We start from the raw sequence: 137,674 nt of genomic DNA on the forward strand, positions 1-137,674 counted from the left end.
TCTGCGAGTACGTGCAGTATCTGTTGGCAAAGAGCACAAAGCCTCTGCTTCATCCTGTGCAGTTATGTTTTTTGATGCGTCCTCGGCTCTTTTCTTCCCGGTCAGTTCATCAAGTTTCTGCCACTGCTTGTTAAATTTTTGCTGATTCGTTTCCTTGCATAGCCTCTTAAACATATCCATAAGGTGCTTGTTCTTGAATTGCCTGAAAAAGTTTGCACCGATATGCCTCATGCACCACCTACTGCGAATATCACGCCACTTGGGCGGCTCTCCGGTCTCCACACACCCCTGCTGCAAATCTAGAATTGCCCTCAGTATGCCGGCGTGACGATCATGAATCAGGCAGACATCTTCCCTATCCCGAACGACTGCAAGCTTAACCCGTTCCAGAAACCAGTACCAACTGTCTGTGTTCTCACTCTCAACAAAAGCAAAAGCAACAGGCAGCAATTGATTGTTTTCATCCACTCCAATAGCTGTCAGCATTTGCAATCTATACTTTCCTGTGAGAAAGGTCCCGTCGATGCACAGGATAGGCCGGCAGTGATGGAATGCGTTAATGCATGGACCCAAGCTGAAAAAGACCCGCTGCAATATGTGGGGCGGACCTTCTCCTCTGTCTAGAGTTTTCAGGTCATAGTAGCTTTCAGGATTTCTCTGACATAGGACGGCCAGCATTCGAGGAACATTATCATATGCAGCCTCGAACGTACCAAACCTCATCTCCAACACCTTTTGTTTTCCACTCCACGCCTTACTGTATGAGATGGTATACTTGTACTTTTCCTGAATGTACCTGATAATAGACTTTGGTTCATATGACAAGTTCTGTACTATCGTCCCGTACATCTCATTTGCGATGTATTGCGACGTGAGGTTGCGATGGCTCTTCTGCACCCCAGGCAAATGACAAGTGTGCTGAGTGACAATGGAGCATTCCCAATAATCTTTCCATTTACCCTTGTAGGCATGCACCCGCCATGGACAGCCATCCTTCACACATACTACATCGTACTTACGAGATTTGCACTCGACTGTCTTAAACTCTCGCATAAGAGAGAGAGACCAGCACTTAACAGCTTCCTTCACCTCTTCAATTGAGTGGTACCTTGCACCCTGGATAATTTCATTCTCCCTGCAATCCGAAGGCCAGCTACATCCGTCATCTACGACAAGATGACTGAAGTCGCTGCTTACCCAATCTTGAGGCACATCATCGTCATCATCAGACGAATCGGCATTCATTGCTTCATCCAATTCACGTTCTTCGTCTTGCAGCTGTTCAACAATAAAGGGTATGTTCTCCCCCTCATCAGCCACGCATTGAGGTGCTGCGGTGCCACCTGCCTCAATGTTTACCTCCTCGACTTCTTCATCAATATTTTCATCCCCCGGACCAGCTTCAATGTTTATCAAAGGAGGGTTTTAGTGCACACTGACAAGGAGTACCAGTGGCCACTGCCAATGACTTGCATTTTGCAGATAAGTTAGCCAGTCCTCGTTGCTTGCAAGTGGCATAAGCTCCCAGATCAAAGCGTGAGTGGTACGATTTATGACGCATTGAACACTCACAGTGTGTGTCTCCTGATTAATCCTTAGTCCCCTCATTAACCAGTTGCATAGGGATTCAAATGTCCTCTCGTGCGGTCTGGTAATTCCTCTGACCGCACAGTTGAATTCACTTAAATCTACCCCATTCGGCCCATAAATCACATTTCCTTCTCCGTAATATATACTGAAAATACCCTTCTCGGAAGACATATCTGTCAATCATTAATAAACTAGTTATACTACATATTAATACACAACGAACGACGATCCTAAATTTCAGCGACTCTCAGATTATATTTTACAGATTCTAAACTATTCAGATTATAAATTATACTAAAAACAAATGAAAATACTAAAACTATTCAAAATATAACTACTCTATCAAATATTTCCTAAATTATAGTTATTTTCAAGTACTTATATGGCTAGAACGAGAATATACCTCAAAATCGACGTGTGGACAGGGCTTCGCCGCTTCCTCTTCTCTCTTCCTCTCCTCTCTTTCTCTTTTTTTTGATTTTTGCTGGATAAAATGGCATTTTTAGGGCAGGTTGGGGCTTAAATAGCCGGTGGGGGGACATCCCGCCCGACCAAAGGGCGGGATGCATCCCGTTGGGCGGGATGCATCCCGCCCTTTGGTTGGGCGGGATGCCCTCCCAGGGACCTCTTCGCGAAGAAATTATTTGCGAAGCGGCCCTCGGGTGACATCCCGCCCGCTGGGTGGGCGGGATGTCCCGGGCCCCACGCGTCCCGCCCGTTCAGCGGGCGGGAGGCACCCATTTCCCTAAATTTTCCCAACGGCCACCCCTTTTTCGAATTTTTTTTAATCCCTTTTTTTAAAAAAAATTCCAGAACAGCCGGGGCAGACGACCGCGCGCCATCAGTGATGGCGCCACCAGGCCTCCCAGGGTGTCAGAGACCGAGATAACAGGCAGCGCAGTGAGCAGCTCAAGCATACAGCATGCTCGAGATACAGGTCGAATTGAATGGCGCCACATGGGCATGCTGCTGGGGATCGGGATGGGTCGGTCGGGGGAGCAGATCCTCCACAGGTTCCAGATGCTCCGGCGTTATTTTATCCGGCGAGACCCCGTGCAGGGCACCAAGGTACGAGACAGCAGTCAGCAGCAAGCTGGCAGAGGGGAGTTGCGTGATTAGCTGCCCTGTAGCAAGTGTGAGGACTTCGGTCTCCTGTTCAAAAGGGTTGGGTAAGTTGAAACCCTGAAAAACTTATCAAAGATCTTTCAATTTGCAAAATCTTTAGCACAATGAAACACCCTTTTTTTCATACATTGCCCCTGCACGTCACCAATCTGTCGCCAATATGTGTATCCTGTCTCTGTGAATGTCTCCAAGAGATTGGATATTACATATCCAAGTTTGATAAACTAACTTAACTGCAGACGTCACACTACCGATAAAAGAAAAAATAAATTAACTGTATTCAAGTACATGTGTGGAGTCGGAGACTTTGAACTTGGGTGGATAAATTCTATCATAAAGAACACATCCAACTAAACTATATTCAGCTTCTATATCGAGTTCTTTATTTGTGTTCAGCTATGATAACTTATCTGTAGGCAAACTTCTAAAGCGAGCATGAATGCAAGAAATAATAAAGAGCGTGCTTGGTTCCTGTTGCATCCTGCCATGCCACAAGTGTGGCGGCACCAAACCTGAGGCGATCAGACAATGGCCGAATATGAGGCATGGTGACCGACAGCTGGGAACCAAACACGCACAATTGTATCAGAGTGAGTGCTAATTTAAGAGGTTCATGCTACTCCCTCCATTCCAAACTACATGTTGTTTTATTATATATTTTTTACTATGTATATAGACATAACGTGTATCCAAATGCATAGCAAACTCTATGTATATAGAAAAATTAAAACAATCTACAATTTAAAATAGAAGGAGTAGATGGTTTATGAAAGATAAGGATATTCTCGTCCTAAAAGATAAGATTGACCAACAATTTATGCAGAACCTTATTCAAAAAATATGATCGAACCCTTTGAAATCAACACGGGATAGTTTCAATCGTGGCAGCGGCAGTGCGGCCCCACGCGCTCGCAGGATGCACATGTGAGTAATGCAACTTCTTTTTTTTGGGAGCCTTTTTATGCCAAAGTTGGCATTTGGACTCTAGCACCTTGCCCGAGTCCACGGCCCCTATAAACACATACCACCACCTTCAGGAAGCACGCATAACCTGGCACTCTCTCATAGCTAGTCTGCATCACTGGGGAAGCAGAGAGAGAGAGAGAGAGAGAGAGAGAGAGAGAGAGAGAGAGAGAGAGAGAGAGAGAGAGAGAGAGAGAGAGAGAGAGAGATGGAGCAGGTGGCCATGGCGGTGAAGGTGTTGCTGAGCCTGTGCTGCGTGGGGGCGTGCGGCCTCGTCGTGTACCTCTACAGCATCCTCTGGCTCGAGCCACAGAGGGTCCTCGCCGAGTTCAGGATGCAGGGCATCGGCGGGCCCCCGCCGTCGTTCCCTTACGGCAACATCGCCGACATGCGGGAGGCCGTCGCCGCCGCGAAGGCCGCGCGCGCGTCGGCACGCCGCGCCGCCGCAGGCGGTGGTGGCGTCGGCATCGTGCACGACTACCGACCGGCCGTGCTGCCCTACTACGAGAAATGGAGAAAAGAACACGGTAAGTGCGTGTTTTTCAGCTATGCTTTCTCGTAGCATTTGGTGCTTGATCGTGTATGCGTGGTTTTATTTCTTTATTTACGCTCAAATTGAGTGTGCTGTGATTCTTGCTTTGCTTTGTTATATATCTGGTTCGTGCTGGACTACTGCTGTTAATCTTAGTAATGTTTCACTGCTCCATGGAGGGAGATCATGATTCATAAGCCCACGAATCACACTAGGAGAAACCGAAACAAATCACACCTGAGGTAATACAGGAACTGGCAGTGGCAGTGATGTTCATGCATTCTAGCTTTTACCAGCGTTCAATGAACGTGCTCTGTCATCAGTACGTAGCTGTAGCCACCACCAATGCAAGTAGACAGTGTCCCTTCAAAAAAAATGCAAGTAGACAGTGAAAACGATAAGGTGATTAAAAGAACTAAACAATGTTGAGGTTCATCGAACCACTGGGGGTAGCAGCAACTAGTAGGAAGTGATAGCAAACAGCAGCCATGGAATCCAAGCCCCTGTGTTATGGTTAAAAAAACCCAATGAGTTAGCAGATGGTTAAAAAAGAATCCAAGCACACTGGCACTACTAGTACATGTTTAGCCCAATAATTGAGCCATCACTAAGCTGGCCACTCCACAGCAAAACGACCATGCATTCTAGCAAAGAAATCTCACTTCTTTGCTCTTCTGTCACCGATGAGTGCCGTCCTTTTCAGGGACCCGGCGACGACGGGTGATGGGTGCACATCCAGTTGGGCGATACTAAGCTGCCAAAGATAACCCCATCATCCCATGCCGATGCTGATCCGACGCTAATTGTAGCCGTTTCGACGGTAACAGCTCCCTGAAAACGGGTCCATCTCACGCAGCGCAGTCTGCTTCTGCTGCTGCTGTTACTGCTGGGCACCAGGATGAATGAGGTGAGCTGGCCATCACGATGGACAACTCCCTCTGGAGTCTGGACGCTAGCGGCGCGGAGAGACGTAGCGGGAGAACAAGCGTACAAAGATCTGAAACCAACAAATGGTAAAGAAAAAGCTGGAGCGGGGTTGTGGGTTGAGGGCTTGAGGCGACGATTTGGTTTTCAGATCATGTCATGTAGTTTTGGCACGGCGCAAAACGACAGGGCTGGGGCCTTGCGAACTGGGAGCTAGCCAAGGAGGTGCACCAGCACCATGCTTTTGCTTTGCTTCCGGCTGAAAGTAGATGCGTCATGCCATGCCGTTCCAGACTAAACTTTGTTGGTTTCCTTTCCCTTTTGAAATGGGATTTTTTTTTCTTTTGCGTTACATTCCTCATCATAATTGAATGAATAAAACCGCAACGAACGACGGCCAATGAGTAGCCATCCGAAAAAGAAAATCACAACCAGGTCATGTCACGGAGGAAAAGGACACTCCATAATTGTACGCAAGCCACTAAGCCACAGGGTTCCACCCGCAGCGTGGCCCCTGTCCTGACGCAGGGCACACGCGCTAGCACATCGCGTCAGTAAAATGAGGATCGAGGAGGCTCGCGTCGCGTAGCTCCATCTGCTCCCCGGGATCGGTCGTGCAGTAGCCCTTGCTCCTCAGATCACTCCGGTGAGGCTCATGGCTTCAAAAGGACCCGCCGTTGGCGTGATCCGCGGCACGTCGGCGTCGCGGGTGCCGCCGGAGCACGGGGCGCGCGCGTGGGCCGCGCGAGGGGCCGCACGCGCGCGCAGGTGGTGGGGGCGCCCGGGGGCGTGTCGCTTTGTTCTCTTCTCTCCGTGTGGCTCTGCGTGCGCCCTCCTCCCCGCCGCACCGCCGCGCGGGCGCGTCACCGGCAGGCAGTCAGGCTGGCGTGGACGATGGCCGGATGACGCTTCGTCCAACCGTGGCGATGTGACCTCGAATCCCCGCGCGAGAGGGACCCTGCCGGCCGCGTGAACGGCAGCGCGCGGGGACGAGAGTGAGGGAGGCCGGCCGCTCTTGGCTGGCTGACGAGCGCGGGTTGGCTCCTCCGGGCGCCAAACGATGGGAAGAAAAGTCGCGCGGGTATGGATGACGGAACGGGCCGGGTGGAGATAGGACGACGGGACAAGCGGGGGCCGGAAGCGGACGACTGGTAGGGTGCCCACAGCCGCCGCCGTGTCGCCTTCCCGGCAAGCGATCCCGCTGATATTTTTCCATGGAACATCTCGGGACCTGCAGGCGACCGGCAAGGCGATAGCCATTAGCCACCATGTGCCATGGAATTTGTTCTCCTGAAGCCAGATCCCACGATCCTCTCGGAAAGAAAGAAGCCAGGTCACGATCCATTTTGCCGGGGATACGAGAACTGGCTTTACCTGAACACACAAAAAACTCTGGATGACCACTGAACGGGATGAGTACAATAAGTCGATAACATGTGCCATGAACAGACTGTCATCAAATGTATTTATTTTTCCATTCCATAATTGAGTAAGTATGTAATAACACCCCGTGGTTGGACCCCTGTCCACATCAGTCTACCACTAGTAGGAGTACTTGGTGAGGATTCATACCGGATTCCCATTAACCTAATTCGCTACTCCGTCCGCAGCCAGACAGTGACCGGTTGAGGAACAAGCCTGAGCTTATGCTGTCCGGTTCTATTGAAATGCAGGTCCCATCTTCACTTACTCCATGGGAAACGTCGTATTCCTTCACGTGAGCCGGCCGGACGTGGTCCGGGACATCAACCTCTGCGTGTCGCTGGACCTCGGCAAGAGCTCCTACCTCAAGGCCACGCACGAGCCGCTCTTCGGCGGGGGCATCCTCAAGTCCAACGGCGAGGCCTGGCTGCACCAGAGGAAGATCATCGCCCCCGAGTTCTTCCTGGACAAGGTCAAGGTATGAGGCATCACACTGTCCCAACAAATAAGTACTAGCAATTAACTGCTGTACAATAAGATAATGTACGTAAACAAGGCTATGCAAACACACCAATATGAAAATTAAATACTCTTCAGGCCCAACATGTTTCAGATGCAGCTCACGTACCCGCTCCCGTAGCTGGCAATCCTGAGATGTTTGCTCAAAGAGACCTGCACTGCAGAAACAGATTTAAAGGCCATCTGCGGATAAAATTCAGAGGTTTCAGATTGACGCAGGAGCATTAAAATCTGTTAGCGCTCAGTGGGCCGCAGCAATTAAGTTGTGGGTCTATATGTGGCCGCTTATTTGCAAACATAATTCAGAATGGCAGTTCAGTATGAGAGCTGGCATGAAAAAACTGCAACATTCTGATCAAGCTTGATAATGTGTGACAAAGATTCTAACTAGGAGAACTCCCGACAGCACAACTACCACATTCTCATCCAGCTAGATAATGTGGGATTTGACTCTAGTCAGGAGTCAGGACCACTTTCAGTAACTCTGCATTTTTTACTCAGCTAAATATTGCAGTCACTTATTAGTTCGTTGGCTGAAGAAAGACGCCCCCCCCCCCCCCCCCCCCCCCAACAAAACCATGGCCGCTGATCAGTAAATTAGAATTTTGAGGTTTGAGACAGCAGTCAGCCATGAATTTTGACATGTTAGCGTAACTCTTATACCTTCACATATTCAGGGCATGGTGGATCTCATGGCCGATTCTGCGCAACCACTGCTGAAGTTGTGGGAGGAGAGAGTTGACAGAAATGGTGGGATCACAGACATTAAGATTGATGATGACATTAGGGCCTACTCTGCAGATGTGATCTCTAGAACGTGCTTCGGTAGCAGCTACATAAAAGGAAAGGAAATCTTTATGAAGATCAGAGAACTTCAGCAGGCTGTGTCCAAGCCAAATGTGCTAGCTGAAATGACTGGCCTAAGGTTAGGGGAAATATAACTACTGATTTAGAAACACATCACAAATACATATTTAACTTTACGAAGGAACAAAACTTAGATTGTTGTTGATCCAAAGCAACACATTGGTTAAACAGAGCTGTAAGGTACATATTTTAAATGTTTGCAGGTTCTTTCCTTCAACGAGGAACAAGCAGGCGTGGGAGCTTCATAAAGAAGTCCGCAAACTTATTCTAGAAATCGTAAAAGAAAGTGGAGAAGACAGGAACTTACTAAGTGCAATTCTTCACAGCGCAAGCTGCAGCAGGGTGGGCATCGCTGAGGCAGAGAACTTTATAGTGGATAACTGCAAGAGCATATATTTTGCAGGATATGAGAGCACAGCTGTCACAGCTGCCTGGTGTCTAATGCTCCTTGGACTGCACCCAGAATGGCAGGACCGGGTGCGAGCAGAAGTGCATGAAGTCTGCAGAGGCCGGCCAGTAGACTCCCAATCACTTCAGAAAATGAAAAATGTATGCTCTTATCCTATCCCCAAGTGTTCAAAAAGGCACTCCCTTGATTTTCTATAACATGCCACTAACTTCTCTTTGCCAATTTGGCAATTTAGTTGACAATGGTGATCCAGGAAACCTTGCGCTTGTACCCAGCAGGGGCCTTTGTATCAAGGCAGGCCCTCCAGGACCTGAGGCTTGGTGGTGTACATATACCAAAAGGTGTCAACATCTACATCCCTGTCTCCACAATGCATCTTGACCCCAAGCTATGGGGCGCTGATGTGAAAGAGTTCAACCCAGAGCGTTTCTCTGATGTTAAACCCCAGCTACATTCATACTTGCCGTTTGGTGCTGGGGCACGGACCTGCCTAGGGCAGGGATTTGCTATGGCTGAGCTTAAGATCCTCATCTCTCTTATCATCTCCAAGTTTGTTCTGAAGCTCTCACCACACTACGAGCATTCTCCGATACTTAAGCTCACCATGGAGCCAGAGCTTGGTGTGGACCTCACCTTAACAAAAGTGCAGTGTCTATGCTGACTAAAGAGGGATTCTGCAATTCGGGCACAATAATATTAGTCGTACTATGTGATAGAAAGAAAACTATGATCTGACGAGTGCAGCTTCCCAGGAGGGTAGGGGGTAATTTGTACAGAGATATCCATGATATGTACAGTAGGCTTGATCTTTTTGTGTGCATGTTCATAATAAATTGATAGAGAAATCGTGCCAAATGAGCCTATCATTTATGCCAACATTGTATGGGAAAACACTACAGCTTTAGTACCGAAAAGAAATATATGTTGGAATATTATTAAGGTGTTCAATGGACAAGCATGCCAATACAGATACTGAATAGATTGTTGAACAAGAGGGGTGCTGCATCTGCATACCTGACATACTCAAACCTCTCTGCAAGTTGCAACAGAAATCAGTGAATAAATCATCATTCTTTTTTCTCCACTTGATCACCATCTGTCATATTGAAACGTACTGCCAGCATATCTGAATATTAAGGGAGCTGAACCTGAATTAAAACCAGATTGAACCCAGGGTAGTTTCCATAGAGAAGATCTGCAACTGGTAAACTGAGGGTAAACCGCAGAAATGGCTGAATATGTAACACATAAGGTTGATTTGTATCACACTCAGCCTGAGGTGGAGACAAATGCTTCTGGCTGTAAGCCCTATCCAACTGCCAAACAACACTGAGCACTAAAATGGGGAGAGACAACCATAAAACATGCTCATAAGTAACAAATGTGTCAGCAATTCATAAGAACAAATTAAAAATAACCTCATTAGTGCATAAGACGCATTTCAAACAAATTGATCACACTGGCGCACACACATACTTAGTATAAATGTTGGTAAAACCATTTTAAGACCATAATTAATTTACAAGAACAATAAGAGAAATCCACATTAGAGTCAACGTGAACATATTTCCAGCAACTTTGAGTATAATTTACTTTTACATGATGCTGGAACTGATTTTGATCCAACCCAAAGGTCAAAACCAAACGGTGAGGCTCAGCCTGACACCAACTTCACAACAATGATAAGAACATTAAGAGCTATCAAGGGCATCCTCAGAAATTGTATAGCATAGATAAGCCCCACGATCTGGCCCTTTAATGACTTTGTTTGCCCATTTCCTGACACTTCAGACATGCTCCATCCCCTGGGAGCAAGAAAACGGTCTTCATTCAGTATCGCCAACGCATTTGCGAGAAGCAAAAAACCCTCCAGCAATGTCCATAGGCCCATTCCTGCATGCCATACTTCCATCAATTTCAACTTTCAAAAGATGTCCCTCTTTACATATGCAGGTCACTGAACATCATAGTAAATTACTCTATATGGATGAATTCGACATAGCGAAAGGCAGCACCACCCTGGTAACTAGAACAGATAATAAACTTAAACATACAGTGTTGCTTCCAACCCCACCGATAAGCCATTGTAATCAACGTGATATACCACAAATTTTGTGTGTGAACCTACTAGGTTCTAAGAACTCTGATTCAGGACTCGGTTCAAGAGATCATCAATCCCAACCCGAATCGAGCCGAGAAAACCTCCGATCTGCGAGATCGTGAGCCCCGCGGCACCAACACAGTAGCCATCCCTATCCCCAAAGATCGGGTAACCGGGGTGAAACCCTAGCCCGCGAAATTTGACGCAATATGCCACGGCCGGCGGTGAAACGCATCTCAAATCGGAAGTTAAGCGGGGAGAAGGCTTGCCTCAAGAGCTGGAGAGGCCGCGGCGGCTGGATGGACGGCGAGCGATGGTGAGGCGAGGCGACGCAAGCAGGCGGGGAAGGGCGGCACGCCGGTGAGGCAAGGGCGACAACGGCCAAACCCAATGCACGGAGATGCGCGTAGCAGCAACCAGCAGGACGTTTCTTCGCTGTGGGTTCAACACGTTTGGATCTTCTTCTTCTGAAGTTCACAGAGAGAGAGAGAGAGAGAGAGAGAGAGGCGTTTCGATCGGGAGTCGCGCATGTGTCACAACCCGGAGCCCAGAGGCCCAGAGCATATCTTTCAGGCCCAGTCCAATATGGGTTGCAAGTGAGCCCTATCTCCACGCCTTTCGTGAGAAGGAAACTAAATCAGCCCATCAGCACGCCTGATCCCGAGTGCACACCCATTCAACGGCCCAACTGAAGACTTTCAATGAGCTTGTTTCGGTTAGTTCCGTTATGACCAAATACCAAAGAACAAACCGAATTTCTCAGTTTTGTTTTGTTTTTTCCTTCCCATTTTTTGACGCCCTGCTTCGTAGAGGGAGAAAACCACATGGTGCCGGTGAGAAACAGCCTAACTGCCTTCAACAACCACTGCCCCGGTCCCGCGGCTGCCTGGCCTGGGGCAGCCTGGCGGCGCCGGAGGTGGATCATTCAGGCCTTCAGGGAATCCACTTTAGCGACACTTTTTGAGTTTTTGTGTAGGAAAACGTATGCGGGTTCATCCCGACAGCGACGGCGTCCGCGCCCCGCGCTTTGTAGTCGAGAAGTTGATGTGGTGCACCGCCGCAGCGAGCGAGCGATTGGTAAACGCGGGGACCCGAGCTACCACACCGCCATGGCTCCACGCGCCGCAGCACGCTACCGGTGGAGCTGAGCAGCGTGCGAACCGCGTCGATCCCGCGGTGGTTACCGGCGGCGCAGGCGCCGTCGTCACGTCCTGGCTGCGTGCGTCCTCATACTCCTCTAAGTCATAAATTTATAATGTACTCGCCCACTTGGCGTAGGTGATAGGCACGCGACTGCTGGGGACGCGACGGCGACGGCGAGACCGCGGCAACGCGCTCCTAGTCAAAACCACGCGCCCAGCCAGCGTCAGAGACATCCCCGGGTGGCCCTGGCCCCGCGGCCCGCGCCCTTTCCTCTGTGGCCAGCCGCGGCGCGCCGGTGCCCCATCGGCGGCGACTGCCCACGTACGGCTGCTAGACACCTCGGGTGAACCGTACGCGCTCGTGATGGACCCCGGAGCCGCCCATGTCGCAGCACAAACCGTACAGCAAGACCTCCGTGGCCCCGTCAATTCGCTGGGGGCCTGCGTCGTCTCCTGATCGCGCTGCGCCGATACAGGAGGGGTCTCCTTCTCCTCGCCTGGTCGCTTCAGAATTATTGGGCTCCAGATGCGGCAGCTCCTGGCAGCAGTGTGAAAGCAGAGCAGGCGCCCAGCAGCGCGAGCAATGAACGGAAGCAACCGTTACGCGTCTCGGTGCCCCCCGAGTTGAGGGATGGTGGTGCTGAGGGCTGACCGTCTGAGACGCGGACACTAAATTTGGTTGTTTCATTGTTTGGCGTCGTGAGCTCGTCGTGATCGGCGTACTAGTTGTTGGATTGTTGGAAAGCACGCATATGCCCGCGCAGGGCGACGTGGACCGAGTACAGAGTACTAGTAGCATTGTAGCAGCCAACCAACGGCGGCGGGGTCGCGAGGAGGTAGGGAGGAGGAAGCCGCCGCCGCCCGCCGGCGTGGCGAGCACGAACCGGCCGGCGCCCGCGCTGACGAAGCGCCGGGTCAGAATGTTGACGGTAACGGCAGCCGGGCAGCCGCGCCGCGCGCAGGCGGGCAGGCCAGGCCAGGCCAGGCCATGTGGCGTCACGTTCGCCGAGACGTCGACTCCGCGTCTACTACCGCCACTTGATCGCGGCGCGCGAGGACGGGCAGCGCCTTCGCGCGCGGCGCTGCGCCGATCCCCCGGGCCTCCAACTTTTTCTTGCCAAATCTTTTCGTACGTGGTCTAGAGTTTCCTAAGCTTTGATCGCATCTGATGCTAATTTCCCCCTTTTCCCCGGGTCATGATCAGCGCGCGTCGAACTCGAAACTCTCTCCCGTCGTCGTTGTGACCGGCGACCCGGTGACATTTCTGCAATCTGCCGACGGAATCGGCAGCACCTTACCTTAGTCTGGTTGACGGCGATCTAGAAATGAAGCCGCGTGCGGTTCCAGCCCAATCTGACTCGTCGCTGGCTACCGTTCTAGATGGCGAGAGGGACATGCACGGGTAGCGCGCGGTGGTTGCTTGCGCCTTTCCGGCCTTCCGCCATGCTTCACGGCGAGCGTTGACGACGCGGCGCGATAGAAAATTAGACGGAGTGGCCGGGCGCGCGCTCGTGGTTCACTTGCTCGGGTCGACAGCTGCCGCGGGGGCGATATGTCTCCTGTTATTTCCGGGTAGTACCTGACGAGACGAGACGCGGTGGCCTGGCCTGAGTCACGGGCACGTCGTCGATGGCCGTGGTCGTGCTCGGCACTCGCGGATCCCGGGAACACGCTTTCCCCCTCGCTCTCCCGGCTCCGGAGCGCCGGCGTGCGCTCGAGTCGTTCACGGCAATCATCAGGGGGGAGCAGCGATGGGATCGGAGCCGCGTCGTCGTCGACGGCGCCCAAGACGGCCTTTGATTATTCGTTCCGAGGAGGCGGGGCGAGTGAGAGAGCTACGGGGCGTGATAATTGGAGACACATGGGGAGGGTGAGGCGGTCAACAACGGACAGAGGATTGGAAGGATCGCCCCCAATCAGCGAACTGATCGGGATCTCTTTAACTCACGGGAGGACATACTAGTACTCAATGTTGACGGAGCGAGGACCTCGCAGTCCCAGCCCGGAAAAAGGCCAGAGCCGCAGATGCTTCCACGCCCCTGGTCTCGCTGGAACAGCGTCTAATCAACGCTAAAACAAGTCGACGCAGTTGGAACGGAGGAACCGGGGTTAGTCCACGCCTATCCAAACGGACAATTCGTATGTAACGCTAATACTGGAGTCCAACATCTCCCATTTTTCCTCGAGTAAAAAAATGCGCACGGCACAAAGCAATGTGACCAAGAAGCCAATAACCATATTACCGTGAGGCTGAAATATGTGCTAGGATAGCAGTTTGGTGAACCCAAACGAGAACATTAAAAAAAAGAGGGACATGGTGTAAGAAGTGGAAGATATTCTATTGGCCCTATGAAAACAGGTGGTGTAAAGAAGAGGAGAATTCATCTGGGCCCCGCGCCGTGGGCCTGATTCCGCGCCGCGTTCTCGCTATAAAACCCGCGCACCCCCTCACCCAACGACCATCGCAATTATTCATCCCTAGCATTTGCAGCGCCCACAAACCCCCCGGAGAAAAGGAAGGAAGAGAAGGAGCGCCCGCGAGTTCACGCGCCCGATGGAGAACGCCGCCGCGCCCCCCGCCGCCGTGAAGCCGTCGCTGTCCAAGAAGCCCTCGCCGTCGTTCCGGCTCCGGAACGGCAGCCTCAACGCGCTGCGCCTGCGCCGCGTGTTCGACCTCTTCGACCGCAACGGCGACGGCGAGATCACCCTCGACGAGATGGCCTCGGCGCTCGACGCGCTCGGCCTCGGCGCCGACCGCGCCGGCCTGGAGGCCGCCGTCGGGGGGTACATCCCGGCTGGCGCCGCGGGGCTCCGCTTCGACGACTTCGAGTCCCTCCACCGCGCGCTCGGGGACGCGCTGTTCGGCCCCATCCCGGAGGAGGTGCCTGAGGAGGACGACGAGGGGGACATGAAGGAGGCGTTCCGCGTGTTCGACGAGGACGGCGACGGCTACATCTCGGCCGCCGAGCTCCAGGCCGTGCTCAAGAAGCTCGGCCTGCCCGAGGCGCGGAACCTCGCCACGGTGCAGGAGATGATCTGCAACGTCGACGCCGACCGCGACGGCCGCGTCGACTTCGGCGAGTTCAAGAACATGATGCAGGGGATCACCGTGTGGGGCGCCTAGCTGCAGCGCTCCTGCGTTGCGTGCCAGCCCTCTACTGCGTGTTGACAAGTATGTATCTAGGGAGCGCCTTTTCTTCTACCCGGCGTGTATTCTTCTTGATCGCGCAGTGGATTCTTCTTGATCTTGGCTTTGCTCTGTTTGGGATCGTAGTCTTCAGAAATTTGGGGCAACAGCGAAGGCCCACAGGCCACAGGCATTGTTTCCTGTTCTAGTGTTCTTGATTGATTTAATCACATTATTACATGTAAGAAGAACGTTGACCTTGACCAGCTTCCCTCCAAGTTGATCTTCCTTCACTTTCGTGGTGCTTTCGCTCACCTATGCCTCTCCCTATCACTCTATCAGCGCGTTTACATATTCAATTGTGTCATTTGAAAGGGTTCTTTCTCGAAAACAAAGGAGTTTCGTCATTTGAAAATGTTCCTTTTGTATATAGTTTTGCCCCTTCTCATTTTTCCGTGTATGTGAAAGAATTAGTTAAAAAATATGCCTGGTTAATGAGTGATTTGAAAATAAAAAATGCCTTATTCTCCGGTCCTTCAAACATCTACAACTATGTCCATGACATGGTTGTTTAACTTTAAGCTTTACTCATAAGCTACTGATAGCAATTACACAACGCAACTCATTACAAGGCTAGCGACTGTAAAGTTCTTTATGCATTCATCATTTGACATACCAGCATTCCCACATGCATGAGCAAAAATGGTGTCTTAGGCAGCTCCACATGGGCCATGTCTCCCCATGGCTACCTACTGAGCACGTGAAGATTGCTGCACCAACCAAGCAATTCTTTTCTTCAGTGACAGACCGACATCAAACTAACCGATTTTTCAAAGAAACAGACCTCAAGATTATATACGACTATACCAGCCAAGCAAATGTCTTTCTTAACTGGCAGCAAGCTAAATGAACACTCAAAAGAAACCCACTTCTCCCCATGCTTGCATCATTGCACGATGCGCAGCACTTTCATGCAGTGGCACATTGCTTTCTCTTAGTTTTTGGGAATTTCATTTTCAGCCAAATTTTCCGTGAATCCTCAGGCATTAATTTTGCTTGAATCTGCAGGTTCTGAAGCATCTAAAAACTGGAGGAGGAGCAACCACAAGATCAGTAACTTGTGCCAGGTTTTAAAGTACAAAGGGTTGTGTTAGTTTGGTAGCTTGGGAATTAGTCATGTTGTGTGTCGTCGTCAAAATGCAGTTGATGACTTGTGATTTCAGTGTGTTCTAAGTTCTAACTGTGGTGGTTAAGTCCTCCACTGATGTAGGTACCGTGCTTCTGTCGTGTCTAATGCGTGTCTCCCTTGCTCTAATAAGCTATCTGAACATTAGACCAACTGAATTATTATGAACATGCTCGATTTCTGCTATGATGCAATTTACTAATTTGTCATCCTTCTTGGCACAACTAACTTCATATGATGACAAGCTTTTAACAACAAAGCGTATATTCAATAATTATCAGCGTTTTGGTGTATCTATAAAACCAATTAGTGTATCAATGTGTGCCTGAGGCCAATTCCATGGTGATTTAAAACTGGCAAAATGGCAAATGACTTTTCTGTCGCTTTAGGCCTTAGATATGACTATTACTAGTGGCATCATATTATGGGGATAAAACAATTGTATCGCCATTTAGGGTTAAAGTTTGGAGTCTTTAATATTATGATTGACAACTCCCATTTGTTTACACCTTCAGGACAGGAAACGATATGAATAATATTTTACTTATTTGGTTGCAGAACCACGACTTGCTGAAACAAAACCGGTGATTATTTGGTATTACCAAAGCTCTGCAACTAATTCAACTAACAGTACTCGTACAACCTCAAGTACTACATACTCATCATCAAAATTAAAATTACATGCATCACTTACATTGAAGAAATCTTCAATTCCTCATATGGATTGGTGCTTATCTCTACGCCATGCCATTGCTGGATTTTGGGGGCAAGAAGGGATCCCACCATCCAAACTCATATTTAGGATATGGAGCTGTCCATTTCTCAGGCTTCTCAAATTTCAACTCAACAGGATTAGAAGCCAATGCCTCTTCAACTGACTCTGTGTCGAACTGTTCTTGTAAGACCCTGTCTAGCCTTAACTTCATGAAACTGGAAACAAAAGAGAGCAAATTGAAGAACATTAAGAGCTCCGTACTGCACGCATACTACATCAACTAAACAAATGGACAGAAAATACAAATGACTCGAAGATAGCATCCTGCTGATCATCTCAATGTGTCTTTAGCTTCTGAACTACTTGTTTATGGCTATGCTTACTTTCACTCGTTTCACATTTAATCACTCTAATTACTATGCTGTAGTATCATAATAAGGTTTCTACCAGTCAGTGAAAGGGGGAAAATAGAAGAAGAAAAGAGGCACTGTTAGGCACTACTATCGAATATTATCAAGAATTCAGGATATAACCCAAGGATCCAACACCAGAATTAGGTGGGGAAAATGCAGGAATACTCAAAAAAATTAAAGAAGCAACAAGCAAAACTTCAAAGAGAAAATATGGTCATAAATTTTGGATCAGGACTTAACATATACAGGTAGTGTGTCATGGACTCATTCAGAACATTAGAGTGGACCATGGGCATGATCTTCTTGTTAATTTTTACAGTGTCACCAGTGAAATCTAAGTGGGCAGACCTGACCAGTCACCAGTCAGAATAGCTACAGAGGACACCGCGTCAGCAGATTCATAGGTCACTTGATGAATGTGTACCAAATAATAACTATGTTGCAGGATTACCAAGGCTAATTAGAGGATGCTGGTATATGCACATTTCAAGCGGGCGTCATTGATTGATGACAGTTAACACGTTACAACTAGATGGCAGGGTGCAATCAGCTGCGAATGCACACCACAAGCCAATGCTGGCCATTAGAGGATGCTGGTTGTTTGACAATTACAATTGCAAGCATTTGGATTTGCAAGCTATATGCAATGCATGACAGCGGCATATTCACACCGCGCTATAATTAAAAAAAAGCGATCTCTGGCTTGGAAAGACCATAAGGCAAGGCAAGCGCATGCATAATGCATTGTAGTGGTATTTAAGCATTGCTCGTTCGATGCATAGATACTCACGTGATCCAGTTGCCGTCGGTGGAGACAAGCGCGACGGCGGGGCGCTTGAGGCGCTTGGTGATGTTGGGGAACCTTTCCAGGAACTTGGGCTCGATGACGAGCCAGAAGTCGCGCTCCTTATCGCGCTCGGCGTAGTTGCGCAGCTTCTCGGCGAGCTGCTCCTGGAAGTGCTCCTCCTCGTCCAGCATGAACTTGGCGTTCGCCACCAGGAAGTGGTACGTCTTTGGCTTCTTCTCCTGCCCGAACGCCACGGAAAATCACAACAACTGAATTCTGCGCGCGCGCGAGCGGAGTGGGACGTGGCAGGAGCGGAATCGCACCTGCTCGGGAGGCTCGGGGGAGCCTTGCTGGTCGGAGTCAACGGCGACGGCCCGGCGGATGCCACCGAAGGGCCGCGCCGGGTAGGAGACGGCGACGGTCTGGGGCGCGCGGGTAGCGGGCGCGAACCAGGCCCGCGCGCGGGGCGGCGCGGTACGGGGCGGCGCGGGCGCCGCGCAGGGGCGGAGGGAGAGCGTTGCGGGAGCCACCATTGGCTCGGCCTCGGCTGGGCTCGGGCGCGGCGCCGCCGGTGGAGTCGCGGTGTCGGACCGTGCTGAAGTGGACTGGACGACGGCTCGTGCCGGGGAGGATATAGATGGAGGAGGGTGCGGCGGAAGGGGGGAGGCGGAGCGCCTTATCTGCAGAGAGAAGTGGGGTGGGCGCCTTGCTCGGGCACTTGGCGAGTGCGGCGGCGGCGGAGCAATAATGTCAAGATGGAGTGAATTGTAGTAGGCCGAAGGAGCAATTTGGGCCGATTGTTCATGGCCAGCCCACAGGCCACCACTTCTTCCATTTAGGCCGTAGGTGTCAATCCGTCAAGAAGGATTTTGGCCCAGATGTCTCGCGAGTTGGCTAATATCTCGCGAGTGTCTACAGTGCACGCCAATACGGCATTAATGCATCCAGCGTGGCCCCGATCGCGATCTTCCCTGTTGGATACCGGTAGCACCTGTTTTCCCCATGTAATGATTCAGGTGTAGGCATCAGGAATGATGACCCTCCCGCTCGCGGCCTGGCCATGCCATGCATGCGACCATGCTGTCACGGTGTCACCCCTGCTCACTGTCAGCACAACGGCTTTGCTTGGTCTCTCGCTACCACCAAGGCCTAGTAGGTGTGGGCGTGTGGCGATGACACGCGAACCCACCCACCCACGATCAATTCAATTCGCTCGTGGACAACGCACAGCATGCACGTCAGCATCCCCTTCCTTGGCAGAAGAAGAAAAAAACACAGGAGAGGAGAGGATCAAAGACTCTTCAAAGAAAATGGCGCGCGGCCGCGTGTCCATCTGCATGCGACTTGGCGCCTTGCTTATCCATCATCGCAAGGGAATACAAGGGCGCGTCACATGCGCGCGAAATGCTCGCTTGCATCGCGCCCCTGCTGCGCTGCGCTGCGCATTCCTTGCGATCCGGTTTTGGCGGAGCGCGCTACGCCCTCGGGATCATCATCATCGCGTACCGGCCGTGAGTGCGCTCTCGGTTGGGCCTCCTCGCCGCCCGCCGCCCACGCTGCCGCCTCGTCTCGCTTGCGTCACGGCGAATTCGATCGATGGTGGTGGATTGGTGGTGTAGTGCAGCCGAACTCGATGGATCCGCTGATGCAAGCAAACAGTGCAAACCTTCCCTTGCACGCGAGTCCGAGTACATGGCCGCGCATCATCCGTGCATGGCCGGCAGCATCTGGCGGTCTGTCAACGCAGCAGCAGCGACACGCACGGGCACGGCGCAGGAGTAAGTGCATGGGGCATGTGGCCCACGGCGGCAGCACTACTGGTGACTGGTGAGTGATGAGCGAGTGGCATCGACGGTCTCACTAGCCAGGATTGCGGTGGCCCCACGTGCAGGTGCAGGCGAACGCGCACGACCGCTGCTTCCTTATCGCGTACGCGTCTCCCTGCCGCAGCTGCCACCGCTGCTGGAAACGGATCGCTGGCTTTACTGCTTTGATCCATGCTGATTATCTTTTAAAAAAAAATCCATGCTGATCTGATCCATGCTGCTACTGCGAAAGGTAGCGTTCCTCTTTGCCATCAGGCCATCAACATGTGAGCGAGGGATTGAATGCGTTGCATATACTAAATGATAAAACAGCCGGGCGTAGTTACGTGAGGCGAGGCGAGGTAGTTGGATGTTGGGAGCTCCCAGTCCTAGATAACACTACTCCGTAACAAATTCTAAATTTCTGGGATTTTGTACTACTATGGGAGACAGTACGAATTGTGCAGAAATTCAATGCCAGAATAATTCCCCCGTGTTCCGATGCACGGCCGTAGCACTCACGTGACGCGTAGAAACCGAACCGCCTCTTCAACAGCTTCGTGCCTCCACCGCCGAGCTTCTCTCCTCGTACCAGCTACTGTGCTGCACACGACACACGGACACATTTCCTTCGTAGCTAGTCGAACGTGGTTGGTGCGACCCCCCTTATCAAACACACCTCGTGGCTTGCTCTGCGTCAAGCCATCGCACATCGACCGCCGGCGCAAGCAAAGGCCAAAGTTGCTGGTAGAGTGGCCGATCGAGGTAGGAGTCACCGAGTCATCAGCAGCACGTTAATGCCGCGCGTCGCCTCGCCTGTCGGTGGGAGCAAAGCAACAAAGGATGCCATTACCAGCGACCTTTTTGGCTTTTTCTTGCACACGCACAGACCACCCACAGAGGAGAGAGGGAAATTAAAAAAGCAGGCCGCGCGCTTTGAGCAGCATCAATGGCCTGCTGGTGGCCTACCCCGTCCCTCCGAGCCGTGCCGTGACGACGACGCGCGCGCGGGATGCTACGCCGGCGGTGATCCTCCGGTCCGTGCGCGTGTGGCTACAGCAACCTTGCACGGCACGCCCAACGGCGCCGTGACCAATTGCTCCCTCCGGACCTGCGGTGCCACGGCACTAGCACTGCACACCGTGCTGCCGTTTTAATTGAACCTCAGACCCTGGGAATTATGTTCTTAAATCTTAACTGTGAGGGAGGATAGCAGAAGCATAAAGCATGGGTAGCTGCTGCTTGCACGGCATGGGCTGATAAAAACTACGAGGCTATCTCGTTGCTGAAGGCCGCTCCATATCTTGACTGAAGCAACGAGCACCTTTCTGAGTAAACAACAGAACGCTAAAGTGTAGCTAGACTCCATCCGATAAAGCCACTACTGGTGAATCTGACTACGGCATCGAAGTGTGTCGAGAGACACTAAACAAGCAGCAGTTACGTACACGCACATAACATAACCTTTTCTCTCAGTATGCACCTAATCCAGGATTAGCCAGGCTATTATATACATGTACAGAGTGATGATGGCTTTCTAGGAGAGTAGGAGTACAGCACAGCACAGTCCATGCATCCACACACCTGCAGCATCCAGCAGGTAGCGATCACAAAAGACGATGCCCATTGCCGGGTGCTATCTTGCTCCGGGCAGGTAGCTTTTCTCACCGCCTCCGTCACATGGCGGCACATGAGGTAGGCCAACGCTTTCGAGGCCTTTTCCCAATCCTACAGCTATTGGGGGGGGGGGGGGGGGGGGGGGGGGGCGGTTCTTTCTCCGGGAAGCGGAGACTGTGGATCAGTACGTGGATGAAAAGCTGAGGCGGGTCATAAGTTCTTTTCACAGGCATGTGCATTGTGCAACCAGCATTCAGGTTCGGCCTTATTACTGCCAGATGGGCAAGATGCTCACAACTCACTGCCTTGATGAAACACGTTATTCTGGCTTTAATGCGCTCACGCTTTCATGATACAAGGGAGAGAAGATTTAAGTGTCATTCTTCTACGGAATTTACTATCGTGGCAGAAATAAAAACGTCGTGTTAGTTACCAAAGGGAAAACGGCCCAGTTTTCAGAGGTGGCATCTGTTGCCGTGACGCAGGATGAGCTCGGTGTAGAGTGAAGCGTAGCAGCAGCAGCAGCATGGGGACACCCCAGCATCTCACTGACGACTAGAGTTCGGATGGCGTCAGAGTCAATACATACGGGATAAAAATTAGAAAACGAGATAAATAAAATTTAAATCGTTGGCCACCTCCCCGGAGTAAAGAGAGGCCCTCGGACACTCCAACAGTGATCCTCCTCCCAATAAAAACCCCCGTCTCCGTGGACGGCGAGTAAACAACAAGAGCCAGGGAGCGCTCGCGACTCGCGACTCGCGAGACACGGCATGTGCGGCCGTGCGCGCCGCAGCGCACGATTTCCGCAGCCCGTGCTCCAGCCCCCACCATGGCTTGTCGTGCTGGCCGCGAACTCTTCTCTCCCTCTGGCGGGGCCAGCTCCTCCACCGTTGCAGGAGAATCCCGTTCCGGCCGGCAGCCTGAACAGGACACGCTGCTGCCTGCTGCTATCCTTCAAAACGGAACCCATGCTCATGCCATATTAGCGCTTTCTGAACCCGATTGCGCCTAACCCCTAGACGAGTCGATGCGCGCCGCGCAACGCACAGCCCAGCGACAGAGGATCGGACGGTCGCTGCAAGCCTGCAACAGGGGTCCCTCCCCCCGCGATTATTGCGGCCTGAGGAGTGTTTGACCTCGTGCCCCCGCCGCCGCCGGTTCAGCCGTTCAGGGCACGTTACGCGTCCATGCAGTCGTCGTCACATCTCTCAGGTAACGAGGGAAACAAATGGGATACGTGTAGAATCGAATTTAGATAATATTTTTTTATCATATTTTAACTACGGATGCGAATTTAGATATTCTGAATACGAATGCAAAAAGGATATCTCGAATTCGAATATTTTCTCGATATACAGGACAACACTTAGCTATTTTTTATTGATAGTTTTAGAATATAAAATCATCAATATAACAAAAATAGCTAGCTTATTTATCAACAAATACTTTAATAAATAAATATATAAAAATATTAGAAATAAAAATATATTTTCAATAAATATATAAACATTTTTAATTAATATATAATGAAAAATTATAAAAGTAATTTCACCCATAAATAAATAAAACAAGAATATTTACGAGGAAACTTAATCTTCTTATAATTTTATTATAAAAATTAATAATATTGGTTATAAAAAATAAATATAATTTTTTAAATAGTTCTACACAAAATGGACACAGGTACCGTCAGATATTGAATACGGACGTGGAATCAGATAAAATTTTTTAATAAACATCGGATTCAAATGTACCTATTTTACTGCCACATTAAATTTGAATATGGATGTGGATATCCATATTAATATTTAATCGGATACTAATATCGGATATTTCGGATACCTTTTCACATGCAACGGAGACACGGGTGAGCGGGCCCCGCCCAGGACAGCTTAACCGCACCGCAGATGGCACAGCACGGTCCGCGCACCCGCACGGACCAAGGAGTTTACGACCCGAGCTGTCTTCCTGATTTCCGCCGGAGATGCGGGAGGGGGCGGCGAGAGGCGTGGTGTTCTCCAGGCCCCGGCGGCACGTGGGCACCAGGCAGAGCACGGAGGCGCCGCGCCCGCGCGCGGGGGACCGGGCCCGCCGGGGGCACTTGTCCGCTTGGCGACTGGCGATGGAGGGAGGCCGGGACTGAGAGGGGAGGGAGGGAGCGTGTCGTGGCGCCGGATCGCCGGGCGGCGCCCGGCGGCCGGGCGCGTACCGTTACGGAAGGCGACGGCGCCAGCAGTGCCCCTCCAGTCCACCGGTCCGACAAATCGAGGGCTCGTCTGCCTTTACCAACCCGAGGCAGACGGGACCGCGCGGTGCGTGCCCGTGCTAGATCCTTCTCCAGCGGGATGGGGTAAGCCGTTGATCGGTGTGACAGTGCGAGCACTGGATCGGCGCTGTGGACCGTGGACGTGTGGCGTCCTACCTCTCGCTTGACTGCATGGCTCAAGCCTAAATCTGCCTTGTCCTGGATTACGTCAAATTTCGAACACACTCACCAGCCAATAATTAATCCGGTACTCCAAACTCCATGAATGCTTCTAATCCCCCTGGAGGGCAATTCGGTCCATGCGCCGCACGGGACGGGACGCCTCCCCACCGACCGACGGCCCCCGTCCATCCCACCGCGTTCAAACCCCAGGGCGCACTCCACGGAACGGAGCGCACGAAACACCACGCCAGTGGCAGGACAGTAAATACGCGCGAACCACAGTGTCACATCCCCACCCCACCCCTCCGCCATTTAAACCCGGGCTTCCCCACTTGTCCCTTTTCCTCGCGTCCATTTCCGCCCATCACTCCCCTCCCCGGCTCCCCCGCTCTGCTACGCTGCCGCTCCGCAGCGAAAAGGGCACCACGGAATTCCCGACTAGCATTTCGAATTCTCGATCCGGACCGCGGCGCCGCCGGACCGGACGCTGGAAGCGGGCGCTCGATCCGGTGAGGCGCTCGTCTGCTGCGATTTTTTTCATGTGTTTTTTTCTTCTCGGGGGTGTTTTGATGCGGTTTCCGGTAGCTTGCTTCCGCTCCAAGCGTTGGGTGGGTCGGCGAGCGGCCGCTGTCGCCGGATCCGCTTACTGTCGGCTAGAGGCATGCGTATCGTGGCGTATTGCGGCTGGATCTCGGGGGGCTTTGGGTTTTGGATTCGTGGCTTATTCAATCCCTTGGGTGTAGAAAGTGGCTGGTACAGATCTGATACTTGGAGCATATAGGGTTTTATGTTCTGGTACAATCGCCGTCTGGGGGTTTGGCTTTGGCATTTCAATCGATTCATCTTGAACACGTTTCCTCGGATTGCTGAGGTTTATCTGTCCTTCCTGTTGTTTGCAGGGGGCTTTGAAGTGGATGAGGAATTGGCTGTGTTTGCATGAGTTGTAGTGTTGAAAGCGGCAACCACTCACGGTTGTGAGCAAAATGGACGGGAAAGTTGCTAGCAACGTGGAGCTCGATTCTACTGTCTTCCAAGTATCCTCGCCTGACAACAGGTGAACACAGGCTGGAATATATTGGTCGCACCCGCACATTTATGCAACGCTTGATCACTGTTTCTCCAACATTTGCTTTTAGGCCCCTGTTTGCAATGCAGTTCTTAAGAATTTTCAAAAGGTGTCCGGTTCCTGTAATGCTCCAGCATTACATATACTCTTAAAGTCTTTCCCACAACAGAGTTTCGCATATCTTAGAAGTAATTGTGCTTCAGTTTTTGTAGTTACATCTTGTCAAGTACAAAACTGTTTATCTTTGTTGTTATGCTGGGCTATTATGATTAACAATTGGGTATAAAGCATAATTCTGTCTCTTGTGAAATGTCTCATGTATAGGTATGAGGCAATTGCTTGCAGTAAGGGGAATACAGAACTGATAGCATCTGGTCCTTTCGATCAGTTAGTTCTGCACCTGGAAGATGCCAAAAAATTCCAATCTCGTTCATCAAGTGGCACTTTTAAACTGTTATTGGCTGGTGATGGAAAAGGGTCTTCCTGGTTTACGAAATCGACGATACAGAGGTATTTACAGCCTTTCTAGTTTCTTATATTTCTTTCAGTTGTAAGTGTGACTAAATTGAGCTGCACTACCAGATTCTTGCATATCATTAATTCATCTGATACCTCAAAATCGGTCAATGGAGTTTTAGACGAGATGTCCCAGCTGGAGGAAACTAGAAAGTTTCATCAATCGCTCTATATTAAGGTATGACCTGTTTGCCAGAACAAAGTATTTCGGCTAATTTCACTTGAACATTTGAATGCACATGGCATTAACAATAGAAGTGCATTTGTTTTGCAGGAGCAACAAAATGTTACTAGTGGTGCTTTGACAGGTAAACAAACATCTGGTTCTTCTACTGTTATTTGCTATTTGAAGACCATCACAACTTTTTTTAATGAATAACAGATATGAATACATTATGACCCCCTCATTGTTTTGAGTCACTGAAGTGACCAGCTGCAGTTGCTTTAGGTTTATCTTACCATTTACGTGTTTTGGGGTTGTGGGCTTCAATTTTCATTTGCATGCAATTATACTTGTAATTGATCTTAGCAGTGGTGAATCATGTCGTGCGCTGGTTGCTAATTTATTATAGATGATCAATCCTCCAAACATTATGCCCATGAATTACTTGCTTATCACCAAAGAAATAGTTATCAGCTGTAAGTTCTGAGAATAATTCGTCCGAACAGATGCTTTGACTTTAGTTGATTACCTTTAATTCCAAAGTGCTCATCTAGTCTTGATGGGTACATTTCATGCTTCTCTCAAGTATTGTACACTGGCAAAACTATCCGCAGGACACTCAAAAAAGACTTATCGCAGGTTCAGCTACCTTTCTTCAAATATTGTATCAAGGTTCATTTGCATTTTTCATATTTAAACAAATCGTGTATATCTGGCTATCTGCAAGTGCACCCAAAACCATTGGAAATATATAAGCAGTAAAACTGGTAGAGTAGCTGTTTTAAATGATCTAGTGATATTTATTCCTGGTACCAGACATGACAGCCTTGTATTGGCAGTGTCCTCAGTTTGGTATGGTATTCTGTTTTTGCAGGAGGCTTGTTTGGTACTGGCGCCATAGCACAACAGGTAATTTTGCACTGCTGCAAGGCTTTAATTTTATGTTGTTGTACTCTTTCTTGATCCATCTGCTTACATTTCATTTTTAAACATCCACTTTTAGGGAAATGTTGGGCCGAATTCGTCGGAGACTACAAAGTAAATTCCTTTCTGTTTGCCTGCTACTTTACTTCGCTACCTCTTTTGGTTGACACTTTTTAATGGTAAAATATGCTAGGAATGAATTGCTTCGAGCAGTGGATTTGAGGTTGACCGCACTGAAGGAAGAGATCTTGGTCTTATTGAATCAAGCAGTTGGTTCCAATTTGTCGACAAGAGAAATCTCTGATTTATCTGCTTTTGTTCAGCGATTTGGAACATCAGAGTTTAGGTATGTTAAAATAGCATTGTACGCTACATGGTCATTCGATCTTATAAAACCAGAGGGTACAAATATTGCTAGTTAGCTACATTGGTGTCTTCTATTCATTCATCATTAGCTGACAAACGTGGTCACTTGGAATTAGTTTGCCTTGGCATTTATATGCTCTGTCCTATCCTTAGAGCTGTCTTATTGTTTAGTTGAGTTGAGACAAGAAATTAACTGTTGGTCCTTCTCATTTGCTAGTTGGTTGATGCGGTGTATGTTGTTGATTGCGGAGTGTCAACCCTCTGAGCTCCCTGTACAGCAGGATTCTACAGCTGAGAAAATTGACAAGGGTGAGAATGCACATAAAACTCGTGATATCATCCCTCGGACCAATCTTCAGAGGCCTATTGCCAACAATGTTTCTCCAGCAAAGCTTGCACAAATTGAGCGTGAAAGCTCGACAGAAACTGACGATTCCTCTGAGTCCAGTGACGAAGTTGAGGCTGTTGTTGAAAGGAGCCGACCTCTTGTAAGATCTGCTTCTCCTAGAAGATCCGCTTCTCCAATGCGGAGGGTTCAAATTGGGAGATCAGGATCACGTAGGTCAACGGCAATTGCCATCAAGAGCCTCAGTTACTTCCCTCCCAGTCAGAGAATTCCTTTAGATAAAGATGATGAAAGTAGTAACTGCAATGGTGAAACTGACCAGCCACCAAGGAAATCTGATAATAACGTTAGAAGGATGAGTGTGCAGGATGCAATTAACCTTTTTGAGAGCAAGCAGAAGGATCAGAATCCAGATTCTCAAAATAAGAAAGCTGGTTTGTTTGCTACTAAGTCTGTCCTGAGAAGGTGGAGTGCAGGAATGGGTGATTCTTTGAATGACAAGTCAGAAGAAAGAATCTCAGATTCAACATCTGAAAGTAAGTCAAACAACATGTCTTACGAAGAGAAGGATGGACCCGAACCAGATAAAGCACCAAAGAATTTTGTTACATCTGAGGTCGAAGGTTTAACCTCCCATGCTGATTCTCATGACATCAGAGTGTCAGAAACGGAGAACATGGTTTCTAATAATATTTGTGCAGAACAAACAAAGTCGGGACCTGAGGAAAGTAGTGACCGGGCAATGGCCTCAGCTGAGTGGAACCGCCAGAAGGAAGCTGAGCTTAATCAGATGTTATTGAAAATGATGGAGGTCTTGCCTGGAAAGTTTGCAGGTGCTAATGCAATTGCTGCTGGCCTCGATTCCACCAATCAGAAGAAAGGTGTTACTCAGGGTCAGCATAAAGAGAAGCGAGACACAAAGATTACAGCTGAGAAAGGCAAAAGGCGGCCTACAAAGGAGGCGAGCTCCAAGCCCTTGAAGGATACTGTTGGGCAGAAGAAATCGGCACTGACCCCCAAAACTGGCACTGTAACAGAGAAACGCATTTCACCAGTTCCACAAAAGGCACGTCGAAATTCTTCACCTCCGGTCCTACCCAAAGAAGTTGCTTCAAAGACACCAGTCAGAAAAAGCTCACCAAAACCATCACCATCACCTGCACCTGCGCCTACTACACGTAGTTCATGGTCAGGTGGTTCTTTGACTAAAGCAACTACAACGCAAAAAACTAAAAGCTCTCCTGGGATGGCTTCGACGTCTACACCAACTAGCCGAAGGAGGACTCCGACAACACATCCGTTGTCTCAGCCAGCTTCAAAAGTGGAAAGAACCATTCAACCAGTGAAGAACAAGAAGGAAACTGTGTCTGCTACGAAGCCAGCTATAAAGGGACAAGAAGAGAAGAAGCCAAAAACAGCAGCAAAGACAAGTAGAATAACTAAAGTTTCACCTTCGTCAGAAGAAAAATCAAGTATAACAACGAAAGAAAGCTTGCATAAGGTTTCAAAGAAAAGCAGTGTTGTACCACTGGAGTCCAAACCCTTGAAGAAAGCCACTGGGATTAGTCAAAGTATTGGTTCTGGTACAGTTAAGAAAAAGGTGCCCCAAGTTGATGACTCCTCAAAAGATAGTGGAAGTGTTAACCAAGCTGAAGATAAGGAGCAATCTCCTCTGACAACCGAGCCAACTACTAAGGTACTGGAGGCTGATCTTGCTCAACCAGCACATGATGTTGATGAAAATTTAGAAATTTCGCTCGATAATGACTTGAATATTGAAAAAACAGAGAAACCGGCCTCGAGTTTAACTGCCACAGAAATGGGCTCCAGTGACCAGGTTGAGCCCTCTACCAATGATGCAGATGAGGCCATACAAACTCCAGACGAGGACATGGGCATCTCATCAGCTGCCTGGGTAGAAGTAGAGCATGAAGAACAAGAAGTCACTGACCCGAGTGAAAATGTAGTGGCTGAGGATGTGGCTTCCCCAGGAATTGCACCATTGCCATCATCAAGCCCAAGAGTCCGTCATTCCTTGTCACAAATGCTGCAAGCAGATAGCAATGAACCAGAAATTATTGAGTGGGGAAATGCTGAAAACCCACCCGCAATAGTTTTTCAAAAGGATTCTCCAAAAGGATTCAAGAGGCTTCTAAAGTTTGCTCGGAAAAATAAGGGAGACAACAATGCTAATGGCTGGGCAAGCCCATCGGTAGTTTCTGAAGGAGAAGATGAACTAGAAGAATCAAGAGGCACTAGTGATGGTGCAAATTCGAGCCGGAGAACTTTTGATGGTTCAAAGACTAATAGCATCTTATCAGGTATCTTTACTAACCATGTTCTAAAGGATGGTCATGTATCCAGTCTAAATACTGATATAATTAGTGTTTGGTGTAGGGCCTTTTAGTAGTTACATCCAAGTTTGAAAAATTATTATGCGGTCTTATCTTATACTGTCACGGTGTAGATATGTTATGTGAGGGCCTTCTGAGTGTTTCTGAAATAGGACAGCATGTCATCTTTCTATGCTTGATCAAGTTAGTTCACATTCTTATGCTTCAAGGCTATTCATATATCTGGACCTATTCTTTTTCAGCTCAATCAACCATTGGCAGCTTCAACTCTATAAACTCAGATAAGCAACGGGAGAGGCCTGGAGCTGCCCCATCAACAAAAGGTTAGTTTTCATCAGATAATGTACCATGCCTTCTAATTACGCCATTTCTAATCCATCTGTCACCTCGTACGTCCAGCATCAAGGTCGTTCTTCTCCCTCTCAAACTTCCGGAGCAGCAGATCGAATGAGTCGAAGCTTCGATAGCATATATGCCTTTTGCCCTGCAGATACATGGATAGTTTTATCCCAACTCCGTTCAGGAGGCCTAATAGATGTAAAAAGAGAATGGTTTGCGATTTGATTGTTGGGACGGAGCCAGCTTGCCATGTTGGGCTCTGGTCGCCTGCCATTTGATATAGCTTCCGCCTATGAGTCGTCATACTTCTCAGTTTCTCACGTCTTGGCTTGTTATGTGGCCATACGGTTGCAATTTTATTGTCGACCAAAACAGGAAGCGCGTACATGATACATCTCTCAAGGGACTGTCAACTATACAGATCAGGGACAGACTGACGCTTGAATACATCACGACATGCCTTGACGCCACACTCGCAAGCGATGGCAGATGAAATATTGAGATTGGGAGCTAGCTGCAAAAGACTGGACCCATCACTTGTCCACGACTTCGATGAGTGTTGGCTCATAATGTTCAGGAGCCTCAAACCCATGAAGGTTCATGACGGTCGCCGCAACATTAGCGAGGCCGGCGTTTGGGAGGTCCGTCCGTAACCTGACCCCAGGGGCAAGCCCAGGTCCGCCTATGGCGATTGGAACCTGCAGACGGTTTCAGAGACTCGGTTAAGAGCACACTGACAGGCTAGCACATAAGGATCAACGTGTCTCGAGACTTTGTGCGGTGCACTTACCGGATTCAGCGTGTGTGAAGTAAGGGTCTGGACCTTCCCATCCTTGTCACGGAGTGGTTTTCCAGATTTATCTCTCTTCGCCATGTCCTCGGCGTTGCCATGGTCGGCGGTGAGTACGAAGATGCCACCCACTTGCTCAATGGCATCGAGGATGATCTACAAGATAGAATTTGCATTGCAGTCTCGTAAGCACCAAATTCAAAAGTGGACACTGAAAATTTTATGCGCAAGAGTGAAAGACTAGGATGATCTACAACAGGATAGCAATCACTATAGAATCTTAGGAAAATAGGGAGGGGGGTTGCAGAGATGATGTGCATGTACCTTAACAGCCTCATCAGCTGCCTTGCATCCAACTATAGTTGCTTCAATGTCTCCTGTATGGCCAACCATATCTCCATTTGCAATGTTGACCCTTACCTACAAGATGTCCTTATCAGTGTTTGAACTCCCTACCTTAATTATCCATTACTTTTGTGTTCAGTGTTCTAAGCCAATTTTTTGAGATCTTAACCCATGACCTACCTGATCAAATTTTCGGCTCAGGATGGCATCCCTTGCCTTCTGTGCAATTTCCAAGGCCTTCATTTTCGGCTGAACATTGAAGGGGATGCCGATGTCGCTAGGAATTTCTTCATATTTCTCCAAACTTGGGTTGAAGTAACCAGATCGATTTCCATTCCAGAAAAAGGTGACATGACCAAACTTGACTGTCTCACTGCAATATTTTTACAAAAGAAAAGATATGAGCAAGCAATGCACAAGTCATGTAACATTCAGTCTTTCAGATCAAAGACTTCTCACAAGACAAAGCGCAACAATTTACCTGCAAGCGTAGGTGCGAACGCCATTACGGGCTAAGTATTCTCCAGATGTCCTCTCTATCTCTGGGGGAGCAACAAGATAATGGCTCGGAAGTTTTAGCTCGCCGTCGTACTGAAGCATACCAGCATAACGTATCTTGGGGAACCTGACTCGATCAAATTTGTCAAAGTTCTCATACTCCAATGCCTTTGCAAGCATCACCATCCGGTCCGCTCTGAAATTGAACGTCACCACAGCATCTCCATCCTGTATCGGGCCGACCGGTTTTCCGCTTTCATCAACTATAACGAAGGGGGGTAGGTACTGGTCGTTGGCCTTTGGATCCTCCCTGAGCTTTTTCACAGCCTCTAGAGCGTTCTTGAACTTGTGTGGGGCTTCGCCAAGGACATGCGCGTCCCAACCCCGCTTCACGACCTGCCAGTCATTCTGCAAAAGAAGACGGTACTTCATTGGTGTCACGAATTAACAAGTGTAGAGTAGCAGGGCTACACTGATTTTTCAGAACTGATTTCTGGCAAATATGTGGCAGCGGTTCTCATATTCTGTAGATTGTTTCTTCTAGGTGAATTCAATCCTGTTATAATAATGAAAACTAAAATTCTCAAAAAACTGGATACAAGGTTCAGCAACTGATCACACGTTCTTCTCTATGCTCAGAGTGACGATAACCCACCGTTTACTTCTAGCTTACACAACGATCCAAATCGAAACACCTGACAAACAGTAGCAGTACCTCATAACGATCCATTGTGACGTACATCCTGCCTCCTCCCGACGCGACTCTGGCATCAACGCCCTTCTCCCGCAGCCTCGCGAGGTCCTCCTCCAGCATCTCCACGAACCTGACGCTGCTGCCGTCCAGCACGTCGCGGCCATCCGTCAGGACGTGGACGCGTATCCTCTTCGCCCCGTGCTCGCTAGCCCCTTTCAGGAGCAGCTGCAAGAGCACCCCAAAAAAAAAAACACGGCGGCAGACGGTAACCGTCAGCTATCTGTCGCGACCAGTTTGGGGACGTCTGGAACCTGTCAGCAGGAGCAAGCGGTAGCGGCAACGTAACCTGCAGCTGGTCGAACCTCGAGTGCACGCCGCCGTCGCTGAGCAGGCCGATGAGGTGCAGGGTGCCGTCGTCGAAGGACTGCCGGATGTACTTGAAGCCCTCCCCCTCGTATATCTTCCCGGAGGCGAGCGCCAGATCCACCAGCTTTGCCCTGCGGCGTCGTGGACGTCAGCTGATCGCCGGTCGTTTACTGATCCGGCGTCAAATTTTTTTGCTCGGATCGATTGGCTTTCGAATGACCATGGCGGCCGCTGGGTATGGCGGCTGCCGGGTGATCGCAAGTTGAATGAAACCGGAGAGCAGAGAGCGTTTGTTTACCCCTGGGCGTATATCTGGCCCGCCCCGAGCGCGTTGTGGCCGACCTCGCTGTTCCCCATGTCGTCATCCGTTGGTAGCCCCACCGCCGTGCCGTGCGCCTTGATGAGCCTCCACCTCGCCGGAGCCGCCTGGCATGGCATCACACCACGCGAGCAGAGTTCATCAGCGAACGGCCGCGATCGCAGGTGACACGCTACTAGGTAGTGACTAGTAGAGCGTACTACCTTCTTGAGGGCGTCGAGCGTGGGCGTGTCGGCGGCGTGGATGCAGTTGAAGGGGTCGGGCGGCGCCTCGCCCCAGCCGTCCAGCACCACCACGCCCACCAATGTCCCCTTGGCCAGCCGCGGGTGCGCCGCCAGCTCCCACGGCTTCCCCTCCGCCGGCGGCCTCGTCGCCATGCGATGCGGTCGGCCTTCGAGAGGCAATCAGGTCACACGGCGGATGGGTGAGCGGAAACGATCGGAAGTTTGTCTGGGCTCTGGCGTCTATTCGGTGCTGGCTCGATCGCTCGTCGGGTTTTTGGAGGTGGTGGCCGTGACCCGGCCGGCTTTCTTTGCTCTGGAAGGGTCTCGGCGGGAACCGAAGTGGCAGCCAGGGAGGTGCACAGGTGTAAAGCCCTTTTAATTTTCTCGCGAGGAGCCAGCGCGCCCGCCTTGTGGAACTGCTGACGGTGCGACAGCGACACATGGTCGCGCCTCGTGTACGCCCTCGTCGCTCATCGGGGTCGGGTGGTCTACTATGCGTTATCCACGAGTACGCGTGACCCGAGCCGATTTGAAAGTTTGCTTCGCCGGGGACGGTGATGTGTTAGTTGCGTGCGACCGCATCCGTACAACTTGTGTGTTCTTTTTTCTTAGGGTCTGTCCAGTGTCCAGTCGTTTCGAGGACCGACCGAACGGATCCTGTCTCCATGCCAGACACTAGCTGGGCCGCGACGGTTGGACGGGGCCCATAAGAAAAGGATGGAAGGCAGGCCGTCAATTGGACCACGGGCGCGCTCAACGGGCCGCGGGCGCGCAAAATCCTACGGCCCGGCGGCAGATTTTCAGTCCAGGTCCCCTTTTCTCCGGCCGTGCCGATGATTGCAGAAGCTCGTGGCTCCACTCCACGCAGTTGCATAATGCATCATCGCTTTGCCAGTGGGCGAGTGCGATGCGCACTACCGTGTAAACGAAGCAGGTAGTATTATCGATTTCCCCGGTGGCTGGTACAGCCATCCATCTTGGGCAACAAAGACCATCTGCAACCAAGTCTACAACTCCCCTCGCATTTGCATCTCGCGCGCTGGCGCGCACACAACAAGGTCTCAGCCGACTTGAACGAATTCGATCGTGTGATCCTCCACCGTATCCGTCTATCATAATTCATATCCTAGTAGGCTGCTTTATTTCCCTTTCCCCGCGTGGTTCCCACGGCGCGATACATCGAGTGAGTGGCGGCGCACATGCCCGCCCATGAGATGTCAGGCGAGCGAGCGCGCACACGAAGCGAACATGAGGATATCCGTCGGCATTCCCCTCCCCTCGGCCCGAACTGCCTATGCTCGTTCCCGCCCTCTCCCAAGTCCCCAGCCGTGGATGAATCTATTAATTAATAATAAAGGAGTGTTAAAACAAACCACCATCTTAAAATTTCCACGTTAGTTTAAAAAAGAGAAGAATTTACACCATGGATTTTATGAAGATCTAATAGTCTAGATTTATCCTTAGAAATTCTCACGTTAATCTAAAAAGAGAAAGATTTACACCATCGGATTTTATAAAGATCTAACAATCTAGATTTATCCAAAAAATCCATATCAACTATGCCTAATAATACATATATAAATCCAAATTTTAAAATAAAGAAAATCAATATACCGAAAATAGAAAGTTAAATTGTTAATTAAAATCTTCCGTGCAAGCATACAAGAGCGGAGTGCACTCATGTGGGATGTTGGCCACGGTACTTCGGATGCAAATCAAGCCAAAACCAATCACCAACTCACTACCACCCATGGTTTGGACGAGGAGGGGACAAGATACATATAGAGACAATTAAGCGATGGTGATGGAAAACCGGGGGCTGTTGCTGGACGAGCGTTCGCTGCTACCCGTAGCAGCGACTGCAGCAGGACACTGGTTTCTTTTCTTTCTTCTTTTCATCATCTTCTTCCCTGCGTCTCTAGCAGCCGGCTCCGCCCGCGCAGCCCGCTGCCCCTTCTGCCGCCGCCCACCGTGCCATCCAACCCTTCCAAGCTAACTGCTACCATCGCTCGCCCTCGCTGCCGGCCACGCCCACCGGGGGTTATCCACCACTCGGCCGATGGCGTCATCGCAGCTGATCTCGCTACCCACAACCCGCAACCACCGCCGGTGGCAGCCATCCCTTCTAAGTCCACCGGTCATGGAACCTCCAAACCTGAAAACCTCAAATCCATACTCCTAATTCTTCCTCCACCCCCACCCCCGCCGGCCTCCACCACTGGACGGCGAGTCGTTGCTGACCGTTCCGCCCACCTCTCGCCACGGCCGCCTTCATCCCCGCCCTCCTCTCCCCCGAATCCTGAGCATTGGCCTCACGCCGCGTGTGACGGCGTTCGCTGGCAGTGATTGCAACGAATGTTCGCTATTTGTGGAAAACTAGTTGTCATGCTCCAGGCTCTCAGCACATCCAATGGTCCATTACAGTATATTCAACTCACTGAATCGTGTAGCAACAGGATGCTCATCTCACTGAATCGTGTAGCATTCGGCCAAATTAGCACTTAGCAACTCATGCTCATGTATTCAGCAATATAATTAGCAATTAGTGTTATGGGAATACAGGTGCCGAAACTCAAAAGCAATGTTCAGTAAGCAAATCATATCCACGTATTCGGCAATTAGCACTTCGATATCAATTAATTGCATGCATTTGTGAACAAGTGAGACTGTCGCAGGCATAGCAATTAGTATCATTTTGCAGCAGCATTCGATCAATCGTCTTAAGCTGCAGAGTTGAAGAACCCGACGAGCTTGGCAGTACAGAATCATGTGCGGGGAAACCTAACTAGAAGAGTCCAAGTTTCGACGCGCCAAGTTTCGACGGTAGAGCAAGCTTAATTTTTTTAAGGGAAACCTAACTAGAAGAGTCCACATCAAATTAAAAAAGAGTCAATATCCAATTTAGGCTAAAGCTACCGCATGACAAAAGAACCTGGCTTGGTTTACCACATGTATTAAAATATTCCATATTCCATAACGTGTGTGTGTATATAACTTGGAAAGGGACCGGTCAAGAAAATAAGACATAAAATATTATCTACAAAGAGAACCTCTAATCAGTAATAGATACATTCTCTACATATTTAGATTACTGCCTACATTGTCCTCCAGTAAAATGTCATCTCAAACATATAATTTTCGTAAATGGGAATGTATAATCAGACATTGTTAAAAAATATAACAGCAAGGCATCAAATTAGTGTTCTATATGCTATGCAAGAATTAAAGCTTACGTATCAGATTTAACAGAGTAGTATATTAAAGTACAACAATGGAAACCCGAGACATACGGCTAGTGCTAAGCCGTCATTTAAGAAAAATATTGTACGGCAAACAAATAAACACACTACATATAATTAGAATAATATACGCTGCTTCTCCCTAAGGTATTTTATAAATAATATTAACCCTCCTCAAAGATGCCAAGAAAGGCATCAGCACCGTGCCAATTGAAACTTTACCTGACTTATTAAGTCGATAGCCTACGATACACAACAAATAATTCCAACAGTAACTGCTGTTGCTCCTCTTCGCTCAGAAAAAAGAAATCTCTAACGCACAATCTAAACTCAGCAACTGAGTTGTATCCATAGTGAACTTCTCCATTAGAGGCATCGAACGCGAAACACATTAATTGATTTTAAATGTGTGTTCGTCTTGGCTTAGAAAAAAATTGCAAGCTCTGACGGACAATCTAAACTCGGTAGCAAAGTCGAACTCCAGAGGAAACTTCTCCTAGGTGCATCGGACACGAATTACACTAATCGATTTCAAATGTGTGGACGAAGAAAATGGCAGAAGGAGAAATTGGCAAAAATAGATGGAGAAAATGTTAGTGAAGAAAAGAGTTAGAGACAACAGTAAAAACATGCCTCGAACTATCCATTGCTGAAATAACGCAACTCTGAAATGAGAAAATTTATGTAATTAGAAGGTCGAAAGACTAAAATGTACATTAACCAAAGTGTGAAAAAATATAAATGGATTGGGCTAAATAAAAAATAATATATATATATTAATATAGCATATATATATAAGTTTTGCAACGACAGGTGAAAATAAATAAATAAAATAGTTTTTGACCAAAGTCAAAACGAAAGCCCCAACCTATTTCTTAATATAACTTTTTATTTAATCCATACCTATTTTTAGTTCACTCGTACGAGAAGTCAGATCTAAATCTGTTGGATGCTACTTAGATGCTACAACAACTAGGACAACAAGGCTAGAGATCCTTTCACTAAATAATAATCAAATTATCGTAAGGCACAAATCGAAGTCCAACATCTAAGATACAAGCTGTAGGCTTCAACAACATCACTAACACATATATAAATATATTTAATAACTACATATAAAAAAATTGAAAAAAGATAAATACGTATTCAAGGTGATCCTATATTACTATTAATCATCAAACTTAGATATTACCTGCTATAATATGCACCCATGTTCAAGGTGACCAAATATTCAATTTCAATCCTCAAATTTAGATATTGCAAGTTAAAAAAATATACCAACGATATATGGAATAAAGCAAATTAAAAATCGATGATTGATATGAATGCCTATACATAGAAAGCTGCGGGTAGTATTCAACGAGAGCGAACTAGAGGTAAATAAAATATCGAATACATCTCTTCAATTAGAGTAAAAAACAAAAGAAAATGTAAAAAAACTAGCTAGTTGAAAGGAAGGTTCGGATCTGCAGAGCGGAGACGTTCCTTGTGATGATCGTAAGGTGCCTGCCGTACTTTGCGTGTCCCGTCTCCCAACAGCAGCCCGGTTGCATTCTTTTATTGTTTATTAGAAAACGAGTAGAAGAACCCTCGACCTTCAAGTGCCCGTTCCATGCCCAAACTATCATAGCGAAAATGATGCTTGCATTGTATCCCAAGAAAGAGACAGAATGGGAGCCGCAACTGGATTAGCATTTTGCTTTGCTGTTTTTGAGTTGTCGAAATTGTATAGCAGAATGATGCCCAGCTCTTCTGCTGCGTATTGGAGAAAAATAACAGCAGCCAACGTAAGAACGAAATGACGCCTGCAACAAGCGCTTACTTTTCCTTGCTCCCTTTTGACCCCTCTCCGTCGCTCGCCTTTGGACGCTACGCACGCCAGTCCCGGCTGCAGTCGTGCGCCTCGGGAGCTGGGAAAGCGTGCCGGCTCCCGTGCTCTGCTCTGCCCTGCCCCATTTCGCATCCAGAGGCTGCCGCTGCCAACACCCTGCAGCGGCAGCGCGTCATGGGCGCCGGGCCAATCCGTGGCCTCGTTTTGTTCAAACCGAGCAGAAGTTTGCTCGGTTCCTGGGGTTAATCAGCGGGTATCATAGGATAAGCAGCGCGTAAGCACGCTCTCAGAGCACAGCAATCCTTGCCTTGCTCGCGGGACCAGCGCCGGCCCCGGGCCTCTCGGGCAGCTCGACCTCACGTGCGGAGCACACGCACGCGGCCCTAGGCATACGCCGCGTACTCCGTTGCCGCTCCCGATGTTCGCGCTGTCGCACGCAGCGAGAATTATCAGGCAGCCACCAGCCCGCCACAGCACGCGCCTACGATTGCTCCGTCCCCGACACGTGCCGCGCTGCTACTGGCTGCGCCCACGCGTCGCGGGATCCCAGCTGTCTCTCCGACCCTGAGCAGCTCCATGTGCTGCTGGTTGCATCCACCGACTCGGCCCATTGTTCAGGGGTGCCGACTCGTGGCCGAACGGATGCGATTCCGAGCTCCGAACGATCATCCCATCCACCGGAACTCCGTGCAGCCGGCGCGGAGACGGGACGTGGTTTCTCGGCGGGCGGAACCGCCGGCGGGGACGAGCAGGCTACTCACACGCGCGGTGTGCTTGTGCTTTCCGGGGGTCACGCTGCGGCGCCCGCGCTTCCCGTACGTGGACCGCCTCCGGCTCCGGGGCCCGGTGGCGCAGGCATGCAGCCAGGCACGGCGGGGGGCAGCAGCGTCCTGGTTGGTTGGTTGCCCCGCGGTGGGGGCGGAAGGAATCGGAGATGGGTGGATCCGTGGGGGGCGTGGGCGTGGGGCAGCGGCGCCGAGCAGTTTCGTGTCATTTTCGACGGGAAACCGTGTCTGTCCTCGTCGTCGTTGCGCAGGCGCGCGGAGCACGGCGGTTCGGGAGCCAACGGCTACTGGCGGGCGGAGAGGAGGGAGCCCGTGGTACGGGGGCGCACGGATTTGTGCCCGCAAAAGTCACAGGTCTGGGGATCTACGTGCCTAGGTACCCCCTCCCGGGTACAATGATGGCTCTGCTGTTCTGTTTCGACATTTCAGTGTCAGCAGTGAGCGGTCAGCACTTTGGGGGCGTTTTCGTACATGCCAAAACCATTCCCAGGAATGACGAATTTGCTTGGGATGCCGATACCCAAAACGGATCATGGGAATGCTGTGGTTGAAGGTATTTGCGTTGAAAGTGAGGAGGATGGTGGAGTTATAAATAGATATCAATCTTGACCTGTAGACTGTAGTATAGTTTAGGTAAAGCGATGGTATGGCTGATTGTTTTACTTTTACCCAGGTAAAGGGAAGTTCTCGACAGACGACAGTAACGGAACACTTCAAACATGTCAAGGGAAGCGAGAGACAGAATCGAACCCGCTCACCATCCAGAACCAAATCTTCCCTGCACAATCAGACATGGGAAGCCGCACTAGCACTAGGCAACGCGGAAAGTGACAGCAAGTGAAGCACAGGGAGCCTGCTCTAATCGTCGTCCTCGGCTTATCTGTCATCTTTCCGTGGATGATCTCTCCAGCTTAGGTGCGCCAACAGAAGAAGCTCGAATTCTCGAATCTTTGCAGTTATTATACCAGCGACGAAGAAGAAAAAGAACTCAAATCTCCATACAAAGGGATGGCACCAATAGAATGTAGCATTTTTAAGAGTCGTCCTTATATTATTACTCGACACACGGTTGCTTGTGATAATGGGGGTGGTAGCATTTCTGGTGCTTTACAGAAAGCAGCAATGACCTTGCCCTTTTGTTTTCTTGGCGCCTGCATCAAAAGCAAGAAAAAGAAGAAAATAATGCAAATGGGTTCTTTCCTGGCAGCACAAGTATTTGCGGGTATACAATAGGAAAAAAAACATTCTTCTTTTTGAAAAGGCAGAATACACACGCATATTTTACTGGATTCACCTCACATCATACCATGTTGCTTGGCAAGGAGAAAAGGTGACAAAATCGTCGGCCAAGATGTATCTGTAAAGATCTAGTCTAGCTGAGGCATTTATGGTGGTGTTGAGCGCAGTGAATCTACTATTCTAGGCTGGACATGCATCTGGAAATTCTATGAGCAGGGAAGGGAGGTGAAGATCCATCGTCACCTCCTCTGGCTTTTACTCGGCTGTGTTCCGGGCACGCCAGTTTAGCCCGGAAAAGCAGCAGCACAATCAGGCCCCGCGACGCGCCAGAGCAGCAGGAAATTATTGTCCGGTCAAGCCTAGTGAACGTTGCGGTTATGAGTAGCATGCTGGCATCCGATTGGAAGAAAATAAATTAGCCCGTCGCTGTCACGAGATTTAAACGGGTCGGTGGTGTGGCGAGGCCATCAGAAGGGCCTGCAGCGGCGGTGAGGGGCGACCTGATCCTCTGCGCCTGCGTCGTGGATGGCTTCCGTTTTTATGGACGTCCAATTCTTCGGAGTGTGGATCGACTTAGCTCCATCTTTAAAGATGCTTCCGTTTTTATGTTCGAAATTGCTGGACGAGTTGAATAGTTGATGGTCGAGCTATGGAGGTAGGACAGTAAGGGAATAGTAGGAGAAAGATTTGTCGTTATGGCAATTTTCATCTCAAAACTATGGAAAATATGGGATCGTCTAGTTATCCTCGTGTTTCTCAAGCGAAATCGTGTGAATCATGTAAATTTAATCCTGAAACAAATGATGTTCTGTGATTAATTTAGGTGGAACATTTGGAAGGCGCACAATCGTCATATCTTCGACAATAAGCTCATAACAGCTTCACAAATCACCAGTGATGAAGGACAATATCACTCAAAGAAAAAGGATTTTTGGAATGCTAGCGAAAAAGACTTCCTGTAGCGCTTTTTATTTTATTTTATTTTTGTGCTCCTGGGTTAGGCTGATGAGCTTTTCAGTATGAGCTGGCTGTGCGTGTTGAGCTTAGCGAGTCGATATCCATGACTGAACTCTTGTTTGAACCTCTTTTACTCTTTGAAAAAAAAAGAATCTGTCGTGTCTATACAACATGTTCCAAAACACACACAAAAAAGATAAATTGTGACAAACATTCACCCTTTCATCCACCTGCAACTCATGTTATGATTCTGAGTTACGACCAAGTAATTATCAGTGCTGAAACGAACCCTTCTCGCAGGTTCCATAAAGATGAGCGGCCGCAGCATATCCGCGTCGTCCCCACCACCGCTGATCCCATAATTCGCGAGTCGGCAGCTGGAGTTCATAAATTAACCAGCAAAGCAAATCCAAATGCGTGAACCGTGCAGTCTTGTACCCAAAGCACGGGAAGAAAGAGGCAACAAAATTGAAACCCAAAAGCGAAAACAAGAAGAGAGACGAATTCCGCAAAAACGTTTTATTCCTTCACACCCCCCGCACACATACACACACTCATCCCTTCCCTTCCTTCCCTTCCCCCGTCGCCTGCCTCCAATCTTCCCTCCTCCCTTCGACGCTCTCCCCTTGCTTCTCGCGCACACTAACCAATCCGAGCACCCGACGCCGCGGCCCCCGATCGAATCCACCGGAGCCGCGCGCCCGGGACCGGCCCGCGCCATTGCCCGAATCGTTAGGGCGTTCGTCCGTCCGCACGCGCTGCTGCCTCCCCACCCCCGCGCGCGTGGCGGTGGCGTTGGCGGCATGTATGATCGCTAGAGGGGGAGGAGGAGGAGGCGCCGGCGGCGGGGATTAGGGCGGCAGCGGTGCTGGTGCCGGGAGGACGACGAGGAGCCGATGAAGGCGACGGCGCCGCCGGCGAAGCGGCGGAGGGGCCCGCGGCTGGCGGTGCTGGCGCTCGTCTTCTGCTCGCTGCTCGTGCCGATCGCCTTCCTCTTCAACCGCTTCCCCGCCGGTGAGTCGCCCGCCTTGTCACCCCCACGCCGCGACCCCGCGCCCGAGGAGGCCCCGGATTCGGGGAATGCGGGCAGCGGCGCGGATCGGATCGGCGCCGTGCCCCGCGGATCTATTCCGGGGAGCGCTGTTCCGCCTGCTGTCGTCTAGCGTGGCGTATTTGCGATTTTGTTGTTGTGCTGTTCTGTTTGTTGGGATTATTTCGAGGTTCGGGTTCTGATTGGTTCGATCGTCTTGTGCAGTGTATGTGACGGATGAGCGCCCCCAGCAGGTAACTGCATTTTTGCTCATAAAACAATATATGTAAAATTCATCTGTTCTCATGGATGTGTTCCACTCCGATTGTGTGTAATGTAGGAGATTGACTTGCCTTCATTCGATCGCATGGTGTTCGAAAGTGGTGGCTCTGTAAATGAAATAAGGTCAGACAGTGCTGGTGTTACTGAAGTTAATGCAGAGGCACAGGTTAGTGCTTTTGTAATCTTCTGTCTTGTCATGATATCGATTATATTTTTCTCAACTATATGCATCTTAGTGCTAGCTTGGTAGATGTTGACATGATCATGCAACTAGCACCAGTGGAACTAAAACCAAGATATTTTCTAAGACGACAATGCCAGTTATGATAATGTATCTCAAATGCCAAATTTCAGCTTTGAACTGCATTTTGACATATATTGGTTGGACCAAATGTCCGTAATAAGTACCTTTAGGTCTACAAAGTTAACCAACGAGAGCTCGAGTTGGGCACACATTCTGTCTGTTCTCTCATATTACTTAAAGCAACTCTGCAGCTCAGCGAATCTGATGATGCAACTTAGGTAGCAGTCCACTTACAGAAAAAAAAAGAATATGTGCCGTTTAGTGGTGGCTATTACTCCATTTTCTTGCACCTCCTAACATGTGTCGTGTGCTGGTTGTCAGCAGTGTTGAACCATCGTATGTGCCATTAAAAAAGGTGGTTCAGGGTTATATTGTGTTTCCATCAAATTGATTTTCACTTATTCTTTCTAAATTCTGAAGGTAATCATAGCTAAACATACGTGCATACCTCTCAGATAAATTTTGGGGGAAAAGCAGCAGGTTTTCTGTAGCGTATATATGGCTGTTACTGGAGGCAAGCACATTCAAGTTGGAGAGTGTAAAATTTTAGTCAGTTTCAAGATATTTTTGGGCATTAAAAACCAGTTTTTGTGCTTGTTGGGTCTTCGCTGAGTTGTGGATTGAAATTGCATACAAAAACAATTTGGGTGTGTGTGCTTGGGTGTGCGTTCAGATACTACAACTTCTGTTCCAGATCTGAGGAATAAAAAAACAGTTAGAAACAGTCAGAAACAATCTTACAGAAACATATATTTAATATATCCTCTGCCCCAGTCTCATTTTCATGATCACGGAAAAAAGTATAAATCTAAATTAGTAAATACATTATTTTCCATTTTAGTAAATAGTGGTTACATTTCGTAACATCTCCCAGATTTATATTGAAATCCCACTCTTCTTGCTTTTCAGGATTCATCCGACAAGATTTCTGGGAGCAGTAAGGACTCGCACAATGTTATTGATGGTGACTCTTCCAGCATCAGCACTAAACCAAAAGGTATATGTTGGTACAGCAGAACATCACCAAATGAAGTTTATTTGAAACTATGTGAATCCAACATTCAATGCATGCAGAAAATGTAACCTTAGTATATACAAATAAAAAATGATGTAGAAACAATGATTTGGGCTGTGTGTACTTTGTAGGATTAGTTGGTCTTTGACTCTACTTTGTTTCAATATTTCAGTATGTATTTTGTACTTGTTGCAATATTCACACTCATGTATGCAACAGTACTATACACTTCACCACAAATAAGTTAAGGTAAATCATTAATTTTGAAACGAATGTCTGTCTTTACCTAGGATATAATGATCATTATGCATAAATGGTGTTTTACCTTTTGGCATGTGTGCTGACGCAACAGTTGGCTCTGTATGCAGTTCTCCCCCCTCCAAAAATTGAACAACCCGTTCTTCCCCCTCCAAAAGTTGAACACCCAAAACCAGAAGTGAAGCCGGTACCACTTCCAGTTCAACAAGCAGAAGTATGGATGCCTCTCAGCTTGTTAATTTTTTTATCGAATTATTGTGAAGCTGAAGTTCACTTCGTCGTCAATCTGTAATTCTGTACTCTTGCTTCCGCTAACCTTAGCCAGACTGCAATGTGGCTGTTTTTGAATGTGAAGTGTATTGATACATTATTTGTTTAAACATGTATTGCTTCCAGGGTGACCGAGTGAAGCCTCGCAGAGTTCAAAATGCTGACGAAGTGGAAAAGGCTAAGGCTTGTCAACTTGAATTTGGGAGTTACTGTCTCTGGTCCATAGAACACAAAGAAGTTATGAGAGATGCCGTTGTGAAAAGGCTGAAAGATCAGCTATTTGTAGCCCGATCTTACTACCCAAGCATTGCAAAACTTAAAGGAAAAGAGGCACTGACTCGTGAGTTGAAGCAAAATATTCAAGAACATGAGAGGGTTCTCAGTGAATCCATTGTTGATGCTGACCTACCATCCTTGTGAGTATTTAGCATTTGTGCCTATTTTTCACGTCTTCACTATATTTCACGGTTGATCTTGTCAACTGCATCTGTTACCATTTTCTTACCCATGCATTACATATGGTTCTCTTGTAGACAAAATTTGTCTGAATATCCTATTTTCCATATGTACTCCAGTATTCTACTTTCAAGATGTTCTTTTAGCTGTACATGTTTTGTAAGTGTAATTTTAAATTCACACCCTTAGGGCTTGTTCGATTATCCAAACGATGTAAAATTTTTCCATCATAGGGCTGTGCTGATTTTAGCATCTGAGTAATTCTTGACATGTTCTTTCAGTATAAAAAAGAAGATAGAGAGGATGGACCAGTCAATAGCAAGAGCCAAATCATGCACTGTGGATTGTAACAATGTCGACAGAAAGCTTCGTCAAATTCTTCATATGACAGAGGATGAAGCTCATTTTCATATGAAACAGAGTGCATACCTATACAATCTTGGTGTTCACACCATGCCCAAAAGTCATCATTGCCTTAATATGAGGTTGACAGTAGAATATTTTAGATCCACGCCATTGGATCCAGATGACTCTCCTGCCCATAGGTTCAACATTCCAGAGCATAGGCACTATGTTATATTATCTAAAAATGTTCTTGCAGCCTCTGTTGTCATCAACTCAACTGTTAGTAGCTGTGAGGTATGCAGAAATTTTTTCTTTATCCTTTAAAACTGTTTAGTGCATCTTCTGGGTTCGGTGTTGCTGACATCTCCTTTGCCTTTTGCAGGATACTGAAAATGTAGTCTTTCATGTACTAACCGATGCTCAAAATTTCTATGCCATGAAGCACTGGTTTGCAAGAAACTCCTACAGGGAATCAGTTGTCGATGTCATAAACTATGAACAGATTATTTTTGATAATTTCCCTGAGTTTGGAACTCAGCTGTTGTATTTGCCTGAGGAATTTCGTGTCTTCATCAGTAGTCTTGAGCGGCCTACTGAAAAGAGTAGAATGGAGTATTTATCAGTGTTCAGCCATTCACATTTCTTTATTCCGGAAATATTCAAAGATTTAAAGAAGGTAATTGTCTTGGACGATGATGTGGTTGTTCAACGTGATCTCTCTTTCTTGTGGAATCTTGATATGGGAGATAAGGTCAATGGTGCTGTCAGATTTTGTGGTTTGAAACTTGGCCAATTGAGGAACCTTCTGGGTAGGACAATGTATGATCCACAGTCATGTGCATGGATGTCTGGGGTGAATGTGATTGATTTGGACAAATGGAGGGAGCATAATGTTACAGGGAATTACCTGCAACTCCTGAGAAAGGTTGGTTTCTTTCCAATCAAACCCTTGTTTGAATTCAGTTGCTTTCTTCCATAATATGTAAATAAAATGTTTGCTGAGTACCATTAAATCGTGACCTATCTATCATAATTAAGAGTTCTCGAGTTCTTTTTAATTAATTTTGGCCTCAGCTTCTGGAAAATATGACTTGTTCCCATGAAATCGTATAAACTTATCAACTAATATCTTTTTTCACTCTATTTTTATAGTTTGGAAACAATGATGATGAGGCCTCAGTGCGAGCTGCAGCTTTGCCTATAAGTTTGTTGTCCTTTCAGCATCTTCTATATCCACTTGATGAGAGATTGACTTTATCTGGACTGGGATATGACTATGGTATTAAAGAAGAAGTTGCCCAGAGTTCCACATCATTGCATTACAATGGAAATATGAAACCTTGGCTTGAGTTGGGTATACCAGATTATAGGAAGTACTGGAAAAGGTTTCTTACACGAGACGAGAGATTCATGGATGAGTGCAATGTGAGTCCATAGTGCACTTAAACTTGGGAGCCGGAACGTTTTTGACAGTAGATTTTTGGTCTACTGCTGTACTATATACTAAGAGGACGAACACTTCCATTGAGAAAAGACCTGGGAAGCAGTCACTACCCATCAATTTTGACAGAGTAGATCCAGCACCATCTGTTCATTGAATTAGTGAGCTCGATGGATGGTTTTTTCTGCAGTTAGAGGAGTTAGTCTTAAGTTCGAAGGATAATGCAGTAGACGACGATGGTGATGTGGTGGTGAGGCTCCAGGTAAGAGGGAGCATCACACAACATCTAGATTACGAGACAGGAAGGATCGATGGTGGATTGTGGCGCCTCAATTGAAATTGGTGCCTTCCGCCTCATCGATGCAGGTTAATTCTTTTCTTCGTTGATTTTTTTGACCCCTCCATGCTTTGTCCTTCTGTCAATAAGGACATACACAGGTTAAGATTAAAATTCTTTGTTCTTAGTTGTTGCACATTGATTGTTCTACCATTATTATGTTGATGCAAAGTATATTATGATGTCAGAGACTCATCAGTTACAAAAAACGAGATTGACCCCTGTTCTGTTTGGATGTCTTATGAGCACTCTTGCTCATTCTCATGCCCCAGCAAATTTGTATTCCGTTTCATATGTTGTGATGTTTCGTGACTCGGTGTAACTGTCCAAATCTGTGATTTTCTTTATGTGATCCAACTGGGTTGAGCGTTAACGAATGTTAAACGTCGGTGATAGCACACTACACTACTCGCCACCGGAGCGAGTGCACTGGGGTCAATGCATGTATGCCAACAGTTTAACATTGCTCTAGCACTACTGAATCCGATAGTTTCCCTACGGTATTTTTCTTTCCCTAGGAAATTTTAAAGAGCTGTAGGGAAAATTTGTTTCCCTAGAAAGATATTTGAAAATCGTAGGGAAATTTAACTTTCCTTAGGAATCTGACCTGTTTTCTAGGGATAGCTAGTAGATGGTCCCAGACTGTACCATACAAACGCCAATGTGGCACGAACCCCTAGGAATCCTAAAAATGTTTCGTAGGGAAAGATGAAAAAATTGGCGGCTCGCTGAAAATTTTGGGCGGTATTTTGAACAGCCTACATCACTCGCCCTCTCAAGCGCATTCTCCCCACCTCGTCTTCTCTCTTTTCGCATCGGCCGGCTCTCTCCTCTGTATCTCTGTCTTCCCTCCCTTCCAGTCTTCCCTTGGTATCCCGGCGTGGCGTGGGATGAGCAGCTAGTCAGCGATGGTGTGGCTCCAGCAAGCTCGCATAGCAGCCGCTTCGGCTCTAGCGAGCTCGTGGCGCGAGCTGGCACAGCGGCGCCGTCCGGCCATCCGGGTGGAGCCGCGGAGTGAACTCCAAGGTGCTGGATCCAGCAAAGCAAGCGGCCGTAGAGATGGATACGGGGACGCGGTGCACAGGTACGGCTCTTCGTCGTCGACGTTCCCGATGTACGCCGTCTTTGACCACTGCAAGATGGGGGAGCGGCTCATCTTCGATGTGCTCGCCGCTGGCCTGCCGCCCGCGTCGTGTGTGTTGCTGTCGTCTTCAGCGCCTGGGGCGCCCTGTCTGTGTGCAGCAGTTCGCCATCCGCGCGAGAGCAAGCTCGATTGATGGATGCGTCGGAGGCCAGCGGAATAGCATCGAAAAGAAGCAGGTCCATTGGATCTTAGCCTAAGGGACCTCTGTCGCGAGGTAAGTAACTGATTTGTTGGGGTTTTCTTTCCCTTTTTCATGGCTGACGCTTTTGCAGCCTTGCGGCACCACCAATTGGCCGTGAAGAAGCTGCGGAGGTGGAGCATTCTGGAACAGCGATGGAATTTTGCTACTTAAATGCATAGCGTAGAGCTCTTTTGGATGCAAATCTGCTTTATTTATTCTTGTGCTACCTGTGTAAACCAAGACATGAAAATATATGTGATGAACTGATGTCTAATTGAGGCTTTTTTTTTCTTGATCAAGAATCCTTTTTCAATATGAATTGCAAAGTATGAATGTAAGAGAAATAATTCTGTTACCTCAGTGCCACAGCATCTCCAAGAGACTCTAATTGATTTTGGTTAAAATTATCCTCCAACAGCCTCTTCAATTAGATATCTAAATATAGACCTGCTTTATTCCGAATTTCTCGCTAGCTAAAGATGGAGAGCGAGAATTGCTCTCTAGAGTACGCATAAAATATAGAAAAGCTATAAAATATAGAAAATATTTTTTTACTCAAATGACTCTAAATAATAATTTTGAGAGTACATTTTAGAAAGACTCTTAGAGATGCTCTTAGCATAATACAAATAAAATCTAAAATATTCTACCCCTAGTAGCCTAAATTTTAGAGAAAGAACTTTCCATGTAGAATAGCGTTGTCATGTGTGAACGTTTCCCTACAACTTACCGTTCCTAGGAAAAACTTCTTTCCCTAGGGTTTTTATCAAGAAATTGTAGGCATTCTTCCTTTCCCATCAAAATAGTCCCTAGGAACCCTTCCCCATAAAAATTTCTAGGGAAAAGGTTCCGTTACAGTTATTCTGCCTTTTTCGTCAAAATAGTTCCTAGGAAGCTTTCACTATAAAAAACTTCTAGGGAAAAGGTTCTCTTACAGTTATTCTGCCTTTCCCGTCAAAATAGTCCCCAGGAAGCTTTCCCTATAAAAACTTCTAAGGAAAACTTATGTCTTTCCCTAGGATTCAAAACTGTAGGGAAAATTGTATTTTCTAGCAGTGTAGCCCATGTGGGATGAAATTCTCACTAATTCCGGTTTTGAACCATGGTGCGATGTAATCGTGTGAAAGTGTAAAGAGAGCAAACTAGCCAAAGAGCAGTCTCGTTGAAGCCGTAAACATGTGATCCGTATGCGAGTCCACCTGACAACTCTATATCCTGTGTTTCATTAGGTATACTAGCAAATATATCAGTACGTTGTTACGTTGCTACAGGTACTTCCTTTTCAAAGTTAACCTTGCCTGCTCGTGTCTTTCCCCTTCCTATATTGCTGAGCTTCCATCTAGATCGCTTGCTATTTACAAGAGGAACATAAGACGACCTCGATTCTGTATCAGATGGGACTTCAATCCAGCGTGAGCTACGTCCGCTTCTAAGTCCGTATCTGATGAGAATAAAAATGAACCAAAGTCAATAACAGACTAAGAAAATGGTCCTCTCTTTAGGAATAGGTAGAGATTTCTGATTTCGAGCGATTAGAATTTATTGCTTTGTAAACTCAATAGAGATTATGGGACAAATACACCCTAAAGTGTTTTCTATTTTTGTTTGATCTTGTGTTTTATGCATGTGTTTCATAACAAATCGAATCTTCAATAACAATGCTTATGTTTGTGATAACAAACAGTTAATATTTTTTGACAATAAGAGCTGCACACATGTTATCATGTTGTTTGGTTTTGGTGGGCGTGTGTTTAGGAGGGGGGGGGGCATATGTTCTCACCTCATAAATTTGCACATAAGTCTACTCTTATATTGTTTGAGGCTTAGAGGTGTGAAGTAGATAATGAAACAAGGCAAATTCTACATTCTTTCTCGCATCTAGGTGGTATGAAAAATCATACAGTATACTAGATTGGTGACACATTGCACTATGTAGTAAATTCATGATTAGGTGGTAATGCAAAATATAAAATAATTTTATTTCAAAGAATATTAAATTTAAAGGCATGCTAGACTGGTATTATAATGCATCATGTGATAGGTATTTTAATAGTCTTTATCATATGATTATTAATTGTAAAATTTATATTAATCCACACCATCTATAAATAAATCAATAAACTTGTGAACCACGTAATGTGTACTAAATATTGACATAGAAACTCTCTAGATAATCAAATTTGAGACGCTCACTAAAACGTGAGATGTCCATATGTAGGGACTTCCGTGAAATGAAATTCGAAGATAAAATTACCATTGACTAAAAGTCCAGCTTTGGTTAGAATAATAATATTTGAATGCCATGACTCTAGGTTTAAAACAAAGAGCCAAGTGTAGATTATAGGGAACCATATATGAAGTATATTGGCTAAAGATTACAATCTAAGAGATATTGGGCCATATGGACTGAATCAACTTCAAAACATACTTGACCCCTAAACATGTGCTTGGATCTATATCATGGTGTCTCATCGTTAAAGTTATGATTTTTGTATTATGTAATATTTATTTTTAAAAGGAACAAGATACTCCTTTTAGGTCTAGAAAAATATATCATTGTAACCTTTCTCAACTATTGTTAAAAATTATCATGTTGGATTTTGGATGGAGTTTGGAGTCTTTTGCAACCTTGATTAGTATGCATGCAGTTCAAATCCTAAAGCTGCAATAAATAGCACAAATCGTTTTTTCTTCATCTTCCATGTCATCTTCCTCAGCGAAGTAATGTCATGTTCACTCTATGCTGCTTGGCAAAACAAACTTCTAGACCACATTGCACGCATGTCATGCCTAGTGCATAGCAAAGGAAAAAAATAAAATACATGACAAGAAAAAATGTATACTGGCATGGGCGCGTGACATTTTGAGATATTTGGTAATACAAAGCGATGCATCATGAGCACGCTGCACGATCAAATACACAATTAAAACTTACAAAATATGGCTAAGGATAGAACTCACATGTATTTAATACAGGTAGATGACTTCTTATTCTTAGTATGAGATAGTATATCTGAAACATCAAGAATTGTGAAACTGGAGGTAGTAGTCAAATATGAACTTGTAAGTTTATTTGTGATTTGATCAACCAACAAACATGGTCTCATTTAAGAAGCTAGCGTGAAGCGTGTTGTGTAGAGTCTGGTTTGTCTTTCCTATAATATGATTGCCATTGATTTTAGTTGTATAATTATGTTACTTTTCATCATATACTAAATTTTATTTTTTTGAATGACATACTAACATTTAATTTGTCTAAGGCCTAATGTTTTAGAGTCAAATTCATTCAGCCAAATTAATACATGAAATTAACTATTTACACATAAATGTATATGCCTAATATCTTATTACCTGGTGGAGTGGACATTTGTATCACATCTAAGATTGCATGGGCATATGCCCCCTCCCACTATTGTTGTATTGTAATCATTGTGTGTGATAAGGTTTGGTGCGGTCTCATGGTAAGCCACACAAATTTGTTGATGAGGAGACCACCACTCGGCATGACCATGTGATTGATCTGTAGTCTATTCTAGAGCTAGAAGTAATGGATGGAGATAATGTATTCGATTAAATGTTGAACAAGGCTGATGATAACTTACAGCTATAGAATAACATTGAACTTGTCTAGGTAGATGATATCATCTATAGAGGTAAATAACCCATTTCCTTCATATTGTCTAACCATAAAGTTTTGAGTCATTTTGTCTTTGGCTTTTATAGGCATGTGTTGGTAGTGACTTGATATAGGTTAGCGGGAGCTAGGTTTCATGTGAGTGTGAGGGACGATGCAATACAGAAAATAATATGAAATCTGGTGATTACAGTACTGCATTCATGCGTTGGTGATTGCTTTGCCGCTGTTTCAGAATCATATTAGCTACAGCCCTAATCTTGTTCAAATCAGCATTGTTGCGCTTCTCCTTATGCAAGTTGAGTTGATGTCAGTTTGATTCTTGAGATAATTTGTGGATGCATGGTGGAATTATTAAAGATGACCTTGTGCTGATGCCATTCCCGCTACATATATATTCTAATAAAAAACAGAATGGGCTCATTTTATTTGACCTACGCAGCATAATTTGAGTGTTGATAAGAGATCTTAATTTCAGGCTGTGTAATGCATGAACTATGCGTAGAGAAACAATACACCCATGCTAAGGAGCTATCTTCTCGATCACCCGCCCGTGGGATCCAGGGATTCCTAGTGTCTCGTCAGGGCACCTCCAGCGTATGCAAAAAACGAATCGAGGGGCAGTCGAATCAAATCGTCAACATGGTGGCAACCGAATTGTTGCTGCCAGAGTGAAAAACAATGCGTGCAGACGAGTCGACTCGTGAGCTGCTGCAGCTGCATTTTTTTAATTCAACTGGCCGCTGGCCGCTCGCGCGAGGGGGAGGCGTCCAGGTGATTGAGCGCCTTCTCTCCTGTAGATGGGTCCCATGAAAACGACGTCGACACAGCCAGGACCGAACAGTAGTTCTATTCGACTCGTGCGGTCAGAATGATTCGAACCAGCACTGGAGGTGCCCTGAGATTTGTCCTATCCTTTAGAGAATGGGTATAACAAATGAGCTGGTAGGAACAGACTCAACACATAATCATATTGCTTGGGGACAGGCAATTTTGGTAGGCGAGGAAGTGTTAACACAAGGCCCATACCACCCTAGCGTCGTGCATTGTGCCGAGCCCGCATATGGCCTTACAACAGCTCTACAAAGGATAAGCAAGTATGTAAACTGATCCATCCCACGTCCGCCATTCCCGTCGGCGGCCACAGGAACCTGCCGATGAGAGCTCCTGTCTGTCCTCTTCATTGCCGGTGGCAACGGGTATGAGCAAGTATGCAAAACAAGATTAGTTCGATGTCATCTACCTCGGTGACCACCTCACTACACACCAAGCAAAACCTCACCAGCCACCCAAACAAAAACAAAAGAAACAGGAAACGTGCATGCAGAAATATAACATTGCTACATCTTATTGTCCCCCATAATTTCGGGGATAACTCTTATTGCTAATGCTATACACACGGCTAACAGAAGGTTCACTTTTTTCTCCTTGCTTAGGTTCATTTAAATAGCTAAGGATGGTTCAACTCAATACACTTCACGAACCAGTAGTAGAATTCAACACATGGACGGTAACAATTTTGATCAAGCAAGGGTGTTGACCAGCTATAATCTGAATGATGCAACCGATGTGTTAACTATCTTGCAGTTTGCGACGCTTCTCTTTAGAGATCTTTGATCCACCATCTGCAGCTGCATCGGAATCAGAGTCGATTTCTGTAATTTTCTGTTTGACACCTAATTGGGTCGATCGTTCTCCCAGTTTGGCAGTTCCAGGGCTGTCTCCTATTCTGTTTTGGTCCATGGCTGAACTACTATCCTTGTTTGCAGAGTGGCTTGGATCAGAAGATGGGTTTGCTGATGTATCGCCTGAGGATGGATCCTGGACCTTCTCCGTGCTGGATTTACACTGCTTTTCAAACATCATCTGCAAATACTTTCCTTGTTCTTCAATCCGCAACTGCAATTTTCTCTGAATCTGCAATGGGAATATATATATATATATGGTGTTAGGATTTAGTGAATTTCATTCACATTAATGTTGAGCACGTACTGCATCTTGTTAAGAGCAAAGCAATTATGGGGCTCGTAGAATCCCTTACTCCAGCAGTTACAGATACAGCTGCAACTCCCAGTATGCAACAAAGAGCACATGTGTGTCACATTTTTTACTCCAAGAGCATAAAAAGTGTGGCATGCCGCTCTTTCTAGGACAGCATTTGGCCTAAACCAATCATCAACTATATTTATAAATATACCTCAAGCTGTTCATGAAGACGCTTCTGGACTTCCATCTGAAGGCGCAGTGCTTCAGTAAGATCCATGCTCCTATATAAAAAACCCAGGATCATGCAAGAGTATTAATCAAGAAGTGACCCACAAAGAAAGATGACGCACTCTCATATCGTAAAACCTCAAAATTAGAATTTATGATTCAAAAGAAGTGAAAACACAATGGTCTCGATATGCATCCTGACAATTCTAGCACCAGAAGTGGTAGGAGTTGGCCGATGCAACTATATTTTGCAAGGTATCAGACCCTTGAGCATCAATACTCTTGAGCATCAATAACCCTTTCTCTTATTGAATGCTAGGTATCAGACCATGATTGTAAAAGCATTTCCCTTGGGTACACATAAGCAAGGTTCCCAGAATAGATTTGAAACAGCTTGTAGGCAATTCATAGCCTGGTCCTTTACTGCATGGGACAATATGCAATTCAATGGACGCAAATGTGTCAGCTTAGAACAGTCTGGGCAGTAAAACTTTCATGCCCAGACACACTTAATTATTATCATTATGGAAAAGGGCAAAAACACATTCCTCAAATAACTATTGTCCAATTACACCTACATAAATTGGCCAGTTGATCTAAAAAATGCTATTGGCAAAGAGGATATTTTTTAATACTCTGCTATATGTTAGATAAATGTGCATAGAACAATCTTCTATATTCCATATTTAAGTGCTTCTTTGCTTCGTGACAGCCCTTCAAATTCCATAGTAAAAAAAATGCCAATAAACAAATCTCAAATATATAGATAGTATTTAAATTATGACTGTTAGTCAACATGATAAACTATGGTCCCAGTTGTTAATAAACTCCTGATCTTAGCTTGATGCATGTTGAATCACACAGTAACATAATACCAGTTACCACGAAAGGAGACAAATAGTACACCAGACAGTGAAAACAAGGGGATATAGCATGAGTATAGTTATTCACTAACGTTTTCAGGTCCAGGGACAGCTCTTCCGTGGTGGTCCTTTTTTCGGATGTACCTGCAATGAGTTATGGAGATGTTACAAATATGCATGCTATTTGCAAAATAGTTACTCATGACAGGGCAATCATGCCACAAAAAAGATTAATATTTCACTGCCCCTAGACATTGTCATGCAGATGTACTCAACAACGCAAAGAAGATATCCGATGCAATTAGGAAGAGTCCAAGTGAGATAAACCTTCAGACAGGTCTGGTTTATAGCGAGCCGTGCGGTACTTCTGCAACACAAAGCAGTTGAGATGAGAAAAATGAAAATTTCTCCTTTGGGCAAGGATACTACTTAGAAAGAGCAAACCTGCAGATGACTTTTGACATGATATATTGTCAAACCATCAACTTTCATAAGCTTGAGCACACCCTTAGGAGTAGCTTCTGAATAGGCATAAGGCAAGATAAAAACACATGTACTAAATGATGTAATCTAGGGTTCATAACTTAAATCATTTGAGGGAAATTGGCAACAGAACAGACATACTTTCACTACCGCCAAGCTGATTTACAGCATCTACAAAGCATTCATGAAGTTCTGGGGTCCATCTCATCCGTTGTTTAGCTGCAGAAGCATTGCCGCTATTGGGAGGACTAGCAACAGGACAGATCTCCCCACTATGAGACGAAGCTGACTGGTTCACTGCAGGCAGTGATGCAGTTGAGTTGGAAGGTTGCATCATGGCCTATAAAATAGGGGAGCAATAACGATGAAAGAAACATAAGTGATTAGAACAAGTGCCACATCCATGGGTCTACAACCATCTTAAAAGCACCTGGACCATGAAAGTTTATTTTGTACCAAAGAGGAGATGCAACAGCATCACTTCAAATGTCCAGAAGTAAACATTTAGCATTAATAACACAAACAGTCCTTACAAGATTCTAAAATGGTAGTGCAAGTGGTTAATCTTGCAGATATTCTAACATGGTAGCTGAAGTAGTTAATCTAACATGTATAATACTATACAGATACAGGGAATCATTCTGTTCTCTTCACCATCACTTCAATAAGATATCATAACAATTATAACTGCAGAGTTAGACTTCAGTTAGACCAAGTTACTTGCACAACCTTATGTGTTCTCAACTTCTTATGGCACAGGAACCTTCATTTGCAGATGTATGTCACAGCAGTATGTGCAAAGTGAAAACTTCACCAACTTCAAACACTAAAATACATAATATATTTGCAAGAACATTTGCTGCCTAAAGGACTTAATATGTTATAGTAAAGATAGTATTTCTAAACTACCAGAGCAGAAGATGGAGCTACAAGTTTACTCATCATGGTGTTGCAATTTGTGTACCTTTGACTGGGAATCAGTAGCTGTTGCATCTAGAATATCTTTCCAATCATCATTCATTATTTCTGCCCACCAATCATTTTGTTTAGCAACCTCATTAGATGTCATAGCAGAATTGCCACTCTGGATCTGATTATCAGGAGCAGCAATATTATCTGTGTAAACTGGTAAAACATCCATAGAAGATGGGAACCAGGTTGCCTCAGTATGGGCTCCTGGGGTATTATCAGATAGAGACTGGAAAACGTCAACACTGGATGACTGAGAAATAAAGGGAGCAACCATAGACTGTGACTCATGGTTAGAACGAGAATCAAGTGGATTAGCAGAATAGCCTGAATATGATGCTTCTATAACACGAGTTCTGGGGTGTAAAGTAGCAGACTGAGGTGTGCCATTACGCAAGGGCATAGAATCATTAGGTAGCTGCCTTGGCATCCGAATGTGCTGGGGGTTATGAGGCCTCGGGAAGCTCTCTTTCAGAGAATTTGGCAAAATAGGTAAAGAGGATGACATTGCCCCAAAAATTCTACTGTTTTCAGACTGCCTTAGATTAAAATTCCTCATTTGGAACAGTGCACAAGCTTTGTTTATTTCCCATAAGCTGCTTTTGGTAACTTTCACATTACAAAAAGAAATAGTCCATTACTCTGCAGACAGAAAAATAGAAATTAAATTAAATAAAGGGTAAAATAGTGAGAGGTAATGAGAAAATAAGGTAATAGCAACAAACATCGTTTATAAGCCACAATCGAACTAATGACATGCGGATCAAGAAAACAAGAAATGGTGCAGTCATGAATTGAATTAGCTACAGTCACTAAGTTGCACCATTCTCATATTCAGCTCCTTCAGCTCCCTTTTTCAGTTTTTCTTACAACAAAAACAAAATATGAAAATTGCCCATTCTGTTAAATGGTAGATAACTGTAAAATCGAATAGAATGGAATTAAGAAAACCATGTCATAATGATCGGTCATGGGCAAAGGCATAATTTATCAATGCAGATTCGACAGGCATTTCAATTTTGGCAATAAGCAGCAAATATTTTTGCCAGCACCAAGGTATCATTCAGTCAATACCTTCTTCAAACCTAGAAACTAACATCTTTTCTCATACACCGCGCCCACATGCACAATCTGACTGCGATCATGATGCCATAATGGTGCCCTGACATTGTGGCACTGAACCCAACTCTCTCCCTACTATCAAGGAGAGATAGCAATAGCATAACTTTTTATCCAATTCGTATCCTCACGATTCCAAATTAAGGAGAAGGCTGTTATTTAATACTATTACGTACAGACAATCTGTTAGACCCCTACAGAACAAGGAAGCACATTCCAATATGCATGCGCAATCACTTCACAGGAGTAGCTATCTTAAGCCCTACAAGGCCCTGAATGCTGGATTAAGACTGAACCCTTGGGGGCAAGCGGGTTGTCCCAAGGCGAAGGACACGATATGGCAGATAATTGCAGCAGCTATCACAGTGCAGGACCTAATAATTGCGCTGAAATGAACACCCCCCCCCCTCTGAATCCTACCCCACTAAAGTCCTACTCACATCGTTTTCTGTATCGCCATCACATTCACACCGTCACAATCCACAAGCACGTGCACTAAAACTGCTCCCCACCAAACTCGCTCGCACGGAGCTTAAGCCCCGCGTCCCGTGTCGCGATCAAAACCCTAAGTAACCCCTCCGGCCTCCACTCCTGTTCCATCTAACCGGCCGGAGTCCCACAACTCCGGTCCGGATCGCCCCGGCGAGCCCGATCGCGCCGGACACGGACTTCGCTGCGTCGGGCGACCGAGACGGCGCGGATTGGACTGGATTAGACGGGGGACAGACGAAGGAACCGGGGGGTTGGGCAGGGGCGCGTGCGGTGCGTACCTGGGGCGGGGGCGAGGAGGCCGGCAGGCCGGCGGCTCGATGCTAGGTCCGGCTGGCTTTTCGCGGGGGGAGGAGAGGGGCGCGTGGGAAGGGGAGGAAAAATCTGGGTGGGGCGATCGCGGTGGGGGGAGGAAAGGGAAGCTGCGGGGAGGGGGGAGGCGAGAACCTGGTGCGCAGAGGACGACGACGCCCACCAAGTTGCTCGGCTCATGGGGAGGCGCACCCAGCCCAGGACCATGAACCATGGTGCGGTGGAGGTTTTTCGCGGATAGGCCCCTGCAGCCTCGCCGTGAAACTTGTTACCTTACCGGTATGGTGCGTGCAACGTGCGCTTGGACGGCAGAGATGGCATGTGGCGGGAAAAAGGGTCATTATGCAGTCGGCCATATGCGAAAAAGAATGTTTGTTTGTACCAAGTCCCTGTACTTTAACGAATCACGAACGAGTACTGAAGTTGGTGAGCGAAAACAATTAGATCCGGTCGCCAAGCAAAATCAGACGTTTTTGTTTCAAATTTGGTTTCTCTTATTAATTCGATTGTAAAGCCAATTTGTTGTTCTCAAACTCAAATATTTTAGCAAAAACTTCACTTGTATCGTGTGTGACTGACTTATAAACATACAAATATTTATGATAACACAATACATGCACTATAATTATCATATTGATCTATACGAAATCCACGCCCCATGTACAACACAAAAAACCAAAGATATACATAAAAAATTCGCATGATATAGATAAAGATAGAAATATTCTTCTTTACTTAGATTTTCTACTATAATTATATCCATTGAAGTTAGCAAAGTTGGCAAATAAAGTCTCATGTAATAAAATCCAAAGTTTTAGAAATTTGAGATAATCCATACGCTAGTTGATTTGATATAACAATTAAATACATCCAAACTAGAAAAAGAAGGATAAACTATACTAGTGAGCTAGGATAACAAATTATTTAAGACATCATTGTATGTAAGTTATCTGAGCTAGTCTTCAATAATCACAAGTAACAAATTTAAATAACAACCTAAGTATATTAGCAATATACTACTGCCGAGTACCACCGGTTTTAAATACATTATGTTTGGATAAGAAAAATAAGTTGGTTTTTAGTTAGTTTTGTAGTTTAAAATGTAACTTCCTCCGTTCCAGAAAAAATGTAACTTTTACTTTCCAAGAAGTCAAATAATTTTAAATTTGATCAAATTTATATAAAAAGTTACTAATATTTATGTCTCCAAATAGATTTAGTATGAAAATATATTACATAATTAATATAATAATATTTATTTTGTAACATAAATATTAATACTATTTTTTTATAAATTTGGTTAATCTTGATATTGTTTGACTCCTCGAAAAGTGAGAGTTGCATTCCTTTTTCTTTTAGAATGAAGGGAGTATATATATATATATTAATGAACGGATAGAATGTTTGCTTTTTGTTGGAACTATTTGAATTTTAAATTTCTACTCCAGCCCTTCTAAAACAGTCAGTCAAATTTTTTTTAGGAAAACTTGTAGGGTTTTGCCAACATGGTTCGATGGCCAAACTAGCTCGCGGAAAGAAAACAACCGGACCCAAACCAATTCCGAGATCCACAGGGATTGCCAATGGCGAAGCCGAAGAAACATCGCACCTCCGCCCCAGATCCGCCCGCAGCCGCCGCCCGCCTCCCATGGCAGCCCCAAGCGCCGCCAGTCCCCACGGCCCTCCTCATCTCCCTCGCCGCTCTCCTTGTCCGCGTGCTCGTCTCCGTGGGCCCCTACTCCGGTCAGGGTGCGGCGCCCAAGTTCGGCGACTACGAGGCTCAGCGGCACTGGATGGAGCTCACCCTCCACCTCCCGCCCACCGACTGGTACCGCAACACCTCCGACAATGACCTCGCATACTGGGGCCTCGACTACCCGCCCCTCTCCGCCTACCAAAGCCTCCTACACGGCCGCATCATCAACGCCTCACTCCCCGACGCCGTCGCGCTCCGCTCCTCCCGCGGCTACGAGTCCACGGAATCGTACATGCTCCGCTTCAATAGATTGCTTAACAGCTCGTTGCATGCAGAATCGTGTGTTGTTAAGACTTGCTGTTGTTTTGGTTCCACTAGGAAGTTGCTGATGCGGTGGACGGTGCTGTCGTCAGATCTTCTGGTGTTCTTTCCCGCAGCATTGTGGTTCGTGTGGGCGTACCTGAAAGGTGGAATCGGAATTACCGGGGAGGAGAGACGGGAAGGGTGGATGTGGCTGCTGGCCATGGTCCTGATCAGCCCCTGTTTAGTGTTGATCGATCATGGCCATTTTCAGGTGAGCTATACTAATGATGTGTGTGATTGAGGTGGGTAGTTGTGCAAACTGCTTCGCATTGTTCGTTGATTGATACCTAGTTGTTTTATTTCAGTACAACTGCATCAGCCTTGGACTTACCCTTGGAGCGATTGCTGGTGTTTTGTCGAGGAATGAGCTTATTGCTGCAGCTCTCTTCACTCTAGCAATCAATCACAAGCAGGTTAGCCTCTATCTAGAAAATTCTGTTCATTTGGCCATTCGTAAGCTTTGTTACCAATGAATGTGAGGTCAAACTTCCTTGAGAACTCTTTGTTTTTGTAAACCCACGCCTTTCTGACAAGGTGGCATTGCACAAGTAGTTTGCTTACCCATGAGGTTGTCACTGTAAATACGAAGCACCTCATGATCCAACTAAAAATCGTATCGACAACCAACAAAATTGTTAATTTTATTGTTTGCCATGTGATGGTTGGGTCCTGGTGAACAGTTGTTGGAGAACTTAAGACCAACGCTGGACTTTGGACTGCTTTTTTTACATATCATCCTGACATAATAGTTAATACAATATGCCCTCATAAGGTGCATGTGCTGGTGCGATATTAGTCCTCTACTTTTTATTTGTACTTACTGGATTGTAGGCTGGCTCAAAATGGCATTAGCCAGCATGTGGGATTTGAGCAATTATTTTCATGGGACCATAGGAAATAGAGTAAGCCATGATGAGCCAAATGCACACATACCAATCTAATGCGTGAACTTTAGTCTACTACAATTTTTTTATGACCCTTCCAGGTAACTAATCTGGGGCATTTTATCCCCACTAATACACCTGCTGGATATACTTTCAAGTCATGACATCCCATGGTTTTCCTATATATCTTATAACCATATGATGTGCTGATGTATCTGCAGATGAGCCTGTACTTTGCACCAGCTTTTTTCAGCCATCTTTTTGGGAAGTGCCTCAAACGTAAATATCCTATTGTCGAAGTCATGAAACTTGCTTTCGTGGTCTTGGGAACTTTTGCTCTTGTCTGGTGGCCATTTTTGCATTCTTATGAAGCTGCCCTACAGGTGATGGTCCATCATACCCTCCTATTTACTTGATGTTCAAGGAAACCATGTTCTATTGCTGAATTTCATCAATACCAAGAAATTTTGTTTTTATTAACCAGGTGCTAGTCCTTAGAGTGATACTTGTTTTATACTTTTATGTATAGACCTAGTACACTGTTTGTTAGTTGGTACTGAACTTCTGAAGTCTGTATTATCAGGTGATCTCTCGATTAGCTCCATTTGAGAGAGGTATATACGAGGATTATGTTGCAAATTTCTGGTGCAGCACTTCGGTTATTATCAAGTGGAAGAGATTGTTTGCAATAAAACCACTGAAACTTATGAGTCTCTCTGCTACCATACTGGCTTTCTTGCCTTCATTTGTTCAGCAAGTCAAGTCTCCAAGTAATCTTGGCTTCCTTTATTCTTTGATGAACAGCTCATTCTCTTTCTACCTATTCTCCTACCAAGGTATGTTCTACTAATTGATAGGTTCTCTCCCTCTCTCTTGGTTATAAGTATATAGTGTTTATTAATTTCATATTTTCCCTTGCTTTCATTGTTTTCTACCTGCAGTTCATGAGAAATCGATTTTGCTTCCACTTTTACCTGCAAGTCTTTTAGCACTGAAAGAACCTCAGATGTACGGATGGTTCGTGTACTTTGCCCTTTTCTCAATGTACCCACTTATCTGCCGTGATCAGCTTCTTCTACAATATATAGCTGCTCTTGGCCTATTCTTTCTTATATACTACACACCTGGTGGAAGCCATGGAAAGAGGCTGAGCATCTCATGCGGAGCAAAGACAGTTCTTAGCTTGCCATTTTTGTGCTCACTTTTACTTCACATTACCTACCTGCAAATAGAGCCGCCCAAGAGGTATCCATTCCTGTTTGATGCACTGATAATGTTCATATGCTTTTCACAATTTGTCATATTAACAATGTACACCAATTATAAGCAATGGATGTTGGATACTCATTCTAGATCAATAGGTGTGAAGAAGGATTTATGATCGGAAATTTTTGACAGCTAATTTTACGGAGAAAGTTACTGCACCTTTGTAACCTTGTGTGTTTTTCCTTGTGACATTGATTAATTTTATTGAATGAAATGTATGAGGTTTTGCTCATTGGGCATTTCTGTATATTTGGAAATTCGAGTAAAAGTTGCCATGTACTACCGTGATCGCTGGAAACCAGAATTTAGCAGTATAGTATGTGTTCTGCAGAGCTCCAGCTCATAATTTGGACTTTATATGATGAGTTAAATTGATTCAAACCTCCACGATCCAAAACAAGAACAAAGTGACTCATGTAAATACCCTCAATCTGTCCAGATCTCCCAAGAATTTCTGGGTTTGGAGCTGTAGTTCTGCCAAAATGGACCGTAGGGTCAACACTAGCTTTTATGCCACAAGAATTTAGGACCTGTGACTATTATATTTTGAAATGTTCGGAGCTTCGGGCCCTTGATTGCCAATGCTGGCGCATTTGCGGAAATTGTAACCTCTGCTGACTTCACCCGCATTTGCTCGCTCAGCAAAGCAAGGGCAAATTTCCCTAGTTCTATCTGCCTCCCTGTCCTCTGTTTTCTCTTTTCTCCAATGGCAGAAGCCATTTGGACGGTATGGTCTATGGTGTAGTGTTCAATCTGGGTGGAAGGAGTGATCAAGGTGAGGAGCCTGATTTGATCGGACGGGAGCTCAATTCGTGCAGCAAGGTGTCCCTGGTCTATGTCCTTGGTTTGCTTAGTCCATAAATAATTTTAGAGGCAGATAGCTCTTGATGTTTCTTCTAACCATACATTAGAACAGCACCATACAAAGTCACTAGTCTCCCAAAAGTATTAAGCAAATACAGGAAAAAAAAGTTTCCTTATCTCTACATATTCGTCAAGCCACTTGCTGGGGAGGGAAAAAAGGTCGAGCCAAGAGGATCTCAATCCAGAAAGATCAGCTACTTTGGTTCAACCTTGGACTGGAAAGAATACCCCCCGCTGTAGTCGAACGAGTCCGTGCTCACGTCCTTGTCCTTCTTCGGGAGAGGATCATTGTAAGGATGGCGAGGGGCCCCCTTGGTGACGTCGAACTCGGTCGCGGACGTCGAGGCGGAGGTCGAGGAACTGCTGAGCCCCTCGCTCTGCAGCATCACCTCGATCTCCTTGACGACCTCGCTCATCGACGGCCGGGCCGTGGCCACCTCGTCGACGCACCTGAGCGCCAGCTGCACGAACTTGCCGAACGCGGCGAGGTGGTTGGTGTTCATGATCCTGGCGTCGACCATGTCCCTGAGCCCGCAGAACTCGGCGTCAGAGGCGTCGAACAGCCTCTTCGCCTCGCGGACGATGTACTTGCCCTTCTCGATCGGCTGCTTCGCCACGATCAGCTCGAGCATGACGACGCCGAAGCTGTAGACGTCGCTCTTCTCCGTCAGCTGCTGGGACATGTAGTACTCAGGGTCCAGGTACCCCTGCAGGTGAAACGATCAACGCGATCGAGGTCAGGATCACTGGAAGAGACGCTGGCAGTAGCAGATGCAGTGACAGACATCAGCTGGGCATACCAGTGTCCCTTTCACTTGGGTGCTGACGTGGCCCCTCTCGCTGTCGGAGACCAGCTTTGAGAGGCCGAAGTCGGCGACCTTGGCCGTGAGATGCTCGTCCATGAGGATGTTGCTGGACTTGACGTCCCGGTGGATGATGGGCGGGTCGGCGAGCTCGTGGAGGTAGGCCAGCCCGCGCGCCGCGCCCAGCGCCACCCGGAGCCGCTTCTTCCAGTCGAGGTGCAGCCCGCTCTTGCCTGCAGTTTCCAATGGCGACAGCTTCATCAGCGCCGGCAAAGCCACCACCGCCGTGCCGAGCGAACGGGTGTTCGATCTGATGGCACGGAAGAAGCCGTCGCCGTCGTCCTCTTACCGGAGAGGCTGTCGCGCAGCGTGCCGCCGGGCATGAACTCGTAGACGAGCATCTGCTCCCCCTGCTCGAAGCAGAAGCCGACGAGGCCGACGAGGTTCTTGTGGTGCACGCGCGAGAGCAGCTCGATCTCGGTCTTGAACTCGTGCCCGCCCTGCATGGACCCCTGCTGCGCCCTCTTGATGGCGATGGACTGCCCCGTCGGCAGCATGCCCCTGTAGACCTTGCCGTAGCCCCCGTACCCGAGCTCGTTCGCCTCGGCGAAGTTGTTGGTGCTCCGCTTCAGCTCCTCGTAGGAGAACCACCTCGCCCCCTTCAGCCGCGGCGCGCCGCCCCTCTCCTCGCTCCGAGCCCACGACGCTGCCGGAGACGACGACACAGCTCTCAGTGCGCGGCAGTGTCAGACGGACACGGCAACGTGTTGCGCGTATCTTCCGAGAAGGATCGAGTACGTACCGAAAGGGCCGCCGAGCTCCTCCTTAGCCTTCTGCGCCCGCCGCCTCTGCACGAACGCGTAGACCGCCGCCGCGGCGAGCGCCACGAACAGGACGCCGCAGCCAACCGCGATCCCGATGATCACGCCCTTGCTCTTCGACGGCGACCCGCTTTCTGCAGGCATTCGAGTCAGTCTCAGTGTCTAGTCAGTTGTCACAGAAGCGAACCCCGTCAGCCATGCGAACAGGACAGCACGATCGATCGGTGATTGATCTTGACCTGGGAACGGGTACGGCGAGGCGATGAAGTAGTAGGGGCCGAACTCCTTGGGCGGCTTGAACGTATTGTTGCTGAGGTCGAAGCCGATGCGCATGACCTCGGAGCGGTTGAAGTAGGCGCTGCCGCCGGAGGGGAAGAGCTTGACCTGCACCTCCATGTAGGAGTCGCTGTTGAAGAAGGGGTCCTGCAGGAAGACGGAGCCCGGGGTGAGGGCCAGCTTCGTCCACAGCATGCTCTCCAGCTCCTGGAACGCCGTGTCGTTGCCCACGTCGTGGAAGAAGGGCGCCCGGAAGTACATGACCCCCTGGTACGGGTACGCGCACGCGCAGCTCTGCGGGCTCAGGCTCTGCCCCGCCGGGCACGGCCCCGAGAAGCACTTCACCAGGCTCGTCGAGTAGGGCGCCGACAGCGCCCGCTGGGTCAGGTTGCAGTACGTGTTGGGCAGCCGCTCGCACACGGGGTTCCCGGCCAGCCTGAATGGAAGAAACCCAACCAAAGGGATCAACAAGTTGGTTGGGAGATGTCGCAGGCAGAATCCGGAAGCTTTTTGCGTTGCGCGAGGGCGGGCCACTCACGCGAGGGTGCCGTTGTAGCTGGAGGTCACCGTGACGGAGGAGAACTCGTTGTCCTTGAAGCTCACGAGGCTGAGCTCGCCGCTGATGCTCCTGCCCATGTCCAGGGTGCCGTTGAACGCGTTGTCGTCGAGGATCCTGCCAAAAAAAAAAGACCCAACCCGGACGCGACCGTTCTAAGTTCGTCACTTCACTTCACAGTAAGTCTCATCGGAATTTGATTTTAATCCGAAGGTTGGTGATGAGTGAACTCTTACACTTGATTCAACTGCGCGTCGCTGAACAGCCTTGGCGGCACGGTGCCGTAGAGCCTCCCGGACTGTATGATCCTTGATGAACATCGGGAGTTCGTGTCAGGCTTTTTTAAAACAGGCAGCATATGGTGTGCGAATCTGCAAGGTTTGAGGGGGAGACTTACAGAGCTGAGAGCTGTGGCAGCCTCCAAAACCACGCTGGGCACGGGGAAGGATCAAACGTGTTGTTACTCAGATCACTGAGGTGTAATTAGACCAGAAGAATTTCAGTTAACCTTGTCCAGTGAATCAGTGATTGGTTTAAACAGCATGATAAATAAATGTTCATGATGCAGATTGCTTACACGTAATTGAGAACATCCATCCCAGTTAGATCTGGCAAGGTTCCGGTGAGCTGGTTGTTGGCCAAGTTGCTGAAACGTACCAATACTATGTTCAGTATGAGCTTATCTTCTCATACACAAAACTGCAGTGGAACTAGGTATATGGTACTGTGCAAATCTTGAACAACTTACAGCTCATTTACGTTGGTGAGGTTCTTCAGATTTGAAGGGACTGGACCAGAGAGGGAATTTCTGTCCAGCCGTCTGTTGAATCAACATGCAGAGCAGAGGAATGTCTGTCAATTTCATATTTCATACAGAATTATGGATAGGTTCATCTGAACCGTTGCTTTTAGCAAAAGGAAACTTACACAACTTCAAGTTTACTGACAAACCCAAGAGAGTCTGGGATACTCCCGGTGAATTTATTCCCGTCCAAGAGCCTGCGCCGAGTATCTTAAGGTGTCAGTAAAATGTCCTCGAATTGCAAGAACGTTTTGAAACAGGAAATTCAGGAGCTCACAGATGGATCAGGGTCATCTCTGGGCTGAAGAGAGCGTCAGGGATAGGACCAGACAATTGGTTCTTGTTGAAGTGACTGCAGGTAAACATTCAGAAGTACAAACCAGGGCGCTTCGGTTAGCGATACGTTCCATTTTTTTTCATGTTGATCACTGATAGATGAAACTGCAGTCAACAAAATTATCTGGACCTACAAGTGTCTGGTTTTTAAAAGCTTGTCCAGGCCCATTCCACCGCTTGTCGAAATCGGCAGGGGACCGCTCAGTTGGTTGTCGGCGATATCAAACCAGTAGAGGCTGGAGAGATTGCCCAACGAAGCTGGTATTTTTCCAGAGAACTGATTTGAATTAAGTGCCCTGGAAGAGAGAGGTCAAATTTTTACCTGAAAAAAGTGAACTTCTGAAGAAAAAGAAGAAGAAAAAAGGACAGTATCATCCTCCTTACATGTAGGACAGCTTTGGCAGACTTCCTAGTTCATCCGGGATGGTGCCATGGAAGCTGCAACCGGCCAGAATCCTGCAAAACATGCACTCCATATTAGCATCTCACAAGGGAGAAGGCAGAGGGCCAGAGGCTAAAACGAAACAGAAGAACACCGAACAAGTCTGGAACTTACAAGGTGGTGAGCTGCTTCAAGGCTCCGATGTTTGGAGTGAGCACGCCACCGAGTTCCTTGTTGAATGACAGGTCCCTGCAAACACACATAATTTTCTCACAATTCATTATTGCAAGTTGTGCTAGAACAAAAAAGTCAAAGCTGGGAGAGTGGTGCTACTTACAGGGATTGCAGGTCAGTGAGTTGGCCTATGTCAGCAGCTAGAACTCCTTTGATGCCCATGGTGGACAGTTTTCTGAAAGAGTTGAGTGGACAGAGTCTCAGTAGGTTGAGTCTGTGTGTGCGCAATGAAAGTTTTACTCTCGAGTTCTGGGTACACCTACATGGAGATCACTTTGTAATTGGCGCACGTCACTCCCTCCCATGGCGAATCGCCGCAGGGGTCGTCGGACTGTCCCCAGGTCGGCGGCGCGTTCTGCCACTGAACCATCAACGCCCGGAGCACGGAGGCTGCAGACAAACTCCATGGTTAATTTCATCTCTTACTCGAGGCAACAGAATTCCTATCACTGTTGCCTGATTATCAACAAAGAAATCGTAAGCCAGAGTAGCCTAAACTTGACAGACACAATCATGGAGACTATACGTCCTCCAGAGTTCAGACTAGAGAGGAAGAGCAAACTCGCTACGCATGACAAAACAGTATCTGAAAGCAAGTGACCATGGCCGAGAGCCATGCAAAGGCTACTCACTGTCCTGGCTGTCCGTCATGCCATGGCACGCCCGGACGCAAGCCGCGAGCACGACCGCCACGGCAAGAACGACGAGCCCCATCGTCCTCCTGCCACCGCGCCCGGCTGCTGCCTTCATGCGCGAGCAACCCCCACACACGCCGGAGCTCGCGGCCCGAGGTGCGGTTTTAGGTGCCGCCGCGCTCAGCAAAAGCTCGCTGGGGGGCGCGCAGAACAACCACCGGCACCACAACCGAACGGCATGATGCGCCTCATGATGGGGGTGTGCACCCAGCGGAGCCAAATCGGCAGGACGGACCCGTAGGGGCCGGGCCAAATCGACGACTTGACTTGAAAGCGAAGCCAAGCTCCCCGGATAGGATGGAATGGAGCACCACTGCACTGCTAGGCCGCTAGCTCGGCTAGTCCAGAGCACGCTCGCCCGGCCGGCCGGCCGGGCCAACTGGGTCGTGTTGTCTCGTCCCCATCTCGCTGTCTGCACAGGAAAGGCGCCCACGCGCGAGCGGCGGAGCGGCCATCAGCACGCGGTGGCGGCATAACCGTTGTTCTACGGCAAGTCCGACCTGACGGAGCCATGAGGGTGTGCTGTGACAGTGCCGCTGCCCGTACCGCGCTCTAGCAGTGCCTGTTCGTGTGATGGTGCCTGGAAAGTTTGTTCTCCATGGGGGATTATTAAAGGTGGCGATGGGAAGATTAGTGATGATGAGGGGTGTGGTTCAAGGGACGTAAAGAGGAGAGGCGATTAGGTGGGGACTTCGAAAAAAATGTTAGTGCCCATCATTGGCATGCTCCGATCTGCAGGATCTTCGGCTCTGAAATAAAAATACAGACAAGCAGAGGGAATTTCAGAACGAAAAGATTGTTCTGGTGACCGTACAGCACGATGTTTTGGGGCATGTAGGATATTTTTTCTCGAAAAAAGATGGGCATTGTAGGAAAATGGAAATCCATACTTGTTTCAGAAGCAAACTTAGTGAAAAAAGGCTGGATGAATACTGTACAACGACTTGTCGTACATGGCACCGCGCGAGGGGAGACTTTTCTGAACCCGAACGCGCCGGGGGCAGGGAGCCAGCCATTTGCAGGGCAGTCACGGCCGTTGGATTGTGACTCGCTGATGTTGGACTGATAGTCCTTGTGCCGATTTGCTTTCAAAAAAAATAGTCCTTGTGCCGACAGTGAAGCTAAAATGATGCTGCTTCAAGGTGTAGTAAAATGCCAGATGCAACGACGACTTAGGTGGACCTGGCAAGGTTTTCTCAGATTTTTCTTGCATGGATAAGAGCCTGACTTCAACTCTGCTATTTCGGATCTACTATATCTGATCTTTTATCAAATATCACCGTGACATTTTTTCCTTTTTAGAATAGGGACACACACATCTACACACGGCTAGTTTGTTCGTACTTTTTCATAATATTGTTTGCAACCCGTGTGTTCTGCTGGATGCTGTGAGAATTGTAAAGCTAAACATAGAGATCCTAGTTTTCAAAAGAACATTGAGATTTTTGATGATTGAAGCTTGTAAAATTGTGGTGGCAGGAACGGTAGGTGTCCTGATTTCGTGGCATGGCTAAGGGCTTCCCTGTTATTCGGGTGAAAAATTTTGCCTGATGAGACTCGTTCTGAAAAGCACACTCCAGTTTGTTACAATGTTACCTGCTTAGTCTGAGTGTGTACAGAAGAAACAATCACCATCACAAGAGGTTGCACAGCAAGTCTCGTGGCCTTGATGTCATGATGGCGGCGTTGAAAACAAACTAATTGCAATAGGCTTTTCTTGGAACCTTTTATGCCAGAAGGGAGAAAGAAACACGATAAGCAAGCTGTGCGGCAGGTTCCATGAAAGAAACCTCGACATCAGGAGTAGAAACACGCTGTAATTCTGGGTTCCACATCTACGGCACCTCATCATATTGCCCCAGAAAATTCGAGGACTTAGGCTAATCACTGCAAGATTAGCCCAACAGTTTCTTTGCAACTGGCCAACAGCAATTTCTAGTATTTCTTAGTTAAGTTTACATCATAACTGCCGGCAAAGTTTATTGGTATTTTATTTTCGAGTGAAGTTTGTTGGTAATTTGGTAAAATTGTCGAGATAGATATTGGCAGTTCGTGTTGCGAGAGGATTTTGCTCGGGGGAAAGAAAGAACAACTGCAAGAGGACGAGATACGCAATGCGCAGTTTGTTCACTTGCGAGCGTGCAGAGGGCTTCTATCATTGTAGTCGAGCGGGCCCTGCCGTTATAAATTCCTTGCTCCATGGTTTGTATGGATGTGGCCGACGAGCTTATCAGAAGACCTGGTCAGGCTCGATGCTCTCATGTTCATCGTATCTTTTTCGTTGAAGCCCGAGCATGGTTTTAATGGCGACTGCGACGGATATCTAGACACCGAGTCTGTCAATCCTCTGACCAAACGATAGATGCCCGCATTAGCCCACAGCGTGAACGTTTCACTGCAAAGGCCACATCAGATGAAGATATCATCAGATCAGGACACAAGTGGTTCGAGCAGTGTGCTACTGCCTTCCGTTGCTTTTTGCTGTGGCTACTTGGGCTGGACAAAGAAACACCAACGCACCGCGGGCCGGCATCTTCCTAGTTGGACCAGGCTGGATTGAAGTGTGGGCTATTGGCACGGATGTCATAGCAGCCCATCAAGTTTGAAGCCCGCTCCGACATACATGTGGCAGCTGCTGTTCTCACCTGATTTTTCTTCCCCCTCTCCTATAAGGCCATTCTATGACCATCGTCGCGAGCAGGCGAGCAGCTATGGTGGTGGCCCATTAGGATTCATGCTCTGGCAGTGGAAATCCCCTCAGGCCGACGAGTCGATGGTAACGGGAGGATGAGCAGGAGAACGGAGGCCACAGCCCACAGGCGGCTGCGAACCGGACGGAGGTCGCCGGTGAGCAGGCGACAGCAGACACGGTTCGCCGCGGCGGCCGGCGACCTTCGGCTTGGTGGAGTCCATCACGGCGTCACGTGAGGACGCCAGCAATAAACCAGCCGAGCCCCTCGCTCGGCGCGCCTTCAATGCTCGGGCCCCGTGTGCACGCGTTGTTCAGCTGAGCCCAGAGGGCCGGCCCCTGTCGTGCCGTGGCCCGTGACGGCCGCCGCCGCGGTTCCCGCCTGGCACTTCGCTCGCCGGGCCGCCGCTCCGCTGCCTGTCTCCAGCTGTCCGAAGCGCGGCCATTCACGCAAGTCTGCCGGGCGCCGTGGACGGGGCCAACGGCAAACCGGGGTCGTTTTGTGTGTGCTCCGCGCTCCCTCGGTCCCGCCGCCGGGGATGCGTGCGGTTTGGGTCGGACGCCGATGACGAGCTGCTTTCACAACGTCTCACGGTTTTGTGTTTCTGTTCTCGTGAGAAACCAATCAGTAGATCGACCACCACCTATCCCGTTTTTCTTCTTGTTACTCTTGCGATCTACTCCAAGTCGAAAGACTATCCGCCGATCTGGACCGGAGCGCCGCCCGGTTCCTCTACTGGACCGGCACATCAGGCTGCGTGGCGGCACCATCCACCGTGCCACGACGCGCTTGGCACCGTGACAGCTACACGGACGATCGGGAGCAGCACTTGATCGTCGTGTTGGAAAGCAGCAAACGAAAGGCGCCACGAATAAGCAACGCTCCACTCCACTAGTCCACTGGAAATAACTTCAGCAGCAAGCTCCCACCACGGCTCGACACGCCAAAACCGGGCGCTTCACGGGCTCGCGTCCACGGAGCGAGTGGCCGCCGGAAAGTAGAAACGGGGAAAGCGCCCGCTTTCGGCAAAGCCGGAGCTCGGACGCGTCGCCCTCCCGATTGGCCCTCCGTTCGGTTTTCCTTGCCTTGCAAGAGAGCCGTCTCGTCCCTCTCAGCTCTTCTCGTCTTTTCACGAACAGGCTACTCTAAACGGTCTGATTCCTCGTTAATAATTGTTAAATAGAATAGAGTGAATAAATGATTCATGGAATTGATTCGATGAAAGTGTGATTATATATTTATACCTAGTGAAAGGGTACGTCCAAAGAACATGTTTCTTGGAGGTTCAGACCCCTTCGCGAAAGGTACAGAGTCTTTCGTGAAGATAAGAGATACAAACTAATTAATCACTAATAAACTTAATTCTAATAATAATAATAATAATAGTAATAAACTAAACGCGCATGAGAGTAGCTCGTGCGCGGTCTCCGTCGCCTTTTCGTTTAGCTGCGCCCCCGATCCTTTCCAGCGCAGTTTCACCTAACCAAATCCAGGAGCTTCCGGATTTGATGAGCGAGCGATGGCCAAGTGCTGGATGCCGGGACGAACAAGGCGTCCTGCGGCCGGTGCCAAACAACCATGGCATGGCTCAACGAACCCCATTGGTTCAACTCGCGAGCCTTGTACATGACACGTACAGTCCTGGAAGCAATCTGTTTGGGACTTCTCGGTCGTACAGCAGTACAGCACACTGTTTTTTTTTTTGCGGGTAGCTGTACAGCACACTGTTGCGAGACAGCATTTGATTATGATGCACCAACAGTAGCGCTGGTCATTGAGAAAATATTTCGTTGTGCTATTGTAAAAAGAAAATGATGTGCTAACTGAACCAGCAGGGAGCCAACAACACTTCAGATTCTCTGAAACTTACTAGAGGGATCAGTTTATACTAACAAAATAAAGGTAATGGAGGATGATCAGACACATTGAAGCTGAAACAGTTAAATCTCTGCCGGAACCCCTGTTAACAGCGATAAAACAAAGACCCCGCACCAAACAGGTGAGCACAAAACACGCGTGGTTCGTCCCGGGACGAGGAAGCGAGGCAGCAAGAAAACAAATTGTTTATCCCCTAAGCAACGGCAAGAGCAATAGCATCCGTCGCCGTCCCGGCGTCCCCACACCCAACACAACACCACTCCAAAGGCGGAACGCGCCGGCAGGCCAAGTACAGCAGACATGCGTCCCCATCCCTGATATCCACCCCCACCCCCACCCCCACCACTCCGGCCGCCTCTCTCCCAGCAAATCCCACTCTCCACCCAGCCCGCAGCTCCGGCTCGCCTTCCCCTTTCTTCCTCCCTTCCTCACCCTGCGTCGCCGGACGAACGCCGGGACATCGCCCTGCGGCCGCCGTGCCAGAGGCGTCGATCGGCGCGGCGGCATTGGGGGGAGGAGGGGGTGTTACCTGTTGTCTAGGCGGGGAGGGGGCAGGATGAGCATGTACGGGAGGGACCCGTGGGGCGGGCCGCTGGAGATATGCCACGACTCGGCCACGGACGACGACCGCAGCCGGAACCTGGACCTCGACCGCGGCGCGCTGTCGCGGACGCTCGACGAGACGCAGCAGAGCTGGCTGCTGGCGGGGCCCGGGGACCAGGGCCGCAAGAAGAAGAAGTACGTCGACATCGGCTGCCTCGTCGTCAGCCGCAAATTCTTCGTCTGGACGCTCGGGGTGCTCCTCGCCGCCGCCGTCTTCGCGGGGGTCGTGGCCGGGATCGCCAAGGCCATCCCCAGGCGCCACCGCCCGCCGCCGCCGCCCGACGACTACACCGTCGCGCTGCACAAGGCGCTCATGTTCTTCAACGCGCAGAGATGTGAGTGCTACTGATTCCCTGCCTTCTGTTTCGTTAGGGGTTTAGCGTTTTCGTGTGAGAAATGTTTTTCTTTTTTTTTGTCCGCGACGATTACTTTCGTGATTCAAGAAATTTAGGGCCTGGTTTGGGGAATTTAGCTGCCAATGGCTGATTTTTGAGACATCAGACTGTTTTTTCTCGTTAAAATTGGAGAATATGATATACTATTTTTTTGGTGGTGGTTTTGGGGACGCTTTGCTTCGCCTGTTCGAAAGCTGGAAATTTTAGAGAGGTCGAGCACCTCCTGGTTCTCTTGTCTTTCAGATCCGTCCTTATAAGATGCCAAAACTGCATTTTGAAGATTGATTTTCAAAATTGAAAGGCGCATTTCGTTCATGTCTTCGTTCTTCAAATTTGCTGCAGCCGGCAAGCTTCCGAAGCACAACAATGTACCATGGCGTGGCAACTCTTGCATGAAGGACGGACTCTCTGACCCGGCATTCCGGCGAAGCCTCGTCGGCGGGTACTATGACGCTGGCGCCGCCGTCAAGTTAAACTTCCCAGCTGCATTCTCCATGACCCTCCTCAGCTGGAGTGTCATTGAGTACAGTGCTAAGTACGAGGCTGTTGGGGAACTTGGCCATGTCCGTGACATTATCAAGTGGGGAGCAGACTACTTCTTGAAGACCTTTAACTCCACAGCCGATAGCATTGATCGTGTCGTTGTGCAGGTAAAAAAATCACCGCAAATAGGGATGCACTGGGTGTTGTGTTCTTGCTGGTTCCCGCCAGGCCATTGCTAATCTAAAAAATTATGGGGAGGCTGCAGGTGGGAAGTGCTGCAACATCACCTGGTTCTACACAGCCCAATGATCATTATTGTTGGATGAGGCCAGAGGACATTGACTACCCACGTCCAGTGGTCGAGTGCCACGCTTGTTCAGATCTTGCTGCTGAAATGGCTGCAGCATTAGCTGCAGCTTCTATCGTATTCAAGGACAATAAGGCTTACTCACGGAAACTTGTACATGGTGCTGCCACTCTCTTCCAATTTGCAAGGGATCGGCGTGGGAGGTATAGTGCAGGCGGTTCAGATGCTGCAAAGTTATACAATTCAACCAGTTACTGGGATGAGTTTGTGTGGGGTAGTTCATGGATGTACCTTGCGACTGGCAATTCATCATACTTGACTCTAGCCACACACCCCAAGCTTGCGAAGCATGCTGGTGCTTTCTGGGGTGGTCCAGATTATGGTGTGTTCAGTTGGGATAATAAGCTCACCGGTGCACAGGTAAATGTCTTAATTTTACCTTGCCTAATTAAAGGTTGAGAGTTTTTTCAAAAAAAAATAAATAAAGGTTGAGACATTCCGCACGTTGATCCCCTGGCGTTTAGTTTGGTTGATGGTTTATGCCTGGTACTTGTCTAGTACATTTCATTATAACTTGCTAAGCTGCGGTAGTAATTTAGTGCCGAGTCAACCTCCTGTCATATTTAAGGTACTAACTATTGTTAAACAATACTAGGATGTTTCCAATTATAGAGCATGGGACTCAGGGTTTGGTTGATATATTAACTAAGGTTTGATGTGGGCACATCTTCATCGTTGTCCTGTCTTGTCCTATAGGATAGGAATGTCTTGGCCTCAAAATATAACTGCCAGGATAAAAACAGTCTTCAGCATGAGACATGCATTCTGCACAATTTGATTAAGGCAGGCTCAAAAACTCCATCTTGTGCGATCTGAGCTTCTGATACCTGTCTATAACATCTTAACATTCGAAAATCTGCTGTAGTCCCAACCCCACGTGGTACAGGCCTGTCACCTTTGCATGCATAGCACACTTTCCCTTTACCCAAATGAGTTTAATTAGATCCGGACCATTAGGTATTACATGCTAGCTTTCCTCATTTTAAACAGGTAATGTTGTACTAATAACTGGGGTGTCAACACTCTTTTCAATCTCCTTACAGATTTCTACGATAACACAACACTCTTTATAACTTGTTTTAAAAAAGAAAAACTATTGTAGTCTTGTAGTAATCCAGTCTTTTTTTGTAAAATAGGAAAAGGTAGCATTTTTGTTTGCTGTTGAACAAATAATGGTTTTGACATGCTTGTCTTTTTATTTATCTTCCATTCCAGGTTCTTCTAAGCCGGTTAAGGCTTTTCTTGAGTCCTGGATATCCGTATGAAGAGATGCTGAGGGCATTCCACAACCAAACTAGCATTATCATGTGTTCCTACCTTCCCATCTTCAAGTCTTTCAACAGAACAAAAGGTATTATAGGCATGGACTCAGTGTACTACACTATCCCTGCTGCTTTATTAGAACAGTTTACTAAAACTTCTTTCATTACAGGTGGTTTGATTCAGTTAAATCACGGGAAGCCACAGCCCCTTCAATATGTGGTCAACGCTGCATTCCTTGCTTCTGTGTTCAGTGACTATCTTGAGGCTGCGGATACCCCTGGATGGTATTGCGGCCCCCATTTCTACTCTATTGAGGTTCTTCGCAGTTTTGCAAGGACTCAGGTAAGCAGCATTTTAGTACCACAATCTTGTTCCAGCAGTTTTGAACTCCTGGTGCTAATTTGCTACTTCTATCAGATTGAGTACATCTTGGGAAAGAATCCTTTGAAGATGAGCTATGTGGTTGGGTTCGGAAAGCATTACCCCAAGCATGTTCACCACCGGGGTGCGTCGATCCCCAAGAACGGTGTTCACTATGGCTGCAAAGGAGGGTGGAAGTGGAGGGACACCAAGAAGCCAAACCCTAACATCATAGTTGGAGCCATGGTCGCTGGCCCTGATCGCCATGATGGATTCAAAGATGTCCGCAAGAACCACAACTACACTGAAGCAACGCTGGCGGGCAATGCTGGTCTAGTCGCAGCATTGGTAGCTTTGTCAGGTGAAGGCCATGGTGTGGACAAGAACATGATGTTCTCTGCAGTGCCGCCCATGTTCCCTTCGCCGCCTCCACCACCGGCGCCATGGAAACCATAATGGGTGCGTGCGAGTATCTGATTCTTGTGTAAACTACGTAGAGTTTTTTTTCTTGTCGCAATACTGCTGCGGAGTTCTAACAAGTGAAGATGTAGCATCGCTATTTGGTCTCTCTTTCAATGTTGTATAATCGCCGTGCTGTGTATGGGCTAGGCCAAGTTGTGTATGAACCTCTACGTTCTAAATGCTCCGAACCCACCATATCACCGCGGCAAGCTGAACAAAAAGGGTGGAGCCGGCAATGCTCCGAACCCACCAACCCCTCCTCGTCAAAATGCGAAGAATGGGCAAAATTCTAAGCGCGGCAAGCTGAACCATATCACCGTATCACCGCGGAAGAACCTAGTGAGGACGTGTAAGTCCTTGTTGGTATAGCTTCCATCAATTCTCAACCCACTCGAGCATTATTTGATTCCTGCATCTCATTCCTTTATTTGATTCCGGTGCATCTCATTCCTTTATAAGTAGAAAAATTGCTATAGAACATAATTTTCCTATTCGGGTAGTACCTACTCCTTTTATCATTGATGCCCCGGGAGCAACTTTAGTATCTAAGAATTCCAAGATGATTTGTGCGAACTCGGCACTGTTTTTCTTGCATCAGTTGAGTTCGAAAATTCAGCAATAGATTCGGGGGCTCCTCCTATCTACCTTGTAGATAGATAGATAGATAGGAGTTCAAACTTCCAGCCCACTAAGGCCCATCTCAACCTTATCTTTTTCTTCTCCATCTTCTTCCCCAACTCACCCATTTGATGATGATCCACTAAAAAAATGTTGCCAATATTTTTAAAAATGTTGTCAACATTTTCTAAAAAGGTTGGACCAACATTTTTCGAAAAAAGTTGATCCAACATTTTTCGAAAAAAGTTGATTCAACATTTCTTTAGAAAAAGGTGAATCCAACATTTTTCGGGGAAAAAGTTGCACCAACATTTTTTAAAGTTGGACCAACATTTTTTCAGGAAAAGTTGGTCGAACATCTTTTTTCTCCGACGGCCGAGGGCAGCGGCACGAGGCCGGCCGCGGGTGCGGCGGCGGCGCTGCGGTGACGCGCCAGCTGGTCGGCCGCGGGAGAGGCGGCGGAGCGCGGCTGGCTGCAGGGACACACCTAGCAGATCGCGGTAGAGACGGCCGTGCGGCTGGCTGCAGGGGCGGGCCGGCAGGTCGCGGAGTGGTGGCGCGGGCATGGGAGGAAGGTGTAGGTGAGAGAGGGTGAGGGTTAAGATTTGAGTATATTGATCCAAAAGATATATATGTTTGCACAAATTTTAAATACTGGGAGATTCAACCCATCCTATCTTCCGGAAGATAGATAGGATTTCGACAATTCCCCGAGGGATTTGCGTAACTCAGCGCTGTTGTGTTTCCTCTGCTCTTAGCCTGGTCGTGGGGCCTGTTCCGGGGCGGTGGAGGCTTTGCCCCGTGGAAGCCCACCCAAAGCTGCTATTCAGCCCACCAACCCACAAGATTCTCTGGTTCTCCTCGTCGCCCTCCCATCGTTGTGTTGTGTGCGTGTCAGCTGCCGCTACTAGGCCGTGTGCAGTGTTGTGGCACCTGAATGCCGATTTAGCAGCTTGCTACTTTGAAGGAGCTGGCTACTAGGCCGTGTTTTCGGGCCGGCCCGATTGGGATAGCATCTGTGCGACCACTAGCGATGAAGTAGGAGAGAGTGGACCGCTCCGCCCCCTAGTGCCGCTGCCGGCAGCGCACGCCGGTTTCCGTTCCCACTTCCCAGACGCCGAGGGCGCGCGCGTCGCGGAACACGGGAACGTGCCATGTGTGTGTCTCACGCGTGCGGCCGGAGCGGGGCGGGAGGGACGACGGGTGACGACAGACATCGCAACCGTGCAGCGCTCGGTAGCCGCGGTGCGAGCACTGGCACGGTTCCCCCCGCGCCGGTGTCCGCGCCGAGACGGCAAGGGCACCCGCCGCGGGACGCCGCGCCCGAGGAGAACAGAACCAAACCCGTACAGGCCGCGCCGCTGGGAAGCGGCCGCCGCCGTGCCGCGGAAGGGAATCCGTCAGCCGGCCGCGCACGGCATCCCGCGGAAGCAGGGGCAGACACGGTCTCCCACGCGTGGTTTGAACCCAGCCCATCCCTCGCCAGGCTCGGAGCCCAACCTGAGGAGGGGGAGAGAGAGAGGTGGGTGGCAGGAGGCAGCGACGCAGGGTTGGTGGATGGATTCCAAACATGTTTAACTCGCTCCTCCTCCCTCCTCATCTCTTTTGGTTGTTTTTGCTCTCTGCAGATCAGTAGGCCGTCAGTGATTGCTTCCCGCGGGCCTTGTCCAGCCTGGTCCACCCCTACTTTCGGCATAAACATGTTTGAATTTGCCTTTTGATCGTGTTTGGATCCAGTTAGCTAATGTTGACTACAGATCAAAACGGATCAGCTACTGCACCAGCAAATACCCAGTCAGCCAGTTAGAATGAGCACAATATTCCTTCACTCACTGTACGGCGGTCGCCGTTCATGCATGGACGGGTGGGCACCGAACGTGTACAGTATAAGTACAGAGCATACGCTAACGGCGGAGCTCGTCCGATCGCTTTCGATGGTTGGACGACGACCAGCTCACCGGAGAGCCAAGACCACCGCGGGACAAGGGTGCGTGCGGGAGACACTTCGTCGATGTACCCTACAGTTTCATAATGCATGGCTGTGTTGCTAGCTGTTGCTCCTGTTACTCACGTACGTACGCCGCAGCGATGCGTGGCCTGCCCACCCCGTGTACAGCTCGTGGTCGTCAGTCGCTCACGGTGCCACCGGCTGTCCGGCTCCACCATCCCGGGCGCTCAGGCAGCACATGCCGACTCGGGTCGGACTCGGGACCGAACACCAGTCATCGAGAAACTCATCAGGAAAGGGGAGATCAACCCGCTACAAAATTGGACAATTGGTGTTCCAGTCGGGGACCAGGCTAGCCGATCACGCCCAGCAACCTTGTACTCCGTAGGGCGATTTATTTCAAAAAAAAAAAAACTCCGTAGGGCGGGGAGAGTAGGTGACGTTCGATACCCAGAGCTCGCCAGGAAAACCAAAATGTGCGCATTGTTTGATTGAACGGACCAAGATCCAAAGAAAAAAAAACGGGGATGAAATCAGATCGCATCACGCTTTGCCAAAGTTCGACGACGAGAGACAAAAAACGCATGAATATTGTAGCGCTTAGCCTAGCGCTAGCCTAGATGGACACGAATGGATATCTGTACGTGCGCGGCGCGCTGGGATCGCGGAACAGATCCCTGCTCACGGATTACAGGCACAACCGTAAGCAAGTGGTGTGTGGCGATCGGAACAGGACGAGGCTTTGGCAAGATCACCCCAATCCCAAACCCACATGCGGGTCAGGTGCCACCCCCGCGTCGATCCGCATCCGCGCCACGGGTGGCGAGGATCCGGAGGGGACGGGGGCGGGCGCGAGGGACAGACGGGGGCCGGCGCACATGCCGGCACATGCGCACGCGCAGAGCTGAGAGCGCGGCGCGGCGCGGCACGGCAGCCGGGCCGGCGGTCCTCGCCCGCCTCGCCCACGGACACACCTCACCTCGGTCACTCCCGGCCCTCCTGCCCCTACCACGCCGCGCGCGCGTACGTGCACGGGGGAGCACGGCCGCGCGCCCCGGCCCCGGGAGAGCGGAGCGGAGCAGCAGGAGCGCCCCCCTTGGCCTTGCTCAGCGCGGCGTGCCTGGGGCTGGCAGGCAAAACCGTGGGTGGGTGCGGCGGGGGGCCGGGCGACACGGCGGGGTCCCGGGATGCGATGGCGGGGCCCGGGCCCCCCGTGGCGCCTAGCCTAGCGGCCCCCCGTCTTGTCCTGCTCACAGCGCGCCTGCTTGTCCTGAACCCCCTGAGCGCGGCGCGGGCATCCGCGGCTGGCCCGCTGGGGCGGTGGGGGCGCGCTGCTATTGCTCGGCCCGGCTGCCGCAGCAGCAGATGCGCGGATGCTACCTACAACAACGATTAGCCCCGGGCCGCGGCCACCGCTGCACTAATGACCCCCGATTTGGTCGCGGCCTCCGGTTTGACCGGCCGGGGAGGGTTTTGCGCCGAGGCCCCTGTGTTTTGCCCGTTTGGGCTATTTATCCGGCCCTGGGGTAGGATAGGAAGAGGAACTAGTGCTAGGAAGTGTTGTTTTGTGGATGATGAGTATGGTTTGTGGATTCGTGCGCGCCTCGGCGTTCGCGCCCTCGCTTTAACTTTCTCGTGTCGTGCCACCTGTCCGGCCCTGTTCATTGGGTAACGATTGCCGGCTGCGTGCATGTGCAGAGGGGATTCAGAGGCCTTTACAGGCTTTAGTTTACGAGTATGTCACTGCGAGCGGGCTTTGACAGAAAAAGGCTTTGGACCGAGCCGCGCTTTTCGAAAGCGCCCTTTGCGCAAAATTTGCCCGCTGATGCTGATTACGAGCGACCATCGGCGCAAGCCAGAACGGTGTGCTTGAGCTGGCAGCTCCTGCTCCATCAGTCAAATGATCTCAAATCGCCAACAAGTTCTACTGGGACGCATTGTGCTCGCATGTCAATCGTCAAACAGCAGCCCCTCGGAAAAAAAATTGTCAAACAGCACGAACACTAGACTACAACCAAAACAGACGCAGCGGCACTGGTTTCAGATTTTTGTGCTGATGAGGGGGAGCGGTTTCAAATTTTGAAAGGAAGGTCAGGAGTGGAAGGGTGGGGAGAGGCAGGTCCAAAACTGTACTGTACCGCGGCATGACACAAGGCCACCACTGCATGCATGTGTGCAGGCGCAGGCCGGGGTGGGTGGGGCCTGAGAGGAACCGGTACGTGCCGGGGGGCGCAGCGCAGCGGACCAGCCGGCCACCAGAGCGCCAGGGCTATGGTGGTGGCGCGTACCGTCGCGCGGTTGATGGGCTTGATAAAAGCTGGGGGCACGCTGCTGCTGCAGGCCACATGGGCGTGACTCTGCGGCCTGCCACCGTGGGGACGCCCACCTTTTCTCCCTCACCCGGCCGGCCGCCCGGGCAGGCGCGTACGCGTCGGGCCGGAGTACCGGACCTTGCTCTCGTCTCGTCTCGTTTCGTCTAGCAGACTACCACCCCCCACCGTACGCGCTGAGAGTGAGAGCGAGATGTGGCGCGCGTGAAGCAAACGGACACCGGAGATACTGGTCAACTCCAGCGCAAGCATGTCCTGCGGCGCGGTACAGGGCACCGGGGCCGTGACGGCAACCACCGCCGGGTACTCTCCATCATCAGTGGACGACGCTACTTGTTCGTAGCAGCACACGCAGAGGTGTCGCGGTAACCGTCACCGCCGGGTACTCTCCATCATCAGTGGACGACGCTACTTGTTCGTAGCAGCACACGCAGAGGTGTCGCGGTAATTTAGCATCAATCCCTATGGTAATTCCGAGTTTACACGACATGTGGGGCCCGTGCCACGCCTGCTGTAGCACGGCAGGGCGTACTGGTTCCAATCTAAAGTAAAGGCCACGTCCCATCTGGCTCTCGTCAGAACTCAGAAGCGCCGCGAGGCAAGCTGAAACTTTTCCGTAGCAAAACGAGCCCACAAAAAAACATTGGCGGGCGGAAATGGCTAAGGAAAGGAGCAGAAAATCGGACTGAATGAAGGAATCACAGCGCCTTTTTGTTTGTCTTGATTTCAGAATTGCCCGGGTCTTAAGATTTGGGAATAGCACAGTTTTGCTTGACTAGCTGGGGCTTAGGAGCATATGCATACTATATCCCACAAGTCGCTACATGCATTCATGTGAACAGGGATCACGCTGGTGTTGCCATTGCAGCCTCGAGCGTTGCGTCAGGTCAACAGAACATCTTTGGACAAACAGGACTGTCCAAGACGCGAAGTCTTGGGTCACAAGTAGGGCTATCAAAATGACAACCTGGGCGTTCAGATCACAACTCACAGTACTGTAGTAATAGTAAGAGTTAAGAATCGTATCGCATCAATCTTCGATCGATGGCTTTAACCAAGATCCTGACATCAATATCAGTATCTCAAGAACCAGTAACAACAAACAGATCACAGTCCCCTATCTATCAGTGGAGATGCAGAGAAAGGAGGGGGGCAAAGCACTTCTAAATTTTCCTTTTCACTTTACTTTCATTCTTTCTGTAGAGGTGTCAACTACACTGGGATGTGGGATCCACTGGACCAGATGGGAACAAGAGCAAAATAATCACATATTTTGTAGCGACCTGCCTCTGCTGATCAGGGGTTGATACTAGGAGACATGAACACGGAGAGCGACTGAAGATTATAGACATATGGGATCCCACACAGCTCTTGTAATATACATTAGTCCATAGGAATGGCTTGGGATCTTGCAGTTAAAATACCTCACAGACCACTACTGCCATGGCCATGTGCTCCTTCTCCAGTCCCTGGGCCGACCCTGTATACAATATCTGCAGCTTGCAGCAGGCTGTAGCTGTACTGGTGTTACATGTGACCTGTGGCTGTTGGCTGGTACAGCATTGTGGATTAACCTCGCAATTTAGTAAACCTGGTGGAGGTGGCTGTAGTTGCAGAGTACATCAAGATCTTGGAACAGTAAAATCATTTGTGCTGATGGAATCAGCTACTGGTAAAACTAAGGACAACTAGTAGTATATATGTCTTCTAATAACTAGGGGTAACACTGGATTACTTGTATATATATATTATATATATCTAGCAATACTGCGTATGCCGCCACTTTCTTAATCAAGGCTAATGGCATCTTCTCTTGTGGTTTAGTAGAGCTATCCACTAAAAAGAGGGGACTAAGAACAAAAGAAAGGGAACTAACACTATGCTGACACTTGACACCTTTTTTTTCCCTATATTCCACCATCGCTTTTCTTGGCTTCTTGTATTCCTGTCACAAACACAAACAGCAAAAGGAGAAAGAAAACAAAAAAAGATAAGAGAGAAAGGGCAGCATAATTAGTAAAGCCAAAAGGTCGTTATTTGCGGAGCGTAGTCGGAATAAAGAGAGGCGCTAGTGCTTACTATGATTAGGCTGGGGTATCACTCGCTTCCAATGGTGAACTTTACATCCCCATCGCTCCGTGATCGGAGGACAGCCTGCTCATTGCATTCAGCAAATCATTTCATCCGTGGATGACAGAGTGTTCATGGAAATAATCAGAGGCAGCAGAAAGTAGAGGCGTAACACACCTGTGCATGGGGAAGAAGTAGGGCCTGGGCGAAGGAATGTCCAACGTGGGGGGACGGAGATGGTTACCACCGCCGGTGGTGTTGCTGCCAGAGTCCACACCAATACGTGATGCGGTGTTCTCGGTATCGGCCGCGGGGAAACTCTCATGCGCAAATGCAGCAGACTTGGTCGGGGAAGCGAATGGGCTGTCTGGCAAATTGTGCTCTCCACTGCAGATTTCATGGAACAAGCAAGGATCAGGCTTTGACACACTCAAATTTTGTTTAACTTTTCCGAGTTGAATGTCTATCGGATCATGATTCATGAAAGCAAAGTGTTGGAATAATAAGCAAGCAGAATGATGATGATGTGCTGTTTAGTGTAGTTAAATCCACCTTTGGTCGCTATCGGCGGCGTTCGGGCTCGCCTCGCCAGCAGATTCCTCCTTATCACCACCGTTGACCTTCCCCTCTAGAGCAAAGCCACTGCTCAACTTGAGCTGCTCCCCTGTCAACGGCCAAGGAATCAAAATGATCAGTAACATTTGAAACGATTTGGTTAACTCAAGTGACCAATGTGCTCTCCAGGCTATGCATACCGGACTCCGGTGGCGACTCGACTGCTGTGGTGCTCACAGGTTGGCTAGAGGCAAAGGAATTGGCAATTGGTGTGGGCAGTGGCGACGATGTCACAGTCGCAGCTGTGCGAGCCTTGAGATCAAGCAGCTGAAGGCCCATGAGGCGCCGATTCTGGAGCTCTATGGCCTGTTGCAGCTCAGCAGCCTGCTGCTGCTCCTCAAGCTTCCGCCGCAGCAGCAGCTCATTGGCGCTGTTTGAGTGTTGCAGCATCCTCGTACCTGACAAACGGACAAGGCATGAACGATCCGCGCAAATGTGAGAATACCACACCAATGATCAAGCAAATATCATAGTAAAGTGACTTTGACCAAGATAAAGTCCGAATCTTTTACCGAGTTGGTGGAGATCAAAGGGGTCTCTGGCGTCTAGCCCGGTGGGCGTCGTGCAGCCGGAGAAGTCCCCTTGCTGCTGCTTCCTGTGAAGCGACGAACAGCAAATCAGTCAGCTCGATCAAATGCATGCATGCACGGTCGCCATTGTTGTGGTCGGAAGCAAAGGATTAATTTGCGATGCATGCCTGTACTTGTCCGGGACCTTGCCCTTCTCCTTGTAGGGCTTAACGAGCACGCGTGCGTCGCAAATGAAGTGCGGGTTGCCCTTGGCCAGGATGAGCTTCACCGTCTCCGGGTACACGAAGGTGACGAACCCGAACATGCGTTTCTGCTGGTAGGGGATGCGCACGTCGTGGACCGGACCGTAGATGCTGCACCGCATTGGCAAGAAGCGCAAGGGTCAGCAAGATCGCGTTCTATCGAAGAAAGAAGCAGCCTTGGAGCAAGATTGCAGCATCACATTAGCATGTGCGCATGCATACCTGAAGTAGTTTGAGACGTCCTCCTCGCGGAACGTGCTGTCGGCCGGGAAGGTCAGGTAAATCTGGCGCGAGCCGGGGTTCATCATGCTTGCGAAGTCGGCACGGTCGAGGCGCGGCCGGCCCATGAACTTGTGCGCCTCGTCGCCGCCGCCCAGCATCAGCGCCGCGGCCGCGGCCGCTCTGCACGCGCACAGGCGAAAAAGGCTGGAGCTTTGGTGCGAATGATTCGAGTTTGGGGTCAGAACTTGTAAAAGCGGCTGCTCTACCTGTCGTGCTGCTGCTGCTGCTGCTGATGCTGCAGCAGGAAGCTGAGGCACTTGCTGGCGGCGGAGGGCGAGCCTGGTAGGGAGCCGGTGGGAGAGTAGGGGAAGGCGGCGGGGCCGAGGCGCTGGCTCTTGGAGCGGAGGAGGAAGTCCTGGCACTGCTGCTGTTGATCGGCGGCGGCTTCCATCTTGGTAGCGGCGAGCGCAGCTGCGTCGTCGGGGAGACCGCTGTGGACGAACCTGCAGCTGCTGCCGTTCTTGCAGAAGCCGCGAGCATAGTAGAGGCAGGGCTTCCACCCGAATCCGTCACCACCGCCGCCCCCGCCGAGGCAGAGCTCGTTCACTGACGCGCTTCGGCGGTGCACGGGGCCGCCGTTGGGCCAGCCGAGGCCGAACGGGAGCATCCCACCGCCATCGCCCGGACCAGGGCTCCAGCACTCCCCGCCGTCGAGCCCCGGGAGCTGGCGCGCCGAGTTCACGCCGCCCTCGTTGAGGAACGCGAGCTGCTCCTGCAGCTGCAAATCGTCCAGGAGCGCGTCCCCGCCCTGAGGAAAGAACGGCGCCGCCCCGCCGTTCACGGGACTAGGCAGCTCCTCCCCAGCCCCCGCCGCCGCCTCCTCCGCGGTGCCATTAGTCGTGCTGTTGCTCCTCGAGAACACCGGCGCCTGCGCCCACGACGACGGCGAGGACACCGAGAGCGGCGACGGCGCGCCGGCGCGGCCGGAGTTCTGGCGCGGGAGCTGCAGGAACGGCACGTGCCCCGCGGCGGCGACGGAGGTGGGCGAGGCCGGGAGGAGCAGGCCGAGGTCCTTGCGCGCCTTGGCCATGACGGCGTGAAGCAGCGACTCCGGGCCGAAGGCGAGGCGGATCATCTCCTTCTCGCCGTGGTCCTGGATGAGGAGGAGGCCCATGATCTTGGCGGCGTGGTCCGGGTCAAGCGCCTGGATCCGGGAGAACACCACCTTGGTCGCCTCGTAGGCGTCCATGGCCGCGCCAGGGGAAGGGCGAGACGAGACGAAACCCTCCTCGCTCCCCTTGCACCGCACCGCAGGAGCTCACGGGCTTCTCGCTTCTCCCTCACACGCCTTTACCTGGCTGGCCTAATGCTGCCTGCCCGGTCTTACCGCCTTCACGGCCTTTTGTACACACGCGCTGCACTGCGCGATCGGATCGATGGATGTCAGTGTAGGGTAGCGCTGAGCTACTAGTCGTAAGCGCAGAGCTAGCTAATGGGTAGTGGCTAGTGCTCCTCTCCTCTGGCTGCTCGCGAGCCTCCGCTTCCCCAAGCTCCCGCCGCTGCGCCACCGCGCGGCTCCATTTCCCCAAGGTTTGGTGCTTAGCCGCGGCCTATCAAGGAGCAAACTCCATTACTGCACCTCTCTCTCTCTCTCTCTCTCTCTCTCTCTCTGTGGTTTGCCTATATCATCGGCTTGGGGAGTTGGGGGTTGGTTTCTTGGGCTCGGGACTCTGCTTGGGGAAGCGAGTGTGCGGAGTGGGGTATGCAGACTGGCAGAGGAAGCAGTGTGCAAGCATGCTTTTGAGGGCTCAATGGCCGTGTGCACATACCAGGTTGGTTTCTTATTGTCACTGTTGCTCAGGAGGACCCAGAAAAAAACAATTGGTGTTCAATTCAAAGCTGCGTGGCCTGTGCATGGATCTTGATCTCCCCAATTCGCCATTTTCAAAGCCTGATTACGGGCATGGATTCCGTCCTCAATCGAGCCTTGTCCGGATCTTCGGTTCTTGCGTTCTCCGTTCTCAGTTCTCCCTCCCTTCAGCATCCTGCCGTTGCAGCAGAGCAGAAGCCCCGCCTAGCATTTCTACTTCTATTTGCACTAGTTTTGGCAGGAAACATCTTTTGAGGCGCCGGCCGGTGCTTGCATCTTCAGAAATCTGGTGCTCGTTTGGCAGAAAAATGGCCTAGGGATTTCGGAACCGGCGAATTGGCAGAAAGGGAGGGCGAAGCTTTGCCTAGCCTCGCCGGTGGGGAGAGTGATGGATCCAGTCGCATTTCTGAAGAGAAGATATCTCGACGGCGATGGGATAAACTAAAGCGGTAATCTCAATGCAGCAGGTGCCTCTTTCCTTATCATATTCAAATCAACGATGGTGCCTGTTAACCAATTGTAAGCCGATGGGCATGTTGGGGGCAGCAAAAGCGCAGCGAGGTGTTATGCCCGGATACAGAAATGCCTCGCATGAGCTTGTTTCCGCGAAACCGAAAGCCCATGGCTTCAACATGCTGGCTGGCCGTACATTACTAGCTTTCAGCTTCGTGGTTTTGTCATTCGGTAAATTGCATGCTTGTTAGAGTATATTTGGCAGTATATGAAATATGCGGGAGACTCTTGCTCTCCAAGTTTTGTACCCATATATATACACGACACATAGGTAATCTATTCTTCGTAAATGGTATCACAGGTTTAGGTTACCAATCGTGGACCGAAGGCTTCCGTTGCCCTCGCACCACCCACGGGAGATCGATCTATACTAGGGGTAGCGCCCTCGTAGGATGCGCGGCTGATCCCTCTGATCTACCACGTCCATCGTGGTCAAGCAGCGGCAGGTAACCTACCTCTCATGTGGCAATTCGATCTTGTCGGGCTGTCTCGTCGCACCTTCCTACGGATCTGGCCCAGCATCGCTCCTATCTCCTCCTGCGCCGCCACCATCGCTGCCTTGAGCACGAGCGCGAGGCTGTGGAGGTCGCACAGGCAGGCGTCGGGTTGCCGCGCCATTGGAGCACAAGGATCGGGGCGTCGACGCGGGTTGCTTTGCTCCGCTTGGGCCGGTGCCCTCGTCGAGATCCATCAACGGATGGGCTCCATCAGGACCACCTCGCCCCACCCAATCCACCACGGCCTTTCACCGTGTCGTTTCACCGCCATCGCTGGCGGGCCGCAACGCTGTTGGACTCCATACCAAAGGTTCATCTTGCTGTTGTGTTTATTTGTTCCCAGATCAGAGATTGAGTTTGTGTCACCCAGCCATTTCATCGTCGCTGCATCGTCGACACTCCTGAGAACGAGGTTGTCGATGCGCCTTCCCAAGCTGTAGCGCCAACGCTTTTGTGGTCACATCATCACCGCCGGTGTTGTCACCTATCCAGCGGGTGGCGCTATCCATGCTGCAAGTCCTCATCACATTGGCTCTCGGTCCGATTCCGCGCCAATTTCTGCAAGCTCGCGAACAACACCGCTGGTGTTGCTGAATGAAGACGCTTTTGCGCTTGTTAGCTGCACCGTCTACCATCGCGCAATTAGTCTATCGTCCTGCTGAGCTGATCGGCAAGAAGCTGTTGATTTTGTGTACTTGAGTGCCTTCTTTCTTTGATGCTTCGGACCAGCGCCCTTCTCCACGGCTTCGACCGTGTCCACCTCGACCTCGGCTACTTCAGCACTAATGGGATATCATATGCATGAGCTCTTCCTGGTTTCCGCTCCAGCCGTAACATTCGCACCAGCGTTCTTGATTAATTAGGCTTAATAAGTTTTTCTCGTGAATTAGTCTTTATTTATGCAATTAGTTTTATAATTAGCCTATATTTAATACTTTTAATTAGTGTTCAAACATCCGATATGACGGGACTAAAGTTTAGTCACCCCGGATCCAAATAGGCTCGTCTTAGGGTTTGTTTGGATCCATCGGACCAAAATTTAGTCTCTTCACATCAGATACTGGGCTACCAATTAGAAGTATTAAATATAGGCTAATTATAAAACTAATTCAATAAATAGAGGCTAATTCACGAATCTATTAAACCTAATTAATCCATCATTAACTTGTGTTTACTGTAGCAAAGTATGATCAAATCATGGACTAATTAGGCTTAATAGATTCGTATCGTGAATTAACTTCCATTTATAGACAATGGGTTTTGTAATTATACTATATTTAATACTTCTAATTGGTGTCCAAACATCCAATGTTCAGTCCTCTCGTCCAAACAGAAGAGGCCCTTAACAAGTGTTTAGTGTCTCACGAATTCGTGGTTATTGATATGGTTGCATGCACGGTGCTCTAAGTTGGACCACACAATTCGCTACCATCATCAGCTAGAAATTCCAAATTAGTAGGGCGCAAATAGGTACAATCCATAGTATATCTGGTCACAACTCACAAACATAAGTTTCCAACATACTCGCTTCATTATAAATGATAGTTCACTTTAATTTTGTTTAAATAAAATTTGTGTAACTTTGACTAAGGTTATAGAAAAATGTAATAGCATCTACAATACCAATACACTGTCAAGACATACTTTATCGTGGATTTAGTGAAACTATTTCGATGTTATTAATGTTGATGCTTCTTTTGTAAGGTTAGTCAAAGTTAGGGAGGCTTGACTTAGGGCAAAATTAAAGTGAATTACAATTTGAAATGGATGGAGTATGATTCACTATTGCATCAATTATCAAACGACTAGTAATAATATCCACTTTCATATTTTTTCCCCATAATCAGTTGTGACCTTCTAGGTAGTATCATAAGTTCAATATTACTCACAATTAGCAATCGCACATAAAAGCCTTGGAACTATATTAATAAAACGCACGCCCTACACAGCGCGTGCAAGAAGCTTGTGATACTTTGGGTGAGAGCTGTGATGGTTGGAGTAAAGGAAGTGAGCAGAGCAGAGGGAACTCCCAAGCCATGAGCGATGAAGGAATCAATTGCACTAGCGTCGGCAGGCACTAAAAGCTTTTGCCGTCAACATGCCTTGATGCCTTTATTTGCTATCAAGGAATGTCTACTCTGTTGTTCGGTGATATACAATTCGGGGAGTTGGCAGTTATGGTGTTCCTCGCTGCTGGGCGTTGCAGATTTGCATCTATCTTCGGTTGACTTGCTCTGCCCTTGGGAGATTCTTCAGTAATGTTCAATAATGATCAGGCAAGTGCTATGGAAAGCAGCCGTCTTAACCATTGTTCTGAAAGCCCAAGGACAGAACATGCGAGCCCATCACCGCTGTACCGCCGCTTGATCATATGTCTCATGTCTGCAAGTAGCCAGCAGAGCAGCTGCAATGGCAGAGGTAGAAACAACAATAACATTCTTAAAAAAAGAATTGTTGTGTTTTTGGGTGTTTCAACTAAGGAATGTTGACTTATCAAATAGTTTTCTTTTTCCAAATTGTTAAAAAATAAGCTGAAATATGAAGGCCAGAAAAAGAATGTGATGATGTGATATTATTACGCGATTGGGGAGTACGGCGACTCTGGCCGTATTTCATTAAAATGAAGCGACACCGGCTTCTAACCGCGAAACCACCCCCCCCCCCCACCCCAAACAAATTCTGGCTACGCAGCCTGGGCCGGTGGTGTCCATAGCCGGAGCGCCCACCACAGTGCTATCCCTCGGTCCTCATGATGTGACACTATTGTTCATTGTTTTCAGGTTAAACTTCAATCTAGTTAATAAAACTTGGAAGAACAATTTAGCACCAAGAACTAGCAAGGTGCCCGCGCAAATAGCGCAGGTACCTAATTTTTTCCAAACATTTGAATTTTTTATTAAAAAGAAATAAATGCAAATAGTTTTATTTAGTTGTATCTTTGTAATATTTTGTCCTAATAGTTCAGGCATGGGTGCAATTTTTATTTTTTCATTGTTATATTTTGTGGTGTATTTTGGAATAATAATTTAGGAGAAAAAATGCTTTATATGGAAACACATATTTTGGGTATTTACTGAAAGTAACTAAATATTTACATAGTATTTATCTTGACATGAATATTACTTTTATAGAAAAATACTTGCGACATACAATTTTGCTTAGTGTTCTAGTCACCGTGCATGATAAATAAATTATCGCTAGACTTGTAAAGATTCAGATTAGTGGTTCAATATATATACAACCAAAAGTATAATATACTTTCTTTTCAATATTTTCCTAACACCCATTAATATAGCCCTGTGATGCATGCTCCCATATTATCTTAGGTATAACTATCTCTATTATTATGCTCCCAAGAATCTTTGCACGCTATACTACGGTAATCGAAGATGCATCCCTGATAGTGCACGTCATTCCCTTGCGTTGAACATTACTCGTTGCTTGCTATGGATGGACGTGCATATCAAACATAGATTTTCTAATTGCTTTGTTCTACATCTCGCATCGTCGCTCCACAGTGGGTGTATCATTTATCGTTCCTTCTTTTCTAAAAATAGCTATCAACAAATGACAATACTACATAGCAAAGCATCACTGCCTCGGTGCTTCTTGTTGTCGGTAGCGGTGATCGCTATGCTTTGATAATAGAGATAATGCAATCCATGTTAAAATAATCATCAACTCGGTGACTGGCTAAGATTATATCATGGTATAACATCGTTGCACCACCATGCAATCATTGTTATGGTCCTAATTTTGTTAGGCTGGTCATCATTTTCCAGATCATTTTTTCTATCTTCTAACTTTTAATTCTAAATTTAGTTATTTATTAACTATATTTGACATGAAATGTTTGTGAACTTATAGTACTTTTTCTAACTCAAATTTGGGTTTTTATTATTTGTATTTGACAAATACTATTTAATTAGCTATTTTCCTTCCTAATTTGCTTCTTAATCGCTATACAAATCAACAACTATTTTTTTCTATATTTCATTTCTTGCATTTATCTATTAATTAGTTATATTGGATATGGATTCTTTGACCAACTGCTAAATTTCTTATATTTTTAATCTTGAATTTAGCTATTTACTAATAATAACTCTTTTTTATCAAGTGCTAATGCTAATTTTTTTATTTTTAAAATTCTAAATGTAGCTATTTACTAATTGTATTTGATATGGTTTAGTCAAGTCAATCCAATGCGATGGCCCTCGGCGTCATGATCGTCATCTACGTGTACTGTTTCTTGGTCATGGTTCTCGGTCTGGTGGTTCGGAATGCGGCCTCCCGGCGTCAGCTGCAGGATCCGGCTGATTAGGGGCTACAGCTGCACTAGCTCAATCTGGTTCGGCCTTCACCCTTGCTGGATGCCTGGCCTCGTGGTTTGAGTACATGATTAGATTGAGGTTCGTCAGGGCGAATTGGACCGTTTCTCTGGCAGCATGACGTGTGTGTGGATCACTGAAGGTTGATAGATGGCCAGATGTTTTTAGTAATGTGGGAACATGGTAACCCAAATCGAGCAAGACCTATTGGATTAAGAAAGAAAAGTTGTATTTTTATTAGTCGTATTTGATATAGACTTTCTGAATCAGTCTAGACCATTTAGATTCTTATAAAAATCCAATGATATATATTTTTTCTATTTTTCCGATTTGATATATTTTTCTTATTTTTGCAACCGTATTCGATATGGACTTTTTAGGCTAGTTTAAACCGTTAGATCTTTATGACATCCTATGGTGCAAATACTTCTCTTTTTTAGAATAACGTGAGAATTTCTAAATCCTGATAGTTTTTTTTAACACTCTTTTATTAGTATAATAGATAGATAAATGTTGACTTATAGAATCTGAAGGGGGGAACTGATAAAATAAACTGGCTAGTCACACGACATGGACGACGACGCAATACGTACACTAGATTAAGAGATCCAGAGATGGCAAACTCTTAATACAATATTACCATTGGATCACAGATCAAATCTCTCGAGTAAAAGAAAGATTTATTCAGAGCCGTACCCACACGAAATGGGTCCATTGATGCCTAACAAACACCTCAAGTCCTGTCACACGTCGAAAACTATCGTCACTCCACTATCACCCTGACTATTCAGACACGAGGAGTTCATCAACACAAATCCACCCAGATGGCCAGATAGGCGACTCTATCTGTCTGGAGCAGGACATCCGGCCGACAGCCAACAGTTAACAGGCGGTCGGCGTAGAGTAAGAGCAAAAATAAACCCGAGGTGTCGCTGTTCCAGCGAGGGAAAGCGACTGCTGATCGCGATCAACGCTTCAATCATAAGCCTTTCGCTTGGCTCTCCATTGGCCATCCGGGCTCCGATTAAACGGGCTCTGCCTCACGTGGACAAAGCCTGTTCTGCTCCTGAGAAGCCCGAGCCGTGCAGGGGCTTTGATTAGCCAGGGGGAGATGCGTGGTTCCAGGGGCAGGTGAGACAAGAACCTGAGTAGAGATGCCATGCCCGGAAGACGTACGCCTACCTGGCTGCAGTCACACGGATAGCGACTCGGTTTGGCACGCGCATATGCTGCTATGCTACCTACCTGATGGTTGATTATTTTTGGCCGGGTGATTGGTTATTTTCCAGTAGTTTGTTGTGTCGGCTGGCGTCTCTAACAATGTACTAAGACCGAAATGGAATTAATTTCCTTTTTACTAAAGACCTAGCCAATATGAGGTTAACATACTTAGGCCCTATCTGACAGATTATTTTTTAGCTTCTCGTTATACCAAATGGCATGATTCTACGGCAACTTATCAATAAACTAGACAATCATAATAAGCTTTTTACCAACTTCTTCAGTAAACATATACACTCATAAGGTGCACTAGACAGGGACTAAAGATATGGTTTCACCTATTTTATTCAAATCGAGACACTATAGCGTGAAGTCATTTCGAAAGCTCAGATTATGTCACACCTTAAAATATTTAATTTTAAGATGTGAGTACCTTTTTAGAATGTGTTCATTCATCGTTAGGATTTTTAGAAATTTTCCATCTTTTTGGAAATTATTCTCATTTTTTCTAGAGCAAAATCCATTTATTTGAAGGCTCTAAAATATTTTTCATAAGATCCAAGTATTTTATTTGGACTCTTCGCGTGTCCTAAAATTCTTTTTCCAAATTTTTTTGGATCCTCAAGATATATTTATTGTGGTTTTAAATATTTATCTAGATTTTTCTAGATTTATTCTAAGCCAAAAAATATCTTTTGGAAAATGAATTCTTTTTTTTCTTTTCATCTCGAGCTGGATTCAACTCGTTTTGGGTTTAGTCCGTAATAAATCCTAGAATCGTGCCACGCGTAAGCTTGAGCTCGACCATCGCCCTGATCTCGTCATTCATTACTTTTCCATTGACAAAAAAGTAAATCAAATGCTTCTTATTGTTGTACCAAGCAAACACCCTTGTTTTTGCCTTTTGTCTTTTGTCTTTCCTTTCCGAAGCTTAATAGCTCATAGAAGCTACCTAACTAACACTCACCACCGATCGTCGTCCTCTACAAAGTGGGAGTTATCCAAGAAACTTTCCCGTTTCCCCCTTTCTTTCTTTTTCTCGATCTGAAGTTCCCAATTTCTTGTCATAGTCGGACCGAGCCGTCTCACCATCATCCATCTTTTTTCCCTTTTTTCTGCCGTATCTGACACCATAAGATGCCCCCATCGAGTTCCCCATTCTCTAATCAATTCTCTAATCTTTCTCACACATGCTTGAAACGGAGCTCCGTGGCTCGTTTTTGGTGTTTTTCCGTTGATGCTCCGTTGCAGCCACCTCTCGCTCTATCGACCAGCACCGTTGTCGCAGACTCTTACTTGACTCGCCAACACCTATACCTGATCCATCCCCGTTCAGCCACCACCATCCCCCTCCTCTCTCTTTCTTCCTCCACACGGCAGCCATGCCAAGCCAATCTCCGCTTTTCCGTATGTGCACTCCAGGGCTCGTTGATCGAGTCCGGTTTGGCCATGCATGCCTGATCGCATCATATGTTGTACGCCACCTGTGAGCTAAGCTAGCGGTTCACCGGGTGCCGTTTTGGATTTCATCGATGAGATCGGATTGCTCTTGCTGCTGTCCTTGACACACGCAAGCCCAGCCGTTCGCATTGTGCAGCCCGCTCTTTCTCTCCCCCCTCTCCTTGCTGGTTGGTGCTCTCGAACATCCAGCTTGTCTTCGGTCACATCAACTTTCTTTTCCCCAAACAGAACTGCTCCATTCCTCCCACCTCTCTTTCTTTCTCCCTTCTTTCGGCCTAGTTCCACAAGCAGCGCAGGGCTACCGCCAACCAAGTCCGGGCGATGCACGCAACACTAGCCCAGTCTCGTTTCCCTCTCTTTCTTTTCCCTCAGGCTGTTCTCCTTTTCAGCCCATCACCAAAGTCGCTCTGACCCACCCGAACTCATTTCGGCCAGACCCAACCCGGCCAACGGCTTCTAGCCAGGTTCGGCCGGGGCACGGATGATGCCGTCGCCTGGGAACAATGGCCTGCGCGCCACGCCCATGTTGAGTCTGCTGCTCACGCATATAAAGGGTGAACGCCCGAACCCTAGCGCCCCCTGCTCCCTGCACGTTCCCTGTGCTCGCTCTCCCTGCTCCGCCGCAAGCCCCCTACCGTGAGCCCTACCGCCCCCTACAGTCAGCGCCGTCGTCACCCTCCCCCCATGTCACCCCCTGCTTGCTCCTCCCACAAGCATCAAAACCAGCACTGCTGCCAGCCTCTGCACCTGCGTCCCCCTTCTGCTCGCGAGACAGCAGAAGCGCCGCCGCCCCTCGCCTCCCTACCGCGCTGTACCCCTGCTCTACCGCCGCCAACGCCTCGTGCTTCTACTGCGCCTCCCCCTGCACCGCCAGCAGCTGCGCTACTCGGCCGTGCCCCTCTGCTCACGCACAGCAAAGCACCGCCACCACGGTACAGACCGCCACCACCCTCTTCTCCGGCTAAATTTGGCTGCCACGGTGCATCCCCGCCTTCGGTAAGACACAAAACAGAACGCCCTCATCGTCCTCTTTCTCCCCCCACCCCCCAAATCCCGAGCCTTATCGTGCACCGAGTCGACGGGAATTTGAGGAATAGTGGCCGCCAGCCACCATGGGAGCCCGTTGCCTGAGCTTTTGCGATTTAGCCTGTCAAAGATTCTGTAATTTCCATGATTTTTCTTGTGTCTTGCCAGATCTGCAGAAAACCCCCTGGTAGATTAGATCTTTTCAACCTAGCCCCACTATTTTTCGTATCCAACCCTAGCTTTTGGTCAATTTGCGAGCTCAGTTTTTTGAGTCTTGCAAAAATCAGTAGCTAGTCCCTGAAATCTAAAGTTAATCGCGACTAGATCGCTAAAACCTTGTATTTTGTTTATAGATTCCGTATTTTAGATCCGTTTCCGTTCGTTCTTGTTGTGTTAGTTTCGCTTTAGCGTAAGCTTTAGTTTTGTAGTGTTGTTGTACCGTAGTCCCTGTTTTATAATTAAATATAGATTTAGTTTGATTAATATCCTCTCATCTAGCTTTTCTATTAAAATCAAATTGAGTCTGACGATGGGTGAGTACCGCTAGCAGGGATTCGTTAGAACTCCCGTTTAGAGATTCGGCCAGGGGTGTAACACGCAGTAGGATTCCGGCCGTGTGATGATCAGGAGACAAAGAGGTTTAGACAGGTTCGGGTCGCTGTGAGCGTAACACCCTACGTCCTGTGTGGAGGTGGTAGTTGTATTCAGTTGAATCACATTTCTCTTTTCTTTTCTTACACATTGCCTATCTATTCTATTTATAGCTTTCCCCGTGGGCCCCAAAGAGAGGCGTACCGCCTTGAGTGTGAATGCAGTGCCTTATGAGGGGGGCCGACCTGCAAGTGGCGCCCACCCGCCAGACAGGGTCCTGCGCCGTGGGCCAGGACTGTCGTTGTCCGGGGTCTTCCTCGAGGAACCCCGGGATACCCTGAGGTCTCTCCCGGGCTCTGCGCATTCCTCGGGGCTGCAAGTGACACCCGCCCGCCAGACGGGGCCCTGCGTCATAGGCCAGGACTGTCGGGGCTCGGGATCCTCCTTGAGGGACCCCGGGATGCCCCGAGGTTTCTCCCGGGCTCTGTGCATCGCCCGGGGTCTTTCCTGCGCTCCTCTCCACGGCTGTCCGATGTGACGGAAGGCGTAAGTGGCGGGGCTCCCCCCACCGTCCAATTCTAGACGACAGGACGTGACCCTGGAGGGGGGCTCCCTCTGGCCTGGTCATCGCGCCATCTGTGAGCATGCCCCCCTCGGTAATCATGTTGTTTTACAGGGAAGGCGTGCTTCCCCTGGGCCTCGCCTGGTTGTAGCAGGGCAGATACATTAGATGCACCGACAGGCGAATCTCTTCTCCACGAAGGGACCGCCATGTCCGGGGGAGGTGCTTGGCCTCCCGTGGTCCTGGGTCCTCTAGAAGGTACTTCAGTTTGGCCCATTATTGCTAATGGGCCAGGAGAGCCTTTCGGCCCATTTATCTTTGGTTTGTCCAGGGCTAGGGGACCCCGTTCTCGTGGTGCTGATAGCAGCCCCCGGGCCCACGCCCGAATCTGAAATAGCGAGTCAGGTGTGGGGCCAAGAGTTACTCCCTGTTCCACATGCTTTCTGCCCCGGTGTACTTTGGGGATTCCTCGCAGCAGCTCATGCATCCTTTTTACGGTCGTTCACCGCCCGCATAAGGGGTGCCTCCTGTGTGATCTGTGTACCTTTACCACGAAATATGTAAGGTTCCCTTTTTCAGGATCCAAGGGATCCTAGCCATGACTATCGTTTGTGTAAGCTGAAGTATGTTTCTTAACTAAGCTCAAGTTGTTTTCCCGGGGTGGGCTGTTTATTCATTAGTCGAGGCTACTTGCTGTGGAAGCGCGTGGTGGTGAACATAGGGTTCTTGGAGACAACTAATCCCGGGGTACGAAGACCAGGCCGAGAGTCAAAGTTGGCTAAGAAGAGCTTGTTAGCCCCCAGCCAACGTGTCGCTTTAGATAAGACTGCTCTTTCGTGACGTGAGCCAGACGCCCCCGGCGAGCAACTTTCGTGCGAAGAAAACTTTAGAAATTGCATAAGAAGACTATAATATGCTTAATGTTGGAATGGAAAGTACAAGGTAGGTGTACATAGGTGGGAGCTCCCGGCCAAGTATCCGGGGTAGGCTGTCCATGGGGTACTTGGCCTTCATGCCGGGACAGTGGGACCCCCCCTCTATCTACTGGTAAAACTTACAGAGATGCTCGATGTTCCACACACTGGGCACATGCACTCTGTCCTTGTCAGAGAGTCGGAATGCTCTGGGCCGGCGTTCTTCTGTGACACGGAAGGGTCCCTCCCACATGGGGGAGAGTTTGTTATTCCCTTCACGTGATTGGAACCGGCAGAGGACCAGGTCTGCGACTTGGAGGATTCGTGGTTGTACATGGCGCTGCTGGTAGTGTTAGTGGGCTTGCTGGTAGCGAGCCACCCTAACCGCCGGTCTGCACCGTACTTCCTCAAGGTAGAGGACGTCGTGCTGCTGCAGCTGATCTTGATCTTCCTTGTTGTAGGCTTGTACCCGTGGGCTTCCCAAGGTTTCTTCATCCGGGAGCACGACTTCGGCTCCATAGACGAGGAATAATGGTGTCTCGCCTGTTGCAAGGCTCGAGGTGGTTCGGTTCGCCCAAACCACCATTGAAAGCTCGTCTATCCAGCCTGTGCCATGCTTCTTGAGCTCATTCTAGGTCCTGATTTTCAGCCCTTTGAGGATTTCTATGTTGGCTCTCTCAGCTAGCCTGTTGCTACATGGGTGTGCTACAGAAGCAAAGCCTGGCTTGATGCCCATGTCCTCGCAGTAATCCCTAAAAAGGTAGCTCATGAACTGGGTTCCTTGTCAGTGATGATCCGATTCGAAACCCTGAAATGGGCCTCCAGGTCCTTGATGAACTTGAGCGCAGAGTTCTTGTTGGCCTTGATGACCGGGGTAACCTCCGGCCACTTCGTGAACTTGTCGATCGCCACGTACAACCATTCGTATCCCCCGACTGCTTTGGGAAAAGGTCCCAAGACGTCGAGCCCCCAGACCGCGAATGGTCAGGATAGTGGGATGGTGTTGAGCGCCTATGCTAGCTGGTGGATCTGCTTTGCGTCGAATTAACATGCCCTGCAGCGTCGAGCCAGTTCGGCAGCGTCCTCGAGGCTATCGGCCAGTAAAAGCCTTGCCGGTAGGCTTTCCCAACCATTGTGCGAGAGGATGAGTGACTGGCGCACTCGCCTTTGTGGATGTCGGCGAGTAGCTCGCCGCCTTCCTCCCGAGGGACGCACCGGAGAAGGACCCAATCCGTGCCACGCCGGTATAGATCCCCATCTACCATGGCGTAGAGCTTGGACTGTCGTGCGATCCGTTCCGCGGCCGCATCATTTTCGAGAAGGATATTTTCTTTCAGGAAGCCGCGGATGTCGTCCATCCATGAGGGTTCCTGAAGATTGACCGCGAGCACAGTGTTCCCGGTGGGTGTCAAAGATATCTAGGCCCCTTAGTGGGTTTTGGTGTTAGATGACAAAGTATAAGTATATTTAATCGTGTTATCAAGCATGTGTGCAGGTGCTAAGGGTGAATAAGCAAAGCGTGTTACAAAGTATGATCCCTCAAAAAGAAAATTAAAAGTGGTGTTTCAAATTTACTTGAAGATTAGATTTGATTTTGAAATTGAGTATAGGAACGCCGTACTATCAAAAGAGACTTTGATCTACAGGTGTTGATGTGGTAGTTATGCTCAAGAGAACCTACAAAAACCATGAGAATCAAATCTACCACTATAAGCAGCCTTCTTGTGAAATCTCCTGCTGAACTCGGAGTGTCTAGGTCCAGATCTGGAATGTTCGAACACAAAGTCCGAAGTATCCGGACATATACCCGGAGTCTCCGGATAACTGTTCCCCGTCCATAAAATTCTCTAAGTCCGGAGTGTCCGGACCCCAGTATCCGGAGTATCCAGACATATGCGCGGAGCTTCCGGGCTCCTCTTGCTCCAACGGCTAGTTTTTAGAGTGGGGTATAAATACCCCCGATACCCCTTCAGCGAGCATCTCTTACTCATTTCGACCAGAAATGCCCTACAAGTAAAAGAGCTCTCTCACTCCCTCTTTTCTTCATTCTTGAGTGATTTCCTTTGGGGATTCAAGTGAGATTGTTGCAAGAGCAAATATTTGTACTAGTGAGCTTCCATTCCATCTTTTGTGCACATCATCCTCGTCTAGCCGGTGGATTCAAGTTTGTTACTCTTGGAGCTTCAAGCTCCTAGATGGCTAGACGTCGCTTGTGAGTGCTCAAGCAAGTTGTGAGCACCACGGGAAGTTTGTAAATGTTATTCCGAGGAGCATATAGTAAGTTATCTTAGGTCTGAGCGTTGGTCTTACCCTTGGGAGAGGAGTATAGAGGTTCTTAAGCACCGTCTTTTGAATCCTTCCTCAACGGAGACTTAGCTGGGAGTGAACTTCGGAAAATAAATTGTCTCTCTCTCTCGTACTCCTTACTTGTTTTATTGGTTATTTGCTTGTGAGACAAACTTTCTAGAGTTTGAGCTTGATCTACTTATTGCGAAGTTTCCAGTGTATTACAACCTGTAAGAATCTCTTTATAGGAATCTCTGGTACTTGCAAATCCTTTAGATCTACTTTCCTTATTGATTTACCTAGATGTTCTTGTCGTAGCATTCTTACTCGGAACCTCCGGACATTATCTCCGGAGACTCCGCACCCAGTGTCCGGAGTATCCGGACACATATCCGGAGTACCCGGATTCATTTGGTACTGACTTTTTCAAAGTGTTTAAAATTGCAGATTAGCCTATTCACCACCCTCAAGGCATCTTAAAGTACTCTCAATTGGTATCAGAGCAGGTTTCTCCCTTCTAGAGCTTAACTGCTCGGAGAAATAAGATGTCAGGTGATAATCCACCAAGGGATACTGTAGATCCAATCGGTGATGAAGACAAGAACAAGAAAAACACCTCGGGAGGAAAGTCTGAGGATAACAAGGATTCTACAACAAGTGGCTCCAAAGCCAAGAAGAAAAAGGACTCATATAAGAAAGATGAAGATGAGTTAGAAACAACCAATGATGAAATATCATTTCTAGAGTGGAAAGCACGGAAGAAAAAGAAGAAGCTGCAAAGAAAGAAAGAAAATCCAACACCAAGATTATAATTAAGTTAAGTGACGACTCTGACACCGACTACAAGAGAAGATCATCAAGCTCATCAAAAATGAAGAAAAGAGCCGACTATCACCGAATGGCTCATGACTACACCTTTCAAATTCCAAGTGAACACAATGGCTCAATTCACATGAGAAAGCCACCTCACTTTGATGGCACGGGTTATAACCAATGGAAGATAAAAATGTTTGGTTACTTGAGTGCTATTTACAAGGACCTTTGAAAGATTGTGGAAGTTGGTTGTGATATTCCGAATGATGATGAGACTCCTACACTGGTTCAAGCTTATGTTTTGCAACGCAACTATCAAGGTTTAAACATTCTTCACTCTTCCAAAAGTGCCGAAGAGTTTGACAAGATTGAAGATGCTCTCACCGTCTAAGATGCTTGGGAAACACTTCAAGTGAATCATCAAGGATCAAGAAAAGTTTGGAAGTCCAGAATCAAGATATTAGAAGATGAACTAAGTCTTTTTTCTATGAAGAAAGTTGAATCCATCAAAGAAATGTACAACCGGATGAAGAAGATCACCAATCAAATCAAGTCACTTGGTGAAGATAAATGGGGTGATCGTGAGATAGTGGATAAACTCTTGACCGTCTATATGGCTAGGGATGTTACATTACCTAGTTTGATAAGGGCTGAAAAAGGTTTCAGGTACTTCACCGTCGAAAATATTCTTGGAAGAATAGAAGCTAATCTTGATCAATTGAAGAGAGTCAAGATCAATCAAGATTTGATCAAACTTCAAGAGCAAGCGGCAAAGAACAATGGGTTGGCTCTCCAAGCACAATCAAAGGATAAAGAAAAGGCTACTAAATTCTCAAAGAACAACATGACTAGTGATAATGATAGTGATGAGCAAGATGATGAACAAATGACCTTCTTTATCAAGAACTTTAGAAGAATCATGAGGAAGAGCAACTTCCCAAACTTTGGCAAGAACAAGCGTGAATCAAGAAGAAGATCAAACAAGCCTTGTTTTCGGTAAAAAAAAAATTGGGCACTTAATTGCTGATTGTCCGGAAGAGAAGAAGAAAAACCAAGATACCAAAGAGAGCTCATCTAAGAAGGGCAAGCCAAGATACAAGAAGCAAGCCAGTGAAGTTCATCTTGGTCAAGAATGGAGTTCAAATGAAGAAAGTAACTCCGACAATGAAAATGTTGCAACGATGGCATTCAAGACCTCTTCTTCTCATCAACCCAACTTATTTGAAGATCTCACCGATGATCAAGGCTCAATCATGTGCCTTATGGCAAAGAATATGAAGGTAGCATTTCCAAGCTCATCGGATGACTAAATAGATGAGGAAGATGAAAGTTGCTAGTATTGTTAAACAATATGGCATAAGAGCGGCAACTAAAATGATGAAACTAATAATAAAACTAGATAATCAAGATGAGACTCTTCAATCACAAGAAGAGTTGCTTAGGCTTGAAAGAAAAAAAGTTGAAGCTCTTGAAAAGAACCTTACCAATAAAAGGAAGAAAAATAAGAGGCTTGCGGACTCTCTAAAAACCAAGGATAGCATACTTCTTCAGGTAGAAGAGTTATTCACTAGTGAAAAGAGAAAAGTGAATGACTGAACTAAAAAACTATTCTTAGTTGAAGACACTCATGCTAACTTGAAGAGTGATAATGAGAAACATCAAGAAGACTTAACAAGCTTGCAAGCCATTCTCACGGCACTGGAAGTTAAAGTTAACACTCTTTTGAAAAGCTCCTCTAAAGCTTGTGAGTCATCAAAGTCATCTAGTCCTTCAACTAGTAACAGTTGTGCATGATGCTTTAATATTGATGTTCAAACTTATGCTACTAATCATGCCGAAATGCATGCCATGAAGAAAGAGATCACTAGACTCACTCAACTATTGCAAAATGAAGCACCCTCTCATGAGCAAGTTCCCAAGACAAATCCCTTATCAAGGGTAGGTGAGTTTGAAAAGCATACCAAGGGATTTGGATCAAAGTACATGAGCAAGTATGGCTTTGAGAAAGGTAAGAGACTAGGAAAGAATGAAGATGGTGCACCTCAAGAACAACAAGAAGGCCACCCTAGGAGCAAATGGAGGCCTAGTGGACATGACTACTCCTATCCGCAAGGGAGTTGGTAAGACCCAAGAGACAGTCATGTCGAGTTTGTCAAGAGAGGCACAACATGTGTTGAAGGTACCAAAATTATCGCATCTTCATTAAAGCAAGACAAGTTCCATGCTCCTAAGACACAAGAATCATCCTCTCAAATATCTTTTTATGCGGATTATATGTTAACTAAGAACCACCGTGGTAAAGTGGTTGCTATGTTTGTGGGTCACCGCTCAGGGAACACTAAGGTGAAAAGCCATGTGTGGGTACTCAAGGCGCTTGTGACTAACACACAAGGACCCAAGTATTGTTGTGTACCTAAAAGTAAGGAATAATCTTGTTTTATAGGGATACTTCTCCGGTGGATCCACATGGGTGATTGATAGTGGATGTACAAATCATATGGCTGGAGAAGGAAGTATGTTTGAATCTTTGAAAGAATCCGATGGTGATCATTACATTACATTTGCCGGAAACATTGAGTGCTTGGCACCGGTAACATTGATCTAAAAACTCAAAATTCTCTCTTTCAAAGGTTCTCTTAGTCAAGTCACTTGGCTATAATTTGTTGTCCATATCACAACTTTGTGCCTCAGGCTTCATTTATTTATTCATTAATGAGGGTGTTACTGTCATTAGCAGAAGCGATGGCTCTGTTGCATTCAAGGGTGTGCTCAAGGGAAAGCTTTATCTAGTGGATTTTTCACAAGAAAAAGCTCAGCTTGATACATGCTTGGTGGCAAAGTCTAGCTTGGGTTGGTTATGGCATCGCCGACTAGCCGACGTTGGGATGAGAAACCTCAACAAGCTTACGTTGACACATGCTTGGTGGCAAAGTCTAGCTTGAAGAGCGGAAGGCCCCTCTCTTCGAGCTTGGAGATGAACCGCCCGAGAGCGGCCATACACCCCGTGAGGCGTTGAGCCTCCTTCAGACGGGTCGGGGGCTGCATGCGATCAATTGCTTCCACATTCTCTGGGTTCACTTTGATGCCGCGACTCGACACGAGGAAGCCTAGGAGCTCCCCCGCCGGTACACCGAACACACACTTCTTGGGGTTGAGCTTGAGCCTGGCGGTTCGCAGGGTATTGAAGGCTTCCAACAGGTCCCACAGGAGGGTCTCCTACTGTCAGGTCTTCACCACAATGTTGTCGATGTAAGCTTCGATGTTGTGGCTCTGCTGAAAGGATCGATGGACCAAGAGGGGGGGTGAATTGGGCCTTTTTCAATTTCTAAAACAAGATAAAGCAACCTTAACCTATGCAAAACTAGAAAGGCTCCAATTCACCAACCGGATAACTAAAAGACCTACACAAGCTAGATAAGATAAAAAGAGATAAAGCCTAGCAAGGTAGAGCAAACTAGTGATCCCTAAATCAAGCACATGAATGAATTGCATGAAAGATAATGCTTGAATAAGTAAAGTGGACAAGGGACAACCGGATTTTTTCCCGTGGTGTCGATGTGTTGGCACACACCCCTAATCCACGTTGTGATACTCACAAAGAGTATTGTCACCTCCCAAGTCACCAAGACGAGGGCGCTCACTAAGAGTCTCCGTTCACCATCCCGGTGTGGTGGAGATCAAGCCACGTACAATCTTCTTCTCCGGGCTTCCACAATCCTTGGCAAGCTCCGCGAGAATCACCTCGATCACCAAGATCGCCTAGGTGATGCCAATCACCAAGAGTAACAAGCTAAGGCTTTCACTTGAGCAAGAACCAATCACCAAGAATGGATGCACACAAGCTTCTCTCTACTCAAGTTCTTAATCTTGCTTCTTGAATGATTGAATGAACAAGTGTATGAAATGATGAAGCTCAAGGTGGCTCTTGACTATAGTATGTATGTTTGGATGTTTCCTCGTGTCAAGAGTAGTAGAATGACCCATTGGAGGGGTATATATGGGCAGCTCACACGAATAGAGCCGTTGGAGAAAAAGCTGCCAGAAAACTGCGTAGCGCCGGTTAATCCGACGTCCCTCCAATAGTCATCGTCGGTTTAACCGGTGAATGTAAACTCCCCTTCTGAAAACTAGCCGTTACTGTTTGGGAAGATTAACCGACGTGACATCGGTTTAACCGGTGAGTGTAGTCATCCACTGATCAACTGAAACACCAAGTCTCTGGACAACTGCACCGACGTCCAATTTCAAATATCGTCGGTTTGACCGGTGAGTGTAGCTGTCCGCTGATCAACTGAAAAACAAAGTCTCTGGACAACTGCACCGACGACCTTTTTCAAATATCATCGGTTGAACCGGTGAATTGACTTGTCAAACTCTGCTGACCTTGTTTAACCGACGTATAGAAGAGTTGAAGCGTCGGTTAAACCGGTGAATAGGATTTTTCTGATTTTGCCTTTTCTGACTTGAGTCTTGAATGAAATTCAAATATTTCTTGAGATATAAGTTGAGAACCACTTATTTGAGCTTTTAGAAACTTGAGTGACCATTGTGTGCATCCATTTTCAAATGACCATGTCCATGCTCAAGTTACTAAGCCTAAACCTCTCTTAATAGTGCGATCACTACAAAACTATAAAACCTATACTAACCTAAGTGTCCTTCTCAACCTTATGACACTTAGGACTAGAAAGATCCTTAGTCTTGACATATTATTGAGTTGAATGCCGAGATCGCCTTTTTGAATAATGAAAATTAGGGGCCTCTTTTGACATATAACCAAATGAGCGATAATGATCTAAAAATTTGCACAAACTCATTAGTCACAATAATGGTTGTCATTAATCACCGAAACATACCTTAAGGGCCTAGATGCTTACAATCTCCCCCTTTTTGGTGATTGATGACAACACAGACATAAATAACGAGAGAGCTAGAAAGATATGGCAAGAATGAACACAAGCAAATTCGAAAGAAAAGAACCAAAGAGCTCAATCGCTCAAACGAAATCCATAGATATGTCTCAAAAGCTCAGCATGCTCAAATGACAAATGTACATATCTATGAACTAAAACCAAATATAATACAATATATAATACAATAAGAAACAACAAAATCCTGATCACGAGCTCTCTCTAATGCTACCCTCCCCCTGACTCCCTCTCCCCCTTTGGCATCAAACCCCAAAAAGGGGCGATCTACTGATCCAGCTGACGAGGTACTGCAAGAAAGCGATCTGGGTCATCGTCGTCGTCGTCGTCGGATGGTGGATCCTCGGAGACTGAAGGTAGCTGCTGATCTGAGGTGCCGGCAGGTGCTGAGCTGACTGGAGGTGTAGCAGTCGTCGAGGCTCTGGTGCTAGCACTGCCGGGGAGAGGATCCGTGGAAGTAGTAGCCGGCTCAGCAGAAGATGTGTCAACATCTGAAGTAGTAAGAGCTGATGCTGCCGGCTGTGACGACTGCTGAACTAAGGACACCTCTCCGCCTCCCCCTGAAGGTAGTGGCTGTGGTACGACGGGGAGGCCAACTGACTGCACTGCTGAGGGTGACTCCTGGAAGAGTGAGGTCGCAGGCAGCGGAGAGAAGAGGGGACGACTCGCAGACCCAAGTAATGCTGACAATGAGAACATGATCTCCGGGGTCGCGGAAGAAGCTGGAGTAGTGGAGGCTGGAGCTGGTGTAACTGCAAGTGGTGGTGCTCCAGCACTCTGAAGGCCTGTCTGTCCTGTCTGCTGTGAGGCGAGTCTGGTGTGAGAATATAGCTGTGAAATCATCCCGAACATCGCCATCATGCCCTGCTGCATCTGCTGAAACTGAGCATCTTGCCTCTGAGATACTCTGTCAATGAGGCCGACAAAGCGCTCCTCTGTAGCAGCTCGCTCTCGGGCGGCCTCTCTCTGTATCTCTGCAAGCTGGGCCTCGTGGGCTCTCCTGGCCTCCTCCTGAGCGCGACGGTCCTCTCTCTGCTGTGTGACCAGCTGCTGCAGAAGTGCGGTGAGCTCAGACGGCTGAGACACCTGTGACTCTGAGACAGTAGTAGCAGCAGCTGTCACTGGAGCTGGCTCTCCGGAACCTCCTGCCTCGTGATCATGACTCGCTGGAGCAGGTGCAGGGAAGTACTCCTCGTCCTCGGAGGAGTCTGACTCTAGGTCTGACCAATGAATCTCATCATCTCCTCCGGGAAGCTGTGCCTCAGCGGCTAGCAGCGCCTCATCCTCCTGAGCTACACGTGCCTGTACCTCAGGTGACAGCCGTGCCATGGCAGCTCTATCAGCCTGCCTGCCTCTCCTCCGGTCCGAAGGAGCTGTCGGACGGTAGACGGGGAACCATGGAACCTCGTCCTGGCGGTATACTGCACTGACTGGTGACTCAGCTGGCACAATCATAGAGCAGATAAAACTGATCCAGTGAGCATATGGAAACTGACGCACGACCCCCATCCCATCAGTGATGACATCCTCGATCTCAGCCAAGATAAAATCAACTATGTCAAATGGCTCATGAGTGAGTATGTGAAGAAGTAGCAGCTGCTGCAGTCCTGTGAACCCCTCTGGGTAGCCACTCCTCGGGAGCAAGGTCCTCCGGAGTGCCATGTGAACAGCGTAGGCCTCTGGGGTCAGCAGACTGGGGACTCTGGCGTAGGAGGCGGGAAAGGGCTGGCGGAAGCACTGAGAGATCGCCTCGTGAGAAGGTGCAATCCCGCCAATCATGGCCCTGCGAGGTGGATCTGCATCACCGTAGACCATCTCGTGCAAAGAGACGTCAACAAGGTCAACTCCTAGAATCCCTGCAAGTGTCGCTCTGGACAAACCAAATACCTGCCCTCCAAACATAAAGTGAACAGCTCTGCGCTCTGGGGCTATCCAAGCTGTGGCATAGAAAACCCTGACCCAATCCTCAATGTATCTGTTCCTCTCAATCGAGAGCAACCTGGGCAGACCCCTGAAGTGATCAAAGTGCTCCCTGACATCGGCTCCCCCTGCAGCTGTCCTCAGTGAAACCCAGTCTAGTACTCTGTGAGGAAAAATCCTGTGGCCCCGCCTCTGATAGGTCTCGTAGAAGCTGGCCTGAAGGAGTGTCCAGAATCTACGATCGACCCTGCTGTCTCGTGTCACCGGGAACCACTCCTCCTCCTGTACACTCCACCTGAGCCTCTTGACCTTCGCCGCATTGGCCTTGGTCAAGTTCTGGAGCAGCACACCTGGCTCCAGACGCACGACAGTGTCCATGCAGAACACTGCGCGCTCGGCTGCTAGGGCCTCGGCTCGACGAGCTGCTGCTGCTGCTGCTGTGGACCTGCGAGGCTCCTGTGGCTGGTGACCTCCTCGCGTCCTCGGTCCGGTGCGACGCTCGGTCGCTGGTGAAGTCTCCTCTGCGGGGGACGTCTGCCGGGTGCGGCCAGAACGACGTAGAGCTGGTGACTGCTGTGTATCCTGCCCCTGAGACTGCTCAGACTGCTCTGTCTCTGAATCTGAATCGGACTCTGCCGCTGAAGGTGACTGCTCTGACTCTGCTGCTGCTGCTGCGGCTGTGGCTCTGGTGGCCCTGGCACCTCGGACTCTGCCCATCCCTCTGCCTCTGCCTCTGCCCCTGGCTGGCGAATCTCTGATTGCGAACGGACGAGCACGGCCTGACGCCTGCCCCTCGGCGGCCTTAGCCACCATCACGGCCCTCTCGGCCTCTCTCGCTGCGCGAGTCCGCTTGCGAGCGGGCTCCTCGACCACTATCTCTTTACCCTTTCTCTTGTCACGACCCATCTCGACAAACAGCAGAAAGCGGTGCGGTGACGGTTTTGCGCGGGTGGCACAAGACGCTGACGCGGTGGTGCGAAGGCAATGTACGGTCCGCAAGCGACGCAATGCGGTGCAGGTGATGCGCGGAGCAGCAGTGGTGGTGGAACGGTGATGAGCGAGTGGCACGGTGGCGCAGGGTTTAGGGTTTGCGCGAGTGCAGGAGAGGATGGGGCTGCGCGTGCGCACGGGCGACAGGCGGCAGCGGCGCAGGAAGTATGCAGGCGGCTGGGGCGACGCGGCTAAGAGCGGGAGCGTACGGGCGGCGGCGCGACGGCGGCAATGCAAGGGCGACGGCGCAACGAGCGCGGGAATGCGCGGGCGGCAGGTGACGGCGGCGGCGCGCAAGGTGTGCGTGTGCGGCGGCGGATGATGCGGACGGTGGACGGCGGCGAACGGCGGCGGCGGTGACGGGAGCGAGGGCGAAGGCGAGGGGACGAGCAAAACACGAGCGCGAGTGAGAAGTCGTGACCGGTCAAGAGAAATATGACATGTGGACCCCGCGAAACTTCTTATCGCCGGTTGAACCGACGCTTAGGTTTTGAACACCGGTTGATTTCGTCGGTGTAGTTTACCAGAAACTCTGCCAGAACTGCATCTGTACGCCGGTTGAACCGATGATCTGAAAAGTGAACTCGTCGGTTGAACGATGCAAATAACAGCTGATTTTCAGGTCGGAAGCATGTTATGTTCACCGGTTGATCCGATGCTGCAAACTTTGTATACACCGGTTGAACGTATGAAATGACTGAGCTGAGGCTGACACTTAGTAACGCCGGTTAAACCGATGGGTATAGATCCATTGAACGTCGGTTTAACCGGTGAACCCAAAAACCCTCTCTCAGCTCACTTTTCTATGCTAAGTCCAATGAACTTATAAGATTCAACTAAACTCAAGTTAATGGACTTGCATAGGCGACTTTACCCCTCAAAGTAAATAGGATAGCTTAATAACTTAAATAGTTTTTCTTTTCAAAATCAAGGATAAGTCGCAAGAGAGACAAAGCACCAAATTAAAATGTATGAGCCATGTCATAGGAATATTGAAGGAGGAAAGCTTCAAACTCACCATGGCATTGCTCATTAGGCAATAACGCACCTCTACACTTTACTCTTTTTACTTCTCATGAATTAAGATCTTGCACGTAAAACAAGTCTTATTTTCATCAAGTGATCTCCTTTGTGACCCTTACGCATGCAATGATAATGCAAACTACAACCACATGCGAAAGAAAGGTAAACATGAAGTGCACAACTATATGTCAAGCAAATGCATGGCGAGAATTTAAATCTACTTGTCAAGTTTGATCCCACGGAAAGCTTCATCATGATGAGCCTTTCTACAAGCCTAGAGGAAAACAAGTGGACCACCACCTCTAGCTAAACCCTTGCTCATCACTATCTTACCATGGTTAGACAAGTGTCCTATATGTATGCATTTTTCTATATGACATGGCAACTTACATGACGTTTGCCGCATCTAATACATTAAGCTCATTTCTTAGCCTAACAAAGGTACTCTCGTCTAAAGGTTTTGTGAAAATATCCGCCAATTGCTCCTCGGATCTCACACCTTGAAGGGAAATGTCCCCCTTTGCTTCGTGATCACGCAAGAAGTGATGGCGAATATCAATGTGCTTTGTGCGAGAGTGTTGAACCGGATTCTTGGCAATTTTTACGGCACTTTCATTGTCACAAAGGAGTGGTATTCTTCCTAGTTTCACACCAAAGTCCAAAAGGGTTTGCTTCATATATAGAATTTGGGCACAACATGCACCGGCTGCTATATATTCCGCTTCCGTGGTGGACAAAGCCACGGAATTTTGCTTCTTACTCGACCAAGAAACTAGAGAACGCCCAAGCAAGTGGCAACCCCCGGAGGTACTCTTGCGATCGACACGGCTTCCGGCAAAATCCGAATCCGAGTATCCCAAGAGATCTAAGCTAGCGCCTTTGGGGTACCACAAGCCTATGCTAGGGGTGTGCTTGAGATACCGAAGGATCCTATTCACAGCCGAAAGATGTGATTCCTTAGGGTTAGCTTGAAAACGGGCACACAAGCACACACTAAACATTATATCGGGCCTAGATGCGGTAAGGTAAAGCAAAGACCCTATCATAGAACGATAGAGAGATTGATCAACAGGTTTACCGTCCACATCCAAGTTGAGATGCCCATTTGTAGCCATAGGAGTCTTAATTGGCTTGCATTCATCCATCTTGAACTTCTTCAAGATATCTCTAGTATATTTTTCTTGATAGATGAATGTTCCTTCTTTCATTTGTTTGACTTGAAAACCAAGGAAGAAAGTCAATTCGCCAATCATGGACATCTCAAATTCCCTAGACATCATGGTAGCAAACTCATGGCTTAGTAAATCATTAGTTGAGCCAAAGATAATATCGTCAACATAAATTTGACAAATGAAAAGATCCCCGTTGACGTCTTTTGTGAATAAAGTGGTGTCCACCCTCCCGATCTTGAAACCTTGCATGATTAGGAAGTCACGAAGCCTCTTATACCAAGCCCTTGGAGCTTGTTTGAGTCCATAGAGTGCCTTGTGCAACCTATAAATATGATTAGGATTCCTCGGATCTTCAAACCCGGGAGGTTGCTCAACATAAACAAGTTCGTTAATAAAGCCATTTAAGAAGGCACTTTTCACATCCATTTGATATAACTTAATATTATGATGTGAAGAGTAAGCAAGAAGAATGCGGATAGCTTCAAGTCTTGCGACCGGAGCAAAAGTTTCACCAAAATCCAAACCTTCGACTTGAGAAAACCCTTTTGCCACAAGTCTTGCTTTGTTGCGTACCACCACCCCATGTTCATCTTGCTTGTTTCGAAAGACCCACTTTGTGCCGATAATGTTCTTGTCTTTCGGAGGAGCTTCGAGGACCCATACTTCATTGCGGGTGAAATTGTTCAACTCTTCTTGCATGGCCATCACCCAATCCGAGTCCTCAAGTGCTTCCTCTATGCTAGTGGGTTCAATACAAGAAACAAACGAGTGATGTTCGCAAAATGAAGCATACTTAGAGCGAGTTCTTACTCCTTTGGAAGGACTACCAATGATTTGACCGATTGGATGATCCTTGGAGATGCGACCATGCTTCACTAGCGGTATTTGCGTGGATGCGTGTTGGGGTGGATCATGAGTGACTTGTGCTTGTGGTGGAACATTTTGCTCTTCTTGTTCTTGGATTTAGGGTGTTGGCGTTGACACATTTTCTTGAGGTAGTGGATCACTTGATCTTCATTCACTTGAGGTGCCGTGGAGGTGTTTGACAAAGATGAGGAAGTTCCTCCCCCTTGATCATTGTCTTCATGCACCTCTTCCGGCTTGATATCCCCAATGGACATCTTCTTTAAGGCTTCTTCAATCTCTTCATCCCCTACATTTTCATAGCCAACAACCTCCTCTTGGGAGCCATTAGATTCATCAAACTCCACATCACATGTTTCTTCAACTAACCCGGAGGTTTGATTGAATACTCTATATGCTTTGGAGTTTGATGCATAACCAAGAAAGAAACCTTCATCACATCTACTTTCAAACTTACCGAGCCTTTTCTTCTTATAAATGAAGCATTTGTAACCAAAGACCCGAAAGTATGATATATTTGGTTTTCTCCCGGTGATGAGCTCATATGGAGTTTTCTTGAGGAGTCGGTGAGGATACACTCGGTTGGATGCATGACACGCCGTGTTGATTGCTTCCGCCCAAAACTTCTCGGACGTGCCATAATCATCCAACATTGCTCTTGCTAGGGTGATGAGTGTCTTGTTCTTTCTTTCCACCATTCCATTTTGTTGAGGCGTGTAGGTGGCGGAAAACTCATGTTTGACTCCTTTTTCATCGCACCATTCTTCAATCTTCATATTTTTGAACTCGGTGCCGTTGTCACTCCGAATCTTCACAATTGGGGAATTGTATTCCCTTCGAGCTTTTCTTGCAAATGACTTGAAGATTTCCGGAGTTTCACCCTTATCGCCTAGAAACATGACCCAAGTGTAACGTGAAAAATCATCAACAATTACTAGGCAATAGAGGTTACCACCAATGCTCTTGTATGAAGTTGGACCAAAGAGATCCATGTGCAGTAGCTCGAGCGGCTTGGAGGTAGACAACATCGTCTTGATAGGATGATGAGTTGCAACTTGCTTCCCGGCTTGACATGCTTTGCATAGCTTGTTCTTGTCAAAAGTGACATCATTTATGCCGGTGATCATCCCTCTCTTGTGGGCTTTCTTGAGGTTGCTCATGCCAATATGAGCAATTCTTCTATGCCAAAGCCACCCAAGAGTTGACTTGGTGAAGAGGCAAGTCATGGTGCTTGTTTGCTTTGAAGAGAAATCCACCAAATAGATATTGCCATGCCTAAACCCCGTGAATACCAATGACTTGTCTCTTTCATGAGTCACTACAACACCATTCTTGTCAAAGGCACACGTTAGTCCAAGATCACATAATTGTGCAATAGAAATAAGATTAAAACTAAGTGCTTCTACAAACAAAACATTTGAAATGGATAAATCTTTTGAAATTGCAATTCTACCCAAACCTAAGACTTTCCCTTTTGAGTTATCACCATAGGTGACATGTTCATGATCGCCGGGGTCTTCAAGTGAGGTGAACATGCTATCATTGCCGGTCATGTGTTGAGAGCAACCGCTATCAAGTACCCAATGTTTTCCACCGGCTTTGTAGTTCACCTACACACATGAGAATTTATTTTTGAGTTTTCGGAACCCAAACAAGCTTTGGGCCTTGCACATGTGTGACAAGAGCTTTTGGGACCCAAAGTTGCTTGGGGAGCTTCTTCTTCGACTCCTTAGCAATTTTGCCAATGAACTTGGCCTTCACCTTGCCCTTCACTTTATTCAAGAGAAAATGATTATTTTGGAACATTGATGAGTAATTCTTGGGTAATTTGGGAAGAGGACGTGATGGTAAAGTGCACTCCCTAGTGTGGTGCCCGGTGACTTGGCAATGTTGGCAATATGAGCCAACTTCCTTGATGAAGCTTGTCTTGATCTCCGGAGAAGAAGTTGTAGCCATGTTTGGCTCCGGAAATGAACCAAGACCTCTTTTACCATAGTCACGGGCATTGTTAAAAAGAATCTCCTTGTGGATGTATTCTCCCCTTGAGAGTTTCTCCACACTACTCTTGAGGCTTGCTACTTGATCCATCAATTCCTTTTCCCTAGAAGAGGCAAGCTTGGGCACAACATTAGTGGCATATGCATCAATGAGTAGGTCATCACATGAAGTAGAAACATTGACCTTTTCATGAACAACTTTCTCAAGACTTGGGTCAATTACTTCATAAGCAAATTCAAGTTCTTGATACTTGTGAGCCAACTCCCTATGCTCTTGTTTGAGCTTTTTGTGGCTCTCTTCAACTTGCTTAGCAAGTACAAGTGACTCATTGTGCTTTTTGAGCAAGTCATTGTACTTACTAAGTAAGTCGGAGTGGGCAAGCTCTAACTTGGCATGAGTGCTCTCAAAAATTTTGACTTTGCCCTTTTCTCTCTTGATGACGGATGTATACTCATTGATGAGGTTAGTAAATTCATTAGGATCAAGCTCTTCATCACTATCATCTTCACTATCTACCTCACATACCTTGGTGTTACCTTTTGCCATGAGGCACATAGGAGGCGGAGGTAGAGATGGTTCTTCATTGGTGAGGGCGATGGTGACAATGTCTTCTTCATCACTTGAGTCTTCGCTTGATGAGACATCGGTCACCCACTCTTGTTTCTCCACCAAGAAACTTTTCTTGGTATGCCCTTTCTTCTTTGGGAAGAGCTTGATCTTCTTGTCATGGGTCTTCTTCTTCCCAAATCTCTTGTTTTTGTTCTTCCTCTCCTCTTCTTCATCATCGCTTGAATCATGGCGATGCTTACTCTTGTTGTCCTTCCTTCTTTTGTCCGGCTTGGGGCAATTTGGACGGATGTGTCCTTTTTCGCCACAATTGTAGCAAATCTTGTTCTTGACATCCATTGGCCGGAACATTCCCTTCTTGGAGTCAAAGTTGAAGCCCTTCTTATTGATCTTCTCATTCAAGCGTGTGAACTTTCTCATCATGAGAGCAAGTTCTCCATTATCTTCAACATCGGATGAGCTCTCATGATGATCATCTTCTTCATTGCTTGAGCTTGAGTCTTGTTTGACCATCTTGAGCTTGCGGGATTTGTTTGTCTTGGTCTTTAGAGCAATTGACTTGCTTGATGTTGGCTCTTCGGACATACCAAGAATGCTCATTTCATGAGCGCGAATTTCGCCCACAAGTTCTCCTACTTCCATTGTGGCGAGATTCTCCTTTTGAAGCATAGCATTGATAATGTTATACTTGGGCTTCGGGAGGAGCATGAGGATCTTGCGATTGATGGATGCACTGTCAATTTTGGATATTTCAAGTGCATTAATGTCCTTGACAATGATATTCAAGCGAGAATACATATCATTGCAATTTTCATGAGCTAGCATTTTGAAGGAATCATACTTAGCTCTAAACAAGTGATATTTTTCTCACGAACTTTGGTGGAACCTTCATGAATCTCAATGAGCTCCTTCCAAATATCACTTGCTAGGTCCATGCCATTTACTCTAGCAAATACCTCCTCACTAATAGCTTCGAAAATTGCATTTCTAGCTCTAGCATTCCATTTTAATTGGTCGGGGGTGGGATCTCCGGTGAACCCGACTTTAGTTGCCAACCATACTTCGGGGGCAATCGCATCAAGGTATGCGGCCATGCGAACTTTCCAATAGGCAAAGTTCTTACCCTCGAAGTGAGGCGGCGACCCACCCATCTTGGCCATAGCTCTAGGCGGTGAAGCCTAATGATCCAAATGAGCAACGAGGCTCTGATACCAATTGAAAGGATCGATGGACCAAGAGGGGGGGGGGTGAATTGGGCCTTTTTCAATTTCTAAAACAAGATAAAGCAACCTTAACCTATGCAAAACTAGAAAGGCTCCAATTCACCAACCGGATAACTAAAAGACCTACACAAGCTAGATAAGATAAAAAGAGATAAAGCCTAGCAAGGTAGAGCTAACTAGTGATCCCTAAATCAAGCACATGAATGAATTGCATGAAAGATAATGCTTGAATAAGTAAAGTGGACAAGGGACAACCGGATTTTTTCCCGTGGTGTCGATGTGTTGGCACACACCCCTAATCCACGTTGTGACACTCACAAAGAGTATTGTCACCTCCCAAGTCACCAAGACGAGGGCGCTCACTAAGAGTCTCCGTTCACCATCCCGGTGTGGTGGAGATCAAGCCACGTACAATCTTCTTCTCCGGGCTTCCACAATCCTTGGCAAGCTCCGCGAGAATCACCTCGATCACCAAGATCGCCTAGGTGATGCCAATCACCAAGAGTAACAAGATAAGGCTTTCACTTGAGCAAGAACCAATCACCAAGAATGGATGCACACAAGCTTCTCTCTACTCAAGTTCTTAATCTTGCTTCTTGAATGATTGAATGAACAAGTGTATGAAATGATGAAGCTCAAGGTGGCTCTTGACTATAGTATGTATGTTTGGATGTTTCCTCGTGTCAAGAGTAGTAGAATGACCCATTGGAGGGGTATATATGGGCAGCTCACACGAATAGAGCCGTTGGAGAAAAAGCTGCCAGAAAACTGCGTAGCGCCGGTTAATCCGACGTCCCTCCAATAGTCATCGTCGGTTTAACCGGTGAATGTAAACTCCCCTTCTGAAAACTAGCCGTTACTGTTTGGGAAGATTAACCGACGTGACATCGGTTTAACCGGTGAGTGTAGTCATCCACTGATCAACTGAAACACCAAGTCTCTGGACAACTGCACCGACGTCCAATTTCAAATATCGTCGGTTTGACCGGTGAGTGTAGCTGTCCGCTGATCAACTGAAAAACAAAGTCTCTGGACAACTGCACCGACGACCTTTTTCAAATATCATCGGTTGAACCGGTGAATTGACTTGTCAAACTCTGCTGACCTTGTTTAACCGACGTATAGAAGAGTTGAAGCGTCGGTTAAACCGGTGAATAGGATTTTTCTGATTTTGCCTTTTCTGACTTGAGTCTTGAATGAAATTCAAATATTTCTTGAGATATAAGTTGAGAACCACTTATTTGAGCTTCTAGAAACTTGAGTGACCATTGTGTGCATCCATTTTCAAATGACCATGTCCATGCTCAAGTTACTAAGCCTAAACCCCTCTTAATAGTGCGATCACTACAAAACTATAAAACCTATACTAACCTAAGTGTCCTTCTCAACCTTATGACACTTAGGACTAGAAAGATCCTTAGTCTTGACATATTATTGAGTTGAATGCCGAGATCGCCTTTTTGAATAATGAAAATTAGGGGCCTCTTTTGACATATAACCAAATGAGCGATAATGATCTAAAAATTTGCACAAACTCATTAGTCACAATAATGATTGTCATTAATCACCGAAACATACCTTAAGGGCCTAGATGCTTATAATCTCCTCCTTTTTGGTGATTGATGACAACACAGACATAAATAACGAGAGAGTTAGAAAGATATGGCAAGAATAAACACAAGCAAACTCGAAAGAAAAGAACCAAAGAGCTCAATCGCTCAAACGAAATCCATAGATATGTCTCAAAAGCTCAGCATGCTCAAATGACAAATGTACATATCTATGAACTAAAACCAAATATAATACAATATATAATACAATAAGAAACAACAAAATCCTGATCACGAGCTCTCTCTAATGCTACCCTCCCCCTGACTCCCTCTCCCCCTTTGGCATCAAACCCCAAAAAGGGGCGATCTACTGATCCAGCTGACGAGGTACTGCAAGAAAGCGATCTGGGTCATCGTCGTCGTCGTCGTCGGATGGTGGATCCTCGGAGACTGAAGGTAGCTGCTGATCTGAGGTGCCGGCAGGTGCTGAGCTGACTGGAGGTGTAACAGTCGTCGAGGCTCTGGTGCTAGCACTGCCGGGGAGAGGATCCGTGGAAGTAGTAGCCGGCTCAGCAGAAGATGTGTCAACATCTGAAGTAGTAAGAGCTGATGCTGCCGGCTGTGACGACTGCTGAACTAAGGACACCTCTCCGCCTCCCCCTGAAGGTAGTGGCTGTGGTACGACGGGGAGGCCAACTGACTGCACTGCTGAGGGTGACTCCTGGAAGAGTGAGGTCGCAGGCAGCGGAGAGAAGAGGGGACGACTCGCAGACCCAAGTAATGCTGACAATGAGAACATGATCTCCGGGGTCGCGGAAGAAGCTGGAGTAGTGGAGGCTGGAGCTGGTGTAACTGCAAGTGGTGGTGCTCCAGCACTCTGAAGGCCTGTCTGTCCTGTCTGCTGTGAGGCGAGTCCGGTGTGAGAATATAGCTGTGAAATCATCCCGAACATCGTCATCATGCCCTGCTGCATCTGCTGAAACTGAGCATCTGTCCTCTGAGATACTCTGTCAATGAGGCCGACAAAGCGCTCCTCTGTAGCAGCTCGCTCTCGGGCGGCCTCTCTCTGTATCTCTGCAAGCTGGGCCTCGTGGGCTCTCCTGGCCTCCTCCTGAGCGCGACGGTCCTCTCTCTGCTGTGTGACCAGCTGCTGCAGAAGTGCGGTGAGCTCAGACGGCTGAGACACCTGTGACTCTGAGACAGTAGTAGCAGCAGCTGTCACTGGAGCTGGCTCTCCGGTGAGTGTAGCTGTCCGCTGATCAACTGAAAAACAAAGTCTCTGGACAACTGCACCGACGACCTTTTTCAAATATCATCGGTTGAACCGGTGAATTGACTTGTCAAACTCTGCTGACCTTGTTTAACCGACGTATAGAAGAGTTGAAGCGTCGGTTAAACCGGAGAATAGGATTTTTCTGATTTTGCCTTTTCTGACTTGAGTCTTGAATGAAATTCAAATATTTCTTGAGATATAAGTTGAGAACCACTTATTTGAGCTTCTAGAAACTTGAGTGACCATTGTGTGCATCCATTTTCAAATGACCATGTCCATGCTCAAGTTACTAAGCCTAAACCCCTCTTAATAGTGAGATCACTACAAAACTATAAAACCTATACTAACCTAAGTGTCCTTCTCAACCTTATGACACTTAGGACTAGAAAGATCCTTAGTCTTGACATATTATTGAGTTGAATGCCGAGATCGCCTTTTTGAATAATGAAAATTAGGGGCCTCTTTTGACATATAACCAAATGAGCGATAATGATCTAAAAATTTGCACAAACTCATTAGTCACAATAATGGTTGTTATTAATCACCGAAACATACCTTAAGGGCCTAGATGCTTACATCTGCAAGTCCTTCAAGGTAAGACGCATAGTCCATTGGAATGTCGGCCCATCGTTCTTGAGCCCGAAGGGCATGCGGACAGAGCAGTAGGTTCCCATCGGCATGGTGAACGAAGTTTTCTCCTCGTGCTCCTTTGCCATGCTTATCTGGTGGTACCCAGAGTACGCATCCAGAAAACAAAGGAGGTCGCACCCCAACGTGGAATCGACAACTTGGTCGATGCGGGGTAGCGGAAAAGGATCTTTGGGGCAGGCTTTGTTGAGGTCGGTGTAGTCCACGCACATGCGGAGCTTGCTGTTGGCCTTCGAGACAATGACTGGGTTGGCCAGCCACTCGGGATGAAAAAACCTCCCGGATGAAGCCCGCTTCCAACATCTTCCGCACTTGCTCGCGGCTGAAGTCTTACCTCTTCGGTGCCTAACGCCGAACTTTCTGTTGGATGGGCCGTGCTTCGGGGTGCACAGCCAAGCGGTGCTCGATCACCTCCCTGGGGACTCCGGGCATATTTGACGGTTTCCACGCAAACACGTCGGCATTAGCCCGGAGGAAGAAGACAAGTGCGCTTTCCTATTTTTCGCTCAGTTGTGCTCCAATCATCACCGTCTTCTCAGGATCGTCCCTGAGGCGGATTGCCTTAGTGAGGGTCGCATCATCGGGGATGATCCGCTGCCTAGCCGGGGGGGGGGGGGGGGGTGCCGACGGCTCTAGGCGTTCACCGTCGTCCGGGGAGATGGCCTCCATGGCCTCGTAGAGCCTCTCGGCGCAATGCCCCAACCATTTGACATCCGCCTTGACGGAGATGACCCGGGAAGGCCCCAAGATCTTCAGGGTGATGTATGCATAGTGCACGGCTGCCATGAACTTGGCGAGCGTCGAGTGTCCGAGGATGGCGTTGTAGGGGAGGTCGAAGTACGCCATGCTGAAGACAACGTTCTCCGTGCGAAAGTTGACCCGTTCTCCGAACGTGCCGGGCAACTCAACCTGACCCAGGGGAATCATCTTCCAAACAGTGACACCATAGAAAGGCATCGATGGAAGCAGCTTGCGTTCCCCGATCTGCATCTTGTGGAACACCTTCGGGGAGAGGAGGTTCAGACCTGCTCCCCCATCAACGAGTTCTCTTTCCACCCCTAGATTGCAGATTGTGGGGGTCACAACCACGGGGAGGATGCTGACCCCCGCCGTGTTGTCCGGGTGGTCATTCTGGTGAAAGGTAATCGGTGTACCTAACCATTTTAGGAGCTGGGAGCTCGCTGTCAGGCCCGGAGCCACGGGGCTGTGTACATCAAGGAGTCCATATTGGGCTAGGGGATAGGACGTGTCCTGTACCTTATTTATGTTGTATTCTACCCGCATGCGGAGTAGAACTAGTCGATACAGAAGGAAACTACTCGAGTTGTACTTGAGTACGATTCCTAAGCTAGTATCAGGCTAGGATTCATGTAACCCTGTCCCCCCGGATATATAAGGGCGGGCAGGGACCCCCTCAAAACCGAGATCACCAGATCAACATCAACGTAGGGCATTTCGCATATTGCGGCCTGAACCTGTCTAAATCTTGTGTTGTCTGCACCTTCGAGTTCCTGATCTCGGCGCATCCCAACCCAAAACCTACCACCTTGGGTATACCCCTCGGTGGGCAGCCGGATAAAACCTGACAGTTGGCGCGCCAGATAGGGGGGCGCATCAGAGATCCCCTGGAGAACTCGATGGTTCTTTTCAAGTTCCTCAGTCCCGTGCTCCCTGAGGGCACGATGTTCGTTTTTGGCTCGTGGGTCTGCGTCGCCAACAGCGCAGACGATTTTCGTCGGCACGTCGTCGTCGATGCCATCAAGCCGAAGACATCCGCCGCAGGGCTCGACAATTTCGTCGACAATCTCGGCGAGTTGCTGTTTTTTGATTCTGCCAGGGAAACCGAGGCAGAGTCTGTCACTACTGTTCCTTTCTCCGCGTTGGAGAAGGACTTGGACTCTTTGCTCCAGGCTGGGGGTTCCGATGCCACCGCATGTCGGGGGGCTGAGGATCACCTGGCCACTTGTGGGCTGATGATCACCACCACCTCCGAAGGACAAATCGTTCATTGGAAGGGGATGGATCTGTCCTATCTACTCGGACATGAAGACCGCTTGGTAGCCCACCTTGAACCTTTGCCTTTTCAGGAGGGCAAGGCATTGGCTACCCTCACCGAGGGCTCGAGTGAACTAGTCGAAGCCTCCTCTGAAGAACTCACAACCCGCCAGGTGCTGATGGCGGAGGAGGGGGACGACGATGCCCTCATCCCCATCGGCGCACTTGACGGGATATCAGAAGACGAAGACACTGCCGATGCTGTCGACGAGAACGACGCCGAGCGCGACGCGCGGCGTGCCAGGAACAGAGCTCGTGCGGTTCGTAGAAGGCGGGCCAACGAGCGCATACGTTCTGCACAGCGCGAACTCGACGCTGAATTCGCCGTCGCAGATGAACGAGGCTTTAGGACTCCTGTGGCCAACATCGCTCGGGTAACAGCGCTACTCGAGTGAAGTAACGATCCCAACGTTCGACAAGCGCTCCGCTACGCCCAACGGGCATGGATCCAGCTGGACCAGCAGGCCCCGGCATCACTCGTCGGGGACGAGCGCGTCGGAGATAGCCGGAGCCAGGCCCCAAGTCGAACAACAGGCGATTGCCCACGAACCCAACGCAGCAATAACAACGATGGTGCGGGTGGGAGTCAGGTCACCGGAGGGAGGCGGCAGCCACCTCCGGCGAACAACCTGAGGCAGCCCAACCGCCCACGTCAACAACCGGACCTTCGCCACAAGATCAATGAGGGGCGCCACGTCCGGTCAGTCATTGACTCGAGGCGACGGGAACGCGTGGTAGCTGAGCGGGACGATACTAACTACAGCAATCATTTTCCTGCGTTCACTATGAGATTCAACAGCTACAAGTACCCGGAGGTTTCAAGCCGATCGGCATCACCAAGTATAACAGTAAGCAGGCCCCCCAACAATGGCTCCGCTGTTACTCCACTGCCATTGAGGTGGCCGGTGGCTCCAACACTACCAAAGTCGTCTACTTTCTGATGGCTTTGGAGCCTGCACCGCTGACCTGGCTGGAAAGCCTCCCCAACGACTCCATCGACTCCTGGGAGGGCCTCAAGAAGGTTTTTATCGACAACTTCCAGGGGGCGATAACCCGTGCAGGAACCCGGCACGACCTCGCCCAGTGCAAGCAGGAGCGTAACGAACTCCTCCGGTCCTACACCCGCCGTTTCTTCGACGTGCGGGCCACCATCGCCAACATCACGGAGGAGGACATCATCGACTGCTTCTACAACAGCCTAACGGACCTAGGTATATATCGTGATTTTGGGCGTAACAGGCCGAAGACGGTTGCAGGACTACGTGACATGATGCACGACTGGTCCGAACAAGAAGAAAAGATGCGCGAGAGGTTTCCAAGATGCACCGACCTCAACCAGAAGCGCAACAACGACAACCGGGCTGACAAAGGCTAGCGGGACTTTTCGGGTTCTTCCCGAAAACGCAAGCCAGATGATCTCGTCGCGGCTGTGGAACGTCCTTCGCGGGGCAAGAAGTCGATCACGCAGGAGCAGTTTGAAAAGCTCCTGCAGAAGAAGTGCCCATGGTGCGTCAACTCCAAACACGCAGCGATCGACTGCTTTCAGCTTAAGCGCACCTTTGGCTCCCCTGGAAACGGCAAGAAGAACAAGTCGACGGGCAAAGAGCCCGAAGACGAGGACCAAGAAGATAAATCTGAGGCAGCCAAGTTCCAGGATGCCTCCAAGTCCCCTAATGTTATCTTTGTTGGTGATGAAGATTTTTGTTCCAAGCGAGAACAGAAGTTGCTGCTACGGGAAATTCTATCCATCGAGCCGGCGGTACCACGACCACTCCGATGGTCGGAGGTCCCCATATCATTTTCCTGTAGTGACCAGTGGACCAGCTTTTCTGAGCCTGGGAAGTTTCCACTGGTGCTGGATCCCGTGGTCGCAGAAGTTAAGCTCACTCGGGTTCTCATCGATGGCGGGAGCGGACTTAATCTTATCTTCGCCAGTACGCTGAAGAAGATGGGTCTGGACCTGACCAACATGCTTGCTCCGAGCAAGGCTCCTTTTTACGGTATTGTCCCTGGCAATGCCGCGCACCCGCTTGGAACAGTCGTTCTCCCAGTCACTTTCGGGACAAGGGAGAATTACCGAACCGAGTTCATCAAGTTCGAGGTGGCCAACTTCGAATCTTCCTACCATGCTATACTGGGGAGGCCGGCGCTCGCTAAGTTCATGGTGGTGCCGCATTACGTCTACTTACTTCTCAAGATGCCAGGACGCAGCGGCGTGCTCACGCTCCGAGGCGACTTGAAGAAGTCCTATGATTGCAACCAAGAGGCCATCCAGTATGCATCGACTTCCTGCGTGCCAGATGCTTTTGGAGAAGTACTCGCGGCCGCATAGCAACTTTCTCAAGCCGAACTGGACATCCCGACGAAGAAGGTGAGCCAATTAGGCGTCAAGCCGACATGCGATGTGGCTCTCAAGTCGATCCAGTTCCAAGAAGGCGACTCATCCAAGACAGCCATCATCAGCGCGGGCTTGGGTGACAAATAGGAACTCGCGCTCGTCAGTTTCCTGCGGGCTAACCGAGACATATTCGCATGGAAACCATCGGATATGCCAGGGGTGCCCAAGGAGCTGATCGAGTATAGTCTTAATGTGTATCCACAAGCTGTACCAAAGAAGCAACGACTTCGTCGTTTTGCCCCTGATAAACAGGAGGCTATCAAACGGGAAATAGCTAAACTCCTCGCGGCTGGATTCATTAAAGAAGTAATCCACCCAGAGTGGGTAGCTAACCCTGTTCTTATATTGAAAAAGAATAAAGAATGGAGAATGTGTGTCGATTATACCGATCTCAACAAGCATTGCCCGAAGGATCACTTTGGGCTCCCTCGCATCGATCAGGTAGTCGACTCAACCGCAGGTTGCGTACTGCTATGTTTCCTTGATTGTTATTCAGGATACCATCAGATTGCTCTCAAGGAGGAAGACCAAATCAAGACCGCGTTCATCACCCCGTTTGGGACTTATGCCTACAAGACGATGTCTTTCGGGTTGAAAAACGCAGGCGCTACCTATCAGCGTGCAATCCAGATGTGCTTCGCTGATTAGTTACACCGGAATGTGGAAGCCTACGTGGATGACGTGGTCGTGAAGACCAGAAGTCCCGAGGGCCTGATCGCGGATCTGGAGGAAACTTTCCCCAGCCTACGGAAATACCGATGGAGCTCAATCCGACCAAGTGCGTTTTTGGCGTTCCTTCGGGTAAATTGCTCGGGTTCATCGTGAGTAACCGGGGCATCGAGGCCAACCCAGAAAAGATCACTGCCATCACTGATATGGGGGCACCTGCCACAATCAAAGATGTGCAAAAACTTACAGGATGCATGGCAGCCCTTAACAGGTTCATCTCCCGACTCGGGGAGAGAGGACTTCCTTTTTTTCAAGCTCTTGAAGCGCCAAGATAAATTTCACTGGACAGAGGAAGCCGAGCGGGCCCTGCAGGACCTCAAACAGCACCTACAGTCGCCCCCGATCCTCACAGCACCATTGCCGGGTGAGACCCTCTTACTTTACATTGCGGCAACTACCCATGTTATCAGCAGTACCATTGTTGTCGAGTGCTCCGAGGAAGGCCATGCGTTTGGTGTGCAGAGGCCTGTTTACTTCGTCAGTGAAGTACACTCAGAATCTAAGGTGCGGTACCCGGCAGTCCAGAAGCTTCTTTATGGCATACTGATTACTTCACGGAAATTACGCCACTACTTCGAACAATACCGGATCACCGTGACCACAGACTTCCCGTTGACGGATATCCTACACAATCAGGATGCCACGGGCCGTATTTCAAAGTGGGCAGTGGAACTAGGGGCTTTGTCGATCGACTTCAAGCCACGCACTGCGATCAAGTCCCAAGCTCTAGTCGACTTCATGGCAGAGTGGAGGGAAAATCAAGTTCCAATTCCGGTCGACAAGCCAGAGCATTGGACCATATATTTCGATGGTTCTCTCAAGCTCGACGGCGGTGGCGCTGGCGTGTTGTTCATATCCCCAAGAGGCGAACAACTCAAGTACGTCCTCCAAATCCTCTGGGAGGTATCCAACAATGAAGCCGAGTATGAAGCCTTGCTTCACGGGCTTCGTTTGGCGATATCACTAGGGATCAAGTGGCTACTTGTCTACGGTGATTCTCTTTTGGTCGTCCAGCAAGTCAACAAAGAGTGGGACTGCAACAAAGAGACCATGGAGGCCTATGTACAAGAGGTCCGCAAACTAGAGAACAAATTCTCTGGCTTAGAAGTTCATCATGTGCTACGGGAGCACAATGTCGCCGCTGATACCTTGTCTAAGCTGGGTTCAACCCGAGCACAAGTCCCAGCAGGGGTATTCGTACAAGATTTGAAGCAATCGTCCATCAGCCCTTCACCACAGGTCTCCACCGGTACTGGCTCTGTACAGCCAGAACGGGAGGTTATGCTGGTTGGCGAGGACTGGAGAGGACCCTTTATCGACTTCATCCGAGATCTCGTATTACCGGAAGGGATGGATCCCAAGAGCGCTGCTGCCGCCCGCGTCATGCGACGGAGCAAGGGATTCATCTTAGTCGCAGACAGGCTGTATCGACGCGGTGCACGGTCTGGCGTGCTTATGAAGTGTGTCACAACACAGGAGGGCCAGGACATTTTGCGAGAGATACACGAGGGAGTATGCGGTAACCATGCAGCGTCACGCACGCTAGTCGGCAAAGCGTATCGAGCTGGCTTCTGGTGGCCCACCTGTAGGATCAAGAACACCGACTAGAGGGGGGGTGAATAGGCGGTTTAAAACTAAAACTCACAACACTAGAGAAAATTTAATTAGTAACACAAGAGAGTCCTATGTCATGCTACTACAATCTCTAAAAGGTTTGCAACCTAGGGTGACAAGATACAATTCAAGCTCTAATAAATTAAATTGCTCAAAGTAAAACAAAGATAAAGATGAGCAAGAGAGACAACCAAGCTTGACACACAAATTTATCCCGTGGTGTCGATGACTTGCCGGTCACCCCTAATCCACGTTGAGGTGGATTCCAAGAATTAACCGCTCCTCTATCAAGAACCTCTTGATCTTGAGCCGGCTAGAAACAAGGAACCGCTCCACACCTCGATTTCACTAGAGTTGCTCTTCACCACTCCGGCAAGGTGAGCACAAAACCTCTCACAACCGAAATCGGGGCTTCTCAACAATCTCCTTCAAGAAGCTCCACGAAATCACCTTCTCCAAGCCGTCTAGGGAGCGGCAACTCCCAAGAGTAACAAGTCAATGATCCTTGCTTGAAGATTCCCTAGTGCCACAAAGCTCAAACTCTAAATGCAATGCACTAGGAAGCACTCTCACTCTCAAAAATGCAAATCCTTAGCAAGAGTGTGAGAGAGAGGGATGTCTTAGCCCTAGAGAGTCAAGAATGCAGTCCAAATGGCCAAGAGAACACCCAAGTGCCGGGCAATGGGTATATATAGACATCCCATCAAAAACTAGCCGTTACAGTCTTTTCTGCGAGATCGCGGACCGTCCGGTTTCAAAAACCGGACCGTCCGCCGTTATAAGCCAGAGAGTCAACGTGCATTAAATGCGTGTCAGAACTAGCCGTTACAGCCCTGGCGGACCGTCCGCGCCCAACTAGCGGACCGTCCGCGGTTAAGTGTTCCACAACTCCAGAGACATGAGGGTCTCTGGAACAATACTGGAATTAGCCTGCGGACCGTCCGCCACAAAGGGGCGGACCGTCCGCAGTTCAACCTAGAGGAACAACCAGAGACAACAATGTTTCTGGATCAATTTATCAGAGTGACTGCGGACCGTCCGCACCGCAGAAGCGGACCGTCCGCGGGTCACACAAATTAGACAGACCAGAGAACATCCTTTCTGGAACGAGAAAGAGTTACAATGGCGGACCGTCCGCGCAGGAGGGCCGGACCGTCCGCCAGCCACCAGATAAACCCTCTAAGCCTTTCTGGAACGGTAGCGGACCGTCCGCACCCAAGGGGCGGACCGTCCGCTCTTGAGCAGTCAGCACTCAAAAATGTTCTTTTTCAAAACCCGGCAAAGCGTAGTTAGCCCTCATGCATGCATTAGATATTTTGAGCAAAATGGCACTAGAGACCTGTCAAGCACGAGTACATGACCCCTCTTGATAGTACGGCTATCTATCCAACAAATCCGGTCACTTATCATCCACTAAGCACCTTGTGACCGGTAAAATTCAAAAGACCCTATTTTATACCTTTGCCTTGAGCCCAAACTTTTCTCATCGTCTCCAGAAATCCACACGTTCACAAATAACTCTCATTCATCCGTGGATCAACCTATACTCATTTTCTCAAAAAGAATTGTTAATCCACAAACCGTTGTCATTAATTACCAAAACACGAATTAGGGGCCTAGATGCTTTCAATCTCCCCCTTTTTGGTAATTGATGACAACACTAAGTTTTGGAGTGATAAAAGTGTTCAAGTCAACTTCATACGCTAGGCATAAAGAGAACTTGAAATTGAACTTTGGAAAAAACTTACTCATTTTTCTTGAAAATTTCAGAATATGTATGAATAAGTTCACTAAGTTCAATGAGTAGAGAGAACTCCCCCTTGATGTGTGCATATAAATTTGAATGAATATCCAGAGCACACATATTTATATATGAGCATTTTGACGGAGTTTTCCCTACAAGTGGAAATCGAGGCATACAAGATACACAATATATATGACATGAATTTTAGCTTGATTACCATAGCCTCACAACCACAAGATGAACATAAGTAAATAGAAGTAGCGTACATCAACATAGTTCATCACAAATAACAAGCCAAATCCATGCAAGATATAAAACATAAGTCCATCCAATAAAGTTCAACACAAAATAAGATATGAGTGGCAAACGGAAGCGAAAAGCGAATGAGTTCCATGAGAAATCCATGAGCTCCCCCTAGATCAAAGCACTCCAAAGCTCCTTCTCCCCCTTTGGCATCAATTGCCAGAAAGATCAATCCATCGGCGGCGGAGGAGGTGGTGGTGGGTAGAACGGCTGGTGTGGGTAGAAATCTGGAGGCGGCACTGGAGCCGGGAACACTGAGTAGAAGTGGTCAGAAAACCCGGTGAAAGCTGTGCTGAAGGTATCAAAGCGCTGCTCTAGATCCTGCTGCCTATGCTCAAGCTGCTCAAACTGCTCAGAAGAAGGCAAATCCTCAAAGCGCGCATCAAGAGCAGCTATATCTGAGTGTAAGTTCTCCTGAACCCCCTGCATCTGAGCCATCATGGGCTGGAACATCTGCTGCTGCATGTTCTGGAAGTTGAGGTCCATCTGACTCTGCATCTGACTAGTCAACCCAGCAATCTGAGAGGATAGGCTCTCCTGCATAGATGCAAAGTAAGGATCAAAGTAGCCAGCTGGAGGAGCCCACTGCGGCTGTACTGGAGAGTGCGGTGGTGGCATGCCATGCTGTGCTGCAGCTGCTCCTATGTGAGCATCATCGTCACTATCATCATCACCACCATGCCCCTGTGCTTCAGCATCTCCAGGGAAAGGAGTCAACGGCCTCATAAGAAAAGCATGGTCATTCTTGAATGGCCGGAAGGGAGTATGCTTGCACTCACAAACACCTCTAAATGATGTCTTTTCCTTGATGATGGACATGATGTATGGAGCAAAGTACAAGTTCATTTCCATATTAAGCCTTAAATCTGCCAACTGATCCATGATGAGAGCAATGACATCAATCCTATTCCCATTCATGACATGAGAGATCACATTCCAATAAAGCCCTCTAACCTTGTCCTTGTTGCCACTCTTAGGCATGAATGTGACTCTTGCAATTTTATTGATCACTGCAGGATGATGCCTCAGACCCTGAGTCCCCCCAAAAGTTCTGGCTATACCAAGATGTGCAGGCTCATAATACATGGGGTAGTCATTTTCGTCAAGAGGATTTTCTAAGATAACATTCATGCTTTGCTCACTAGTGATGAAATCATAATCCAACTGATTTGCTGCTGCAAACTGAGCAAATGTGGCAAAATATGTTCTCTTCCCAGTGGACCATCTAAATATGCCAGCTACCATGTCAATCTCTAGAGTGGCATAGAACTGGCGTATGACTGTTTCATTCCAATCACATCTATGTTGCAGAAAATTAGCTAACCCCATTTCCTCAAATCTATCCACTAGATCAGTCATGACAGGATGTGATCGCATATACCCCAGGTCAATAGTTTGATGTTTGAACACAGTTTTCTTAACTAGATGACCGAAGTAAGCATCTTGTTGTACCTTGGTGCTGAAAAAGAGGATGTTGGTGTCACGAGGCATGTCGAACTGATTCACTGCTCTGGCATTTGCATAGCTTTCAGCAGTCCACTGTCGGCTAGGAAGATCTAGCCCCATCAAAACAGTAATATCATCTTCAGAATCCTCTAATTCCTCCTCTGAAGATTCATCACCAACACCACCCACAGAGGAAGCTGCAGCCATGTCACTAGGATTAGGAGCATAGTCCGAGTCATCGGAATTATCACCATCCCTTTGCCTCTTAGATGTTCCACCCTTCTTGATTTTTGAAGCGAAGGCTTTGAAAATCTTCCGAGGTGGCCTGAGATCAAGAATCGACCATAAGAACAATTACAAAAACAAGATATCCAATCCATATTCAAAACAAGGCAATTCTGATTATATCTGAAAAAAATGGCCACGGGCGGACCGTCCGCGTGACAAAAGCGGACCGTCCGCTTCAAGACGCGGACTGTCCGCCTGCTGCCAGCGGACCGTCCGCGACGCATCTGTTCAGCGCATGAACACAGCAGTCGCCCCAACTTTGATCCATCCACAATTTGAGTTTGGATTTGAATCCACCAACCAAATTAATACTACACCATCTCCTCATCCTTAGGAACAAAGTGCCCCAACTGTTTGTAAGAATCCATGGCCCAAAAATAGATCGGAGCAACTAACCCTAACTCTTTCCAATGAGTAAATCCAAGAACAAGAGTTAGGGATTCATCGAAATACCGAGAGGACATGATGAAGAATCACGAGAAGAGTCCGGGGATGTGCTCGGACTGTCCGCGAATCACGCCAAAAATCCTTGACCTTGAAGTCTTCCCCACGTGCTTGAGAGAGGAAGAGAGAGGGCTTTTGGAGAGAATGTCTCGGGTTGGTGTGAGGGAAGAAAGAGACAGCCCAATATAAGGCAACACTGGTCGGCCCCATCTTTCTGTCAACTGGCGGACCGTCCGCGCCTTACCCGCGGACCGTCCGCTTCCAAATTTCACTGCTGACTTTAGTTCTGCAGAGTGTCTGGTGACCAATCATGATGATCAGCGGACCGTCCGCCACACAGCAGCGGACTGTCCGCTTCGTGACACTGCGGCCCAAAACTAACTTTGCTGTCTCTCTGGTGAACAGTTCTCTTGACCTGCGGACCGTCCGCGACTTGCACGCGGACCGTCCGCGTCATAACTTCTGCGGCTCAGCGTAAATTGCAGTCTCTGGTGAACGAACGCGGACCGTCCGCCTCTTATCCGCGGACCGTCCGCTGAACCAAATTTCAATCTGTTCAGAATTCAGCCAATTTTCACAATTCCAACTTCAATATGGGATCATTGCTCATATAAAAATCAAAAAATCTCAAATCTTGCATGAAAATCTTCCAAACTCTCATATGAGCAAGTTATAACAAGAATTCAAAAATAAATGAAGTGAAATCATGAAAAGTCATAAACGGCTCAAAAAATCCCACAAAAATTCAGAAAATTGAAACAAAGAAAGCATGGAAGAACCCTATGTCACATGTGCAAGTTTTCAAGCCACATTTGAGAAGTCAATGATGTTCAACTCATTTCTCAACTTGCAAAACCGAGATTCATCCAAGGGCTTAGTGAATATATCGGCTAATTGATCATCCGTGCCAATACCATCAATCTTGATATCACCCTTGTTCACATGGTCTCTAAGAAAATGATGACGGATATCAATATGCTTGGTTCTTGAATGTTGAACCGGATTAGTAGCAATCTTCACGGCACTTTCATTATCACACAACAAGAGAATTTCATCAAATTTCACACCATAGTCAAGAAGAGTTTGCTTCATCCATAACAATTGTGCACAACAACTTCCGGCCGAAATATATTCCGCTTCGGCGGTTGAGAGAGCCACGGAATTTTGTTTCTTTGAAGACCAAGAGACAAGCGATCTCCCAAGAAATTGACAACCACCGGAAGTGCTCTTCCTATCAACCTTGCACCCCGCATAGTCCGAATCCGAGAATCCAACCAAATCAAAGTGAGCGCCCTTAGGATACCATAAACCAATATTAGGAGTATATTTCAAGTATCTCAAAATCCTTTTGACAGCGGTCAAATGACATTCTCTAGGTGCGGCTTGAAATCGTGCACACATGCAAACACTAAACATGATATCGGGCCTAGATGCGGTCAAATAAAGCAAGCTACCAATCATAGAGCGGTAAAGCTTTTGGTCAACCGGGTTACCTCCCTCATCTAGGTTGAGATGCCCATTGGTAGCCATAGGAGTCTTGATTGGTTTTGCATCTTCCATACCAAATTTCTTCAAGATATCCTTTACATATTTTGATTGACACACAAAGGTGCCTTCCTTGAGTTGCTTGATTTGAAGTCCAAGAAAGAAACTCAATTCACCGATCATGGACATTTCAAATTCCCTAGACATCATTTCACCAAATTCCTCACAAAAACTTGGGTTAGTTGAGCCAAAGATAATGTCATCAACATAAATTTGACAAATAAACAAATCCTTACCAATGGTTTTAGTGAACAAGGTAGTGTCAACCTTACCAATTTTGAATCCCTTGGAAATAAGAAGATCTCTCAATCTTTCATACCAAGCTCGTGGAGCTTGCTTCAAACCATAAAGAGCTTTAGAGAGCTTATATACATGATTTGGTTTCTTGAGATCTTCAAAACCGGGAGGTTGCTCAACAAAAATAAGTTCACTAATTTTGCCATTTAAGAAAGTACTTTTCACATCCATTTGAAAAAGTTTTATGTTGTGAGAACAAGCATAAGCTAATAAGATTCTAATAGCTTCTAGTCTAGCAACGGGGGCAAAAGTTTCACCGAAATCCAAACCTTCGACTTGAGTGAAGCCTTGAGCCACCAATCTTGCCTTGTTTCTCACAACCAATCCATCTTCATTTTGCTTGTTTCTAAAAACCCATTTAGTGCCAATGACATTATAATTTCTAGGCCTCTCAACTAAATCCCAAACTTGATTCCGGATGAAATTGTTTAATTCTTCATGCATAGCATTCACCCAATCCGGATCTCTCAATGCATCATCTACACGGTTAGGTTCAAGAAAAGATACAAAGGAATAATGTTCACAAAATGAAGCGATGCGAGATCGAGTTTGGACACCCTTACTAATATCACCCATGATTTGATCCACGGGGTGATCCTTTGCAAGAATATGATGAGTCCTTTGAGGAACAACGGGTTCTTGAGTTGATGGGGAAGTTGCACTTGAAGAACCAACTTGATCTCGTACTTGAGGATCATCATTACTAGAATCTTGTACAACTTGTTGTGCTTGATCATTTGAGATAGAAGTTGAAGGATTAACTCTAATAGAGATAGAATGACCATCATCACCTTCATCTTCTTCTCTTGGTCTAACATCACCAATTGACATATTTTTCATAGCATTTTTTAAGCCATCACTTCTCACATCATCAAGATTTTCTTGTTCACTATGAGACCCATTTGTTTCATCAAATTCAACATCATATGCTTCTTCAACAATGCCATGCGTTTTATTGTAGACCCGATAAGCCTTGCTACAAGTTGAATACCCAAGAAGAAAACCCTCATCACATTTGCTTTGGAACTTTGATAACCGAGTTCCCTTCTTGAGAATATAGCATTTGCAACCAAATACTCTAAAATATGATATATTTGGTTTCCTTCCAATGAGCAACTCATATGGGGTCTTGTTATGAAATCTATGGCAATACAATCTATTAGATGCATGACATGCCGTGTTGATAGCTTCGGCCCAAAAACTATCGGAAACATTGTATTCGGAGAGCATTGATCTTGCCATATCAATCAAGGTTCTATTTTTCCGCTCAACAAGACCATTTTGTTCCGGAGTATATTTGGTTGAAAATTCATGTTTGATTCCTTTCTCAACACACCATTCTTCAACTCTTGTATTTTTAAATTCACTTCCGTTATCACTCCTCACTTTCTTCACCTTGAGTTCAAATTCATTTTCGGCCCTTGTCAAGAATTTCTTGAATATATCATAAGTATCGGCTTTGTCATGAAGAAAGAAAACCCAAGTATACCTTGAGTAATCATCCACTACAACAAGACAATAGCAATTTCCACCAATACTTCTATATGTTGTAGGACCAAATAAATCAATATGCAATAATTCCAATGGTCTTTCGGTTGACATGACACTCTTAGAGGGATGACCATTTGCAACTTGCTTTCCGGCTTGACATGCACTACATAATTTATCTTTCTCAAACTTTACATTCTTCAAGCCAACTACTAAATCATGCTTTATGAGACGGTTGAGTTGTTTCATGCCAACATGACCAAGTCTTCTATGCCATAACCAACCCAAAGATGATTGAGTGAACAAACATGTAGACAAGTTTGCCTCTTTAGTAGCAAAATCCACAAGATACACATCCTCATATCTAAACCCCGTAAAGATGTGATTTAGTCCATCCAAGCTAGTCACTACAACATCATCTTTAGTAAAACTACACTTATATCCAAAATCACAAAGTTGAGTGACCGCTAAGAGATTAAACTTGAGAGAATCCACCAATAAAACGTTTGAAAGAGAATGATCACTTGAGATTGAAATCGTACCAACACCTTTGACTTTGCCTCGGCTATTGTCACCAAAGATGATATCACTATAGCCATCCACATTCTCATTTAGAGAGGAGAACATCATTGGATCTCCGGTCATGTGTTGAGTGCATCCACTATCAAGCACCCAATGTCTTCCTCCGGACTTGTAATTTACCTACAACAAAGAGACAACTCTTTTAGGTACCCAAACTTTCTTGGGTCCTTAAACGTTAGTGACCAAGACTTTTGGCACCCAAATGGCATTCTTTTTAGCACCATCTATAGGTATTCCAACAAATTTTGCACTAACATTGCCATTTGAATTTCTCATAAGAATGTAACTAGAATCAAAGGATATGACTTTCATGTTGGTGCAATTCTTCTCAACATGACCAACCTTCTTGCATTTTTCACAATATAACTTACCACTATTCTTCACAAAAATGGTTTTGGTGTGCACAAAAGCCTTCTTCCCCTTCTTAGAAATGTATCCAACCCCTTGTTTGTTCAAAGTGAACTTTTGACTTGCCCAACAATGATTAAACATGGCTCTACTATCATAGCACTTTCTCAAATCATTAGTCAAGCAAGTAACTTCTTTCTTTAACAAATCATTTTCCATAATGAGAGATTCATTGCAAGATGAGTCATCAATTTTGGTGCAAGATGGACTAGTTGAACTAGAATCGCATGATTTATCATCAATTAAGTCACAACTCACACCAATGCTTAATGTTGCTTTTCTTTTATGATTAAGTAGAGCATTGTGAGCTTCCTCAAGCTTCTCATGAGTTTCTTTGAGATTCTCATGTGAAGTCTTTAGCTCCTCATAGGAATCTTGAAGAGAAGTAAACTTCAACTTTAATTCCTTTAACTTTGCCTTTTCTTTAGTCATGAATTCATCGGCATCATTTAGCATTTCAACAAGATCATCATATGAAAGTTCATCAAGTTCATCATCTTGTTGTACCTTTGCACCACCCTTTGCCATAAGACAATGTGGTGTAGAGAAGAGTGATGGAGCCTCCTTGATGGCAATCCCGGCAACTCCCTTGGATGACTTGTCATCATCATCATCATCATCATCATCATCGGAGCTTGCATCGGAATCCCACTCAACAAAATAAGCTTGACCATTCTTCTTCTTCTTGATGAACTTCTTCTTCTTCTTTTCATCATTTTTCTTGTCCTTCTTGTCATTTTTCTTGTTTGGACAATTGACACTAATATGACCCATTTCACCACATTGGAAGCATGTCTTATTCACAAAAGGATTTTTTCTTGATGATTGACCTTTCTTGCCAAAGTTCTTCTTGTTCATCATTCTATTGAATCTCTTGACAAAGAGAGCCATCTCTTCATCCGATTCTTCTTCTTGACACTCACTTTCTTCTTCCTTTTTGCTATCTTGAGCTTTGAATGCCACATTTTTCTTTTTCATATCAATTTCTCCCCCATGAGCTTCATCTTGAGATTTCTTGAACATGTCATGAGTGAGAACCTCTCCCAATATTTGTGTAGGAGTTGCGGTCTTCACATTTGACCTTACAAGCAAGGTCACAATTGTATCATATCTCTCCGGAAGGCATCTAAGAAATTTGTGGTTGAAATCCGCATCCGGTACCTCAAATCCAAGTCCCTTGAGGTCATTCACAATGTCATTTAGCCGGTTGAACATCTCGGCTATACTCTCATCCTTCTTCATGGTAAATTTACTAAAATTGCCCTTAAGCAAATATAACTTGGCCTCTTTCACACTTGATGTGCCCTCATGAATTTCCATGAGCTTTTCCCATATGTCATGTGCATTTGTGAGACTCTTGACTCTATTAAATTCGGTCACACCAAGGGCACTAAAGAGCACATTGACCCCTTGATCATTGAGTATCTCATTTTCCTCTTCTAGGGGTGATAAATTTTTTGAATCCAAAATGACATATCCATCATTTACTACTCTCCATAGCTTTCTACTCATGGCTTTGATATGAGCCGACATCCTAGTCTTCCAATAATCATAATTATTCCCATCAAAGAACGGTGGCTTCCCAACATGAATTCCATTATCACTAGTCATTGTTCTACTCTAAGATGGTTAAATCCGCAATTAATGGAGTACTTAGCTCTGGTACCACTTGTAGGATCAAGAACACCGACTAGAGGGGGGGTGAATAGGCGGTTTAAAACTAAAACTCACAACACTAGAGAAAATTTAATTAGTAACACAAGAGAGTCCTATGTCATGCTACTACAATCTCTAAAAGGTTTGCAACCTAGGGTGACAAGATACAATTCAAGCTCTAATAAATTAAATTGCTCAAAGTAAAACAAAGATAAAGATGAGCAAGAGAGACAACCAAGCTTGACACACAAATTTATCCCGTGGTGTCGATGACTTGCCGGTCACCCCTAATCCACGTTGAGGTGGATTCCAAGAATTAACCGCTCCTCTATCAAGAACCTCTTGATCTTGAGCCGGCTAGAAACAAGGAACCGCTCCACACCTCGATTTCACTAGAGTTGCTCTTCACCACTCCGGCAAGGTGAGCACAAAACCTCTCACAACCGAAATCGGGGCTTCTCAACAATCTCCTTCAAGAAGCTCCACGAAATCACCTTCTCCAAGCCGTCTAGGGAGCGGCAACTCCCAAGAGTAACAAGTCAATGATCCTTGCTTGAAGATTCCCTAGTGCCACAAAGCTCAAACTCTAAATGCAATGCACTAGGAAGCACTCTCACTCTCAAAAATGCAAATCCTTAGCAAGAGTGTGAGAGAGAGGGATGTCTTAGCCCTAGAGAGTCAAGAATGCAGTCCAAATGGCCAAGAGAACACCCAAGTGCCGGGCAATGGGTATATATAGACATCCCATCAAAAACTAGCCGTTACAGTCTTTTCTGCGAGATCGCGGACCGTCCGGTTTCAAAAACCGGACCGTCCGCCGTTATAAGCCAGAGAGTCAACGTGCATTAAATGCGTGTCAGAACTAGCCGTTACAGCCCTGGCGGACCGTCCGCGCCCAACTAGCGGACCGTCCGCGGTTAAGTGTTCCACAACTCCAGAGACATGAGGGTCTCTGGAACAATACTGGAATTAGCCTGCGGACCGTCCGCCACAAAGGGGCGGACCGTCCGCAGTTCAACCTAGAGGAACAACCAGAGACAACAATGTTTCTGGATCAATTTATCAGAGTGACTGCGGACCGTCCGCACCGCAGAAGCGGACCGTCCGCGGGTCACACAAATTAGACAGACCAGAGAACATCCTTTCTGGAACGAGAAAGAGTTACAATGGCGGACCGTCCGCGCAGGAGGGCCGGACCGTCCG

At 47.9% G+C, this 137,674-nt stretch overlaps 13 protein-coding genes and 1 long non-coding RNA gene across 20 annotated transcripts; 6 read left to right on the forward strand and 8 right to left on the reverse strand.

Moving 5' to 3' along the window:
• The first annotated feature begins 3,818 nt into the window (after positions 1-3,818).
• Positions 3,819-9,299, forward strand: LOC112876472 (cytochrome P450 714B3). Its single transcript, XM_025940591.1, has 5 exons — positions 3,819-4,205; positions 6,808-7,034; positions 7,753-8,000; positions 8,146-8,491; positions 8,587-9,299. Exons 1-5 carry the CDS (start codon positions 3,887-3,889, stop codon positions 9,010-9,012), a joined length of 1,566 nt encoding a protein of 521 aa, XP_025796376.1. The 5' UTR covers positions 3,819-3,886; the 3' UTR covers positions 9,013-9,299.
• Positions 6,880-8,387, reverse strand: LOC112876477. 2 transcript variants are annotated; one of them, XR_003225330.1, is made up of 3 exons: positions 8,250-8,387; positions 7,128-7,233; positions 6,880-7,019 (listed from the first exon to the last, which is right to left on the reverse strand). It is a non-coding gene; the product is annotated as an uncharacterized LOC112876477 (long non-coding RNA). The 2 variants fall into 2 exon arrangements; XR_003225331.1 differs by lacking the exon at positions 8,250-8,387 and adding an exon at positions 7,739-7,865.
• Positions 9,300-9,790: 491 nt separating the features above from the next.
• LOC112876476 (protein transport protein yos1-like) lies at positions 9,791-10,943 on the reverse strand. The gene is made up of 2 exons (XM_025940595.1): positions 10,722-10,943; positions 9,791-10,244 (listed from the first exon to the last, which is right to left on the reverse strand). The coding sequence occupies exon 2, from the start codon at positions 10,240-10,242 to the stop codon at positions 10,006-10,008; it is 237 nt and encodes a 78-aa protein (XP_025796380.1). The 5' UTR covers positions 10,243-10,244; positions 10,722-10,943; the 3' UTR covers positions 9,791-10,005.
• Positions 10,944-14,032: 3,089 nt separating this feature from the next.
• Positions 14,033-16,105, forward strand: LOC112876474 (probable calcium-binding protein CML27). The gene is made up of 2 exons (XM_025940594.1): positions 14,033-14,766; positions 15,790-16,105. Exon 1 carries the CDS (start codon positions 14,149-14,151, stop codon positions 14,716-14,718), a length of 570 nt encoding a protein of 189 aa, XP_025796379.1. The 5' UTR covers positions 14,033-14,148; the 3' UTR covers positions 14,719-14,766; positions 15,790-16,105.
• On the reverse strand, positions 15,224-18,535 carry LOC112876473. Of its 2 annotated transcripts, XM_025940593.1 has the most exons (4): positions 18,146-18,535; positions 17,826-18,061; positions 16,602-16,837; positions 15,224-15,491 (listed from the first exon to the last, which is right to left on the reverse strand). In XM_025940593.1, the coding sequence occupies exons 1-3, from the start codon at positions 18,353-18,355 to the stop codon at positions 16,645-16,647; spliced, it is 639 nt and encodes a 212-aa protein (XP_025796378.1). In that variant the 5' UTR covers positions 18,356-18,535; the 3' UTR covers positions 15,224-15,491; positions 16,602-16,644. The 2 variants fall into 2 exon arrangements, with proteins under 2 accessions (XP_025796378.1, XP_025796377.1); XM_025940592.1 differs by lacking the exon at positions 15,224-15,491 and having other exon boundaries at positions 16,437-16,837.
• Positions 18,536-23,866: 5,331 nt separating this feature from the next.
• LOC112874326 (COP1-interacting protein 7-like) lies at positions 23,867-30,061 on the forward strand. 2 transcript variants are annotated; one of them, XM_025937594.1, is made up of 11 exons: positions 23,998-24,184; positions 24,575-24,729; positions 25,066-25,251; positions 25,324-25,435; positions 25,532-25,565; positions 26,295-26,329; positions 26,424-26,458; positions 26,538-26,690; positions 26,928-29,377; positions 29,653-29,733; positions 29,810-30,061. In XM_025937594.1, exons 2-11 carry the CDS (start codon positions 24,659-24,661, stop codon positions 29,875-29,877), a joined length of 3,225 nt encoding a protein of 1,074 aa, XP_025793379.1. In that variant the 5' UTR covers positions 23,998-24,184; positions 24,575-24,658; the 3' UTR covers positions 29,878-30,061. The 2 variants fall into 2 exon arrangements, with proteins under 2 accessions (XP_025793381.1, XP_025793379.1); XM_025937596.1 differs by lacking the exons at positions 29,653-29,733; positions 29,810-30,061 and having other exon boundaries at positions 23,867-24,184; positions 26,928-28,752; positions 28,844-29,279.
• Positions 30,062-30,078: 17 nt separating this feature from the next.
• On the reverse strand, positions 30,079-33,301 carry LOC112874328 (2,3-bisphosphoglycerate-independent phosphoglycerate mutase-like). The gene is made up of 9 exons (XM_025937597.1): positions 32,965-33,301; positions 32,741-32,868; positions 32,423-32,573; positions 32,098-32,301; positions 31,366-31,790; positions 31,065-31,257; positions 30,864-30,959; positions 30,540-30,695; positions 30,079-30,447 (listed from the first exon to the last, which is right to left on the reverse strand). The coding sequence occupies exons 1-9, from the start codon at positions 33,136-33,138 to the stop codon at positions 30,283-30,285; spliced, it is 1,692 nt and encodes a 563-aa protein (XP_025793382.1). The 5' UTR covers positions 33,139-33,301; the 3' UTR covers positions 30,079-30,282.
• Positions 33,302-41,570: 8,269 nt separating this feature from the next.
• Positions 41,571-47,009, forward strand: LOC112876862 (probable galacturonosyltransferase 7). Its single transcript, XM_025941043.1, has 9 exons — positions 41,571-42,050; positions 42,292-42,320; positions 42,407-42,514; positions 43,562-43,649; positions 44,036-44,139; positions 44,322-44,611; positions 44,933-45,290; positions 45,379-45,921; positions 46,149-47,009. The coding sequence occupies exons 1-9, from the start codon at positions 41,933-41,935 to the stop codon at positions 46,431-46,433; spliced, it is 1,923 nt and encodes a 640-aa protein (XP_025796828.1). The 5' UTR covers positions 41,571-41,932; the 3' UTR covers positions 46,434-47,009.
• A 6,028-nt stretch (positions 47,010-53,037) lies between these two features.
• Positions 53,038-58,457, reverse strand: LOC112875098 (protein PHOSPHATE STARVATION RESPONSE 1-like). 4 transcript variants are annotated; one of them, XM_025938806.1, is made up of 8 exons: positions 58,318-58,457; positions 56,258-56,904; positions 55,435-55,633; positions 55,255-55,331; positions 55,138-55,177; positions 54,903-54,954; positions 53,931-54,000; positions 53,038-53,650 (listed from the first exon to the last, which is right to left on the reverse strand). In XM_025938806.1, exons 2-8 carry the CDS (start codon positions 56,819-56,821, stop codon positions 53,306-53,308), a joined length of 1,347 nt encoding a protein of 448 aa, XP_025794591.1. In that variant the 5' UTR covers positions 56,822-56,904; positions 58,318-58,457; the 3' UTR covers positions 53,038-53,305. The 4 variants fall into 4 exon arrangements, with proteins under 4 accessions (XP_025794591.1, XP_025794592.1, XP_025794590.1 ...); XM_025938807.1 differs by lacking the exon at positions 58,318-58,457 and adding an exon at positions 58,152-58,311 and having other exon boundaries at positions 55,255-55,328; XM_025938805.1 differs by lacking the exon at positions 58,318-58,457 and adding an exon at positions 58,152-58,311.
• Positions 58,458-59,765: 1,308 nt separating this feature from the next.
• On the forward strand, positions 59,766-62,623 carry LOC112875693 (probable dolichyl pyrophosphate Man9GlcNAc2 alpha-1,3-glucosyltransferase). The gene is made up of 6 exons (XM_025939631.1): positions 59,766-60,166; positions 60,257-60,452; positions 60,547-60,654; positions 61,347-61,508; positions 61,709-61,961; positions 62,067-62,623. Exons 1-6 carry the CDS (start codon positions 59,766-59,768, stop codon positions 62,504-62,506), a joined length of 1,560 nt encoding a protein of 519 aa, XP_025795416.1. The 3' UTR covers positions 62,507-62,623.
• A 609-nt stretch (positions 62,624-63,232) lies between these two features.
• Positions 63,233-68,463, reverse strand: LOC112874955 (probable leucine-rich repeat receptor-like protein kinase At5g49770). The gene is made up of 18 exons (XM_025938579.1): positions 68,098-68,463; positions 67,729-67,855; positions 67,569-67,640; positions 67,406-67,480; positions 67,234-67,305; positions 66,984-67,145; positions 66,791-66,865; positions 66,639-66,710; positions 66,460-66,531; positions 66,289-66,357; positions 66,109-66,183; positions 65,948-66,019; positions 65,694-65,828; positions 65,119-65,591; positions 64,861-65,013; positions 64,408-64,764; positions 64,056-64,291; positions 63,233-63,962 (listed from the first exon to the last, which is right to left on the reverse strand). The coding sequence occupies exons 1-18, from the start codon at positions 68,213-68,215 to the stop codon at positions 63,450-63,452; spliced, it is 2,928 nt and encodes a 975-aa protein (XP_025794364.1). The 5' UTR covers positions 68,216-68,463; the 3' UTR covers positions 63,233-63,449.
• A 4,590-nt stretch (positions 68,464-73,053) lies between these two features.
• On the forward strand, positions 73,054-76,813 carry LOC112877810 (endoglucanase 9). Its single transcript, XM_025942179.1, has 6 exons — positions 73,054-73,666; positions 74,069-74,376; positions 74,475-74,936; positions 75,792-75,927; positions 76,009-76,181; positions 76,257-76,813. Exons 1-6 carry the CDS (start codon positions 73,285-73,287, stop codon positions 76,653-76,655), a joined length of 1,860 nt encoding a protein of 619 aa, XP_025797964.1. The 5' UTR covers positions 73,054-73,284; the 3' UTR covers positions 76,656-76,813.
• A 5,745-nt stretch (positions 76,814-82,558) lies between these two features.
• On the reverse strand, positions 82,559-87,052 carry LOC112877160 (zinc finger CCCH domain-containing protein 22-like). Its single transcript, XM_025941376.1, has 9 exons — positions 85,503-87,052; positions 85,237-85,416; positions 84,940-85,125; positions 84,755-84,837; positions 84,383-84,640; positions 84,180-84,291; positions 83,805-84,014; positions 83,637-83,711; positions 82,559-83,502 (listed from the first exon to the last, which is right to left on the reverse strand). Exons 1-8 carry the CDS (start codon positions 86,483-86,485, stop codon positions 83,678-83,680), a joined length of 2,046 nt encoding a protein of 681 aa, XP_025797161.1. The 5' UTR covers positions 86,486-87,052; the 3' UTR covers positions 82,559-83,502; positions 83,637-83,677.
• Positions 87,053-119,969: 32,917 nt separating this feature from the next.
• Positions 119,970-120,928, reverse strand: LOC112873325. Its single transcript, XM_025936308.1, has 2 exons — positions 120,905-120,928; positions 119,970-120,605 (listed from the first exon to the last, which is right to left on the reverse strand). The coding sequence occupies exons 1-2, from the start codon at positions 120,926-120,928 to the stop codon at positions 119,970-119,972; spliced, it is 660 nt and encodes a 219-aa protein (XP_025792093.1).
• Positions 120,929-137,674: the final 16,746 nt, after the last annotated feature.

This window comes from Panicum hallii, chromosome 9 (genome assembly GCF_002211085.1).
Source record: "Panicum hallii strain FIL2 chromosome 9, PHallii_v3.1, whole genome shotgun sequence".
In the NCBI taxonomy this organism is placed as follows: Eukaryota; Viridiplantae; Streptophyta; class Magnoliopsida; order Poales; family Poaceae; genus Panicum; species Panicum hallii.

What these genes read in the sequence shown, in the direction of transcription:
- LOC112876472 (XM_025940591.1), top strand. Translation starts at nt 3,887, where the DNA reads ATGGAGCAGGTGGCCATGGCGGTGAAGGTGTTGCTGAGCCTGTGCTGC. An exon ending in TCTTCCTGGACAAGGTCAAG is followed by an intron (nt 7,035 to 7,752) that starts GTATGAGGCATC and finishes TCACATATTCAG; the next exon opens with GGCATGGTGGATCTCATGGC. An exon ending in GCTGAAATGACTGGCCTAAG is followed by an intron (nt 8,001 to 8,145) that starts GTTAGGGGAAAT and finishes AAATGTTTGCAG; the next exon opens with GTTCTTTCCTTCAACGAGGA.
- LOC112876476 (XM_025940595.1), bottom strand. Translation starts at nt 10,242, where the DNA reads ATGGGCCTATGGACATTGCTGGAGGGTTTTTTGCTTCTCGCAAATGCG.
- LOC112876474 (XM_025940594.1), top strand. Translation starts at nt 14,149, where the DNA reads ATGGAGAACGCCGCCGCGCCCCCCGCCGCCGTGAAGCCGTCGCTGTCC.
- LOC112876473 (XM_025940593.1), bottom strand. Translation starts at nt 18,355, where the DNA reads ATGGTGGCTCCCGCAACGCTCTCCCTCCGCCCCTGCGCGGCGCCCGCG. An exon ending in CCCCCGAGCCTCCCGAGCAG is followed by an intron (nt 18,062 to 18,145) that starts GTGCGATTCCGC and finishes GCGTTCGGGCAG; the next exon opens with GAGAAGAAGCCAAAGACGTA. An exon ending in ACCGACGGCAACTGGATCAC is followed by an intron (nt 16,838 to 17,825) that starts GTGAGTATCTAT and finishes TTTTGTTTCCAG; the next exon opens with TTTCATGAAGTTAAGGCTAG.
- LOC112874326 (XM_025937594.1), top strand. Translation starts at nt 24,659, where the DNA reads ATGGACGGGAAAGTTGCTAGCAACGTGGAGCTCGATTCTACTGTCTTC. An exon ending in ACGAAATCGACGATACAGAG is followed by an intron (nt 25,252 to 25,323) that starts GTATTTACAGCC and finishes CTGCACTACCAG; the next exon opens with ATTCTTGCATATCATTAATT. An exon ending in TTTGGAACATCAGAGTTTAG is followed by an intron (nt 26,691 to 26,927) that starts GTATGTTAAAAT and finishes CTCATTTGCTAG; the next exon opens with TTGGTTGATGCGGTGTATGT.
- LOC112874328 (XM_025937597.1), bottom strand. Translation starts at nt 33,138, where the DNA reads ATGGCGACGAGGCCGCCGGCGGAGGGGAAGCCGTGGGAGCTGGCGGCG. An exon ending in CGAGGTTCGACCAGCTGCAG is followed by an intron (nt 32,302 to 32,422) that starts GTTACGTTGCCG and finishes GTGCTCTTGCAG; the next exon opens with CTGCTCCTGAAAGGGGCTAG. An exon ending in CAGCTGATGAGGCTGTTAAG is followed by an intron (nt 30,696 to 30,863) that starts GTACATGCACAT and finishes TCTATCTTGTAG; the next exon opens with ATCATCCTCGATGCCATTGA.
- LOC112876862 (XM_025941043.1), top strand. Translation starts at nt 41,933, where the DNA reads ATGAAGGCGACGGCGCCGCCGGCGAAGCGGCGGAGGGGCCCGCGGCTG. An exon ending in CTTCAACCGCTTCCCCGCCG is followed by an intron (nt 42,051 to 42,291) that starts GTGAGTCGCCCG and finishes CGTCTTGTGCAG; the next exon opens with TGTATGTGACGGATGAGCGC. An exon ending in CGGATGAGCGCCCCCAGCAG is followed by an intron (nt 42,321 to 42,406) that starts GTAACTGCATTT and finishes TGTGTAATGTAG; the next exon opens with GAGATTGACTTGCCTTCATT.
- LOC112875098 (XM_025938806.1), bottom strand. Translation starts at nt 56,821, where the DNA reads ATGAGGAATTTTAATCTAAGGCAGTCTGAAAACAGTAGAATTTTTGGG. An exon ending in TCAGCTTGGCGGTAGTGAAA is followed by an intron (nt 55,332 to 55,434) that starts GTATGTCTGTTC and finishes ATGCCTATTCAG; the next exon opens with AAGCTACTCCTAAGGGTGTG. An exon ending in CTGTCCCTGGACCTGAAAAC is followed by an intron (nt 54,001 to 54,902) that starts GTTAGTGAATAA and finishes TTTTTTATATAG; the next exon opens with GAGCATGGATCTTACTGAAG.
- LOC112875693 (XM_025939631.1), top strand. Translation starts at nt 59,766, where the DNA reads ATGGCGAAGCCGAAGAAACATCGCACCTCCGCCCCAGATCCGCCCGCA. An exon ending in TAGCAATCAATCACAAGCAG is followed by an intron (nt 60,655 to 61,346) that starts GTTAGCCTCTAT and finishes ATGTATCTGCAG; the next exon opens with ATGAGCCTGTACTTTGCACC. An exon ending in CTTATGAAGCTGCCCTACAG is followed by an intron (nt 61,509 to 61,708) that starts GTGATGGTCCAT and finishes CTGTATTATCAG; the next exon opens with GTGATCTCTCGATTAGCTCC.
- LOC112874955 (XM_025938579.1), bottom strand. Translation starts at nt 68,215, where the DNA reads ATGAAGGCAGCAGCCGGGCGCGGTGGCAGGAGGACGATGGGGCTCGTC. An exon ending in GAGATGACCCTGATCCATCT is followed by an intron (nt 66,711 to 66,790) that starts GTGAGCTCCTGA and finishes TACTCGGCGCAG; the next exon opens with GCTCTTGGACGGGAATAAAT. An exon ending in CTGCCACAGCTCTCAGCTCT is followed by an intron (nt 66,020 to 66,108) that starts GTAAGTCTCCCC and finishes ATGTTCATCAAG; the next exon opens with GATCATACAGTCCGGGAGGC.
- LOC112877810 (XM_025942179.1), top strand. Translation starts at nt 73,285, where the DNA reads ATGAGCATGTACGGGAGGGACCCGTGGGGCGGGCCGCTGGAGATATGC. An exon ending in GTTCTTCAACGCGCAGAGAT is followed by an intron (nt 73,667 to 74,068) that starts GTGAGTGCTACT and finishes AATTTGCTGCAG; the next exon opens with CCGGCAAGCTTCCGAAGCAC. An exon ending in ATAAGCTCACCGGTGCACAG is followed by an intron (nt 74,937 to 75,791) that starts GTAAATGTCTTA and finishes CTTCCATTCCAG; the next exon opens with GTTCTTCTAAGCCGGTTAAG.
- LOC112877160 (XM_025941376.1), bottom strand. Translation starts at nt 86,485, where the DNA reads ATGGACGCCTACGAGGCGACCAAGGTGGTGTTCTCCCGGATCCAGGCG. An exon ending in CAGCAGCAGCAGCACGACAG is followed by an intron (nt 85,417 to 85,502) that starts GTAGAGCAGCCG and finishes GTGCGCGTGCAG; the next exon opens with AGCGGCCGCGGCCGCGGCGC. An exon ending in CGAGTCGCCACCGGAGTCCG is followed by an intron (nt 84,292 to 84,382) that starts GTATGCATAGCC and finishes GGCCGTTGACAG; the next exon opens with GGGAGCAGCTCAAGTTGAGC.
- LOC112873325 (XM_025936308.1), bottom strand. Translation starts at nt 120,928, where the DNA reads ATGCCCTACGTTGATGTTGATCTG. An exon ending in CCTACGTTGATGTTGATCTG is followed by an intron (nt 120,606 to 120,904) that starts GTGATCTCGGTT and finishes ACCTTTCACCAG; the next exon opens with AATGACCACCCGGACAACAC.